Source organism: Callospermophilus lateralis, chromosome 11 (assembly GCF_048772815.1).
Source record: "Callospermophilus lateralis isolate mCalLat2 chromosome 11, mCalLat2.hap1, whole genome shotgun sequence".
Classification (NCBI taxonomy): Eukaryota; Metazoa; Chordata; class Mammalia; order Rodentia; family Sciuridae; genus Callospermophilus; species Callospermophilus lateralis.
In genome coordinates this window covers 88976683-89111940 of record NC_135315.1, presented here as the reverse complement: position 1 = coordinate 89111940, position 135258 = coordinate 88976683, and the positions used below count along the sequence as shown (strand labels likewise).

General features: G+C 39.0%; 3 pseudogenes; 1 reads left to right on the top strand and 2 right to left on the bottom strand.

Annotated features, from left to right (window-relative positions):
* Window positions 1–14408: 14408 nt before the first annotated feature.
* Window positions 14409–114533, bottom strand: LOC143410661 (histone-lysine N-methyltransferase SMYD3-like; annotated as a pseudogene).
* On the top strand, window positions 105257–108496 carry LOC143385891 (phosphatidylinositol 4,5-bisphosphate 3-kinase catalytic subunit beta isoform-like; annotated as a pseudogene).
* Window positions 114534–118210: 3677 nt separating the features above from the next.
* On the bottom strand, window positions 118211–118983 carry LOC143385876 (cadherin-23 pseudogene; annotated as a pseudogene).
* Window positions 118984–135258: the final 16275 nt, after the last annotated feature.

Genomic DNA, 135258 nt, shown 5'->3' with positions numbered 1-135258 from the left:
TTTGGTTGTCAAAATATTAGAATTTCAGGGCTGGGTTGTGGCTCAGTGGCAGAGCACTTGCCTCACATGTGTGAGGTACTGGGTTTGATCCTCAGCATCAAATAAAAAAAAATAAACAAAGTAATGATATTAAAAATATATATTAGAATTCAGCATCATTTTGATTGCTAAATGGACAAAAAAAATAATGTACAAAAACCAGGGAAGTAACCTGGAAAAATCTACACATCTTGTGTTGTACATTAAGACAGTTCAACTTCTAGATGCTCTGGGACTGAGAAGGCACACACACACACACACACACACACACACACACACACAGACTCTGGCTCCTGGCAAAGCACAGATAGGCAACTTTTCCCCCTTTAGCCTAATTTTCCTGGCTCCAGAGGGAACCAGCACTAGCACCTTTATCTATCATAGGATCTTCTGGAAACTTCAGCCAAATCAACTGCTTTGAAGCCTTATTCTACACAGTTATTTTGATGGTGCCTTCTTATCCTGGTAACACTTGATTCTGAATCTAGTCAAGCAGTGTGTTATGGCCTTCACAGAAATCCTTAATTTTCACACATTACACCTCACCCACCAGTTATAAGACACAGGCAGCCACATTCCTTCATATTTTCTAGAGCAAAGAAAAGAGAAAATGCCATTCGTGTAGTATTACACTTTATAAACTACATAACACAAAGTACTCATAAAATGATTCCATTTTTTAAAAATTCCCATGACACATCTGGTCACCTGGAAGGATCATGATACTCTTTATCAACTTGAGAATGCTCCTGGAGGGACCACTTTTAATAAGCAAAATACTCTTGGCAGAAGATGAGTCAATAATTTTATCACATTACTGAAGGTTTTTACACTTTGGCATTGACTAGCTACTATGCCTACTTAAAAAGAAGCTGTAAAATCTGAAAATCTACACTTTTGACACCCTCATGGAACTAGGGGCAAAGACTGAGGTCTAGGTTTCAACAATGAGGGCCTGATAATCCTTTCTAGCTTGCCACTGAGATTCCAAAGGGCCATATCCTAGAAGTCAGGGTGGACTGGGGTAGACTGAAACTCATTTACAACCCAACCCAGTTCTTGAAACTGAATTAAAGTGATCCAAGATTGCTAGTTTGCTTAGCCATATCCCAGAAACAAATGTGTATAAATCTTCTCCCAATGAAGATGTTATTTTTTCTGTCTTCATTATTTCTGTAACTTTATATTTATGTTGTTTGACACTCAATTAAGAAAGAATCAAGTGTAGAAAAGTCAAAACAACATGAAGAAAAGCCAAAAGAAAAATGTATACAAAAAATGAAAAGATACCCAGATATGGAATTATCAGGTACAAACTTTAAAACAGTTTGTCTTAATATGCTCAAAAAGAAGAAAGACAAAATTGATAATTTTCACAAAAATAAGATATTAAAAGAAAAATCTGTGGTTAGAAATAAGGTTAGATGAAATTAAAATTAAATGGTTAGGTATAACCATTCAATTGAAGAGAGAACTATAAATTGGAAGAAAACTCAGGAAAAATTATAGAATCAAATAGAATCAGTAGAACAGAAAATGGAAGAAAGGGTAAAAGACAAGAGGGAACAGAAGGAAGGAAGAGTACATGAAAATTGCAGTCTTATACAAAGCAAAAGAAGGCTCAGCCATTAAAAATAAAATGAAATTATGGCATTTGCCAGTAAATGGGTGGAATGGACACTACCATGCTAAGTAAAATAAGCCAATCCCCACAAAAAAAGAAAAATGTTTTCTCTGCTATGCAAATGCTAACACAAATGGAGAGCAAAGAATTTCATTGGATTAGGCCAAGGGGAATGAAGGGAAGTGAGAGAGGGTGGGAATAGAAAAGACAGTAGAGTGAATCAGACATAGTTTTCCTATATTCATATATGAATACAGGACCAGTGTAACACTACATCATGCACAACCACAAGAATGGGATTCTAATTAGAATAAGTTGTACTCCATGTATGTATGATATGTCAAAATACACTCTCCTGTCATATGTATATCTAAAAAGAACAGATAAGTTTTAAAAAACAAGAGAAGGGATAGAATCAATATATTAATAAATATTTGCTGAGAATATCCCATAACAGATTAAAGATATCAGATGTCCCCTGGCTCAAAGATACCTTCGGGCACTATTTAGGGTAAACGTAAAGACACTCTAAATTATACATTATATGAAAAGTGCCTAAAATGGGGGAAGGACAGGGAATATCCAATATCCTTGGCTTATCTCCAAACTGATGTCATAATTGAAACTTCTTTGGACCATACCACTATTCTGTCAGTACAGTTGCTTCTGGATGATGGGTTATATGAAAAGACCAGGGAATTCCAAGGACTTGAGCACACAGTCATATTTTATATTTTGCTGTAAAATTAGTTCCTCACCTAGAAGCAGTGTTATATAGGATATCAGGAAAATAAGTAGGGTATTCTGTAAATATATGAACATGGCTCTGGAAGAGATATTTTGGGGAAGGAAGACTCTTTATACATACACAGAGGAGAATATGTATACATGTGTGTCCTTCCCTGCCACACACAGTAAGGACAAATAATTCTCCATTCCATAATGAAAAGTATACAGTATAATTCATCTTAATCTGTTTCCAGATGGCAGACTGTTTTCACTAGGGAATAGTGGAATATGGGGTTTGGTCTCTGCTTTTGGCAAACCTGGTATTCTGCAGTGATGGTACCTAGGTTATCTGTGGTAAGAGAAACTCTACCTTATTATGTCCATAAATGATCTCCATCTTTGCCTCCTTGGTTACTTTAAATATAATTTTATTAGTCAAATGCCAGTGTGACTGAGAAAAATCTGATATTCCCAAAACAATCTTGTCTGATTACTAAGAGCTATTTTTGACTTACAGATTGTCTTTTAGAGAGCAAATAAGTGTGACATAAATATCCTCCCATTCTTCCAATTTAAGAGGGTAAATCCATTTATTTCTTCCCTGTAATTCTGTTAACAGTTTTTTAATATTTATCATTAACCATCTGACCATCTGGCCTAACCATTAGATATTCCCATGTGTTAGTGCAGATCTATACCTCAAGGTATTTTTTCATCCTGACAAGGGAGAAAAATCAGATGTACTTCTACAAGTTCTGCCTATTAGGATGCTTTACTCTGTATATCAGGGTATCCTTGATGCTGTAATATTTACATTAGTGCACTACAGGCTAAGTCCAGAACACCATGAAGAACAATCTGCAAACCAGGTCCACATTTTTTCTTCTTTGCCAACTGAATTTAAAAAATTTCCAGATGTTTTCAAGATGGTGGAATAGAGAACATTGCTTTCCTGGCTGCTCTGTGGCATGAAACCAAGAAAGCAGACAGGTAGCTTCTCATCAAGGTAGGTGAACAATAAAAAGGGAGGGGGTAATTGCTGAAATTTAATACTGGACATTCAAAGCAGATCAGGGACTCAATAGGTTGGATACAATTATACAAGGAAGAAATCTCTAGTGCCATAGCCACTGCCAAAGCCCAAGGCACCAGACAGAGTCATCCTTCCACAAGCAAAGTGAAATCATAAGGGAAATGAAGGAACCCACATTTTGTAGAGGCCTAAGGCATGTCTGGGTACAGAGAGTACAGAGATCAAAGACATTGCTCCTCCACCACATGAGTGGAAACCAGGGGAGATTCCTGGAGGACAGCTTTCCTGCATAGACTGGCATTTGCTGGGCCCTGGAGGTTCACTGATTAATTGGCATTAATATTGTCAAAATGGCCATACTACCAAAAGCACTATACAGAAATAATGGAATTCTTATTAAATTTCTGATGATATTCTTCATAGAAATAGAAAAAAGTTGTCATGAAATTCATTTGGAAAAATAAGAGGCTCAGAATAGCCAAAGCAATTCTGAGAAAAGTGAAGCAGGAGGCATCACAATACCAGACCTTAAATTATACTACAGAGCTGTAGTAACAAAAATGGCATGACATTGGCCCCAAAACAGATATGAAGACCAGTGGTACAGAACAGAAGGCACACAGACAAACATACATAATACAGTTAAATGCTAGACAAAGGCACCATACACATAGATTGGAGAAAAGATAGCCTCTTTAATACATGTTGCTGGGAAAATTGGAAATCCATATGTAGCAAAATGAAATGAATGCCCCCCTGCCATCCTGCACAAAACTCAACTTGAAGTGGATAAAGGACCCCCAGGGGCTTACCTCATCCTGCCACATCCTACCTTCCTACAGTTACAGTCCAGTTAAAAAAAATTTTCCTATGTGGCCAAAAGAGTGACCTGATAAAAGACAGCAGTACAGCAAGAACATGTGTAATGAGGACCTATGCCACTTCTCATGCAACTTATTCACATCTTCATGACTGACTTGTTCCTGGCCTCTGTTTATGCTATTTCCACTTGGTGATAGATTGATTCTTCATATATTAAATATTATGTGCTGATGAATTAGGTAACACTCACTCCATGTGGGGAAGCTCTGCTGCAAGCCAGGTGCTGTTTCTAAAAAGAATTACCAACAGATGAAAAAGTGGCTTTGCTCCAAAATCCTAGTGATATTCCTGTCACTGAATCACTCAGTAAGTGGATTGGAGTAGCACAGTCAAATAGTACATACCGCCTGAAAAATCTAAAAAGACTTACTAGTGTTGTGCCATTTCCTTGTGTAGATTCTATAAGGCTCAACAACTCAATATTTCACTTTGAAGGGAATCACCTAAAATTCTGCAGACTATTATAACAGAAACTGAACTATCACATGAAGGTTCTAAAATGTGCAGTGAAGGTACTAAATTAGTGAAGGTACTTGTTTCTTACTGTTCACAAGGCCAATTTAGCATGATGCCATCAGTGTAGTGGACCCAAGTGATATTCTGTTGGATGTCAAGATGATAAATATCTGTGAAAACTAGATTTTGGCAGAAGTATTTAAATAGCCCTAAGGCAACATTGTGAAGGTATACTGTTGGTCCTACCATGTAAAAGCAAACTGCTTCTAGGTGTCCTTACAAACAGATAGAGAAAAAATAATTGCCTGAAGTCAAAACATTCTGTCTAACCTACACATTATAATTACTACCCCCACGTGGTTCTGGAGGTTAAGTTCTGCTCCTCTGGGATCTCCTTGTTCCTAGTGAAACAGGAGAACCCATTTCAGTGCTGGAATTTCCCATCCTTATAACTGGGTTCTGAAGAGCACAGCCACCTAAGAGTTCTCTAAAGATGTTGAGGCTCCCCTCACTAAAGCAATTTCAGTGCATTAGCAACAAGAGTATCCTCTAAGAAATATCATGGAGATGGGATGGTTGTGAGGATAAGGTAATCATGATATTCCAACGTGTATATCTCCTTAAGTCTTTAGATGTTTTCTCTTTATCACATTAGGGAAGTTCTGAAACCTCAGTCTTACTAAGTGAGAAAATTGAGTCTAGGGTTCAGTCAAGCAAATAAGAAAATTATTAGAGTCACTACAAGCTCTCAGGCTAAAACATTAAATCCAAAATTTTTGCCTTGTGTACTCATATTGAAAAATTCAGCTTGATCCTTGCTCTAATATTTTTTGGTGGGATACCAGGGGTTGAAACATCTCCAGCCATATTTTGTATTTTATTTAGAGACAGGGTCTCACTGAGTTGCTTTATATACTTATGAAAATTGCCCTGTGCATTGTTATCCAGCCCTCTAATACACACATTTTTAGAATAGGTTGAATAAAGGGAGATATAAAGCTTGTGATATAAGGTACTTTCCCAGAAACCTATAATATAGGGTATTCCCAATGTTATCTACTGATCAGAAAATGGAGATGATTTCAACCTACAGATGCTGAGAATTGCCAGATCATCATTAACCATCTTGTAATCACCAGACTGACATCATCTCCACATACCTTCCCATGCACAACCCTAACCAAGTTTCCTTTAAGGACCAGAGACCTGAAATTCATGTCTCACTCTCAAGACATTGTCTCTTGAAAGTGTATTTCTTAAGTTAAATTTCTGTGTCTCACTCAGTAGGTGATGCATGCTAAAATTCTTTTCTGTCATATACATCAAGGACACTCTTGTCCTAATCTGAGTTTCCCCTGTCTAGCACTTTCTTGGATCACTTCTAGTGATAAAGCTTTAGATTCAAGAAGTAAAACAAACCCAGAGGAGGTTGTGGTATTCCTGATGACACAGCTTTGGAGCAAGGAACTAACTTGAGAAATGCTGCAATCAGCTCAAGTGCACAGATATTATGGGCCATGCTGGTGTCCCTTCACTCAAAAGCAGCTGGCCTGATGGGAGTGGTGTAAGGATAAAACTCAGTTATGTCGTTCTCTGGGAGACTACCCTACGAGGTACACTGCTGCCCTTCAGGACATGCTTTGAATCTCGTCTGATAGGCAAAGTCGTTTCTCTCATACAGAACACATGTTCTAGGAAGCAAACAGAAGGTGAGGAGACAGTTTGCTTCCCGTGATCACAATTAATAATGCACTTGCAGAACTGTTGCTTTGTATCTGTGTACCTTTCTATCTTTTGGCTTAAATATCTTGGTTTGAAGAAAGGAATGATCTCTCCAGGGAATACAACTGTGGCTTCCATTATCACGGAGTTGAAACTGCCATCTGGCCATTTTAAAGCCTCATGATCAACAGGCAAACAAGGAGATTACTGCTCTGGTTGGGTCGACTGAACTTGTTATCAAATTGCCACAGTACAGTGGAGTGAAGGAGGATCACACCTGAATGCAGAGTATGCTCAAGTCTATCATGGTAACCACAGTATCTAGTATAAAGGGAAATTGAGGCAACCCAAAAAAGTAAGACCACTGACATTCCAGACAATCAGAAGTAAACATCTGAACACTGACTCACTCTACTAGGTTAAAAAAAAATCTTAAGAATGATGCTGGCTAAAGATACGTAGGTCACTGAATGGGTGGAAAATGAAGAATTGTATCATCTCAACTGTACTTACGAAGAGTAAAGAATCAAGAACAGTGTGAGAGAGATTGGTAGGGCTTAACCCTATGAGTGGACCATTGGGGAGTAGAATGCTTAAGGAATGTTTTTTAAAACGCTCATGTTGCAAAGAACACAAAGCAAAATATTAAAGCAAAGTCAACAACAACAAGAAAATGACAAATGGAAGATTAAATATCACAGATAAAGGGGAAACTCCCTAAGATATAAAGAGCTAAAGACAAAGGGGGAAAAATTATCAGAGCATGTGAAAAAAAATGGGCAAAAGACATACACATGAGGTTTATTCACAGAAAGATAGATAAGAGTCTTTTAAATATTTGAGAAGATACCCAACTTTACTAGTAGGAAAAATACAAATTAAAACTATTATGCCGAGATACCATCTCTCACTTATCATCTTAACAACAAATTCACAAACCAGACCGCGACTTTGAGGAGCAGCCAGAGGGAAAATATGCCTTGTTTTACAAGGCATCTTGAGATGAATTTGACCATAACTGATAAAATGACAAGGGCATTTATCCTTTGTCTCAGTAACATCCCTTCCAAAAAATTATCCTAAAGATACATCTCTAGCAGTGTGAAAAAACATTTTCCCAAGGTTATCATTATAGTATTATTTGTAAAGCAAAATATAATAAATATTGTGTATTTGTATTGATATTTATAAACTGACATAATCAATGATGATGGAGAAACCCTACATTTGAATAAAAATAAAGTCAAACCTAATTGGCTATCAAATCAAATACATAGCCAGAAAAGAAGACTAATTAAAGTCACTTTTAAACATAGTAATCTGACCATACAACTTCTTATTTAATGAAAAAAGGGTACTGGGAATGAATATTAAATTTTACTTCTTAAGTTTGCTACTGGTAGTAGTTCTATTGTAGGAATTTTGAAAGTATTTTGCATGCAGGATGAAGACACAAATATGGAAGAGGAAGAGGATCCATGGATGCTAGATTTTAATTTTTGGTATCCTATCAGTGTCACCTCATGATTTTAAAAAGGTCTAGGAAGCCATGGTGCTTTAGTGGCAAAAAACAAATGTGTTGCCCAGGTTGGGGCTTCCAAATATTATTTCTTAATGTAGAAACCATGGCTCCCTGGAGAATGGCAGGCCCCTAGTCTAGAGTTGGAAAGTGCAAGGTGGGCCTGGAACACGTTGCAGTACCCAAGAGTCAAAAAGTGTTTCCAAAAGGCACAGGCACACATGGCACAAAGAACCTTTGTTAACATCTGTGGCAATTATGCTGATGTGTCGTCCATTTTGTGTTTGGTTATCTGGCCTTGATCATTTACCCTTACCATTTCTCCAAAACCCACCTTGGCCTTCTAGTCAGCAGAATTCCAAGATGACCCTTCCTCCCAGAAAAGGGTTTTACATCAATTTGCTTCACATTTCATGCCTGCTTGGTTTAAACTGCCCCTTCACTACCCTGTCCTCCTGCTGGCTATGTTCTCCACCTTGGATTCTAATAAAAGCAAGTTCACCAGGCCAGCTCCCCTCTCTCTCCATGTACTCCCTAACTTCCACATGTGTGGTCTACAGGCACCCGTTACCCCCACCAGGATCTGTAAGTATAAAACCTTTATTTCCATCTTGTGTCTCTCTCAATCATTGAAGGGAACTCTATTATCTTAAAGGTCCTAAATTAAGGGACCAACTTGAAGATCCCACCAGTGAAAGGTGATACAACATGAGCATCAAAAATAATAATTACAGCTACAGATTGCAACATATTTGAATCAATAAAAGAAGAAAGTGATAGAAGGTGGCATAGGTTAGACCTTTACAAATGGGTAACATTGAGGTACATGGAGAATAAATAAAATTTAGTCAGTATGAAACAAACCAACCAAAAAAAAAAAAAAAGTGACAGAGAAGGTCTGCGGAGGAGGCGAGTCCAGCTGGAGCAGCAGGTTCCAATGGGGATCAGTAAATTTTGGTAGTCTGAGGCTATGAAAGCCAGTCTGAAACTTAGAGTTTAGGTGGAAATGGGACTCACTCTAAGATCTGAACAGAGGAGTTTCAAGAGGCAATGATAAAAACATGTTTCTGGGAGTTTACTCTGGCAGCTATGAGGGAGAAGGAAAGGAGGAAGGATAGATGAGATCAATGGTGAATCTTTGCAGTGGCAGAGGAGTGAGGTGGTGGGAGGCTGAAAAGGTACTGGGAAGGGATAAGAACTAAAAATGAATGAAATTTTAAAAATAAAGCACTTAAGAGGATGAACAGGATTTATCCCCTTCATAAAGGAGAAGAGAGAGTCAATGACTAAGTTTCCATGCTGAAGAGTAGGAGTAAAATGATTGTGTGACCTCAATATGGAAGAAAGAATGTGTTAGTGTGTTTGTCCCAATTAATGGGACCAAATATCTGAGGAAAACAACTTAGCAGGGAGATTCATTTTGGTTCACTGTTTCAGTCTATGCAGGGCAGACTCTGAGGCAGGAACATCATGGTGGAAGGGCTAGGCAGAGGGAAGCTGCTCAGCTCAGGGAAACCACAAAGTGAAGAGAGAGAAATAGAGAGGACAGGCTGGACACCAGCTATACCTCTCCAGGGCACACTCCCAGTGACTGCTGCCTCCAACTCGGCCCCATCTCCTGTAGATACTACCACCTTCCAGTAATGCCATTGAATTATTAAGCTATCAATGGATTAGTCCACTGATGAGGTCAGAGCCCTCATGATCAAATTGCTTCCCAAGAGCCCCACATCTGAACACTGCTGCACTGGAACCTTCAACACATGAGACTTTGGGGGACATTCCAGATCCAAACTCAAAAACAAAGCATCATTTTTCAGTATAGTTTGTTAGGTTTTGAATATATTGACAGGGAGCCAACAGTATTTGATATTTAAAAAGCTCAAAACATTTAAGGAAAAGCCCAATTTGGGGGTGTTGCTCATTCTTTCCTTCAATCATTTTGTTCTTTTACAGACCTCAGGGAAATGGAGGGCTCCAGTATCTTCCCAAAGCTTCCTCCAATGATTGGTTGTCACGAGGATTTCATGGTGCTCCCCAGACAATGCCCAGAATCTTCTCCTTTCAGAATCCCAGTGGGTTACTCTGAGGGAGCAGAACATCCACTCCCAGTTGGACCAGAAAAGAATTTTCAAGACATAATTCAGAGACAGGCCCCCATGTACGGAATTTCTTTCATCCCTTGCAGTAAAGTCTGACTGAAGGGCCTCTGTGGTTTGTGGCTGTCTGGCTCCCCCAGGCTCTGCGGCCCTCCCGCCTTCCTGACTAGAGGAAGCAGGTCCTGAGCATCCAGCAGGCTTCCCGGGCAGCCTTCCTCCCCCACACTCTTGGCATTCATATGGCATGGCTGTAAATTATGCCCAGTGTGTTCATTTTCAGTTTAAATGTGTTCTCATCCCAGAGGAGCAACTAATGGGTCAAGTTACTGATGTGAAAAAAGCATGTCACTACAATGACTATGGATTAATGAAATAGCAGTCGCAGAGGCTGGGGTTGCAATAAATCATCAGCCACTGGTGACATGGATTTTAAATTATGTTCCCTGTCCCTTCTCCCTTCTCCCAAATTATTTTGCTGTAAAGTTGTTGGGTAAATGTTTACCTTTACTTAATGTTGCCTTTGTAATAAAAGTTGAGCCCTTTCCTCTTAGAAAACTGCAAACCAGCTGGGAGGGATTTAAAAGTCTATCATATTTTCTCTAGGAGGTATAAAGGCAAATCTCTTAATCCAAGATCATCAGTGACTGATAAATTTCATTCAGAGAACTAGCAAACACAGCATTCTATCGGTAAACTCTGCCCATTTGGCATGGAAGTTACTACACCTTTATCTTCTCTTAAGGCCTGATATTCCCCCAATGAATTAAAAAAATGAGTCTCCAGCACAATTCCCACCAGTGTTTTTTGAAATGTGGCAAGTCTATTTTTCATTTGATAAAGGACACCAGGGAGTCCACTGATGAGCCATATAGGGATTCTGAGAATCCCTGATCCTAAAAGCAAATTGTTCATATGTTTTTCTAGAATGATGATCTATAGATTTCATCAAATTCACTAAATGTATCATAACACCTAAAGAGTTTAAGGATCACCATGGTAAATTGCACAATTTCTTTCCCTGCATGTATCCATGTCCTTGCAGTGAGACTTTGTAGCTTCTCCTATCAAGAACAGGAGTGTTTATCCATCCTTTGATTTGGGACTGGCCTTCAGATTGGTTATGGCTCATGGGATTTTGGCAAATGTGACAGAAACAGGTTAGAAATGCATTTATAAATTAGGGTTCGCCTATTTATTGTTCCTGGAACTCTCTTGCCATGTGAACAAGGCTGGATTCACCTGATGAGCTACCTGACTAGTCACCCCAGAGCTCCCAGCTCACTCACGGGCAGTTGCAGACAATGTGAACTTATCCATGACCTGTCGCATCTGGACCAAACCAGAACTGTCAAGCTCAACTAGAATTATGAGATAAAGAAACATTGCTTATAGAATTGTGAGATAAATAAACATTGCTTTGAGCCAGTAAGTTCTGGGGTAGTTTGTTTTGCAGTAAATGATAATGGATAAGAATTCTATACCAGAGAGTGTGTTTTCAGCATGGGGGCATGTATGCTTTGGTCCATGAGTTCCCTTTTACTAAAAACACAATTCAGTAAATATTTGTTGAATTGGGTGGAACTGGTCTCCCCAGGATGGAGAGTAAGCCCCTTTCTCAAGGTCACTAGGTTAATCAGGAGAGACTTCAGAACACCTGACTTGAGCCTCAGTTTCCTCGCTTATAAAACAGGCTTCTTTTGTGCTGTTTTGGTTATTAATTATACTGTATGCCCTGGAGATGTGCTTCTGAAGCAAAAGCAAGCTTATGAAGAGGCCTTGGAGCTTATTAGAACACAGAATATCTTGGACATTTCACCCTCTCTGTAGCTGCCCAGTGTAGGGCAGGAAGACTTCAGTGTCCATTTCTCAGCTTTATCTGCTGCAAGGTAAGATCTGTTCCTTCAAGCCCCAGAAGACATCATTCTGAGTGTGTTTCTTTGCTGCTGCACAGCAGCCACAGGACCAGAGGACTTGACACTCCCTCCTGTGAGTTAGGGAGGGCACCCAAACTGGACCCAGGAGTGTGGATTGCTGCTCTGGATCCTGCCAATGCTGCTGTGTCTTGCTTCCTCACTCCTGTAATAAGGCATGGCTGACAGTATCACTCTCAGAATTCTTTCATCTATAGGTATCCAAGGGCTCCAGCACTACCAGTCTCATCTAGGCATGAGGTATGATTGCTCCCAGGATCAGTAAGCCATAAAATAACTGTTTTAACAAGCAAAAGAAATGGTTTGTTGTTGTTGTTGTTGAAAAAGCAGGCCAAAGAATTGGGAAATAAAAAAGAGGGAAAAAGAGAACAAGTCTCATTTGAGAGGGGATTCTAGAACCTTCCGACCTGCAGGATAGTGGAGCTTTGTCCTTACATCAAACCATGGATTTGGGGAATTAACAGAAAAGAAAATTTTAAGGAGAAAAAAAAAGATGACACACCCCAAAAATTATAAAAAGCTCATGAGAAAGATTCACACAAAGCACTGTGAGACATTCGGATAAACTTATTTTGTATTTTTGGCAGTAACACTTCCTATCCTTCCTAGTAACATCTAAAATAACTTCTTTATAGGATTGAAGATAAACATTCTTGTGTTCAATTTGTAGTTGGAAACAGTGTACACAAACATCACTTATTACAAAGAGTAAAGACAACAGTCTCTGAATTGTGCTTCTAGACAAAGTGATCTAGAACAAAAAGAGCAAATCCAAAGGCACCACAATACCTAATTTCAAGACATATTACAGAGGCATAGTAACCAAACATCATGGAGCTAGCATAAAAACAGATATACAAATGAGTGGAACAGAACAGAGATTCCAGACATAAACCCACACATCTCCAACCAACTGATTCTCAATGAAGGCGCCAAAAATACACATTGAAAAAGAACAGCCTTATCATCAAATGGTGATGGGAAAACTGGAGGTCTAGATGGAGATTGAAACTAGATCCTTCTCTCTCATCCTTCATGGAAATCAACTCCAACTTAATATACGACCTGAAAGTACATTGGGATTGGCAATGATTTTTATAGACACTGGTATAGGGAGTGAGTTTTTGAATATATCCCCAAAAATATAGGGAAAAAGCATAAATAGATAAATGGAATTACCTCAACCTAAAAATTTTACAGTAAAAGATACAATCAAATACATTAGAAAACCTACAGAATGGGAGAAAATATTTGCTCCTGTCCATCTGACAAAGGATTAATATCCAGAATAGAGAAGAAACTTTAAAAAAACTATTAAAAATGAGTAATACAATTTAAAAATGGGTAAATAATATGAATAGGAACATCTCTTATGGCCAAGAAAGGGGGGAACATATGTTCAATATCATTAGTCATCAGAGAAATGCAAATCAAAACTACAAGAAGATTCCATCTCACACTTGTTAAAATGGCTATTATAAAAACAAAAACAAAAAACAAAAGGGGCTGGAAAAGATGTGAAGATAAAGGAATATTTATACACTGTATGAGGAAATGTGAGTTAGTATAACCACTGTGGAAAACAGTGTGGTTTTTTATAAAACTAATAATATATTTATCATATGACCCAGTTATCCTACATCTGGGTATATATCCAAAGGAAAATGAAATCAGCAAACTAAAACATACCTGCATGCTCATGTTCACTGTGGTGCTATTCACAATAGCTAAGATATGGAATCAGCCTAGGGGTCTATCAAAAGAAAAACAAATAAAGAAAATGGAGTATACATACACAGTGGAGTATTATCCAGTCATCAAGAAGAATGAAATCTTGTCATTTGCAGGAAAATGAATGGAAATAGAGGACATTACGTTAAGTGGAATAAGTCATACACAGAAAGACTAATATCATACACAGAAAGACAAATATCACAGAAAGACTAATATCACAATATCACAATTTTGGCCTCTTGCCAAAATTGACATTAAGTTTGTGCTTGGAAGCAAATAAGAAAATGTGGTATTTATTGAATCAAGTTCACATACATTCAAAGAGAAAGTTGGAACTTCTTCTGTCATGCTTTTAATCAGATTTTCTATCTTGAACAATGAGATCTTAAACAATAAAATCACCAATGAGTAAACAAAGAAAAAAGTTACCAGATAGCATTTCAACTAAATTTTTGTATTTATTATAACCATTCTTCTCTACAACTAAGGATTCTATGGTTGACAAGCTATATGTCTGTCTTTATTTACCTACATAAACACAAAACAGCATTTTCAACAAGGAAGATCCCCACAGCAAACAAAATACAAATTATGTGACCTCAATAAGGCATCTGATAAGGATACAAGCCATCTCTCTCTCCAGCTGGGCTTCCTTAGGATGCTCTTATGTTGGCATCACATTCTTCTAAGAGTAGAATCAAATCTTCAATCAGGCTGTGTTCTCTGCCATGTGTCACTCGCATGATATCAAGAGCCTAAAGAGGAAGGAGAGAAGACAGATCAGACCTCCAAATAGGTGAGCCCCTGCCGCTCCCCCTCCCTTCCCCAAGATGCTAAGTGTCCAGTGACCCTGCAGTCTACACAGTGAGCAGTCTCTAACAGGCCTGCAGCAATGTAGTTCCCTGAGTCAGCATGTAAGTGACAAGGCTGGTGTCTGAATGCAGAGTTTGGAAAGTAGTCTCACTGCTCAAGTCATGCCAGGGCCCAGTGCTAACAACCATCTTCAGGGGCTGTTACAGTGCACTGGTTTAGATGGCTACTTATAGAGGTTTAACCATTGACTACTAAAAAAATGTCACACGAAAGAAGAAATACCTCCTTACAATATTTTTACTCTTTTGTATTCTGCATTCAATTCTTATCTATGTTGACTGTGATTATTATCTACATACATTCTTCTGTTCTTTTCATATCATATGACACTACAGCATTGGCATTTCAACAAGCCCGTTCTTCACTTTCCATGGTTAGTCCATTACTAAATCTTGTCAGTTCTACCTCCGAATTATTTCCACAGTTGTGGAGAGCTTGTGACTACTTCAGTAAGAGAATACAGTGGAAGAAAAGCTACTGGCTTAAAAGGCCATAAAGCCTCTGCCTTGTTCACTAGCGTATCTGTTCCTGGAACCAGGAGCCTCCATGCTGTGAGGAAGCCCAAATCATGTAGAGAAACCATGTGTAGGTGGCTCTTGGTGACAGTCCCAGTTGAGCCCATCCTTCAAGCCATCCTAACTAAGGCATGAGATGTGTAATAAAGAAACTTATGCATAACTCCAGTGCCCAGCCAGAAGTCAGGTTGATGAAACCCCATCAGTGAATCCCTCCAGATGAAGCACCAGACATTGTGGACAAGAAGAATGCCTTTCCTGTTGTGCTTTGTTCAGATTTCTAACCCACAGAATCTGTAAAAATAATTTTGTTGTTTTACTCTGCTCAGTTTATTATGGAGCAATATATAACCAGAATACCTTCAATATTCTTTTTTTGAAATAAATAAGAGATTTTTAAAAAAAAAAATATTTTTAATGGTAGATGCACACAATATCTATATTTTTATTTATTTATTTTTACGTGATGTTGAGGATCAAACTCAGTGCCTCACATATTCGAGGCAAGCGCTCTACCACTGAGCTATAACCGCAGCCTCAGTAAATGAGAGTTTAAGCAGTATCATCTTAGATTGCCCAAATCATAGGTGAGGTGGGCTGCGGGTGGGGGAGTGAGGGATTCCAAGAGTCACTGTATCCTATGGGAATGTGTTCTGGAGACCTGTACAGATGTGGCTCTGGCGACTGTTAAACATCCAGCAAAGTACCCTGGCACATCGTCTTAAGACTCTCACCCCTCAGGCTGCTTTGTTAAGGCAGGGTCATGGAGATCATCCCCTCCAGCCCCCTCAAGTTTCCAAAGGAATTGCACCTGAGGTTGCCTGGCCTGAGAGGTGTCAGGACTGGCCAGCATTCATTCCACACTGTGCAGCCTCCATTGTGAACATTCTGAAGTGATCAAGGGAAGGAACCCTGGGACTCCTGCACGTGGCTTCTGTGAAGAGCCTAGGGATGTTCTTAGTCAAAATGTTGCTGGTCATGCTCTGAGTTCTCTTATTTGATGGTAGCTGTAACACTGGAAATGGAGGTAGGGCAGGGGCAGTCCCTGCACACATTTGTATAAGCATGAGATGCAAGTGGTGAGATTAAGTTTGAGAATTTTGTCTACCAGACATCTAGAAACAGAGGAAATGGGTGTAGGAAAAGCAGAGAGCTGAAGAGGCTGAAAAAATATCTGTTATCATTTGCCTAAGAAACAAAACTAAATATAGATATGATTAATAAATATTGTGTTTTCTTCTCTGAGTGATGGGCAGAATAAGAAAGGAAATTCAGTAATGTGCAGCTAGGTCAGTGGCTCTCCTGTGTGCATGTATGAATGATTAGACAAGCTGGGCAGACAGGAAGCTGCAGGTCAGACCTGGTGACGGAGGAGGATATCTGGTCCTTATCCAGGACAGCACCTACCATTGAGTCTTGGAAAACAGCTCATGTGAGACAATAATAAAGCCCCATGTGGCCCTGGGCATAGCTCTTCAGCCCATTTAGAAAATGAGGAGTGCTTCCTCTCCCCCTGCCCCAAAACATTACATTTCAATGAATCTCTGAAAAACCAGCACAATTGCTTCCAGTAGCTCTATGTCTTCCTTCTCTCAGTGCCTCCCAAATGCCACACATGCACATGTCAGAGAGGCCAATTTTGGTTTAATTTCCTGCAGCAGCATATAAAATAGATTAAGGAAATATAAAATCACAATGTGCATGTGTTGGGGTTAACTTATTTCTTTCCATTAAATTTTATTTTTTAATGGTAGCCTTTAAGAGCCTCCACATAAACTTTCACAGAAGACTCATCTGAAGCCTCCAAAGAGGGGAGGTGCTGCACCCATGTATAGATCTAAATGTCACAGGAGAAATGGCAGCATAGATTGTCTGCCATATGACAGGCACATGGTTCACTAAGGAATAAAGAAAGGGCCCCTAGAACTGATTTCAATCTCATCTTTTTTTTTTTTGAAGTAATTTTAGAATTGTGGTCACATATTAAGTAAAAAGAATTAAATTGAATTGTGATTTAAAGTTGGAAACAATATAGCTTTCATATTAATTTTTAATAAAAATATATTAAGCTTATCAAGAATCTTATATACTTTCTACCATCAGCCTGAGGAATCTAGTAAATGACTTCTCCAAGCATGATTTAAATATGGATATAAAATCAGAAGGAAAAAATGTATGCATGATAAGAACCTCTGGAATCAGATCACAACAGGAAACATGGAAGCAAGTTTTTTTATCCTGTCCATCTCAGTATGAAAGAAGCATTTGGGATGGGGGAGGTGACAGGGGCATTCAAAGTAGGAAATGTACTCAACAACAAGAGCTATGTGGATTAAGCAGCCCCAGAGCCACAAAAAGCTCTTTAAAATGGCAGCAGAAAATCCTAAAACCTTTGCTCACCCATCTGAGCCAAGCAGCACCCTGCTGACCCCACTCCACTCCTACTATCAAGAGAAACAGTATGTGACTCCTAGTTGTCACAGGGAAACAGCCTGTGTTAAATGAAGATGCAAAGTACTGGAGCACCCAGAGGGACCATGGCCACCTAGGGAAAGGTCAAGAGGGGTGACAAATATGGCGAGCTCAAGTCTGTGCCTTCCGGTGGCTAGAACTATTCCACCAAAGGAGTTACTGTTGTGTCACTTTGTTTAATTAATGAATCAATTCAATGAATATTTATTAAGTATCTAAGAAGCCCTAAAGAAGTCCTACCTTCTTTCTCAGACTATTTCCTCAACTGTACGAGAAGATCAAACAAGATAAATTTAAAGGGCAATTGGAGTACCAGTGTGTTCTCCTTTGCACCACACAAGACACAGGGCTAGGAGATAGAGAATTAGTTTCATTTCCAAATACTGTTGATGATTTCTAAGTTAATCTCATCATGGTCTGATAATTTATTTTGTATAACTTGTATTATTTTACATTTATTGAGATTTGGTTAAAGGCCAAGAATATAATCTATCCTAATCTATGTTTTACAGATACTAGAAAAGAATGCATATTCTGCTGTTGGGTGGAGTATTGTAAAAATGTCAATTTAATCCTATTGGTTGATGGCATCATTGAATTTTCTGATAGTCTTGCTGATTTCCTGTCTAGTTGTTCTATCAACTATGAATAGAGGGGTTTTGATGTACCCAGCTATATTTCTGGCTTTCTCTATTTTCTTTTTTCAGCTCTATAAGTTTTTTTTGCAATATTTTACATCTTTGTGGCTTGGTGCATATATATTTAGTATTATTATTATGCCTTCTTGGAAGATTGACTTTTTTCATTATATAATGTTCCATGTCTCTAGTAAAATTTTCTCTGCCCTAAAATCTACTTTTCCTGATACTTATATTGCCATTCTAGCTTTATTTTGATTATGTTTTCCTGATGCACTTTTTCCATTCTTTTACTTTCAAATTCCCAAATCCTTATAAAGAGAGCTTCTTATAGATAGCATATAATTGGTTTATATTTTAAAAAATCTGTTCTGGGGCTATGGTTGTGGCTTAGCCATAGAGCACTTACCTGGGGTCCTGGGTTTGATTCTCAGCACCACATAATGATAAATAAATAAAATAAAGGTGAAAAAAATTAAGCTCGACCCTTTAATTTGGATATTTATACAATTTACATTTTTAACAGAGCTACTTATATAGTTTACAGGGTAATTATTAATACATTAGGGTTTAAGTCTGTCATTTTATTTTTTCTTCATTGCTTTCTGCTCTTTTTGTTTCTATTTTCCTATTTGTGTACTTCTGTAGGTTACTCAAACATTAAAATTTTTATTAGAGATTTATAGTTTCACATAGTAGTTGAATTCACCCTGACAAAATCATACACACATGGAATCAGTTCATGATTCCCCCTTCTTCCCTCCCTGTTTCTCTTTCCTCTACTCTGCTAAACTTTCTTTTGTTCATCTGTTTATGTACATTTCATCTGCTCTTTTTACTTATACAAGAAAGTTGAAATTCCCTGTGGTATATTTATATATGCACATAATGTGATTTTTAAATAATTAATTCCAAATTGTCTCCCTTTCTCATCCTTCTATTCTGCCTCTTGATCTCCTTATTCTATCTGAGCCAAGCAGCACCCTGCTGACCCCACTCCACTCCTACTCCTACTATCAAGATCTTCCCTATATCTTTATGATATCCTACCCTTCCCTCATCCTTTCTTTTATTTTACGTTAGCTTTCACATATGAGAGATAATATTTGACCTTTGAGTTTCTGAGTCTGGCTTATTTCACTTAGCATGATAGTCTCAATTTCTATCTATTTACCAGCAAATGCCATAATTTCATCCTTCTTCTTTATGGCTGAGTGTGTGTATGTATACCACCACTTCATTCTTTTTTTGAAAAAAAATTATTTTTTAGTTGTAGGTGGACACAATATCTTTATTTTATATTTCTGTAGTGCTGAGGATTGGACCCAGTGACTCGTACATGGTAGGCGGGTGTTCTTCCTCTGAGTCACAACCCCAGCCCCTAAAGACCATTTCTTAATCCATTAATCTATTAATGGGCATCTGCATTGGTTACATAATTTAGCTATTGTGAATTGCACTGATATAAACATTGAGGTGGCTGTATTGCAATGCTTATTTTAGTTCTTTTAGAAAAATACTGAGGAGTGGGATAGCTTGGTCATATGGAGGGTTCATTCCTAGTCTTCTGAGGAATCTCCATGTTGCTTTCCAGAGTAGTTGTTTTAGTCTGCTGTCCCATCAACAAAGTATGAGTGTATCTTTTTCTTCATACCTTCACCAAAACTTACTGTTATTTGTATTATTCTTCATTGTCATTTAGCTGGGAGTAAGATAAAATCTTACTGTACTTTTGATTTGCACTTCCCAGATTGCTAGAGATGCTGAACACTTTTTTCACATATTTGTTGACCTTTTGTGTTTCTTCTTTTGAGAAGTATTTGTCTAGTTCTTTTGCCCATTTATTGATTGGGTTATTTGGTTTGGGGTGTTAAGCTTTTTGAATTGTTTACATATTCTGGATGTTATTCCCCTATTGAAGGAGTAGTTGTCAAAGATTTTTCTTTTATCTTGCAAGCTTCCCCTTGTACTCTAACTTATTTTGCTGCAGAAGCTTTTTAATTTGATGTCATTCTACATATTCATTCTTGGTGTTATTTCTTGATTTTAGGAATATTGTTGAGTAAGTTGGTGCCTGAACCTATATGATGGAGTGTTGACTTATGTTTTCTTCTAACAGTTAGTTGTAAGTCTTCCTATTTAGTTCCTAATTATTTGTTCCATTTTGATTTGACTTTTGTGCTGGTTGAGAGATAGGGATCTAGTTTCATTTTTCTATATACAGCTATCCAGTTTTCCCAGCATCATTTGTTAAAAAGTGTGTCTTTTCTCCAAAATATATTTTTGGCACATTTGTCAAGTAACAGATGGCTATAAGTATGGAGATTTGTCTCTGTTTTCTACTCTGTTCCATTGGTCTTCATGTCTATTTTGATGTAAATATCATGCTGGTTTTGTTACTATAGCTCTGAAGTATAAATTCAGATCAGATATTGGGAGGCCTACTGCATCATTTTTCTTGCTTAGTATTGCCTGGGTTATTCTGGGTTTCTTATTCTTCCAAATGAATTTAAGAATTGTTTTTTCTAACTCTGTAAAGAATGTCATTGGTATTTTGATTAAAAAATGCACTGAATCTGTATATTGGTTTTGGTAATATAGTTATTTTGACAATATTAATTCTGCCTATTCTGATAGGAATACATGGGAGGTATTTCCATCTTCTAAGCTCATATTCCATTTCTTTCTTTAATGCTCTGTAATTTTTATTGTAGAGCTCTTTTACATTCTTCATTAGATTAATTCCCAAGTATTTTATTTTATTTTTTTTTAGGTTATTGTGAATGTGATGTTTTCCCTTATTTCTTCCTCAGCTGAATCACTGCTGGAATTTAGGAAAGCTATTGATTTATGAGTGTTGATCTTGTATCCTGCTGGCCTCATTTATATGCTCTAGAAGTCTCCTGGTGGAATATTTTCGATCTTCTAGATGTAAGAGCATGTTGTTGGCAACCAGGGATAAGGCTTTTTCATTTCCTATTCATACTCCTTTGATTTTCTTCTCTTGCCTGATTGCTCTAACATTTTTAGATCTCTATTGAATGAAAGTGGAGAAAGTGGACAGCCTTGTCTTGTTCCTTATTTTAGAGGAAATGCTTTTAGTTTTTCTCCATTCAGTATGATGTTGGCTTTGGGTTAGTCATAAGTACCCTTTATGAAGTTGAGGAAAGTTACATCCATCTCTAGCTTCTCCAGTATTTTTAAAATGATTAAGTGTTGGATTTTATCATCTGACTCTTCTGCATCTGTTGAGATAATCATGTGATTCTTGTCCTTAATTTTGTTAAGTGGTGAATTATATTAATTTGTATGTTTAACCAAACTTGCAGCCCTGGAATGAAACCCACTGGCTCATGGTGTGTTATATTCTTTATGTGATTTTGAATGCAATTTGATTTTAATTAGAATTTGTGCATCTATGCTAACCAGGAATATTGGCCTCTGGCAGTCTTTCCTTGATAAGTCTGTCTGGTTTGGGTATCAGAGTTTTTCTGGCTTCATATAATGTATTTAGGAGTGTTCACTCCCTTCCAATTTCATGGAATAATTTGAGAAAGATTGGTGTTTGTTCTTCTTTAAAGGTTGTTAGGACTCTACTGATAATCCATCTGGTCCTTGGTTTCTCTTTTTCTGGAAGACTTTTAATTGCTTTTTTTCACTACTTGAAATTTATCTGTATAGGTTTTCTAAATCTTCCTGGTTAATTTGGGCAGGTCACATACATTTAGAAATCTGTCAATGTCTTCTGGATTTTCTAGTTTATTGGATTGTAGATTGTCCAAAAAAGATTCTGATGATCCTCTGGATTTCAGAAGAGTATGTGGTAATATCACCATTTTCATCTCTAATTTGATTGATTTGGTTTTACTCTCTCCCTCTTTTGGTCAGTTTGGCTGAGGGGTTATCAATCTTACTCACCTTTTTGAAGAAATATCTTAGTTGCATTGATCCTGTGTAATTTTTTTTTTAATTTTATTTTTTTAGTTTTTAGTGGACACAACATCTTTATTTTATTTTTATGTGGTGCTGAGGATTGAACCCAGCACCCCACGCATGCATGGTCAGCGAACACGCTACTGCTTAAGCCACATCCCCAGCCCCCCCTATGTATTGTTTTAATTCTCAATTTCATTAATTTTGACTCTGATCTTAATTATTTTCTGTCCTCTACTGATTTTGAAATTAGGTTGTTATTCTTTTTCTAAGGCCTTGAGGTGGAACATAGCATATTTATTTGAGACCTATTATTTATTGGGAAGTGGGAGGGACCAGGGATTCAACTCAGGATTACTCAAACGCTGAGCCACATCCCCAGCCTTATTTTGTATTTTATTTAGAAACAGGGTCTCATTGAGTTGTTTAGCCCCTTGTTTTACTGAGGCTGGCATTGAACTTGTGATCCTCCTGCCTCAGCCTCCCAAGCCACTGGGATTACAGGCATGTGCTGCTGTACCTGGTGAGACTTTTTTTTGTTTTTTAATGTAGGCACTCAGCACTATAAATATTCTTTTTAGAACTTCTTTCATATTGTCCCCGAGATTTTGATAAATTGTATCTCTGTTCCCATTCATTTCTAAGAGTTTTTTGATTCCTACTCTCATTTCTCCTTTGATTCATTCTTCAATCTCCATGTGCTTCTATGGTTTCTATTATTTATCTTGCTGTTGATTTCTAGTTTCATTCCATTAAGACCTGATAGGATGCATAGGATTATATTGGTGGGGTTTTTTATTATTTGCTAAGATTTTCTATGTGACCTAGAATTTGGAATTTTAAAATTTAGAATTTTGGAAAAAAATTCATTAGCTGCTGAGAAGAAGGCACATTCAGCTGTTTTGGGATGAAATATTCTGCAAATATATGTTAGGTCCATTTGATTTATTTAGATTGGAAATACTTATTTAGGTTGGAAATATTGTTATTGATTTTATGTTTTGATGACATTTCTATTGGTGATAAGGGTGTGTTGAAATCATGCTATATTACTGTGTTGGGGTTGATCTGAGACTTATTTTCATAAGTATTTTTTAAATGTAATTGTATACACTGACATTTGGGGCATAAATATTCACTATCATTATATCTTCTTGTTGAATTGTTCCCTTGTTTGTCTATTTAGATCAGTTTTGCTTGAAATATTCTTTATCAGATATGAGAATAGCTATCTTGCTTGCTTTTAGAGTCTGTTTTCATGAAATATTTTTTCCTTCCTTTTACCTTCAGCCTCGGGGTGTCTTTGCCTATAAGATGAGTCTCTTGTAAAGCACATGTAGTTGGATCTTGTTTTGATCCATTCTGCTATTCTATGTCTTTTGATTGGGGAGTTGAAACCTTTAACATTCAGTGTTAGCATGAATATGTATTCATGGTTTCCAGCCATTTTGATGTTTTGTTATATAGATGTCTAGTTTAGCCAAAACCATTTACTGAAGAAAATGTACTTCCCATGAAATGGTTTTGATAACCTAGTTGAAAATAATTTTTAATGTATATGTTTATTTCTGGACTTTCTATTGTATTCTATAGGTTGATGTATCAGGGTATTGTTTTGATTACTGTAGCTTTGTACCAAATTTTGAAATCAAGAATCGTGAGTGGAGAAGAGGAAGGGGAACGGGGGAGTGAGGAGGGGATGGAAAGAGGAAGTAATGGGGATTGAAAAGGAGCAAATTATTTTCCATGCATGTGATGATGTCAAAATAAAATAAACCCCACTATTATGGATAATTATAATGCAGTAATAAAAAATTAAAGAGAAGAAAAATAAATGGAAAATAGAAATACATGCCTTAATGTTATAGTTAAAGGCTAGAAATAGTCATTGTTAGTGGCTAGAAATAAGGGTGCAGGCTGGAGTGAAAGACCAGTGCAATTGTGCTTTAAACTCTCCACAGTTATTGGGAATAGCTGATAACTGTGCATCAACAAAAGGAGCAACTAATGAAACTTGTAGTCTGCATTTCCTCTATGGACCCAGAAAAAACTAAACAGATCTTCAAAATGAGATATGAAGATCCAGGTATGGTAGCACACGCCTGTAATCCCATTGATGAGGAAGGCTATCATCTGAAGCTAGCTTCAGCAATTAGCAAGACCCTGTCTCAAAATAAAAATGGCTGGGGATGTAACTTGGTGGTTAAGCACACCTGGGTTCAATTCCCAGTAACTAAACAAGAAAAATGAAAGAAAATTTTAAAATGATAAGAGAAAAAATTGTAGTGTATGAAATTTGAATCTGTATTTTAAAAAACGGTTACTGAGACAAAAGAAGGCTAATCTTACAACCTGACTTCATGGAAAAGAAACAGTTTCATTGACAAGACAGCTCAGATGGGGAGTGTTGTCCTTGAGATTCAAGAAGTCAAGTCAGTGGCAAACAAAATCCTTCCAAGAAATAAATGGAAAGAAATGAAAACAGATTAGGGATAAGAGAAATCAGGAGGGGAGCACTGTGAAGGGACTCCAGGCCTGTCCTGTGGCAGCAATCACAAGAATTTCAGCAGAGCCCAGTGGAAATGAAAACCTAAACCAAATCAGAGCTGGCTAAGTGGATTCCTGTCCTGGAGGAGGCTGGGTTCTAATTGAATTTATAACAGATTTCTGTTTCTAAAGCTTCTCTGATTTCTTCTGTTCCACATTCAGGCTTTGAAAAACTCATTCAAGCTATTTTGTTCCATTATTTCCAGGATTCTAAGACAAGAAAGAATACCTCAGAGAACCCATCTAGAGAGAAAAGCAGTTTCAAAAGGCAAAGAATATAGTGAATATAGCTTCTCCTTCCTTTTTCCAGGTTGCCTGAGTCCCCAGAAAGATCAAGACTGAGGCATTTTGCAGGACAGAATTGTATGTGGATTCACAGGTCATATGAGCTCTCATAGAGAGGGACATGTTCAGGCCATTCCCCTGCTAGCAAATGCTCAGCAAAAGTTATGGCAGGGTCTGGTCAGTTTGCCACATATAGCTAAAAGAACAGGGCCAGGGCAAGGTAAAGTCCTCCATCCATTAAGAAATCCACACATTAAAGCATGGATTTAATAGAACTTGTGTTTGGGGCATGTGTGATTGTGTGTGTCTGTTTGTTGGCACTAGAAGGTACAAAAGGTATATCAGACAGGGGCCCTTGAGGAATTTCCTCTCATCTTACAAAAATAGCACAGCTTAGTGAGCTGGTGGGGAGCTACAATACAGCATAACTCTTTATGAGGAGAACCATAAGCCTGAACTAAAAACACAAGTTATACTAAAGGGACCAGCTAGGGGAGAGTGATCAGAATGAAATTTAGTGACAATAATAAGCCTTCATAGTCTCCAAATGCTTGAGATTGACAAGCACACTGTCACACATTGCCTCATTTACTTCTAAAAATAAATCTACAGGATAGTATTAATTTTTTAAAAATAAAAAAAATTTAGTCATAGATGGACATAATACCTTTATTTTATTTATTTATTTTTATGTGGTGCTGAGGATCAAAGCCAGTGCCTCACATGTGCTAGGCAAGTGCTCTATCACTGAGCCACAACCCCAAACTGGATAGTATTAATTTTAAAACCAAAATTCTATTCAGAGAGATTGAGTGTCTTGCTTCAAGTCACAAAACTGGTAAATGGTGAGACTGGAATCGGAACCTACTGACTTTAAATACGGGCACTCTTTCTTACACCACACTGGCAGGGGTGCACATTCACTTCTTGGTTGGTAATCAGAAATGGTCAAGAAGCTCAGGGATTTTGTCTGGAGTCAAATAGAAAGTTCCAGGTTAAGAGTACAATTTAAGCACAGGCCTCATGACAGAAAATCAAGAACGTCTCATTTGGCAGCTATTAGGGTCCATGCTTAGACTTATCTTTGAAACAGGAACAGGAGAATGGTATAATGACTACCAGGGGCAGCTTTTTGGTGAGGTGAGGCAACTCACAAGAAGAGCATGAGAACAAGAAGAACAGACCATGGATGTAAGGGGTAAAGAGCAATGAGAGGTCATTGAAGGGCTTGTGCTGGTCCACACCATTGGCCCAGGCCACATCACACAATAAACCTACACTGAGAAGCTCTCTGGGCCTTTCAATTTTGCCTTTACAGCTAAGGGCATGAGATCCCTCCCTCAAGAGTTCTGCATGGGATTGCAAGGACTCAAGCCTCACATAAAGAACTCCAGAGATACAAATATGCTCTGCTTCATCTCCCACATTTTCCTCTGTGTTGGCATCAGGAATCAACTAGACTTAAAGGGATTTCTGTGTATCAAGTGTAACTAGAAAGCCTCATCTATTTAAATGGGGAAGTCTAGAGGACAAAAGCAGAGCCTTGGATTCTGGACTGGATTTAATGACATGCCTGTCTCCTCCATTAAGTTGTAAGGACAATACTGGGTCTTATTCAGAAAAATAGAAGCATTTTATCAGCATATGTTAAATTACACTGAAGAAACTAGACCTAGCTCTGAATTCTGTGATTTTAGACAAGCTCTTGTGTGTCTCCAAGCCTTCATGCCTTCATTTTTCAAATGGTATTGGAAATTCTTGGCCTGATGACGTCACATGCTTGTCATCTGTTATGAGGCCCAAGTAAGATCATGTGTGAGTGGCACTAATCATTTCCAGTCCCAAATAAACATAAAGGATTAACATGATCACTTGTGAGACACCTATTTGCATGGTGACCCTGGGTTGAGTATATCATGTATTTGGGTGAAATTCTCTGAATTATTTTTCTGCTGAAACTTTCATACAGCAGATTCCCAATAAGAATTTTCTGCCTAGCTCATTGGACTGGTTAAGAATCACCAGACCACAAATGGAAAGTTCTCCTGAGACTGCAAGAGTCTGCTTGGTGTGCTTCACCAATCTTGGAAAAGATGTTAGATAAAGTAAAAAGAACAAGATGTGCTGAGCGCCTTCAGGAAATCCTCCTGTTCTTTCTGTTGACTGTGGTCTGATTTCAGTAGAAATCAGGAGCAGACAATGTGGCTAGTGTTCAAAAAAATTAGCAATAGGGAATCTTATTTTTAAGAATCCCTTAGGTATTTGACATTTTTCTCATCTAAAATTGGCCATGTTATGGGCTAAGCCAGCTCCTGGATACTCTCTGAGCATTCCTAATGCAGGCCTCTGATTCTTCCATCACAGCTTTCTGCAGTCAAGGGCTCTGTGATCCAGAGGACCCCATTAAGTGTCAATGTTCTCTGTGAAACCCTATATTCCAGGTTTCCCTAGTACCTACCAGCTGAGCACATGAGCTCTATGTTTGGAGGGCAATGGGTTGGGATAGAGGTGATTTTGCAGGACAGGAAAGGCCAGGACAGCAAGGAGCCTAGGGCACCTCTAGGCAAAGGAGATTCCCTAAGAGGGTTAAAATAAGTGTCTCTCTTCAACAAGGTGTTTGAACACAGACCCAGTTCTCCCATTTAGTTTCTCAGCAATTATTGCTAAGATCATACTGACCAACCTTCCTCTCTCCTTTCCTTCTTCCCTACAATGAGTACTTCTTAGGTTCTAGGTATCATACATGGAATTGAACTAGTTACAAAGACAAGCACAGGGACCTCACAGGCTCCAGGGGATGGGAGGGTGTATCTCCAGGTAGGCTTACAACAATATGAGAAGTGTTCTTGACAGGCTGAGCAAATATTTGTGGTTATAAAGAAGAAAATGACATTGGAGCTGAGCCTTAAAGGATCAATAGTGCTCTGCTAGGTCCAGGGAGGAGAGTGTAGGGAGGGAATTTAAGGCAGAGAATAGAGCTTTGTAAAGACCCAGGAGTGGGCAGGTCAGAGTAGGTGATGGTGAGAGCACAGTATGACTGAGTGTGTCTGGAATGACGGGGCAGGGAACGGCCTGCAAAGGCAGCCCATGAACAGATGGTCAAGGGTGTTCCCTGCCATGCAAGAAGATGCACTGTGTACAGCAGAGAGAGGGTGCTTGTTCATGGTGGGATGGAGTACATGTGCAGAGGGATGCTCTGGCTGGTTTGCCCCCATTTACAAGAGTGATAACTAGAACAGTCATGAGCTTTGAGAGCAGGCTGATTCATGTGGGTAATTTAAAATCAATCACATGGAGTACATTTATACCTCAGAAACTGGAGAACATCACAGATCAATTTTTTCCTTTCTTTTTAGAGCTGGTTGTTAAATATTTACCAGCATACCTTGGGTATGTGTGTGCATGCACATTACATAGTGCTAAAAATAGAATTGTTACCAAAAAAATTATCAAGAAAGGGCCCAGTGACAGCCAGAAAGAGGTATACCAGGCAGAACTCCCCAAGATCTTGGTGCACTCACCAGTCTCAGGTTCTTCATTGCTTGCAGAAACATGCCTTGATGCAACTGCAGTTTGCCGACTTTCATTACTTGCACACCTCTAATGGAGTGGCTTCCTGGGGAAAACAATCCTGGAAGAAACCAAAAGGCAAACAGCGTCAGTAGCTCTCACCTTCACAGCCAGCATTTCATCAGGAGACTGAAAGTTGGAGAAAACACTGGTTGTGAATGTTAATGATCTACTAAAAGGAAATTAGCTTGGTAATCCAGGAAAATGCAGCACCAGTGGCATCTCACACACTGCCCTCTTCAGCATTCCAGAATGCTGTCTGCATCAGAGAAACTCAGGGCAGGACTGGAATGCTTCCCTACAAGACACTGGAGAAGACAAACAACAATTTGGACCTCTATATTTATAGTTGGGCAAAATGCAGGAAACGAGGTACTAATTCTGTCCTCCATCCTTTTCCATTAAGCTCCAGAAATATCAAAGCCTGGAACAGAATATTGGTTTTATTGAATAAATGAATAGAACTTTTCATGAGTTCCCAAGTAAATGCTACCACACCTCCCCTTTAATCTGAAAAGACCTTTGAAAGAATCTCATTGTAGAGTCCATCATGGTCCCAACTATTTACAGGATTTGTATATTTAGCTTGCAATCACACTGTACTACAGTGCCTTTGATTGAGGCACCCTTCAAAGGTGCCTCATGATATGCATGTAGAAGGAACTCAACACATACTTGACCTCTTTCACATTCAACAGAACAAAATAGGGTGCTGTGGTAAAACAAAGAATGAGGACTTAGGTCTATGTTTCAGACCCCATGAAGACCCCATATTATTTCAATTCAATTCAATAAGAATGTACCATATTGAATTCAACAGTTCAGTCTTTTCTGGCTTGCACATCCTCCATGAGAATACTCAGCTCCTGCTGTATATTCAGGATCATGGGGCGGGGAACAACACACTGTGTACTGATGTGATTTTCCCTCAAATAATTTTATCAGACAAAAGACAAGACATTCAAACAAGTTTTAAAATGATACTATAGGCTAGAGCTTTATTCAGTCCCTAACTCAGGTGGTACATAGCATATGCTAAATATTCAGTTCACTTTGTTGAACTGATACTAGAGTTTATGAAGAAGAAAATGCCTGCTGATTGGGTGAACTGGGAAATTCTTCATGGAGGAGGGAACAGGACTTAAACTAGCTCTTAAGGATTCAGAAATGCTTGGCTGTGCAGGGAGGAAATACATCTTAACTGTTGAAAACACAAGGGCACATTCCAAATGTTGCTTCCCCAGAGACAGTAGGTACCTGACCCAGACATCCATAAGAAAATCCTAGGAGTCACCACTCAGACAGGGCCTGCCCTGCTCCAGGCACCATCCCCCCTGCTCTTCATTTATGAGCCCATGGACCCCACACTTCAGTTGTCTGTGTGAGATGTGTCGTGCAAATCACTCTCTCTCCCTGAACCTCAACTCTTCCCGTGAAATGTGATACAGAAACTTATTTCCTCCCTGCTCTTAGAAGAGTGGAAAGCACTACTATGGGGGGGGGAAGTATTTAAATCAATAGAAGGTTGGCCAGGCCTCTTTTTAGAGTTGAAAAGGCAGAGGGAAGGGGGAAAACAAAGGAGACACCTGGGTCCTGGATGTTTCTTCATCTCTTGAGAATACTAAGAGGTCAATCACTTCACCTCTCACTCTTTACAGAATGAACATCATTATCTACTTGTATGAAAAAGATTTTAAGAACCCCATACAAAAGGCTTAAGTGCAGGATGCCATTATCAGAAGGTAATTGCCCCAGACACTTTCCTTTAAAAGCACACCTGTATTTAGGATTTTATTTTATTGCTATGAATGTGGCCTAATTAAATTTAAGGGCCAAAGAGTAAGTTTATACTAATAATCTCTCCACTAAGTGGTGTCTGTCATATCAGTTAGGAGAAGGAAAGAAAATCTTCAGTCCTGTGATGACAGAGAAAGTGGTGCATAATTATGCCGTGACAGGTACCTGCCATGGTCACCGAAAGATATTAAAAAATGAAGTAGAGTTTCATCTGGAGAGGATGGGTAGCAGGGTCTTCTACATGAGTATTCCTAGATCTGTCTCACAGCCCCTGCAGGAGTATTATTTGGGGCCTGCTTTGTTTCTGGAGGCCATCCAGCTGACATATGGAGTAAGAATCATGATTATTTGCTGCAATAGCACCAAGGAACATTGGCAAAGCTCACTCCTGCTGGGGGAAATTCCCATCTAGGGTGCGGGTTTATTTTTTAAATCAACTTTGCTGTGTATGACAGTGATAAGGAGAGAGGAGGGCCCACAAGTAGTCTTCAACCCCAGGACTCTTAGGAACCAAGGCCAGGCTGAGAGCTGAACCAGAGAAGGAACTACATAGGAATTTCATTGAGAAGAGGAGGGGAAGGTGCACCTGTGAAATTCCAGGTTCTGGGCCCAATGCTGTAAGGACTCAGAAGTCCAAGGTGAATCCCTGCTCTTGGTTAACACATAGTTAAGTTGCAGAAATGAGGCAAATTAAAACATGATACAGAGAGGAGCATGAGAGCCACCAAACCATGGCATACACAAAGGGCATTTGGGGATCAGTGGGGACTACAGTTATTGGAGGAGCAGCAGGAATGAGCTGGTTTGGACCAGAGGAGGTGAGAGGATCCTGGCTCAACCATGTGGGGAATAAGGGACCGGCTGCTCTGATGACGGTTTGGGAGGGTAAATGCAATGGGGGAGTGAGCACACTGGTCTGACCAGAAGAGGAGCCTGAGGAGTGGGTACACTGGAGGCCAGGCTGTGTAGAGGCACCCATGCAGAGCTGGGAAATTTGGTCTCCCTTTGCAGATGAGGACTAAATAGGGATATTTCATTGGAAAAGAAAATTTGAAAAGAGAGCCTAGGAGCTAAGGGACTCAAAGAAGTTTAGTGGCAATGAGAAAAGTAAAGAACAAGTTATAGGGCTGATTCAATAGGACCTTGGGACCTGCTGGGGTACAGTGGAGCCAGAGTTGGCTCCAAGATTCAGAAACAGAAATGTTCATGCATGAGCAAATGCACACACACACGCACACACACACTCACACACACACACACACACACACACACACACACACCAAGCAAATTGATAATAACAAAATTATTTTGCATGGCATTCTACTTCTTCAGTTGTTAACAATGATAGCAATAGCATGAACAAATTTCCTTAGGTGCTTCTAGGTGAATAAGTGCATAAAGGGAAAGAGTTTAAACAAGCAGAGATTCCAAGGAAGCACATATACTAGCTTTAACATTGACTTATGGGAATAAAGACCTTGCTGTCTTATTTTACAAAGAGGTGGAGAATCAGAGAACTTAAATATCTCAAGTTAAAAAGATGTAGAGAAAGAATACCTGATAGCAAGGCCTCTGTTGATCCTGGTGAGATTTTCATATGATACAATGAATAGTCACATTGCTTCATTACAGGTAGCAGCTTTTGGTATTTAATATTCAGGACTATTTTCAAAATTTTGATATCAATGCATTACTAAACCTAAAAGGAAAGCTTAACTTGCCTGTTTAAGTTGTATTTCAGAGTAACCAAAGAGCTGTACTTACATGAGTTTTAGTGCATAAATATGTAAAGGCAATGGAATTAGAAAAATCATCATCATCATCTCCTGAAAAAATAACTGACCCATGGAAAATGCATCACTAGATGAAAACCACTGGATGAAAGCATGGATGAGAATTTCACAGTGGTGGGATTAGGTTGTTATCTATAAACCTGCCAACCAATTTAGCATCACTAAAATGGAACACCCAGACATGAAGTGCCAGCTGATGTGAGGAAACAGGAATTATTTTGCATACTATCTACAAAGCATCCATGTCAAACCAAACCAAACCAAACCAAATCTACAAACCCAAACTCATCTAATCAAGTCCATAAAATCAAATTTCACTTCATAGGATAAATAACAGAGGAACAAGTAAAAGCAGTCAGCTGCTTCCAACAATAGGAAATTCTACAGAACTTTAACCTTTTTTCAATTCAAACGTATTTTTTTTCCAGTACAAATACATTTTTTACTTTATTTTTTTCATTTGTGCTAATTAGCTATACATGACAGTAGAATGCATTTATGCAATTTGATATATAATACAAAGATGAGGTATAATATCATTTTTTCTGATTGTACATGTTGTAGAATCACATCAGTCATGCAGTCATATATGTACATAAGGTAATCATGTCTGTTTCATTCTACTATCCTTCCTATCCCATATCTCATTTTCTCCCTTCACTCTCCTCTATGTAATCTAAAGTAAAAATGAAATTATGGCATTTGCCAATAAATTGATGGAGTCAGAGAATATCATGCTAAGTGAAATAAGCCAAGCCCCCACAGAGCAACTGAGGCATCAGGGTCTTGAAGCATTTCTTTATGGAAAGACATCAGGGTCTTGAAGCATTTCTTCATGGAAAGACAGATGATCTGGAAAGGTAGCCTTACATTCTCCACTACTTTTCTTTTTCTTTTTTTTTTTTGAAACTATTCTAAAATTTAATCTTCTTTTCCACTACTTTTCCCTTTGATAATTTGAAAGTAGAGACAGACAGGTCAACCAGTTGAGCAAGGGTTTTGGTAGTTGCACAGGAAAGGAGACACAGAAATTGGAGCTGAGGGCTCAAGTAGGATGAGAAGGGATTTTGACAAACATTTCTGACTTTCATTTGTGAATCCCAAAGGACTACAATCTAGAAATAGTGTGGTAAGAAAGAAGTAGACCATCTATCATTAAGAGTGAATCACATTCATAGTATTGTTAAATCAAGAGGCGATGTTTCTACCCTGACTGGCAGAAGCAAAAGTAAACCTCTCTAAAGGGGATAACACTATCCCAAACCTCGAATTATCTTCAGGTTTTCTATGCAATGTTCTTCTGCATTCAGAAATATCATAACCAAGTGAACAAAAAGACAACAACTGCATGAAAAATCAAGACAAAAAAGTATAGACAATAAAACAGCCTTTTTAAAGTACCTATATTGAGACTCTTACACACTTTCACACAACAATAAGTGTTTGAAAACAAATAACAGGAAATAATACTAGCAGGCAAAACATAAATAATATAAAAATAACCAATGGAAATTCCAGAACTGAAAAATAGAAAACTAAAATTAAAAACTCAGTAGTTTCACATCAGATCAGTCACAGTTATAAATTGGTAAGCTGGAAGGAGGTATACATGAATACAGCATCATAAAGCATGGAAAGACAATGAAATGAAAAATAAACAGGGACACAGGTTTCATATATGTTATCTGGATACTCACATGAGAGAAGGGAGAAATTGGGGCAGAAGCGACATATTATAGAGCCATAATGGCTGAGAAGTTTCAAAACTGAATGAAAGTCACTAATATATTACTGATGCAAGTTACAGATTCAGAAACACTAAGAACTACATAAAAATAATTCAGCAAAGGTGAAAAACAGTGGGGAAAGCTAGAGATGAACTAAGTGCCACAAAATGTTGACAATTTCTAAAGCTAGATGATGGACTTATGAAGGTTCATTATATTACACTATTTCTATATATGCTTGAAATTTTGCATAAATAAAAAGAAACAGGGCATTGGAATTTACTTTTTCACCTTTAGAAATTACTCTTATCTTCAAGGTATATACTCTGTAACAAGATTCATTGATAGTGGGCTGAAGACAACCTTGGGTTGAATGTTTCATTTGGAAGTTATTTGGCCAGGGCCCTTTGAACAGTAGTGCTCCAGTGAAGTACTCATATTATTTATGTAAGAATTAACTTTAAAAAAATTAATGATACCCTGCTAGAAAACTTTAACTATTTTTGTAACTGTATGATTTAACTTTGCAATAAAAGTGGTTATTGACAATTGAAGTAACAGAAGGAGGGAAGAAGGAGGGACTTCTATATTAATTGACACAAGTTTCAAAAGATCTAGGAATTTTACTAAATTCTGACCCTTATATAGAAATGGAATGATATATACAATGAGCAGTAAACAGTCGCCTTCCACACCATTCAAGATATCCAACAGACACTGACTCTATAGCTTGAATAACAGCAGAACTAGCAGCAGCTTACACTCAACATTGAGTATGACATTGAGCTTTGCTTTGGGTCTTAAAGCAAAGGTAGGAACTCATGGGTAATTCAGACAAAGGACATTTGAAAAGGCAGAGACAATCATATGTTGCTCCCTGGGTTCTATTTAATTTGAAGCAGCTGAAATATGGAAGTTGTTTATGCTTTTGTGGTAGGGCAACATTATTTATAATATAATACATTTTTGTTGTTGCTACTTTTAAAAAAATCCTAACAGAAAAAAAAAAAAAAAAGAAAAGACAGACCATCTCAGAAAAACTAGTTTTTAACCATGACCTTAATTAACCCACTCTGTTAGTCTGGAAAAGTGCTGTTTCCCAGGTGGGAGATGAATCAGTACTTCTCCATCAACTCTACTACTTGCCTCTGATGTGACAAAGAAACCAGAGTCATGAATTCTCACTTGTTTGTGAGAGAGCCCAGACTGAATCCTCAGCTCCTGTTCTGTCCATGATATGTGCTAATCACCCCCATCACTGAGAAAGATGGATCTGCACCCTTCTCCCTCCTTGCACCAAAGTATGAGAAAAAAAACAACAACAAAATCACAGTGTCACACATTAAAAGTGAACTTGACAATGTTACAATGAGATTTCTTTTAACCCATTACATGAATAAGCAAGATCATTTTTTATATAAAAAGATTAATACTTCCCTTACAATTTCTTCCAAATTGATCCTTCATTCAAAAGGCAGGGCTTTCTTTTTCTCACAAATTTGACTGTTAAGAGTTATTTGTATGTGGCCCATTGTTAAAAAGAATCTTTAATCAGATATTAAGGGAAAAAACACTTTGTTTATTCTAGATATCCATGTACTTTAGGCTCAGGAGCTGCCAACATACTTGGAAGTGGTGTAAAAGAGTATGTACCTTAAAGGAGACAGGAGATTTGGGTTTGAGACCTAACCACTAACCAGATGGTAAGAAAAGTTATGGGAGAACACTTGGAAATGTATGCAACTATACTCCTCCCCACCTCTCCCCTCCCCTCCCCTCCCCTCCCCTCTCCTCTGTGCTACATCCCCAGTCACAAAATGTTTATTTTCTAACAGTTCAAAAACTCTACTTGGTTCACCTTTATATTTACTTGCTTCTTTTCAGATGCATGTTGAGGCTGGAGGACCCAAGATGATTCTGCAGAAGTGACCTCCTTAAGGGAACAGTCTTAAGTTGCAGATAGAGTTAACCAATTCTGAACCACTAAGTTTGAACTTTGATCTTTTTTTTTACAGAAAAACGAACAGAGAAACCATTGCTTACATTTCTAACTCTTGAATTAAATGTGTTTAACTGTTTTCATTTAATGCTCGACATGTAGGTAAACATCCTCATCCCTTTGCCAAATCTTTTTCGTGTGCTGCTAAGCCCACAAGCAGCTTGGCCATAAGCAGCAACAGTGGTAGGAACTGGTCAGAAGCCTCCAGGAAGGTTGAATGATATTGGATTTCATGTAAATATTTTTCTTTTCATACTCACAATGGTGACAGTGTTGTCCTTTGTCACTAGCTTTTGCCTGGTTCATATTTTATAACATCATTTTATAATGTGTAAAATATTTGATGACAATTTAAGGTCAGCCACTATAACTAAATTATGCAATAACCATAACTTAGCTTATTAAGCCCTTGAGAAAAAATGGTAATGAGATTTTCATTACAATACTTACATCTGTCTTCTACAGTCTTTTCATACTTGTAGGCAATAAAAGACACTTCTGAAAGCCCTTAAATATATGAACACACATGTGGTTGTACCATTCTAGAATCATGTCCCAAGAGGGACTTGTGAGTAGAATTTTATAATATATTTGTTATTAGTACAAATTTACAAAATTGGTTGGCATTCTGCTTCTAGTACTACAGCAGGTTACTGATTGTCTTGGAGAAAATAGTGAAAACTGCTAACATATTTGTAAAACCAATCAAATGCCAGCAAGATAGTAAGGAACAGAGAGACCCCCAAGAAGCCAGCAGAATGGCAGGTTGGAATTCCTGGCAGGTTGGAACCTCTGCCTTCACCAGCTTTGTGAGGCTTTGGAGGACAGAACAGCAAGCCCAGAGTTTACCCAACATAATGGACTCTAATGCAAAATCTTCCCTTCTTACTGACCTGTTTGGGATGAAAAATTTGTAAGAATCTGGGTAAAAAGTGATCATTGATGGAAGGTCTATGAAAAAGAAATGAAGACAAAGAGAATCCTCAAGATGGGTAAATCTATGAATATTGACAAGTTAAAAATGTTTTGTGGGGGCTGTGGTTGTAGCTCAGTGGTGGAGCGCTTGCCTAGAATGTGTGAGGCACTGGATTTAGTCCTCAGCACCATATAAAAATAAAATAAATAAAATAAAGACATTCTGTTCATCTACAACTACAAAAAAAAAAAGTGAGAGAGAATTTAAAGTAATTTTTTATGGGTTAAAATAAACTCAAATTAAAATACATTATAATCCTAGCATAAATGATATATGTCAGCAGGGGAGAGAATAGGACTTGAGTATGCTAAGGTACATAGAACATTTCTTTAGCCAGAAAGAACATGAATAGTTACACACATCTTTTCTTCATAATTACATATATAGCTCATCCATGACTCATATACTCTTCATCATATATATTTAATTTTAGAAAGTCTTCAAAGCTGATTTAATGTTCTGTTTTAATTTCTGGGTATAAAGCCAATGTATAAAGAATAGTCAGGTTAATCTAGGGATTTAATGATCTCAAAATTTGAATGTTAAATTAGTGAGAGGGAACACTACGGTTTTAAAAAATGTGTATACCTTTCCCTTATTTGGAAGAAAAAAAAATGAATGCTATAAAAATTAAAAAAATGTATAAAAAGTTCCACAAGTGAATTTTAAATAGATGTTGAAATAGAGTTTGAGCTTCCAAGTTGTGTATGACTGTATCTACAATGGTATCTAAAAATACCACATGTATGTGTGTTTTTTACATATATTTCAGTCACAAGGGCACTTTTACTGAAATCAGTTGCTACAGGTGCCAAGTACTCAAGAACCCATAAACCCTGAAGAAGTCTTGGCATGGGCTTTTAGAGCACAGGTGTTGGGAAGCACTGCATTGTGTTGCTGGGAAGCAGACATATTTTCTTCTTTGGTGATTTTCAAAGAAAAGTATAGCTGTTTGGGCAAAGGATCTGATACTGCTTGTATGTAGAATATGAGGAAGTGAATCTAGAGTAGGGGTTGGTAAACTATGGCTTGCTGGTAAATCCCAATCACAACATATTTTTATAAAATAAAGTTTAATTGGGATATAGCAGGCTCATCATTTGCATAGTCTTCCACTATTCTCATGCTACAGCAGCAATACTGAGTAGGTGGCTATGGCTTGAAAAGCCTAAAATATTTACTACCTGCTCTTTGCAGAAAAACTTGCTGACACCTGTTCTATAGTAAAGGAGTTTCCTGAAGTAAGATGCTAGAGAGGATCCTTTACCAAAAATAAATAAATAAATAAATAGATAGATAGATAAATAAATAAATAAATAAAATTCATGGGCAACTATGAATATGTCTTGGATGGTGCTCTCTGGATGTTTTATCACTAATAAGAACAATACAATGATGATAGCATTTAATTTGGTTAGATAGAGCACCTGCTATGTGTCAGGCACTCCTGTAAGGACTTTATTTGTTTAAGCCCAGTTTTTTTCTCAAAATCACATTACCCAAGTAGACTCTGGTAATTATGACCTGAAGTGGTGAAAGCTTCTTCCCTGCAAAAAGCAAGGATAAAACAAATTGCCCAAGTCAACCACTTTATGGCATCATAAATTGAATAAAGATATTACCAGTCAGTGGAAAACTGCAATGTACACAAGAGAGAACACAGAAACAAACAAACAAAAAGCCAAAAGGAGGTTTGAGAACTCTGAATCTGCCTTCTAATATACAAATAATCAGCACAGAATGGAATTCTTACAAGTCAAGGGGTTTGAGCCACACCTCTGTCCAAATCATTAGGTGACTACAAAGCTATGTGGACCCAGAGAGATCTCCAGAAAACCAGGCTAAAAATATGAGAAAGAGTAAAATACCAAGGAAAAACAACATTAACACACACAGAAGTTTAAGTCCAAGGAAGTTACAAAAACAGCACACTACAAAATGATCAAACACCTTTAGAACATCAAAACAGAATGCAAAGTTATAATGTATTACTTAAAATATTCAGTTTTCAGTCATTATGTTCTCTCTGTGATAGGGAGATCAGTCCATGCCCTGATCCCCAGAATCTGTGAACCTGTTACTTTACATGGCAAAAAAAACTATGAAATGATCCTGGATTATACACGTGGACACTATCTTATCACACAAGCTTTAAAACTGGAGACCCATTTGCAAATGTGGTCAGAGAAAAGAGATGGGATGAAAGAAACAGGGTCCAAGAGATGCCATATTACTAGTTTTGCAGATGCAGAAAAGAATTATGAGTCAAGGAATATGAGCCACTCTAGAAGTTGGAAAAGGTTAAGGAAACAGATTTGTGAGAGAACTTCCACAGAACTTTCAGAAGTAATATGGCCATGCTGACATCATGAATCTGGCCCAGAGATCCATGAAAATATCCAACCTACAGAACTCTAATAAGTTTGTATTGTTTTAATCCACTAATTTTGTAGTAATTTTTTAGAGCAGCAACAGGAAACGATATACATGCAAAACACCAGGAAAGTAGGAAATATATTTAGGAGAAAAAAACTTTCACAGAAACTGACTTATGAGGCTTAATATTTAAGTTACAAGACAAAATCCTTAGCAGCTATTATAAATATATTAAAATAATTAAAAATATTAAATTATGATAAAAAATTTAAAGGAAAATAGTTAAATAATAAATAATAGTGGTGGGAGAGAATCTAAATGGAGAAATAAAAAAATTTAACATAGCAGGAGAAAGAATCAACAAACTAGAAAGTAGATCAGTAGAAATTATCAAACCTCTAGAACAGAGAGTAATGTATAACGATTGTACCTGAAGAAGGAGAAAGTATGTTTGAAGTAATAATATCCACACAGAATATTCAAAATATCCTAAATTTTAAAACATTAACCCATAGATCCAAGAAGCTCAGTAGTCCCCAAACACAATAAACACAAAGAAAATCTCAGCTAGACACATCACAGTCAAACTGCTGAAAGCCAAAATGAAAATTTTGAAAGCAGCAAGAGAAAAACAATTCAAACAGGGAAACAGTTGACTTATTATCAGAAAACAAAACATGGAGATGAAAGACAGGGGAATTATACAGTCATCATCCTGCAGGAAACAAACTGTCAACCAAGATATCTATATCCACAGAAACTCTTTCAAAACGGAAGGCGAATACAGTCAAGATGTTGATAGTTTTAGTACACTTGTAATAAAACTCCAAGCATGATAGAGAAAAGCTGGTTCTAAAGTTTATGTGGAGATTTAAAGGAATTAGAATAGTCTAAACAATTTTGAAATAGAATAAAATTGGAGGGCTTATACAATCTAGTTTTAACATTCACTATAAAGCTATTGCAGTCAAGACAGGGTGTTATTGCAAAATTAACGGAACACAACAGGAATTCCCAGAAATAGATCCATGCAAAGATAGCCAATTATATTTTACAAAGGCAGAAGGAAAAGTCAGTGGAGTAGGATATTGTTTTTGACAATCTTCACCAACACCTGTTATTATTTCTCTGATGATAACCATCCTAATAGTGATGCCTCTTTATGATTTTGATTTTCATTTCCCTGATGGCTAATGATGTTGAGCATCCTTGTTAGCGATTTTGGTATCTTTTTTGGAAAAATGTCTAGTCTGGTCTAGGGAGAAAAATGAACCTTGACCTAAACTTGTATACAAAGTTTATAACAAAGTTTATTATGAGGTTCTGAACTCAAAATGTACTTAAACTTATAAAATTTTTAGAAGACAAAGGAGAAGATCATCATGATCTTGAATCAGGCAATATTTCCTACATATGACACAAAAATATGGTTCACAAAAGAAAAATATTGATAAAATAGATTTCTCAAAATTAAGAGCCCTTGTTCTATAAAATATTATTAAGAAAATGAAAAGATACCTTACAGACAGGAGGAAATTATTTGTAAAATATATATCTGATATTAGGTATATCCAAAATACATAACAATTCTAAAAACTCAATAAGAAGACAAAAAAGAAAAATTAACAAGGGACATTTGGACTAATGGACTTTTCTAAAAAGAAAATGCCAAATAAGTACAGGAAAATATAATCAGTATCATTAGATGTTGGGAAAATGTTTTACCATGAGCGCCACTTTACATTTATGATAGTGGATAAAATCAAAGGGATTGACACTATTTTCTTTCTGTGTTGATGAAGGTGTGGAAGAACTAGGTCCCTCCTGTTAGAAGGAATGTAAAATGATACAAGCACATTGGAAAACACTTTGGCAATATCTTAAAGTCAAATAAAGACAAATGACCCAATTGAAATTGTCGAAGGTTTCAGTTAGGCATTTTTCCAAATAAGGTATGCAAAGATAAGCAATGATATGCAAAGATATGCAAATGATATGCAAATAATAATAAGCACATAAAAAGATGCTTTAACATTAGGGAACTAAAAATCAAAACCACAGTGATGAACAGTTCACATGAATGAACTCTGAAAATATTATGCTATGTAAAAGAGGCCAGACAGAAAAGATTTATATATGAAATGTAAATATGACATGTCCAGAATAGGTAAATCCACAGAAACAGAAAGTAAATTAGGGTTCCCATGAGATGTGAGCACAGGTTTTATGGTGACTGCTGTGGAGGATGAAGTTTCTTTTAGGGTGATTAAATGTTCCAGAATTAGACAGTAGTGATGCGTGCACAATTTTGCAAATATCCTAAATAACACTAAATTGTCTACTTTGAAAGAGTGAACTTCAGGTATGTGAATTATATCACATTTTTTTTGGCGGGGGGGGGGTGGTCCTGGGGATTGAACATAGGACCTTGCACATGAGAAGTGGGCACTCTACCTCTGAGTTACATCCTAGACCTACATCTCAATTTTTAGAAAAAGTTAAACATATGCCCTAGAATTCTATTAGTATCATTGATGAGAAATTAACTATGTCCACATAGGACTTATATGTATTCTAGCCAAAAAAGTGGAAAAAACCTAAATAATCAAGTGGTCAATACATAAATGCATTGTAGTATACTCATGCAATGTACTACTACTACTAAACAATAAAAAGGAATAGAGTACAGATACATACTACAACATGAGTGAACCTCAGAAACATTATACTTAGTCAAAGAAACCAATCAAATAAGACTACATATTATATGGTTGTATTTATACAAAATTTCTAACAAAAGCAAATTATGGAGATAGTAAGTAGTATGTGGTTGCCAAGAGCTAGGTATGGGAGCAGGCAGTGACTGCAAACAAGCATAAGGAAACCATTAGGACTGCTACAGGTATTCTAAAAATGCATTTTGGTGCTCTCTGCATGAGTAAAAATTTCTAAAACTCAAAGAGTAAAAATTAAGTGTATAGTAAGAATTATACACTTAAAATGGCTGAATTTTATGGTATGTGTATTGTAGTTCAATAATGCTACGGGGAAAAAAGAACCTTATGAGATAGTTACTGCTATTATCACCATTTTGGCAATTAGGAAACTCAACAAAAATAACAGCTACAATTTAAAACAATTTAAATGACACATATTTGTACATATTAGGGGGTACAGTATAATAATTCAACATAATGATCAAATAAGGGTAATTAGCATTTCTATGACTTAAAACTTTCATTTCTATGTTGGGAAACACCGGGTTCCTCTAGTTATTTTGAAATATATCAAGAATTATTTTAGACTACAGTTATTCTATTACACTACAGAACACAAAAAATAATTACTCATACCTATCTCTTGATACCTGTTGTGTGACTTGTTTCTCTCCCTCTTCCCCTTGCCTTTCCTAGTCTCTATAGACCACTAATCTACCTCCTTCTCTAGAATTAATTTAACAGAGATATGATTTCATCCCAGTATAATTTGCTTACTGGAACAGTACTGGGCAGCTGGGAGGAATTTAAACCAGTGGTTATCTAACTCCAAAATATTTGTCTGGTATCACCATTTCTCATGAAAATGGATTCTTCTTTTAAATATGACATTTTCCCCATGTTATAAAGACTGGCCTTTTTATATTAAAAATACATGATTGTAAAACAGCTAAAAGGTATATGCTTTCTAATGATCTCTCCTCTTCCAAGTTCCACAGTTGCTATAAAAGAAAATATGTCCTTCTGATAGCTGTGTCTTCAGAGAGTTCTGTGCTAACAGACTGTGCTGACACTACTGAGGGTCAGGTAGGCACAGCTACCCTTCCATCCAAACACAAATATGTATCACTTCTTCAAGATTACAGAAATGTATATGCATTTTATATTCTTAATTATATAATCAAATCCCTGCTTAGAGGTCAACTTACTCTAGTCCCTTTAATCTTATTTCTAGAAGAGTCTCTGTAGCCATGACTAATCTTTGTTCATGCTTGTCAACTTGCAAGATTCTGACAGTTTTAAGCAATGCAGTCCATGCTGCTCAAGCAGTAATTTTTCAAATAGTGGAAGAAAGAAAAGGAGATGAAGGGAGAATAAATGTTTGTGAAAAGAATGGTTCATCTCTTTTGGGAATGCTGTTCGGTTTGTCATTGTCAAAGAGGAAGTGAGTCAAGAAATGTAAACACTTGACAGTAGTAAAATTATTTGGGTTTAAATTGATGTCCCTGAGAAACATTTGCTATTGTTTTTCCCTGAAATTATAGTTAATGGCCTGTTTGCCATTTTGGCAATTTAAAGCTAAGGAATATGGCCACCTATGACAAAATTGGTAATCACTAATGGTACTTGTTATGGTTTAGATATTAGGTGTCTGCCAAAAGCTCATGTGTGAAATAATGCAACAACATTCAGAGGTGAAATGATTGGGTTATGAGAGTCTTAACCCAATCAGTGAATTAATTCCCTGATAGGATTAACTGAGTGGTAACTAACCATGGGCAGGGTGTGGCTGGAGGAGATGGGTCATGGGTGTGTGTGTGTGTGCCTTTGGGTATGTATTTTTTAATTGGCAAGTGGAGTCTCTCTGCTTCTGATCATCATGTGAGCAATTTCCCTCTGCTACACTCCTCCACCATGATGTTCTGCCTCACTTTGAACCCCAAAGAATGGAGCTGGCTGTCTGTGGACTGAGACCTCTGAAACCATGAGCCCCCAAATAAACTTTTCCTCCTCTAAAATTGTTCTCATCAGGTCTTCTAATCACAACAGAATAAAAAAAAATGACTAAAACGGTACTCACACAGCTAAATTGGCATCTAGTGAAGTTACCTCCAGTACAACACTCCCATTTTATTATTAAAAGAAATATCAAAACATACAAACATTTAAAAAAAATTTAAAGACAATTTAAAAAACCACAATTTACAACTAGGATTAATGCCAGGGTCCAGAAGTTTTTCTGGGCTACAACTTTGCTGAGTGCAATGCACACTGACACACTCTGTTGGTACACCTGCCTGCTTGAAAGTGCGGGCAAGAACCCCTCCCACTGTCCAAATCATGGACCAGAAATGCAAGCCTGACCAAACAGAAATCTGTGCAACTGTCTGTGTGACATGTGGAGCTGGTTTCTGTAGCAGCTGAAGTCAGTCATCTGACCCATTCAGACACTGTAACTCCTGGGAAATAACTGGCTAGAGAGGAAGGTGATGTGGCAAGAGCAGAAGATTAGGTGTATCAAAGTGGATTATGACAACATCAGTGCTCTAAATAATGTTGTAAGAGAAGAATGAGAGGGCTGGGGATGTGGCTCAAGTGGTAGCGCGCTCGCCTGGCATGCGTGCGGCCTGGGTTCGATCCTCAGCACCACATACAAACAAAGATGTTGTGTCTGCCAAGTACTAAAAAATAAATATTAAAAAATTCTCTCTCTCTCTCCCTCTCTCTCTCACTCTTTCTTTAAAAAAAAAGAGAAGAATGAGACATGAAAAACCTTTGCAGAAGTGCATTTTGGGGTGTTTGGCAAAATAAGGGAAGCTATCATTTCAGTCAACTAGTTCCCAATAGATGAAAATACACTAGGTTATGAGAAATGATTCTGGATGGAGTACATGAATTTATAGTTCACTTATAATCTGATGAGGAATTCAAAGAACACTGGGCCAAAGGTAATTTATATACTGTTTCCACTGGCAAACACTAAGACTGAATATTTTCTCACAAAAACTAAGGTAAAGGCAAAATGTCTGTTATCACTACTCTTTTTCAACATAGTACTTGAAGTACTAGCCAATGCAAGAAGTCAAGAAAAAAAAGAATGGAATACCAATTAGAAAGGAAGAAAGAAATTATCTATTTAGGTGACAGGACTGCTAGTACAGAATCCCAAGGAATTTTTGAAAACATTCCTAGAATCAATAAGTGTAAAGTGTAAAGCTGGAGAATACAAATTCAACGTACAAAAACTAATTGTATAAACAGTGTGAATTACACAAAAACCAAAGATATAATGTCATTAAAAATTACTTAGGTATGAATCAAAAATGAAATATATTTACATCTAAAATACATAGTACTTGTATGCTGAAAATTACAAAACAAACAAGAATTCAGAGATCTAAATAAAATGGAGAGAAAGAAATCTATGATCTAAATAAAATGGACAGACATATTGAGTTCATGTTTTGGAAAACTCAATGAAGTTTGATTTATTGACTCTTCCCAAATTTATCTATAGGTTAAATAATTTCTAACAAGATGTAAACATGATTACTCTAAAATTTGTAAGGAAAGGTAAAGGACTAGAGCCGCTAACACAAGTTTGGAAAAGAAGAACAAAATTGAGTGAGTCACATTAATTTCAAGTATTTAGATATACAGTTTACTACCAAGTTCTCTGCACATGTTCATTTACCACATCTCCCTTATTCATAGGTTTCCACTGTATCTATCATCATCCAAAGTACATGTATGAAGACACGAATTGGTGTCAACATACTTTATATACAACCAGAGATACGAGAAATAGTGCTGTATACATGTAATAAGAATTGTAATGCATTCCGCTGTCATTTATTTTAAAAAATTCAATAAAAAAAGAAAAAAGTTAGTGTGGAATTAACGCAGAAAATGTATCTTAGCATCTATGAATAGGAAATGGTTATTTCAGTTATTTACTTCTGTGGAAGAACCTACCCCAATATTTAGAGTAACCACCAATTTTGGATGCTCGTATATTTTGTAGATAAGAGATTCAGAGAAAATGCAGCAGGGATATCTCTCCCCAGAACCTCAGCTAGGGTAACATGAATAGCTGGGGTGTCTCAAGACAGGATAAGGCTGTCTATTACTCACCTGGACAGTTCTATTTGTACATACAAGTAGAAAAATGTGCTTTTTTTATATGCCCTCCTAAGGAGACAAAATGCTAACATAGCAAGTATTTCACGTTTTCCCCTCTTCTCACCTTCTGGGTAGGTGATTCCTCACTGTGGAGAACCCTTTGCTCTGTCTCACCTCCATTATTTTCTCCAGAGCCTTTTAGAATATACATATCCCATTATTATATTTATTTCAATTTGTAGGAAGTTTTGTTTTTAGAAAAAAAGTAATAACTCTTGGAGATGCTAGATAGTACACTGATTATATAAATCTCACATTGACCACTGAGAACTAAGAATAAGCATCAAATTGAATTGGTGGTATAAGTATTAAAATGAGTTGGTGGTTGGGTTGGGACAATGATGACAACAAAAAATTAAGAGGCAAAGAAAGTGACAAAAAGTTGAATAGGATACCAAAGGCAACAAACACTATGCTAATAAGCATGATAAAGATAAGCTCTTTATATACCACAAAACAATTTCTTTATATACCACTAAACAATTATAACTATGTAGTTTATTATTGTTTATTAGAGATGTGGACTCTGAGGTTCCCAGAGAGTATTTGGTTTACTCTGAGCAGCATAACAAGTAAATGTCCCAGGGATCTGGGATCAGAACCCAGCAGCTGGTCCCTGAGTCTATGTTCTTTCTAGTCTGTCTGTCTCACTGCCTCACTAAAACCTCACCTATCCAACAGTTTTGCTTGTGCTACCTCTGCACTGTGCTACCTCCTCAGAGGGCAACTAAAATATTTCCAATCTATTTCAATAGCCCTAATATAATTTAAGTCTACAAACATCCCAGCAGGCTGGAATTACTCCCCTCCCCGAATCCTGCACCAGAAGCCCATAGGCAGAATCAAACCCATCATTTAAGTGGGGGAAAAAGTGTTGGAAAAATATGAAACCAATGCTGGCATGGCTGTTTCCCAGAGAAAACCTGGAACCCAGCATTCAAGTACATTGCAGAATACTGTTCCTACCAGCTGTGTTTCCATTTTAGACACCATTTGTGGGAAATATTTGTTACAGTCTTCCATTTCCTCTGTGCAAAATCAGAGAAAATTGAGAAATGCCAAATTTCATTGTCTTCAAAAATCCTGTCATGGAGTAGCTCAGCTTTCACACACTATTCTCTGAAGACATTATTGATGTTCTGCCAAGTTGATGGAGTAATATAATTTGCTAGCAGGAAAAAGTTCTGGCAAGCAGAATTGTGTTCATTAGAGGAGTATCTTTACATACCTTGTTCCATTTCCATTACTTTTTAAACTCACATATCATGCTATAGGCAGAAACATTGCCCTGCTATGCACTGGATATTCAGTATTTTTATAGTTAGAAGGACTTGCACAAATTACAGTTATTCTTTCTAAAACAAATCAAAACAAAACAAAGCAAACAAACAAACAAAAAACAGGCAGGGAAGGGTATCTCATTTTTGCTGCTAGAGAAACAAACCTGGTTTCCCCCTCTGAAGTTCTATGTGGCTGTTAATCACATGTAGTTTCCATAACTTTGGACTCTTAAGTTCCTACATGGGCAATCTCTTCCATGGTTAACTCATCAAGCAGAGTCCCAGTGATGAGCAGCTCAAATATCTGAAATAAGCATCATTTGTCTTCATTCTCCTCTCACCCCTCTTATTTCTGGACAACTTTCTTTTTCACTTGGGTAGAAGGACTCACCAATGGCCTTATCACTGATGTCTCACAAATGCTGCCTTCACCAGAGCACCTTTCCCCATAATTCCAACTTCACTCTGTCAAAACTTCCAGGCCTCCTTTAGAAAAGTATAATCAGTCTTATTAGATTCATTTCAGCTGTTAATTATTGATAATTTCAGAGATGAAATTCACTTACTTTTTTTGGTACCAGGATTTGAATCCAGAGGCACTAGACCACTGAGCCACATCCCCAGCCCTATTTTGTATTGTATTTAGAGACAGGGTCTCACGGAGTTGCTTAGGGCCTCACCATTGTTGATATTGGCTTTGAACTCGTGATTCTCCCATCTCACCCTCCCAAGCTGCTGGGAATACATTGTCTTCAAAAATCCTGCACCACCATGCCCAACTTGTAATTGCATTTTGAAAAAGAAAATTTTATTAAAAGAATTTTTAATGGGTAAAATTTGAAACATGTAATACATTTCCATAAATGGGAGGAAAATATATTTTGGGACACAAGTACTTCACAGGATTTTGAAAACCTGACCATAGAAAGCTGAGTTTCACATGTAAGGTAGTTGACAATCAATTGCTGTCAACTTTTGGGGTGAAAAATAGTACAGATCACACACTCAAGCTTGCTACTGAAATGTCCACGAAATTGCTTAGTTCTTTGAAGCAAATGTCAGAAGGGCTTGAAAACACTGGACAGACTCCACCACAGTGAACAGGAAAAGGTGAAAGGGGTGTAAGCATCCTCCAGGCATTTCTTATATTTTTTAATATCTTTGTATCTGGAAGGATTTGTGCTATGAGATCTGATGTCTGCATTCTTCTACCTCTATTAACCTTTCATATGACTAGGGAGGTCAGGTGATATTCTTGGCATATGACTACACAGTAAAGGGGTAGGTGTTCTCTGCTTTTAATGATTAAACAAATCATACACTCTTTACAGCTAGGAAAAAAAACAGAGATCACCTGTGTCAACCCTGTCATTTTATGGATGATGAAGCAGTCTACCAAAGTTGCCCTAGGTCCATCTAGCCTATGAAGCAAACTCCATGTCCTGCAGATCTAGCATAATGCTTGAAACACAAAAGGTGCTTAGTGTGTTTGCTAAACTAGTGGCTGTATTCCTGACATCTGCTTCTGGTTGTGTGTTCTTTTTATCATTCCTCTTGTTTAGTTCTTGTCTCCAGGGGAGGGGGGAATTATAGGTTAAATATTAAAGTCCAGAATAAGGAAACAGTCCAACTCACTCAGGTTGTTATCCTAATTTTTTGTCAAATAGTGTATCTTTTATTACTACCCATGGCTTTTAGAAACTGGGCCTACTCTTGTTTTTTCTTTTTTTTTCCTTTTTTTTTTTTTTTAGTTGTAGATGGACATAATACCTTTATTTATTTATCTTTATCTGGTGCTGAGGCTCAAACTTAGTGCCTCAAACATACTAGGCAAGTGGTCTACCATTAAGCCACAACCCCAGCCCCTGGGGCTACTCTTTCATCCTTTCAGGAGGAAGTTTAGACAAGGATTGAGAGGATGGTGCTCAGAGACGCATTACCTAAGTTCCTCTATCATGGAAATACCCTCAAAGGTGAGGTCAAGAGTGCATTGAGGGCTGGGATTGTGGCTCAGCTGTAGAGCACTCGCCTAACATGGGCAGGACCTGGGTTCGATCCTCAGCACTACATAAAAATAAAGGCATTGTGTTGTGTCTATCTACACCTAAAAAAATAATATTAAAAAAAGAGTTCCACTTGAAATATGGCACAAGGAGCTACTGGAGTCCAGAAGGTCTGTAGATGACCTCCTAATTAAAAGTAAGTTTGACAAGGTACCCTGTGGCATTAGGTCCAGTTCATTATAATGTGCCATCTTCTTGGACCTGAATACCTTTTGATCTAAGTCCTTTTAAAGGTATTTTCAGAGGCAGCTCCCTAATGAAGCAAATGCTCCTATCACCCCTCATCCATAAATTGGGATCACCCCTCATCTACAAACAAGAGATGACCTCAAATCCTTGGTGTTGACCTTTGAAGATTATGTTTATTTATATTCACATATGGTCTACATACTGGACATTTCATTAACATTGAATATTGGCACCAGGCAATTTCATAAGCTCTATATTTTCCCATTTTTATCATTTTCCAATTCCACTCAACACTGATAGTTGTCTTCTCTTAGCTGTTCTCAAATCCCTCCTGGCACCAAGATGCTCTGTGGTTAATGAATTTCCCTGCTCACAGTTTAGGACTTCCTAGATGAAAAGCATTGCTCCATGTCTATTAACCAAAGAAAAACCCAACTTTAATGTGGCATGCTACTCTATGAGAGACACACTAAGAAAATGAGTTTATTTGTTTCTTTATTCAACTGATTACAAAGATTTAGGGGCTGAGGTTGTAGTTCAGTGGTACAGCACTAGACTTGCACATGTGAGGCACTGGGTTTGATCCTTAGCACCACATAAAAATAAACAAACAAAGATATTCTGTCCATCTACAATGAAATTTTTTTTAAATAAGAAAGTTTATAAAATTCTGGGTATAAAATAAGGATTATATACTGTAGTGACAAGTGAACAGCAGGACACCCTATATGCTGGATTAGTTGGGACACATCAGACAGGACCCACTCTTACCACTTACTCATGCATGAGGTCCAGGAGAGGGAGAGCCTCAGGGTCAGGGTAAGTTTTAGTAAAGTTCAAGTGCAGGATCTTGGTCTTGAAAATGATTGTACTTTCTATACCAGCACCTAGTAATGTGAATACTTTCAGGAAATGAGAGAAAGCCACAAGCACATAAAGAAAAAGTCTCTTTCAGCTAGAGGGGTAGTCTTATTTTTGAAGCCACAGGCTAGCTTCCACAGAAGGTGAGTGACTCTGTGATTCTTTGGTCTGTTACTTGAATCTTTTGCGAGGACACTGCTAGTTTGGGGAAAGATGGTCTCACATTTTTCTGGGTCAGCCAAAAGCTGAAACTCAGCTGCAGGACCAAATCTTAATCCAAAGCTCTGGATGGCACTCTGTTTTAGCTCATCATTATGTCCATTATTTCCTGTTATGAAATAAGTGATTTTTCCACTATGCTCTACATTCCCAAGAAAACTATATTTTTTCAGTTGAAAAGTATTACACTTACCTCGAAAACCCAGGGAAAATAAAATCAGATGATGTAAATAACTCCTTTCTGTAATTATGACTGCGGATTTGGTCCTTCTCATAGAAATGAAGCATGGGAGATAGGGAGCAGAGAGAAGGCTTCAGGTGAGCTCACCCAGGCTGTATGTCTACAGTAAGTGGTATCATGAGAAAGTTTCACCCCTACTAGACAAGTCATTCTTCCCTGGTATCTGAGATCTCAGTCATTTCCTCAATCTGGCTACCTTCTTCCTCATCCACAAGGGATGACTTTACTAAACAACTTTGGGCATTTTATGGAGAGTGAAATCAGCTGGGGAGAAGACAGCATGTTATTTCACCTAGGAAAAGAGGTCTGGCAAGCACAGTGAGAGTCTTTTCAAATCCCTCTCAGGCACCAAAGTACTACTTACAATGCTTATTAATGCAATGGATTGGTTTATCCTGCTAAGCTCCACAGCACTGCAAAATAGCATATGGAAATGGGAGGAGTCCCAAACTCAGGGCACGGTGACACTGTGTCTCTGTCAGTAACCAAGGTTTATGTACTTACTGTCTGTGTTTTTCTTGAGTGGGGCTGTGGAGCAGGGCTCTGCCAAATGGATTACTGTTTTCTCTAGGTAATGAGTTTATCCATTTTTTAAGAAAGAAATGGAGAGAGGGAGGAAGGGATGGGGGACTTGTGTGCACTCATATGAGCATCAGTAGGCATTTGATCCACAGAAATTCAATTTATTAAACAAAAATCCTGGTCATTTTTAGCTTCCAGCCAGTTTCTGATGCCCAGAGATTAAATGTGTTTGGAAGACACTGAAGAAGCCCAAGCTGAGGGGCTTTTGCAGGACAGCCAGCCCCTTCCACCTGACCACCTGACTTCCTCCCCTTCCCTCTCACTTCTCTCTAGAATCCCTTTCCTTTCTTTCTCCTTTATGGGCTCTCCTCTCATACTTTCTAGTTTTCACTGTCACAGAATCACTGGATATTTTGTGTGTGTGAGTGGTATATGTAAATTCCTACACAAAAGGGTGCACATGGACTTCTGCTTATGTCATTTTTCTGAACATGCTCTCTTTCTGAACACAGATAAGAAGACTGACCATGTCCTAGGAGCTTCATGGTAGTTTATATGTTCATCTTTTTCTTCAGGGGATATTTATTCAAGTTCTCACAATTTGCCAATTTCTCTTCTCAATAATCACTGACTTTTGATGTTCCATTTGTTTTACATCTAGGGAGGTGTCAGGATAATGATGAATCTACCAACATATCTGACAGCCATGACTTCATTAATATCTGTTTTGTTGAACAGACAAAATTGTCTATAGTTAATATATGTCCTCTTTGTAAACAATGGCCCTAACAGCAGCTGTTGGGCAGGAGCAACCTGCAGGATTTGAGAGCATGGGAGGCAGGTTCTTCGAAAAGAAACCAAAGTTCAAAGACTGTGAAACCCTCTCAGGATCCCACACTGGCTTCACGTGTTCATCCTGATAGCTTCTGCCACCCAGGACCAAAATGATGACACGATTCACTCCCATAGTTGTAAGACTTGTTAAAAGTAATATTCCTGGATTAAGACTTGACTTCCAGAAGCATAGCCTCATGCCCACCCCCCCACTGTATACATGGCCAGCCCCTTCCACCCAATGTAAATTCCTACCCAAAAGGGCGCAACTAAATATATATATATATATATATATATATATATATATATATATATATATATGTATATATATATATATATATATATATATGATGGACACAATACTTTTGTTTTATTTATTTATTTTATGTGGTGATGAGGATCCAACCCAGTGCCTCCCATGTGCTAGGTAAGTTCTCTATCACAGAGCCACAACCCCAACCCCCCTGCCCCACTGCACTTCTAGTCAGAAAATATCTTCTTCCTTCTGAAGTCTTACTTGTGCACTTGCCTAGGGCACAGACTCTGTGGCATTAATCTGTCCAGCTTTCCAGTTGAGACTCAGGATAGGTTTAAAATGGTCACAACACTTTCTCTCTACCAGCTTTACAGCTTGCTTTCTGAATGCCACCCAGAGGTGTACATCTCATGTCACCCCTCAGCAACATGCACCAGAGCTTCCCATGGCCTCCAAATAACCCCTATTAGCATTCATGAGAAGAACATCCAATCCCTGCTCTGCCCCACCCATTCCTGTCCAGTGCCCCCTGCACCCCTCCCCTGCCCTACCTCCATAGAGCTGTGCTCTGCAGTGACTACCCATATAGCTTAGAATGATATGCAGACCTCGAACCATGGCCAACAAGCCCCATGTGACCTGGTTCTGCCTGCCTCTGTCTCTTATGAGTGCACAGAATTTTATTCCTACTAATACTTTTGTCCTAAAATCTGCATAATTTGATAAAGATGATGTTAGCCCAGTTTTCTTCTGGTTAATGTTCTCTTAATATATCTATTTCCATCTCATTATTTTTAATCCCTTGGTGTGGTTTTCTTCTAAAGCAGTGTGTGACTCTCCTTCATTCCTTTCTTACCTGTTAATCTGTCTTAATATTTAAATCTATTATTTAATCATAATCTACATACATTTATGACAGTATATGTGGATTCATATTGTCTTTATCATTTTTTGTCTAGAATTTCAGTTTTGGTATAAGTTCAATTTTTGGTCTAAACATGGGAAGAACAGTTATTACATTTAGGTTCAATTGTAAGTTCTGTTTCCTGACATTTCAACAATTTCTATATTCACCGTCATTCTATGAATCCTACAACTTCTCTGAATTTTACTGTTCTTCTTGCAATAATCATTCTTTAATAATTCTCTTAGCAAGATTCTGTGTATGTCTTAAAATTTCTTCATATCACCCTCACTCTTGAAAGAGAGTCTAGCTACAGCCAGAATTCTTGCTTAACAATTATTTTCTTCAAGTCACTGAGGACATTCTCCTATGGGCTTTGCCATCCAGTCACTGGGTGGCAGCTGAGAAAACTGAAGTTGGGCTGTCTGTCTGTTTGTCCTCAGTGTTCTAAAGCTTCAGTGCTCCTATGCATGCCTAGGGCTTTTTTAGGGTCCCTACCCTAAAAAGTTACTTGGCAATATGCTTGAACTGGAGAGCTCATGTCTTTTATGAACTATGGAAAATTAAAAATGTGCTCATCATTTGTTCTATTCTTTTGTCAGGAATCTCTTGTTAAAAGTTTTTTGGAAAGTCTCAAATGTCCGTCATGCCTTTTAATTGCTCTTTCATAATTTTTAAAAATTTATTTTTCTTCCTGAGATGCATTATGGGTAAATTCTTCTAGTACTATCTTTTAATTCAATATATTTTATTGGCTTTTTATTTCAGTAGCAATAGCTTTATTTCTAAGATTTCCAATTGGCTCTGTTCCTATTCTCCATTTCCCATTTCATGTGTGTTTCTTCTGCCCCAGAGGACACTGTTTCTCCTTTATTTTTTTTAAGGTTTTAAAATATATTTAAAACTTTTATTCTATCATTTTATTACTGTATGGTGTAAATTATCCTTTGTTTGTGGATTTCATTGGTTCTCTGTTTTGATACTCTGTTTACTCATCTTGAACAGAATCTTAAATGATGGGTCAGTGATTCTACTCTTGATGACAATAATTTTGAAAAATCCAGTCACTGAGCCAGGAGGTGGTTTGGCTCTGGCCCTGGTCAGGATCTTGTGTCTGGGATCCTAACCCTCAACACACACGAGTTTTATTTAAGCCACTGCTCTAGGCACTCAGCAGCATCCTGCTAAGAGGAAGAATGGCCCTCTCATTTATGAACAGTCCTGGTTTTAAGAACCTTACTCTACTTCCCACTTCATAGAGTGGCCCTTGTCACAATGCAGAAGCCAAATTGCCAGCCATTCTGCCAGCCTTATCTCAGAGCCAGGGCACAGGGGCATTTCTTTTCTTTTTCTGAGCCACAGAGATATTTTTCTTGTTTGGGGCCTTGCTATGCCTTTTCAGTTTCCAGTCAATATACTTTGTCTTTTGTGGCTTAAAACATGACTTAACAATGTCATCTCACTGAGATGTCCACTGACTAACTCCGCAGCCTCACCTCATGACACTGGTTCAAGTGTTCCAGTCACCTCCTTGGTAGCTCTTCAGGTCTATGGTCAATACAGATTTCTCCTACCTCATGCTCAGATGGATGCCTAGGGAGGAAGAACTTTCTGGATTTCCTCTTCTCCCCAAATACTCTTTTTTAGCTGTTATATTTCAGCTTGAATATCACCTTCTGAGACTGTTCTTTTCTGATCACTCTCCCTTCGCAGCCCCACTTCCCAAGTACTTTTTGTATCCAGTTAATTTTCTTTGGAGTGAAGCTACAAAGTCACAACCTCCCTCCCAAAGAGTAGCTGAGTAGCTACTGACCACTCTTCTGTATTTTTTTACAAAACCTACCTGCCTTGCTGACACTGACAGCAGAGTTATCTACAAACATAAAGGTCAAGTGTATACATGGGCATGCCCCAGTGAGAAGAGAAGCATCCTTCTTGGGTTTGGAATTCTGATTTTCTTTTCAGGAGTTAGATGATGAAATTATCTGGAACTTAAATGACTATGTCCAATAATTGAAGATTCTGTTGTTTCAGTATTTTATCAGAAAGAAAATACAATAACACTGCACTAACTAGTTAGGACTAATTGGGATGAAGAAACAACCACATGGGCAGAAATTTGAAATTCTGTTTCTTTTAGTAAAATCGAGATTGATTTCTTATAAACCTGTACAATAACACAGAGTAATAGCTTACAGAACACTGCCAAAAAGAAGCTCTGCAGGACAAACTTTAATGAACAGTAAGGAATTATCCATGATTAACTATGTTTATTTGGACAGCATGCTGTAAAAGCCGAATGGATGGGCTAGAACTTCTGCTATAATTTCCTACATATTCATCACTTTCTTCTGCAACATTTTTCCCATTCTATAGACACTGGAAATTTGAACATCAGTCTAGGCCCTCTCTAAATTACCATAAATTGAAAATCAGTGAGGCCAGATCAATGAAATTTGATATGCACAAAATTCTTGCATATTCTGCTGGAAAATTGGAAGAGTGTATTGCAGTCACTCTCAACCACACAGCCGCAGCTTCTGCATCTGCAGTTAGCTCTTTTACCTCAACTAGATCATCATGCATCAGGATCAAACAAGCAGCAAGGATCTGTCAAGGACAAATATGTCTCTGTGTCTCCTCTTTGTCTCGTACTCTACAGAAGGCATCACTACTCCATTAGTCAGTCAAAAATGAACAGTCAGAATTTAAGGTGCAAAGCCCTAAGAAATAATAAATTTAGAAGGACAGGAGGAGACATATCTGTACCAGCTTGTGTACTTCAGAATCAGGAAATGGAGGAAACTGCTTCTTTAGTAGTCATAAGTGAAAGGTTTTCAAAACAGTTACTACAAGGAATTTCTACACAACTACCAAATTTAGGATATAGATTATGAGGGATTTGGTGTATAATATTCTTTTGATCAGGGCTTTACTTTGTCATTTTAGGAAATGGCCAACTCTAAAGAGATTCTAGTTCTACTGCAAATGCCCCCACTGGCCAAATTTCAGAACCATGCCAAAGGAGTCCTCTAGATTGCTTTTGGGTTCTAAAAAAAAGCTCATTATTCATGATCTGGTTCCTATGTTCTGGGGAATTCCATTTTCAAAAGCTATAAGGCTTTTCATGATATGGGTTGAAAGAGGCTAAATATTATCTGAGACTTGTAGCTTGGGGCACAGAAACAAGATAAATCTTTGTTCATTACATTGTCCAGTGTTTACCCATGTAAATGAATCATGTTCTAGAAAGTAGAAACATTCCTACTTTTCTGAATAAAAGAAAAAAGTACAACCTTTGGCTATTACTGGATAATAGCCAAATTCCAGGAAACCACAGAGGATACTTGGATCAAACTATTGGAGGCAAGCATGGAACCCCCTGCTGCCTCACTCCAACCCACTACTCATTTTGGCAGTGACATCATTGAGCAGAGCCTGTGTCATGCCACTCAGCCCCTGCTGGACCCTCTAGAGGAAGAAGCTTCCAGTGGAAGTCAGAGGGGCTGCAGTCTATGGGGAAGTTCAGTCTTTATGACTAAGGAGCTCTAACCTTTGGACATAGGTTCCAACACACACACACTCTCTCTCTCTCTCTCTCTCTCTCTCTCTCTCTCTCTCTCTCTCTCTCTTAGCCTACTCCATGCTTGAGGGCAGCCAGCTTTCAATCTGCCCATTCCAGAAGTCTCAAGGATCTTGGTCTCCATTTCTTTCTGATGAACAGATATGTTTTCTGCAGGCAGGGCCTTTTCTGGGTGAGGCTGAACAATAGCAGGGCAGCGTCTTTTCCCAGTCATTGCTATCTTTCCCCAGAGTCCTTGCTTTTCTCACACTAAATGGCCACTTGAAGCTTCATTCCCATTGCATTGTGTGCATCTCTTCAGATCACCATTCTTGCCTTTACTGCCTATTTTCTTCTCTCATGTCTCTTTCCTTTGTTGCCCACAATAACCCATTCAGCCCTCCAGTCCAATTCTGTGCATTCCCCTGGGGCCATACCTTAGTGTCTCCATCATGCCCTGCTCTCTCTAAATCCCACTTCATTCCCTGCAGTCTGATAATGTCCTTGTTACTTTTCTTTTTTTAAATTTTTAACTTGTTTATAGATGTTCATTTATTTATATGTGGTGTTGAGAATCGAACCCAGTGCCTAACACATGTCAGGCAAGTGCACTACCACTGAGTCCCAGCCCCAACCCTCCTTGTTACTTTTCTAAAACGCAAGTCCATCCAACCTGCACTCTTTCCCTTTCTCTCATCGGTGCTCCCTTTATACCCTTATTAGAGCCATCCCCATCCTCTTCCATAGTCAAAGAATTTGCCTACATCTCTTAAGAATGATGCACATTCCCAGGAAGAATGTGGGCAATCTCCTTGTGCAGACTACACTCAGCACAGAGAACTCTGGAGGGAGCTGAGCATCCAGCAGTACTTGCTCCTCCCATATGGGTATGCAAGGGGCACAGCAACCTAGAGGTCACCCACACAAGAGGACAGGCAGCAGGGGAACACTGCAGTGCCCAAGCAGGGGATCTGCCATGTCCTACTGAAAAACCCATCTCTCTGGATTTGGATTCCTATCCTCAGACTTCCCCTCAACTCTTTAGGACCTATAAATCTGGGTTCTCTGAAGGTCTGGAAACAGCACATTCACAGACTCAACAGAGAGTCATAATAAGCAGGAGGGGCTGACCATCTTCCACTCCACAAGTCCCTCTCTTTTCAACAGAAGAAAAACTTCATGAGTTTGGGAGCATTGAGTCTGAGATGTTTATGGCAGGAAGGAAGTTTGGTAACCCTGAGGTGAACTAAATGATGAGTGAGCTTGCAAATGAACATTTTCATGCTTTCCTGTAAAGCATAAATAACATTAATCATGTGAGTAAACAGGGCACAGCACATTGTTCTTGCATTTTGACTGCTGGTACTGATGAAGGTGGCACCCATCCTGCCCTGGATTAATTTCTCTGTGATGTCTGCTAATGAACCAGTGAGCCAGAGGATAGTTCTTGCAGCCTCTCCTGACCCAGCAGCACAGGCCACCTGCTGGTTCGTGCTGTGACTCTGGAGTTCTCACCAACTGGGCAAACAGCTGGTAGCACATCACAGCCACGCAAGGAGGTGATGAATTTTAATAACAAGACCTCAAGAAGACCTCCGTGCAGCACATGGCCTAAGTGTGTGCCCACCTCACCAGTCTTATTCTGGGCCACTTGTGCTGCCTGGCTTCCTTCATCTTTCCTGCCCCCACTACATTGGTCTTTATGTAGGTTCTTGAGTGTGGTATCCTCCCTCCTACCATAGGGCAAACCTGAGCTTGTCCCTAGGCTGACCAGCCCTTGGCCAATTCCCTCTCAGAAGAGTGCTCTCTACATGATGGAAATAGGCACACGCCACATGAATAAAAATCACTGGGAAGTAGTAACCCCCCTCACCTCTAGGACTGCCCTAGGGAGAGCAGCTTCTGAAGGAGAAGGGTAAAGTGCCTAACTTGGGTGATGGCACCTGTGAGCAGATATGGTGGGGCTGGCTCTAATTACACTGACAAAGAGCAAGAGGGTTGGAGAGCTCTGGAGGGAGCTGAGCATCCAGCAGTCCTTGCTCCTTCCATACAGGTATGCAAGGGGCACAGCAACCTGGAGATCACCCACACAAAGCAAAAAAGCACTTGATTTCATCCTTCTTTTGGTTTGTCTTTTTCTACTTCTCTGAGTCCCTCTGCTTGCAGAGGCAGCAGAAGCCTGTCATCTCAAAACTTCCCCTTAATGGAGCTGCCCACCTTTTTTTTCATAGAAAATAACTCTTTTTCATATTCTTCTGGGTGTTAAGTGTGCACTGATCACCACAGGCCATGTCCATGACATCAGCTCCATAAGTCCTTCCATTTGAAGTTCCCGTAAGGGGGTACCCTTCCTTCCTACCCCTTCTCAAAGTTCATAACTATGTGTCATTATATGTTGATAATCATGACATTAATGTCTGTTGTTCACACTAGGGAATATACTGCCTAAGGACAAGGCTCATGTGTCTTTTTTTTTTAAAAGAATACTATATATGACAGTGCTTGGCACACAGGAACTATTCAATAAATACTTAGCTGTTTGTGAAATGAGTGAATGAATGTAGTAAGAATGGAGACTCAGGAGCTCAGGTAAAAACATGGGCCTCCTGTGCAGATGTATCTTGGTACACAAGCAATTAACTTCTGTAGATCAAATTGGTTGAGAAAGAGGATACCTAGGGTTGTTGTAACTGTGGAAGGCTTTGCTCCTAAAGAGTGTTTTGCACAAGTGCATAAGAAAAGACAAAGGCTTTGTTTTTCAATTAGTGACAAGGGCCCTAGAGTAAGGAGTGGGCATCCCAGCACCAGCTGGGGAGAATGAGAGGTACAGGGCAGGGCCCTCAGTCTGGAAAGGACTCAGGCTGCATAAAGATAGAAAAGTTTTTTTGGTCACTGTGGCTAAAGATTAACACCACCTTCCCAATGGGAAAGAAAACAGAACACCATAAGGTCTGCTGGTGTGTAGGTGGAGAGTGTGGGGTATATTGAGTCTCAATTCTTAGTTTATCACATAAAATTCCAAGTCAAAGAAGCCCTCTAGGTATTATTACATCAGGGGAACAGAAAAGATCAGGTCTTATTTGGCTTTTAAAGTCAGGTTTCTGGTGGACGAAACCAATAAACAGTCACACTTATAGAACATGATCTTAAAGAAGTTTACTTTTGCTTGGGTGTCCTACGTATTATACCAGAACCAATTACAAATGTTTAAAATAGCTAAACTTTAAAATAATGTGTTTGATATATATATATATATATATATATATATATATATATATATATATATATATATAAAAGACTTTTCAAAACAATAATAATGTCAATAAACAGAGTATCAGATTTGACAAGGTAGATTAGTAGGTGGTTGAAAATCGATTCCCAGAAGATAGTAATTAAGTATCCCTCGGCCTAAAGGGCACTGGAAGCAGGCTAGCATTGGCCTGGATTTATTCAACATTTTTTGCCATGATTTGGATGAAAATATTTGACATGTTTATCAAACATGCATCAGCTATGAATCTTCACAGAAGGAATAATACCTCTATGTTTGTGGTGTGTTACTTAATCTACTGGACTCTCTACTTCCTCATCTATAAAATGGGGATGATGACTCCTATCTCAGTTACTGTGAAGAATAACGAGTGAATAAAGCCAACCAACAAAGTTGAAGTCATCTGTTATTCTTCATGCACAGATTAATAGAAGCAAGACTATTTTTAAGGTCTCAAATTGGGAAAATGGGCTAAGACTAACAATTATTAGGCCAGGTTAATGGGAAATCCTGCATTTAGTTCCAAGAAAATACCTCGAGATAACAATCCACACAATAACACAGAAAGAAAATGGACAAGTGACTAAAAACAAACTGAAACCCAAACTCTCAACCAAAAACAAACCAAATTGTCTTCTTCCAAAACATAGCAATGCCATTTGCAGGACCTTGACCAATGCCAGTCATTCAATCCATTTGGTTCAAGGCAGGCTGCACATTTTGCAACTTCAATAAGATGGTTTTCTGCGAACTGCCTTCAGGGGTGTGCATCACAGCAGCAAATACATCCCACTGTGTTCTGTTTTATAATCACTTGAGTTACTTTCAGAGTCAACATACATATAAGGAAAAAAAATTACCAAAGACCCACAGAATGGGAGAGAGATGATGACATACTAGTGATATTCAGCATGAAAACTGCTACGAGGCCATGGAGGCCCTCAGCCAGCAAACTACCATTAACAATATGAGGAAAAAATCCACCCTGTTTACGCAAGGTTTCTGAGACAAAGCTGTTATTAGAATTGCCTAGAAACACTGCCACTGCCAATGACATTGCTATATTTTAGAAAAACATGATTTGGTGACATAATTCAAAGTTTGTTTTGTGTGTGGGTGTTTTTTGTTTGGTTTTATTTTTCCTCACTCATTTGTCCTAAAGTCAGAGTACCAAACACTGACTTCCCCTCTTGCCCAAATCACAAGGTGAATCTCTTAATTTTTTTTACTACAAATTATAAAAATAGCTGCTTGCTCTTAAGATCACAACTATGTTATTCATTTACTTTTTTGAAAAGTGAATTGCTTTTATAAAAAGATTATTATTTTTTTTATGTTGTATGCCTCCTAAAACAGAAGTACTGCTGCACTAGAGAAGAAACAAGTCATGTTCAGATATCCCAGGTCAGTGGCTTTAGGCTACAGCCTGAGGTCTAGCTCTGGCTTCCAAGACATCTGGCTAGTAAGATTTCCAATGTTCTCTCATGGGCCATTCTGTGAACTAAAATTCTTTGATTTGCTGTGAAACAATAAAGCAAACTATAAAGAGGGAGGAGAATGAATCTGACTGCCCCCTCTGAAAGGCAAGCATTGAAATGAGAGGAAGAAGACAGGCCCAGGAAGCAGGAATCTGGAGCCTCCTCCTAGCTCTGACCTTAGGCAAATTTATCTTAACTTTCTGAAACTGGACATTCTCCTCTGAAAAGTGAGGGCTGCAGTTAGATCATCTGTAAAGTATTCTGTAAAGTCTTCTGAAATTCTATGATCTGTTAACTGCCTTGGCACCTAGGCAGACATGTCTTTTGGGAATTTGTGGACATTTCCTATCCCTTGAAAGTGCCAGAATTTAATGACAAAGCATGAATGTACAGACTGGCAGGGCTGACAGAGAAGCCCTATGGCTTCTGCAAATGTTTCCTATATTTCCTCCTTATCTGAGTCCCAGAGCCTAATTTAATGTAAAATTCCAAAATGGCATGCCGGAACCTCCAATGGTGCCATGAAAGATGGTCATCTTGGGACTGGGATGCAGTTATGAATGACTTGCTGTATGCTTAAACACTGTGTCATTTGCCTGCAACTGTTTATACATTGCATCAAGGTAAAGGAAAGGCTTCAGGAAGAAACTCTCACTAATAAAATGAGGGGAAATGACCAGTCTATGCAGGGTTTCCTAGACACAACTGTTGCTGGTACTGAGAAACACAGCCACTCAAGCCTGAGTGAACTGAGCCCTGTGAACTTGCTGAGCCTTGGGAACTTGCCAATTCAGCAGTCAGCAATGGCTGACCATCATGTGGCTGGGGTCATGGCTCAGTGGTACAGCACTTGCCTGTATATGTAAGGCACAGGGTTCAATTCTCAACACCGCATATAAATAAATAAATATCCATTGACAACTAAAAAAAATACTAAACAAAGAAAGTAATGATTGACCATCACAGTTCCATAAGGTGAAATCTACAAAGACCCCAATGGCTAGAAAAAGTGGTGTCCTACATGATTTCCTCTGAGTGCTGTGACAGCAGAAAACATGGATGACAATCCAAATGCAAAGCCTGGCCACATGGAGGCTAAGATAACAAAGGGACAACTGTAGAAGGGCCTTCTGGGAGTTCTAGAATCAGGTGAGGGTTCTTATGAAAAAGAATAAATTTATTATTTCTTGAGTTAACAAAGGTCGGCAGGAAAATGACAAGTTTGCAAAACCCATCATCATTTTAATAAATTTCAAAATCAGATGTGCCTGATTATGAAGCCACACAGAAGCAAAAGAGATGGAATAAGATGATGCCCTATTGCATCTTCTGAGTCCTGGATCCAGTTATTCCTGAAGCCAAACACTTCTGGCCTTTTTATACATGAGCCAACACATTCTTTTTATTGAAACACATATTTATGCATACATTCATGGTTATTAAACATGACATAAGCAAAAGCTTATTATACTGGACTAAACTATTTTAAAATGTTCAGCTGAATAATAACAGAAAGAAATTATTTCATATTGAAAATTCAAAAAAGGTTAGACTTCTAGTCTGATTCACCAATTCATGGGGTCAGAGCCCCAGTAGTTGAAAACATGCAGAGATGAATTGCTTATCTAAGGTTCAAGGTAAAAGAAAAAAAGAAAAGGCTTCCTGTAAAAACAGGAGAAATAAAGAGAAATTTCTCACCTCTGCACATTTAAACTGGTATGTTGTTATCTAATTCAGAGAAGGAAAGACTCAGGCTACTTCATAATCCAACCTTAAGAATATAAGATACAGGGATAAGGTTGGTGGCTCAGGGGCAGAGCACTTGCCTTACTTGTGAGGCTATGGGTTAAATCCTCAGCACCATATATAAATAAATAAATAAAGGTTTTGTGTCCATTTATAACTAATTTTTTTAAAAAAGAATTTAAGACAGAAACAAGCTAATCATGCCTTTATAGAGAAAAGTCTGAAGACTGAGCAAATTATGTAAAATTGCACAAGCTAGGAGCTGAAATTGGATTTACATGATCAAATTATTATAAGATTAAAATTATTAGAATATTCTCATATTGTAATAATAAAGTCAGAATAGCAATCAATGTTTCAGATCATTTTTGTCTCTTTTCTATGCTGGATAAAAATTTGCTGATGTGCAATGTACACAGCCATCTGCTCATCTGTGTCCTACATTTTCCTGCAGAAATTCTGCTCTTTTAATTAATTTAATATGAGATGCAGTATCCACTGTCTTACCCAACAAATATGCTTTCACAATCTAGGCGGGGGCCCATTGCTTGAAAAATCTGCAGCTTTAACATAATTTGTATTTACTAGTTCCTTACTACCACTTCAGTATATGTAATGCATGACTTGAGATAGAAGAATAAAGAAACTAGAATGGATATCTTGTTTTCCACTTTTTCATCTAATCAATCCTAGGCATTCCTTTCATCTCTATAGCCATCTATTATCCAGGGAGTGTCTACTGTGTGCCAGAAGTGTTAGCTACTGGGTAGATAGTAAGGAATGACTCTTTCAAGTTCTTCAACTTCTGTGCTACTCACAGAAAAGTTCAAAGGAAGAGAAAGAAGAAGTAGTATTCTTTTCTGGAGAGGTACTAGAAACTATTCCCTAATTACTCGAAAGTGAAGATGGAGGATTAAGATATACCAAGGGGAAGAAAAGAAGGAATGCTTATATCATCCCATGCACCAATAACAAAAACAGTAACAGCTAATATTTGTTGAGTGCTTATTTTCTTTCACTTGTTTTGTCAAGATTTATCTCATTTAATTATCACTACAACCCTATGAGTTGTTTTAACAAACCACTTTAGAATTGCAAAACCTAGCTATGTGGACATTGTGATGTGCATCTGTAATCCCAGTGACTCAGGAGGCAGAAGGATCTTGAGTTCAAGGCCAGTCTCAGCAACTTAGGGAAATGCTAAGCAACTTAGCAAGACCCTGTTTCAAAATAAAAAAATAAAAAGGGCTGGAGATGTGGCTCAGTGGTAAAGTGCACCTGTGTTCAATCCCCAGTTTAAAAAAAAAAAGAAAAGAAAAAGTAAAAACTAAGGCTCAAGGAAGCTCAATTTTATTCACATGTCTGGAGGCAAAAAAAAAAAAAATTCAAAGCAATTGAGTTGCAGTAAGACCTACTGGAATCTGACAACTACATCCTTAACTGTTAGGCTACAGTGCACTAATTTATAAATTTACAGGTACATCCTGCCAGCATGAGATGGGGTATTTTTTTTTCTTTCTTTTCTTCCTCTGTCTTCCTTTCTTCCTTTCCAGTGCTGGGGATGGAACCCAGGGCCTTGCACATGTTAGGCAAGCACTCTAACACTGAGATATTTCCCATTCTGTTGTGCTATGCTTCATCTTAAGATCAACTTTTAGAATGGGTTAAAAAAATGATAAGCCATGCCTTCCCAAGAGTTAGAAATGAGTCACACGACTGAGGAGAAGGTCTGAAGCTGACCTCTGCCACCAATCTTGAGTGCGGTATCTTCAAGCTGCTGCCACCCACACTGGTTCCCTCCTACCTAGTACCTGAGTGCCTCCTGGCACAGGCAGTAGGGATGCTGGGAAGTGAGTGTCAGGTCTTGCTCCCAGTGTTCTGAAGTGGGGAGCCCTCACTTCCATTTTCAGTCAAACAGACAAGGGTCACTCTATTGAGCAGCACAGACACAGGAGAAGACTAGGTCTCTGTAGAGTCACTGGCCTCAGATCAGTAAAACATCTTATGGAAGAAAGGACTTACTATTCTATCCTAACACATTTTTTAAATATATTTATTTATTTATTTTTATGTGGAACTGAGGATCAAACCCAGTGCCTCACATGTGCGAGGCACTCCACCACTGAGTTATAGCCCCAGCCCCTGCAAACACATTTTCTTAAAAATATAGTTTAGTTGTAGAGGGACACAATACCTTTGCTTTATTTATTTATTTTTATGTGGTGCTGAGGATCGAACCCAGTGCCTTGTACTTGCGAGTCAAATGCTCTGCCACTGAGCCAAAATCCCAGCCCTGCCAACACATTTTTACCAACAAAGAAGAAGTAAAAAAAGTAGGAGAATAAGAAAGAAAGGGGAAGAGGGGGAAAAATTTGTTTTAGGCCAAGGCCAGAAAGGGTCCATCAAATTCAGCCTCCCTGGCCAAATGGTGATGTTTCCTTCACTGGTGACAGCTCAGGGATGTACCCTGAATGGCACAAAGCTACTTGAGGGAAGTAAGCCTGGCAGCAGAGAGGTAATTACTGGCACATTAGTGACAACAATCACAGCCAACTCAAAATTGCACTTGAAAACTGCCTTTCACTCATGGACTGGTACTTGTTTTCTGATTTCCAAAAAGCCAAATAACATTAAAATTTATGATTAATAACAAAACAATACTTTACAATCCCCCTTTCAGAGACACATCAGTGAATTTATCTGATCAAAGTTGAATTATTAAATGTCTACAGATTAATCCCATAATTCTCAAGGGCCCAGAGTTTGTAATTTCCCTTAAAGAAGAAAAAAACAACAAAAAACAGATACAATCTACACCGTGAAAAATTTAATTGCACTTTAGTTACCAGTTAAGCTGAATAGCATGAAATATGAGTGCCTTCAATTTTTAATAGTCATTATGATTCCAAGAGAATTTTGAAGGGAAATAATTGAATCTCTAGGGAGTATTCTCTTCTTCTGCCAATGCCAAAATCAAAATGAGAGCAGAAGAAAAAAAAGAGTAAAAGGTGATTCAAATTCTTCCAGATCATAACCCAGGACAGCCCCCAGCAATAATAAATTGGCCGTTCCCAGGCAGCTGCACTGCACATTTCCCTGATATGCTAATACAGAAACGGGTTTCCTGCAGTTGAGTTCTGCTACATTAAACAGATAAAGGCTGTTGGCTGGGGTGTTTCTCTCTCTCTTTTACATTTTAAATCATATCCAAAGATGCCATACTTGTTTCTTTGATTTCTCAAAGCTGGACACCACTATGGCCACATGTCCCCTTCCCTCAGGGCATGCACAGCACACATGTACACAGAAATACATACTTCTACGTGCTCCCGTGATACTCCAAAACATCATTTCAAAAGGAAAAGGGAGAGGAGGTAACACAAGTCTCCCACAGAAATGGAAGTCAGTGGGTCCTCATGAGAATTTAAAAAGATACAAGTTTAACTTTCAAAAGCTTTCACTTTATCAGAGAGCCAACTGCCTCAGGAAGGAGCAGCAAGCTGCTGCCAACAAGGCATGTGGAGGGGGCAAAGGTGATCACTTCTCACATTCCTCAAATGCATGCTGGTCTTCTAAACTCGCTAAGGGTCTTGAGGTTTGATGCATATGTGTGTGTCTGTGTCCACTGGGACTGCAATATGTTTTAGCCTCTGCTTTGGGATGCTATCCCACCCCAGTGTAGGATTTTTCATATGGAAAGAAATTAGGTTGTGATTTTGAAATTTCGGGCCAGGATTAAAATAAAACTTTTCATGACATCTCCAACTAACTCAGAGCTCTGCACTGCCCCTGACTCCTGCTGCTCACTACATCAATGCATCACAGGTGTGGATCTCTTTATCAGTGATCATTTGGTAAATGGATTACAATTTCATCTGCCAGACAAATAAGAAAAAAAATCTGTGCAGAACCATCTGCCACACTTCTCTTCTCCAAATGTGCACCCATTTCATTTCTCCAACCCTCTGCAGCGTACCTGAACCAACACACAGTGCCACATAAAGTTTTTGGGGGATTTCATGTGTCTTCCTCAGGGACCAGTTGCTTCTACCCCAGTTAGAGAGTCCCACCCTACAGAGAGAAAGCCCCAGAGACCCTTCTTCCTAGTGAGTGCAAAAGGAAGAAGGAGCAGAGCTCTTCCAGCTTAAAAAGATCTGCCTCCTTAGGATGCCTGCTGTTTACATCCCTTGAGAGTAGCAGCTAGTCCCACACACAAAAGGCTCAGGCTAAATGGAGGGAAGGGAGAAACACCAGGAAGCTACACTTCAGATACCAAGTAAAGACCAAGCTTATAGTGGGTAGGAAGTGATGCAGAAGATATCCTCCTGTGACTAGAACCAGCAGGGGACACTGAAAAGAGACTCCAAGTGGGATCAACATTGGGGCTCTTCCCAGAGCCACACTGCTCTGCAATGACACCCTAGTGAGAAGAAAACAGAGGCTGGTAGCAGAAGCTCCTTTTTGCCCTTAGCAACATCCTATTTGTGAGCATATGGAGTCAACTAAGCAGTCTTCATTATCTGAGAAAGGTTCTCTCCCATTCTCATCATCGCACAGCCCGAAGATCAAGAGACCCTCTAGGTTGCTGAAATGGGCATGTGCAACTTGCCACCCAAGCCAAGACTTGGTGTCAGGGGGCAAAAGTCAAGGTAAGCAACCCTCTTTGGAAGACATACATCTCACCACTGGAAGCTAATTTCCTCATGTGTCACCATCTCCCTGCTCCCTGGGCCAAAAAGGCACTGCCTCTCCTGACAATGCTTTGTGAGTTTATCCTGGGATAGTATACTGTCTGAGTTGGAGCAGCCTATTAGAGCAAACACTGCTAGGTAAGCACACTGAGGCCTTATACCCAATACTGAGACCTTATACCCAATACTGAGGCCAGACCTAAGGTCCCGAGGTGTGAGGTATGCTGGCAGCAGAGCAACTCTAAGGAGCCCTCCCTGGAGAATGACCGCCTATGATTATGGTGTCCTGGAGTGGAGCATCCATTTCAGAGTATCCTCTAATCCCTTCTAGAAACGTAAGGATCCTTGGGCAGATGGGGCTATTACTGATAAGACTAAACTGTGAGCAGTCATACAATTAGTCTATGGCATAATCTGCCAAGTAATTCACAAAGACTTCTGTCTCCATTTCAGCCTCTCCTTAAAGGCTAGTGGGGGGTAATTCAAGAACTGAGCATTGCTCTGAACCATGTTACTGATGGCCTGCCATTTTTAGGAGCATTTAGGTGGTGCATAATGATGAACCTGAGCTTACGAACTTGGAAAAGGGAAAGTCCATTAGAGTCCACATGGCCAGCCTGTGTAAGCCCCCAGCCAGTGTCAAAATGAATGAGAGTTGAAATGGGAACTGTGGAGAAAGGACCAGTTTCCAAAGCATTTCCCCATGGAAAACTGAGACACAATGGTAGTGCAATGAGGTTGCTAAAGCCACATGGCTTGGAGACTGAGGAAACACAGTTGCCAACTTAAAAAATAAAAGAAAGAAGAGAAAAGAAAAAAAGAAAAAACTAAGGAAAGTCTTTAACTATTGAGGTTATCGAGTATTCCGTCTAAAGTCCCTAGTGCTCTTTATCCTTCTGATATGATTTTTTCATACCACCCCCCCCTTGGCTCACTGGTATATCTTCCAATTCAAGAAGGGCCTCTTACCCCCGAAAGGAGGATGAGGCCCTTTCAGAATTTAGAAGGCTGCATTTCAGCTGTCACATTCTGCTGTATCACTGATGATAGTCCTATGACTGTTCCAATTTCCTGGTGTGATGCAGATGAGCACTATGCAGCAGGTAAACAGAGTGCTAAAGTCCAAAGTACAACTCTTAATTATAGATCAAACACCTGCCATCAATTTAAACAGTAGTTATCTAACTTGAAAGTTTAGCAAGATACTGAATGCTCCCTTGAAGTAAGTAATTTTGAAGTAGCAGTTCATGTATACAGATGTGTTTGAAGCCTACATCAGAATGCTGTAATTATCATCAAAAAGATAGATTCCATTAAATATCTGTTATGCTTTTAGTATCTGCACTCCCAGACCAATTTGAAATGTTGAAAGTTTTGGGTTTTCTTAACACTATACTTTTAACATTATTTCATAAAAGGACTGGAACTTAAGATTTTCAGAATTTGGAAAGACATCTGATGTGAAGTTTCTGGAACAGTTAATGGTAAAATATGGCTGTTCCTGTCCCTTCACCTTTCCAACCACAGTTCTGTTTCCTGCCTCTTTATCAGAGCCATAACAAACTTTGTATTTGGAGAAATCGCTTTATAACATAAATTGGGGAGCATTAACATATCCCTAATGACAAGTGACTAACATCCACTATTTCTTTAATATTCAAAATTAGGTGACATGCTGTAGAGGTGCAATATGAATATTATTCATTAATATTTCTGATGAAATATTAATGAAATAAAAGCCAGTGTTACTGCCTTTATTTTACATATAATGAGAACTGACATTCTGAGGGGTTGTTACCCTGCTTCAGACCACCATCTGGTAAACAGAAGAATCTGAATTTGAGCATGAGTTTGTGTTGACTCTGGAGCCCCTTTTCTTCCTGCTACATCCCCATCAGTTCAGAAGATGCTTCTGTTCTTTATTGAAGTTGTTTCAATATGGATTTTCCATCTACAGGGATATGAATTATCATTTTGGAGGCAGGTGATAATTATTTTCAGTGGCTTGAGATTGACTTGACCTCTGGTACTCGAGTCAGCCCACTCACAGGATTTGGCAGTAGGCCATGCTGGTCCATGGTATGGGTAGGCAAGTGTCTTTAGCTCAGCGGACCTTTCTGTTCATCAGGAAAATCCTAAGAATAGATTAGAAGACTTTTACAGCTAGCAATTCTAAAATTCTGTGTCTCTGAGACTTTGACTTGCTTTACTCTTCAATGACAAGAAGAGGCAGCTTGTACTTAGGAGACCAAGAGTCAGCCCCCCTCATCCTGGAGCAGTTTCCAGCCTTGAAGTCCCCTCCCCCTACCACCAGCTACCTCCATTGCTGAGCGATGAGTGAACATACATTACTGTGCTCTGTGACAGGTGTGATGACCATCGCTGTCCTCTGTTTTTTTGTGACCAATATAATTACTGACAATTCAACTCTGAGAGGCAGGTAGGTGTTGAGGACTTTCACCATTTTGGAGTAACCTGATTGAGAACATCTCATCATCTGTTAGGAATGAGTAACTCACCCAGGAGTAGGAATCAAAAAGGGGCCCTCTAAAAACACACTGGAGAAAAGACAGCCTTTTTGACAAATGATGCTGGGAAAACTGGTTATCCATATGTAAAAGAATGAGAATAGATCTTTATCTGAAAATTGATCAAAGATCTAGGAATCACACCAGAAACTATGCAACTGCTAGAAGAAAACATTGGGTCAATTCTCCAACATATAGGCATAGGCAACAACTTTCTCAAAAGGACACTGGATGCTCAGAAAATAATACCAAAAATCAATCAATCAAATGGCATCAAATTAAAAAGCTTATGCACAGCAAGGGAAACAATTTAGAACATGAAGAGAGAACCTACAGAACAGGAGAAAACCTTTGCAAGGCACTCTTCTGACAGAGGATTAATATCCAAAATATGTAAAAAAAATCCTCAACACCAAAAAAAATCCCAATTAATAAATATGAAAATGAACTAAATATACACTTCTCAAAAGACATACAAATGTCTAAATAAAATATGAAAAATGTTCAACATCTTTAGCAGGTAGGGAAATGCAAATCAAAACTATCCTGATAGATGGATGGAGCTGGAGAATATCATGCTAAGTGAAATAAGCCAATCCCAAAGAACCAAAGGTCAAATGTTTTTTTCTGAAATGCAGATGCTAATTCACAGTGAAAGTTGAGGGAGGGCTAGAGAAGAATAGAGGTAGTTTTAATTAGACAGAAGGGAGTGAAGGAAGGGAGGATAGTAGAATGAATCTGACATTATGACCCTATGTGCATATGTGATTACATGACCAGTATAATCCTACATCATGCACAACTAGAAGACTTAGAAGTTATGCTCCATTTATGTATGATGTGTCAATATGCATTCTATGTCATGTATAACTAATTAGAACAAATAGAAAAATAAAAAAAATAGGGGCTGGGGTTGTGGCTCAGTGGTAGAGCTCTTGCCTAGCACGTGTGAGGCACTGGGTTAAATTCTCAGCACCACATATAAATAAAATAAAGATCGATTGACAACTAAAAAATATTTTAAAAAATTAAATAAAGGGCTGGGGTTCTGGCTCAGTGGTAGAGCTCTTGCCTAGCATGCATGCAGCACTGGGTTCGATCCCCAGCACCACATAAAAGTAAACAAATAAAATAAAGATAAAAATAAATAAAAATAAAAATGAATTTAAAAAGAAACTTTTTAAAAACCTATCCTGTGATTTTATCTCACTCCACTTACAATGGCAGCCATCACACATACAATCAATGTTCAAGAGGGAGTAGAGAAAAAAAATACTAACACACAGTTGATGAGACTGCAAATTAGTACAACCACTATGAAAATCACTATGGAGAATCCTTCATAGTGTTCCCTCATCCCTGATCAGAACCACCATAGGACTAGTCATACCACTTGGTATCTATCCTGAAGAATTTAAGTCATCATATGGTGGTGATATATGGATACCCATGTTTACAACAGCATGATTCACAATAGTCAAACTATGGAACCAGCCTAGGTGTCTATCAATGTATGAATGGATAAAGAAAATGTGTTGTATATATACAAATGGTGTTTTATTCAGCAATAATAAAAAAATGATATCATTTCCAGGAAAATGGATGGAACTTGAAAAATATCATGTTAAGTAAAATAAGTCAAACTCAGAAAGCCAAGGGTTATTTTTTCCTTTCATATGTGGAAGGTTTAGAAAAGAAAAAGGAAAAGAAAGGCATGTGGTGGGGGAATCTCATGGAAACTGAAGGGAGATCAGTAGAGTAGAGGAAAGGAATTAGGGAGAATGAGGAGAGGAAGAAAAGTGAAAATATCGGGAAAGATACTGGCCAAGTTATACTGTTATTATCATGTACATGAACAAATATGTAACAACAAATCCCACCATTTTGTATAATTATAATGCATTAATATAAAAACATGGAGAAAAATGGAGGCACTCGCTCAGAAGCGTGGGGTGAGAAGCACTTTAACAGTCATCAGGATATAAAACTTAGCACTTTTCTAAAATTCTTTGATAAAGCAAAAACTACTGTGAGTGAGTGGATCTCATCCAGCAGGCAAGCATAAAAGTTTGGTTTGAGCAAGGAATGAAGATACTGTTGGGGAGGGAGAGGAATCATAATGACACAGCTTTTTTTATTTAAAAATGTTTCCTAAGTTAATTTTACAAGGTCAATGCACAACACAGGGCAAACCTCCTTTTTCCAGGTGTAAGCTCAGCAGCTGGCCTCAAGAAGAAAAGTTAAATGAATGCTGTCTTTAAATAGGCAGGTAGCTTATGCCCCCAAATCTAGCCAAGCAAGAAAGGAAGCTATTTCCCAGTCACAGGGCATTTGGGAGCAGTGCATGCATAGTAATTATCTAAAAAGAGATAACCAACAAGGAGTTAGGAGGGTAAGCACTGTTTAACTAATCTAATTGACCTTTGCAGCAAAGCTAAAGATTAGGTGGGCAATAGCCCTGCATGTCAAGGAGTTTCTTGTGACTTCAAGGAGCCCAAGGAAGGTATCCCAGTAAGGCCAGGAAGATGGGAAAGGCCCTGAAGACCATAAAGACCTGGGAATGGTGGAGGAAGTATCACAGGAAAGGTAAAATTTAAAGTTTAGGTTGCATTGAAGTACTAAGCATCTAAATTGCTCTTTCACTGGGGTTAATTCAAGGAGCCTCACCTATGCAAAAATGAATTGCTGGCATAAAATAAGCTAAGGTATTCACTGTCATTGGTTTTAAGTGATGAGATAGTTCATGAAATTCTAAATTGTTTCACCTTTCTTGTATTTTTTTTATATAAAAACAATATGACAACATAACCTGTAATCAGGAAAAAAAGGAGAAAAACAGAAGGCCTCTTGTTATTCTAATGTATTGGGAAGCTACAAAAAGGAATGCAAACTTAGAGCACTTACTATCTTGCCAGGCAGTAAACATGCCTCTAAGTAAAGCTATTAAAAATGAGGGTGTGTTTGTGTGTGTGTGTGATACACACCTGTAATCCCAGTGGCTTTGAAGGCTGAGGCAGGAGGACCTCAGGTTTGAAGGCAGCCTCAGCAACTTAGTGAGGCTGTAAGAAAGATAGTGAGACCCTGTCTCAAAATAAAAAAAAAATAGGGTTGGAGATGTGGCTCAGTAGTTAAGTGCCCCCAGTTCAGTTCCCATTACAAAATAAACAAACAACAAGGGAAAAACCTATTAAATATGGTTTATACTACCGTTCTGAGGAAAATGACTTGGATTTTTGGTAGTCTCCTGCTTTGAACATTAATAGTGTCAGTTTTCAGGAGTAAACATTCATCTAAACCATTGCCTTCATAGAAATAGCAGAAAATATTTTGGGTATAGACAGAGGAGAGGGATAGCTGGGTCAAATGGTGGTTCCATTCCCAGATTTTCAAGGAATCTCCATATTGCTTTCAATATTGGTTGCACCAATTTGCAGTCTCACCAGCAATGTGTGAGTGTACCTTTTCCCCCACATCCTCGCCAACACTTATTGTTGTTTGACTTCATAATAGCTGCCATTCTGACTGGAGTGAGATGATAACTTAGAGTAGTTTTGTTTTGCATTTCTCTAATTGCTAGAGATGATGCACAATTCACAATAGCGAAACTGTACACAATCTATTAAGAATAAATCCTGAGATCTAGTGAAAGATGGCCTCAGTGGCTATGTAAGTAAGCAGGTAATTGGGCACAACTTGTTTATCTCTGTAAACGTATAAGAGAATGTATCTCTGGGGAACTTTCAGGAGCAAAAAATCTGACTGGAAGTACTCAACAAACACTGGCCAGACTATAGTAGACAGAAGAAAACTTAGAACAGATTTTTCTAGACAACCACCCAGACACTGATAAGACTTAGAATTCACCAGAATGTCACATGCTGTACATGGATTCACTAAAATCTCATTTGAGTTGGCAGCACTTCCTCTAAACTAGAAGATAAAGTGTTTTAGTCTGCTTCATATCGCTGTCACAAAACACCTGAGATAACCAACTTTATTGGAGGAAAGTTTTATTGGACTTTTCATTACATAGTTCATTGGTCCCCCACTGCTTTGGGGCCTGTGGTACAGCACATGGGGATCATGTGGTAGAAAAATCCCTCATGGGCTGGGGTTGTGGCTCAGTGGTAGAGTGCTTGTCTAGCATGTGTAAGGTACTGGGTTTGATTCTCTGAACTGCAAATAAATAAATAAAAATTAAAGGTCAAGGTTGACTAAAAGAAATTAATTAAAAAAAAAGAAAAGAGGAAGAAACCCTCACTATGTTAGCTAAAATGCCAAGAATGAAGCAGGAAGGGTCAGAGTCCCAGTATCCCTTCATGGACAAACCTTCCACCACCTAACTTCCTCCCATCAGGCCCCACCACCTAATTGTATTAAAGGTTCCATGACCTCCCAAAGCTACTGTGTCAAATATTTAACAAAGGCTTTTGGAGAACATTTAAGATCAAACCTATAGCAGACACGTTTGTTTCTTTTTCTTCTCCCAATATTACCCAACTCTCAACAATCACTATATTGAGTTTTAGAACCAGGATTTGGAGCAAGATGTAGAGTCTTGGTGGGTGGCCTCTCAGAACAAGCCCCTGGCCCACTCCCTTCTTTATATCACAAGTGTTGGACTGGTTTCTCTCACTACAAATGAGAGTATCAACAACCTCATCCAAATTACATGTGCTTCTTAACCAAACTTGAGCTAATCCCAAGTAAACAGCACTTGAACTTCAGAATCTGGTTCCATATGTTTGTGTGAATGACACTCTACTGTACTTTAGCAGGGGGTCAACCCTCAGTCATTGTTTTCCTGTAACATCAGTTCTCTAGTCTTATTGAGACTAATGAAAGATTGTCCTTCACAACAGAAGTACACTCAGGACCTTAAATGATGAATTGGCGAAAATGTAGCTGTTCCATCTACCATAACGGAATGCTAGCCTGACATATACATAGCAAAAAAATTAAGTGTCTTTTCTCATTTGCACCAGGAGGAAGGAGCTAACATTTGGCCAAAACATCTGATAAGTGCTTGGGTTTCCCTTGGACCCTCCATTCATGGCAATTTTTGGGCAAAGCATGGGCCCAAGTAATTTTCTCTCATTTGTTATTCTGCCAGAGCAGGAGCCAACTCTGCTCCCACAGCCATATCCCAGAAGAGCCATTAACAACTTGAAGTTTGCATCAGCTAGAAACGTACCTGCCATGTACACATTTTTTCTACATTACTCACACAAAGGTTGCCGATGTTTGGACTGAGTCCATCGAAGTATTTTTCATTTAGTTGAAGTTGTTTTCAATGTTTTCTTGTTTTCTAGTGATTGAAGGTCAAGTCTGGAGCAGAGGATTCTATTAATAAAGCCCCCGTGAGGGGAACTGCTGGAATGACATTTTAACCCATCACCCAACAGAGAACAGAGAACACCGCCAATTTAGGCTTTATTAGCCAACCACTGTCAAGCTGGCCCTGAGAAAAGTGGTGCTGATTCTGGAGAAGGTCAAGGATTCCAAGTGTGTGGGTGTGTGTGCATCTGTAGGAGACTCTTGTCCCACAACTAGGGAGTTTTGAATTGGAAACCTTGCCAGGCATCGTCTAAATCAGTGTAAAAAAGTAGTTTGTTTCCTCTCTCAGCGACAGATGTCCACTTTCTAGAAGGTTTATGGCCTTTCCTGGAGAAGGGGGGAAGGATTTTGCTCACTATATCCAGCTCCTCACTTTTCAGACTTCTTTTAAAATGAACAGGCAGGTCTGGGAATTCTTAGCACATTTAGTCTTAAGGGGGTCTATTTCATCTAACCTAAAATAATGACAGGCTCAATAATCAATGAATAGGTTAGGTCTCACTCTTCAGGGTTCATTTATATGGGGAGCCCCTCTGAGTTCAGAAACTCTTCATAAAACATACCCATATAGCACATGCCCTCTCAAACCCAAGAACTGCAATCTTGACAGTCTTCAGGCTAAGAATTTATTCTTTATTGAATGGAAAGGCAGCAAATAAATTGCAGCACACTTTCCCAAAGTGTGTTCTATAGAATCCCAGGTATCCATGGGCACTTAAATTTAGGAAAATAAATTCCCCTCCTGCCTCAGTTCTGGGATTCTAAATCATCTCAACTATAAGTTCCTCACTGATTTAATAGCAGGAATTTTTTTGGGAGGGGAGGATACCTGATTTCAAGTATGTAACTAAGTGGTATGAGCCTACATTTATCCATATGAACACTAAACACTTTCTTCTCAACCTTTCAGTTATATATTATGTATTATAGTTCAGTTTATATATTATAGTTCTTTGCCTTCAAAGTCTAAGTTTACTGTAAGTTACTTTTGACCATTAGAAGTTAGATTAAATATCCCAGTGATAATTTTAAAAACATTTTGTGATCTTGATCTCAAAATAGAATAAATAACATGATTTTGAATTTTATAAAGAAATATTCAAGTTTCACATATCTTTCTTTTTGATAACCTTATAGTTTCATATATTTTATTTTTAAGTGAACAACAAGTAATTGTGAAATACAGACTGAGTAGCCCTTTTTGGATATGCTTGGGACCAGAAGTATTTCAAATTTGGGGTTTTCTCAGATTTTAGAACACTTGCAAATATACAATAACAGTCTAAACATAAAATTTATTTGTTTCATATAGGCCTTATTCACATGAAAATAATTTTATACAATATTTTAAACAATTTTTTATATGAAACAAAGTCTCATGATGTGAAATTTTCTACTGGGAATGTCATATCTGCATTCAAAAAAATTCAGATTTTGGAGCATTTCAGATTTTAGATTTTCAGATTTGGATGTTTATCTGTACCAACACTATTTAAGTATCAGCCAGAAGATCCTGACAGAGAATCTTGGAGATGAGGTGCTGTAATTTGAATCTTGAACATCCTCTCAAAGGCCCATGTGTTAGCAGCTTAGTTCTCATCTTATAGCTTTCTTGGGGTGGGGGTATGGGTGGTATGGCAGGGAAGGTAGAAATTCCAGGAGGTAGGGTCTAGTGCGGGAAAGTTAAGTCATTGTGTGTACACATTGAAGGGGATATTGAACTGAATAGAACACTGAAGAAAGAAATTGAAGAAGACATTAGAAGTTGGAAAGACCTCCCATGTTATTGAATAGGCAGAATTAATATAATCAAAATGTCCATACTACCAAAAACATCATACAGATTAAATGCAATGCTCATCAAAATATCAATGACATTCTTCAGACATAGAAAAAGCAGTTCTAAAATTCATTTGGAAAAATAAGAGACCCAGAAGAGCCAAAGCAATTCTGAGCAAAAAGAGTGATGCTGGAGACATCAAAATCCTGGACCTGAAATTATACTGTAGAGCTATAGTAATAAAAATAGCATTTTATTGTTCTTCAATAAAATAGAACACCCAAAGGCAAACCCACATAAATACAGTTATCTGATACTAGACAAAGGTGCAGAAAACATAATTGGAGAAAAGACAGTCTTTCTAACAAATGGTGCTGGGAAAACTGGATATCCATATATAGAAGAATGAAACTGAATCCCTATTTCTTACCCTGCACAAAAGTCAACTCAAAGTGAATCAAACCTAGGAATTAGACCAGAAACTCTGCAACTGCAAGAAGAAAATGTAGGCCTAACACTCCAGCATATCGACACAAGAACCAACTTCCTTAACAATACCCCTAATGCACAAGAAACAAAACTAAATATCAATAGGTGGGATGCTATAAAATTAAAAAGCCTTCTGCACAGCAAAGGAAGCAAGTGTGAAGAGAGAGCCTACAGAAATGGAGAAGTTCTTTGCCACCTGTTCCTCATAGAGAGCATTAATACCCAGAATATATAAAGAAATCAAAAAACTTAAATTCAAAAAACAACAAAAACACCCAATTGATAAACAGGCAAAAGAACTAAATAGACATTTCTCAAAAAGAAGAAATACAAGTAGCCAACAAACACATGAAAAAAATGTTCAACATCTCTAGCAATTAGGAAAATGAAAATCAAAATGACATTGAGATTTCATCTCACTAAAATCTTATTGGCAATTATCAAGAACACAAATAATAATAAGTATTATCAAGGAAGTGGAAAAAAGGTACACTTATTCATTGTTGGTGGGAACGTAAATTAGTACAATAGCTCTGGAAAACAGTATGGAGAATCCTCAAAAAACTAAGAGTGGAACCACCATAATGACCCAGTTATCCCACTCCTTGGCATATATTCAAAGGAGTTAAAATCAGCATACTACAGTGAGGCAGCCATATCAGTGTTTCTAGCAGCACATCTCACAATAGCAAAGCTATGGAACCCACCTAGGCGCTACCCTTCAACAGATGAATGGACAAAGAAAATATGGAGTGTATATACATACTTAAAAGGGGATATTGGAGCCCCTGCCCCTTCCTGTCTCTTTGTTTCCCAGGAGAGAATCATGAGGTGAACAGGCTTCCTCCACTACAAGCTCCCACCATGATGTACTGTGCTGTCACAGGCCCAAAGCCACAGGGCCAACAGACTGGGGACCGAAACCTCTGAAACTGTGAGCCAAAATAATCATTTTCTTCTTTTAAGTTGATTATTTCAAGTATTTTATCATAGTGATGGAAAGATGATGAACAGAATCCTAGTTCTTCATAATGAAGCAATCAACTTTCTAAGAACCATCAACCACTTTCTCCCCATACTGAAGCTTCTATAATTCCTAGAGGTTTGGTAATCAGCATAGAACTGGCACCAAAACAGACATTACTTCCTGGGGTGAGACAGAAAACTTTTCTTTATATTGCTGATATATAAAATATATTTTAAAAATACATATTATGAGTTTCTCCCTTGTTGTTCTCCAGGGAAGATGTTTTGTTTTATGATTTGTTTTGTTTTAGCAAACTTCTTGTGGAAAGTGATGTTGGCAAAGTATTCAGCATGTCTTTTGACTTTGTGATTCTCTTTTGTTTATGCAGAATCTCTAATTTTCTCCTTGTCCAGACTGAGCAGCCTTCAAATGATGTCTCCTCTATTCAGTTCATCCTTCTTCTTTCATGGAGATGGGACATTAGAATTGTCATTATCCTTCCCTTGAAAGTCCCAGACCTCTGGTTGCTTTGTCAGTAATCATCCTCCAACTCCAAATCATAGATCTGTTCTGATGTTCCCCCATTAGAGTGCTCTTCTCTCTCTGGGGGTGATCTTTCCTGACTTCTGCAGCCCTTCTTCTGAGTAATGGTCTCTTTTTTCACAATAGTAAGAGATGAATGCCAGTCTAAATTGATTATTTCCCCTTTTCCACTGAACTCAACTTTGTAGCACTCTCTTTCTATATTTATATTTTGGGTATAAATTATGTGCAATCCTATTTTCTATTTTTGTTAATATGTCTGATTTTTGGAAAGTTTTACTGCTAATCCAAGGATACTAAAGAAACATCATGTTCTATTTTTCAGTTTACATATAAAGAAATGCAGTTCACTCCTCCTTGAAAAGAAGCACATTTTATTGCTGGTCCAAAAAAATAAATAAATAAAAGGAATCTCAAGGTAAACAAAAGAGCAAGCAACACCCTTACAAACTTACTTTAAAGAAAAGAAAATCAATTCATTTTTGCTGTTGGGTTTTGAAGGCAGAACATTCTCATAGATCCACTTACTCAAACAATTTCTAGTCCCACAAGATTTTCCAGGGGAACACTACAAAATATAACCATTATTACAATATTATTTTACATCTTTGCAGAGAACAAAAAAATAGAAAACACCCAGATTCTTTAGATTAAGAAAAGTTAACATTAGTGTCTAAACATTTACATATACCATTTCTACACACACACATTATCAATCTCACTTAAACATATTATGTAAAATTCCTAAATAAAATTTTATCAAAAATTGTTTAAGTGTGATAAAATAATACAGGAATATCAAATAGAATTTATTCTAAGAATGTTAATGTTCAGTCCTTTGGTATAATTTCTATTCATAGACCTGAACAGAAATATCATGACTATTTCTGTAGAAACTAACAAGGATTTTTATAAAATTCAACACTTATCAATAATAAAAAACACTTCATAAAGTAGAAATTGTCTTGCTTTGCATATAAAAACATTTACACCTTAGAACGAAACCCAACTTTTCATTCAATGCAAAAATACTAGACACATTCCTACTAAAACTATATAAAAGGCTAGGTTGCCCAATATCTCCACTAACATTTACAATTACCTTGGAGAGATATCCAACATATTCAGAGGACAACAAAATGAAACATCACATACACACACACACACACACACACACATAAAATTTAAAAACCCCAAACTCTTAGAGTTATAGTAATTGAACACAAAATAAAAACATATTTTTTCCTGATGGTACATCAGAAGTGAGCAAAGTCTAGCTCCTCAGCTGACCATCTCCTTTGATAAATAAAGTTTTATGGAATGATAAAAAATACATATTATGTCTTAGAATAATTTTAGATTAACATAAAAATTGTAAAGATAATACAGAGATTTCCCAGTTTCCTCTGTGGTCATCTTACATTAACAAGAAACATTTGTCAACACTAAGACACTAATGTTGGTATAGTAACTAGTATTAACTGCAGACTTTAATTTCACCAATATATTCTTTGGTAGAATCTCTACCAATATATTCTTTCTATTCACATTCAGACAATGTGTCTCCCTAGTCTCCTCTGGTCTGTGGTAGTTTCTCAATCTTTGTCTGACAGTCTTAAAGACTGGTCGCAAAGTATCCTGCAAAATCTACCCTGATCTGGTTTTATCTCTTTTTCCCCCCTCCAGACTAAATGGGAGTGATTGGTTTATGTAAAAAGTGCCATGGAGTTAGGTGCCCTTCTCAGTGTACCATGCCAGAGAGGATATCACATCTTATAACTGAAGATGCTAACCTGACCACATGGGGGTTCACCAAATTTTTCCACTGGGTTCTATATATTAAAACTCACTCAAGGTGTCATCAGATGAATTGATCTCTACAAAGATGGGGTAAGTTCCTGCCTCTTGTGCAGGTGGGGACAACTCTAGCCCTCTGGTAGGTAAGGCAACTGGGGCACCAGACACAATCAGTCTTAGGGTCCTCCCCGCCTGAAACCTGCACCCCATGCACCTCATTTGCCTCATTCAATCCCATTCTGGTTTCTGACATCAATCCAAAGACTCTGGTTTTAGACACACCAAAGTATAAAAAGATGTGCTCTTTATTTTAGAATAAAGTATATTACAAAGTCTATGGGTAACCAATTAATTTTATCACAGAGCTCTTTTTTCACTTGAGAGTCTTCTCTTTACCCAAACTTATTAACCCTCTTTTTGGAAATGAGAAATGAGGGGAAGGACACTGAATCAGATATAGTCTGAATGTGCCTGTTCCTGACCCTGGCTAAGTTCCTTTCACAGAAATGCTCATTACAACATCTGACATCCTTGGCCACAATTCTGATGCATTTAAATGGATTTCTTTGACTTCTCATACACCCGGGGAAGGTTGTGCTTGCTCTTCTGTGGGCTGTGGACAGACATGCTGACAGTCCGATTGGAGTGGCTGACCCTTGTCACTGTGTTAAGAGTAAAACTGGTCTAAATTGGCAGCCAAGCACTCAAACAATGACCTCCTCCCCCTCCACAGAGTCACATCATAACCATCTGCTGCACCACTGTGAATGAGGACATGCTCCCCCCAGCTCCCACTAACCTTTCTGCCCTTTAATTACCAGGACTCATCTACAGCTCTGATAGAATGGACTTCAGTTCTCAGGCACAGGATCTTTAACCACTCTGAAGAATGCTGTACTGCCAGGCTGATAAGCTGGAAATTTAGGAACCAAATCATGATAGACACCCTAGGCAACCTCATTTCACAGTTCTGAGTGGACCAAGTGGAGCAATCTTTCTGTTCAGGAGATCACAGCGACACCGTGAGAATAGCCAACCCAGCCCATGAGCAGGAGACCAAAATAGGCAATGCTAGTGTCATTTTAACCCAGGCTCTGCCTTGGCTATTGACAAGATCTTTCAGGACCCAGGGCTACATTTTTTTTTCTAACTAAATGACAGCATTTGGTATGTATGCATACATGCATACACAAGTGTATAGGGCCATCCATCAAATAAACAATTCACACAGGAGTTTCTGGGGAAAAATACCACACTAGAAGAATGTGAGCCTTTTTAATTTTAAGACAAGGTGAGCTTAGAGACAAAAGAGGACAGCCATTTGTTTTATTTTTAAAAATCTGTCATCTTTTATCTTTTGATGATAAGGCATTTTTCCTTTTTGGTGTCAAGGATCAAAACCCATGACTTCATGCATGCTAGGCAAGTCCTCTACCACTGAGCCACATCCCTAGTTCTGCATGGTAGAAAACTTAGGAGATTAAGGTTCAAATCCTGGTTACTGTAAATTTCTTAACTTCTCTGAGCTTTAATGTTATTGGCAATAAAACTGGGACACTAGCTACTTGGCAACAATATTGTAAGTATCAAATGAGATAATTTGTTTAAAGCATTTGAGCCAGTGCCTGGCATAAAGAGATAGTGAATAAGTGTGGAATTCCCTTTCACTGCAAGTTTCCTTTCAAAGTTGATCTTTTCATGGTCCACTCTATCTGGTTTGGTCTAAATTCTGTACAAGCTTGGTATTCTTAAAACTCCATCCTTGGGAAAACCTCAAATACAATCTCAAGAGGCAGGAGCCCCTTGATCAACAATCTATGGATGAGAGATTTACAATCTCTGGATCAAAGAGCTTCATCAGAAAAAAAGACAGATGCTCATGTTCCAAATGGATTCTGAACAATCCTGAATTTCTCCATGAGGTCATGGTTTCTCTTCCTCTCAACAGCATTAAGGTGGAAATTCTCCCTTCTGTTCTCTTTCTGTCCACATGGCTAGTTAGCTTCTACACTGCCCATGGGTAGGAATCAAGAGGACAGTCAAAACTTGTTTTGTTAGTCATGTCCAGTCTGCACTTGAGAGAAGGTTAAGAGGCAAAATTATCAAAACCCTTGTGAATTTTATAACATCCAATTTATAATTGGATAGATTAATAAGCATTGATTTCAAGTTCCAAGATGACTATCAGTTCATTGTTTAGGTTGGTGCTTAGTGAATACACTTTGATTATCATGATTCCACAGTTCAGCTTAAGGCTTTGACCACTGTTAAAATAGAGACATCACTAGAAAAGCCAGCTTAAGGAGTGCCAGTCAAGAAACACAGTGGGACAGACAGATCTGAAGATGGGATATTAGAAGGAGCCACAGAAGAGAAGAGCAAGGCCTTAAGCCTGACAGGGGTTAGAGGAGCCACCTCTGAGTGAGGTAAAAGAAAAGGGAGGTATAAAAAGAATGACCCAGAATAAGAAGGTGGGGATACCCCTAACAAAGTCTGAGCAGACTTGTCTGTGTCAGGACAAATGCAATTAAGTCTTAAATCAACTTCTGCATGACAGACTTCAGCTGTTCATACTGTTCTATCTAGTCCCTAAATCCTGCCAAACCAAACTTCAGCTACTCTTCAGGGTAACCTCCACAGGAGTCTCCCAAGCTACTGGGAAAAATAGCCTTTGGCAAAGACAAATCCTGACCAACTTTGTTAGATTTAAATTCTTCTGTGGCCAGGGGAGAAGAAGAATACTGTTTGGGTTAGAAACAAACAGTCAGGAGATTAATGAAGATGAGATAGGATGAAGCCAAAGCTTTGATTCAGTGAAGCATAGTGTGGCTCACAGAGAGCTGGGAAGAAACTAAAATTAACCTCCTGCAAGGCTGAAATCTGGACTCCTGATGCCACCCCCATCACAGTCACTGGGATTTCCATCCTCTGCATGGTCCTGTGTTGGCCATGTATGCACAACTGAGTTTGGGACTGGCTGTGCAGAACATTCTTCATGTAAGATATCTTCCTGAGAGAGAAGTGTGTTTATGAGAGTTAATTATAGGCTCAACCAAAAGCCACCTAGGGCATAAATGCTCTGAGTCAGGGGGTTTTACACGTTCCATCTGCTGCTGAGCACCTCACTGTGGTGCATTTTTCCAGTCGATGCATTGTCCTACACATTTCATGCTGCTGACAGATGAAAGCTGGCCTTGCCTGTGGCATACACTCTTCAGTGCTTACATATGCTCTTATAAGGGAGTGGAACTCGGAGATCACTCTCTCACTCCCAGCCGGGGACTGGTACTCTGTTCACAGTGAGTTCAATGATTTGGACTACGGAATGGCTCCAGCATCTCATCTCATGTATTTTTGTCACCAATGTTGATGAAACTTTTGACAAACTGCCGCAGTCTCTCGGCTGGGCACAAATCACGAGTCTCCACACAGCTTGTAGATTCAAACAGCAATTCTTTATTCCGAACTCACACCGGCCGTCTACAAACACGTTCTGGGGGAATCCAGGTTCTCTTTCCAAATCCACACTCTGCCTTAATCCACTCTCTCCCAAATCCACACTCATGGGCTTCTGTCTCTCAAAAAATACTGTCTGACCCTAAGCACTCAAGAGGAACTCAGCAGCAGGATACGCCCTATTCCAAAAGAGGAACACCCTAATCTCCTATTACTAAACCACCCTATTCTAAAGGGGAAACACCCTACTCTCCTATTATGCTAAACTGCCCTATTCTAAAGGGGGAACACCCTAAACACGGATCCTGCCCTGGTCCTTGAGCAAGGTCACCTTTCAGAAGTCCTTCCACTAGACAGCATGGGAGTAAGCTGGCAAGGAATTTGTCATACCTACTTGGCTGATGGCTCCCAGCAACAAACCAAAGGAATTCAACCTTCAAATAGACAACTTTCTTCAGATCTGCCAAGGAACTGGGGTACCAAACAGCAATCTACTGTCCATTTCAACAGGCCCACGTGATCCTGACTTTTTCAGGAATGGAGGTGATTTTTCAAATTACCTACAATTTCATTATTTAATGTTTTAACACTTCAAAATTTATAATATGGCTTAAGGACTTACTCAGTGGTAAGAGATTTGCCTAGTATATACACAGCCCCATTTGTGTATCCAGCAGTATAATATGGCAAAATCACTGACCAATCAAAAAAGATGCTGTTATAACAATGCAGCAGGGTTCCAGAATGCAGATTTCCCTTGTGCTGCAAGACAGCCACCATTTTTAGTTCTGGAATTGTGTGAAAATGCCTGAAGGAAAGCCTCTGTGGCTGGGCAGAGGGGCTGGGTCAATGGCTGTTTTCCACATGAGAAGCAAATATCTAATGCTTTAGTGAGCAGTTTTGCCCACCAGGGTTTCTGAGTGGCCTTGGGTTCTCTCAGGGAAGATGAACACCAGAGCATGTAGGAAAGAAACATGGATGAAAGAAATCCTCAGTATCCTATGGCATTTTTTACCACAACCCAAGAGCCCACCTAAAGTGATACTGGATCTATAACATCAAGATAAAGGAGTGCTAGTGAGTATAAAACACATACTGGAGCCAATTTCCCCATCAGCTTAGGACTCACAGGCCTCTGGAAACAGCCCTGAGACACCCAGAGATTCTGGTCTATCACTGGAGTCCTCAGTTCAATCATCTAACAGCTTGGGACCATCTTCTCCAGGCACTGCCAGCTCAGATTTCTACATACCACCTCTCTCTCTCTCTCTCTCTCTCTCTCTCTCTCTCTCTCTCTCTCTCTCTCCACACACACACACACACACACACACACACACACACACACACACACATCTGAGGAAAGGCAAGCATGAAATATACTGCATTGAAAAGTTGAAAAGCATGGAGGGTAAGTTAATTTTCAAAGAAGAGTTAGCAGCTTGACACACTGGATGCATGACTCACCTCTGCAGGGCAGACATTGATTTTTCCCACATGGGAACATCACCAAATTAGCCTGTGCAGTTGAAAGCATGATCTCTGATATTTTTTCACTCCCTCCTAGATTTTACATTTTATTTTAAGACCATAAAACAACATGAGATGAAAAGTCTCATTCAGACACAGAATGGGAAGGAGAATTCTATTTTTCTTATTCAGAAAAAGTTCTTCCCAAGGTATTTCATAACTAAAACTGAAATGTGTAGGTAGGAGAGGGAAGTTAGTGAGCTTTTCTTGCTTGGTTTCTGTTGGAAAAAGAGGCAGCCTGTGAGTTCTGGGGGAACAGTAGCCTCCTACCTACTGTTATCACCAGGGGCACCCTGTACAGAGTCCAAGTCCTACACTGCTCCCAGTGATGCTGTCTTAGGCACAGAGTATCAATCAGAAGCTGTCCCTTCATCTTAGGGGCACAGGGAGGACAGGTTTGGTTCATTCAGGAGTAAAATGTTCTGTCACTTAATGCATTCTTGAGTACATTTTTTCACTACTGCAACCAAAAAAACCTGACAAGAACAATTGGAGGAGGAAAAGGTTTTTTTGTTTTGTTTTGTTTTGTTTTGTTTTGTTTGTGGTTCACAGTTTCAGAGGTCTCAGTCCACAGAGGCCAGTTCCATTCTTTAGGGCTTGAGGTGAGGCAGAATAGCGTGGCAGAAGACTGTAGTGGAGGAAAGCAGCTCAGGACATCACACCGGGAAGGGGGGGGAGAGAGAGAGAGAGAGAGAGAGAGAGAGAGAGGGAGAGAGAGAGAGAGAGAGAGAGAGAAAATCTCCACTCATCAAAAACAAAATATATACCCCAAAGGTACATCTCCCCACAGTATCTGACCTCCTCCCGCTACACCCCACCTTCCTTCAGTTACTATTCAGTTAATCCCAATAAGGGATTGGGTTATTGACTGGGTTAAGGCTCTCATAACCTATCATTTTTAAATATATTTTTGTTAGTTGTAGATGGACACAATACCTTTATTTTATTTTTCTTTTATATGATGCTGAGGATTGAACCCAGTGCCTCATAGGTGTGAAGCAAGCGCTCTGGCTCTGAGCCACAATCTCAGCCTTCATAACCTATATTTTAATCTCTAAGCCTTCTTGCATTGTCTCACACATGAGCTTTTGGGGGTACTGCAAGTATGGCCTTGGGGAAGGTACTCAGCTCAGAATCCCAGCTTTGATAGTTTAAAACTGAGACTAATTAGTCCTGCTGTAAGTAGGGTAGATCTAGGTTCAGGTTTTCTAATACCCAACATTGCAAAATAGAAAATTATAAGCCTTATTTCAGAAAAAGAATGCAAGATCAACAAATACAGAACTGGGAACAAGGTTTTGAAAAGGGCTCATGAAAGCAGAGGGCCCTGTGGTGTAAACCTCATTAGTGCCATAGTAAATGTACTTTGTACACCTGGCTATATCAAATAAGAAGTAAGTGAATAAATGTGCACTCTGTGAAACATATACAAATGCATGATGTTGAGTTATTTCACAACTATGCAATGCCTATTGTGTGCTTGTTTGCTAGGTGCAGGAGATAAAATTTGAACAAGACTTGATCCTACAATTATGAAACCTAAGCTTAGTGGCATTACACCATCCTCTATGGTAGGATGTCCTCTGAATCCTGAATACAGAAGTGAAACAAATCAATGAAGAATGGCCTGCCTGCTTACCTCTCAGGCTAAGATTCTGATCCCACACCTGGCTTTCTGGGACATGCACACTACTCAGTCTCAACTTCTGCTTTCTCCTCCTTCCCAGCCATTATCTCCTTATTGACTTGAGACTCTGAAACCCCCAGAGTCATAAGACAGTTTTTCTAATCTCTTACTTTAAGAAATGAATGGATAGTGGTCCCATAGCATGGGAGGGCAGCATGTGGGAGAGGATTAGGGAGAGATAGCTAAGGAATATGAAGTTTTCTGGGGGGAAGATTATAAGATGTCCTAAAATTGAGTGGGTAATGGGTGCTCACCTTTGTGAATATGCCAAAAGCTAGTGAACGGTAACTTAAGAGAGTAATTTATATTGTAAGATAATTATTTCTTGATAAAGTTGTTTAAAAATATGAAGGGACAACCAAGAAATATCTAAAATTCAAGAAAAGCTTATAATATAAAAAGACCACAATTAATAAAAAATTGGGGTGAGGGATATACTTGAAGAAAACCAGTATCATTCAGAAAATGGAAAAGAACTTCCTATGTTTCAAGAAGATCTTGAGTCAAAAAAAAATAGCTATGAAAAATGAACTATCCATGAGTAAGATTGAATTCTTTTTTAAGTTAAAAAAATAAATTTGCTGAAGTATAAAAATTCAATTAAAGGTATGGAATATAAAGTTGAGGAGAACTTCTAGGACATAAAGCAAAAGTCCCAAGACATGAAAACACAGAAGTTTAACATCTGACAAACCAGAACATTCAGAATGAAAGAACAGAGAAAATATATAAAGTGAAATTAAAAGGGAAAATACAGAAAAAATTTTCCCGGAGCTATCAGAAGACAAGTCTTTAAAATGAAATGGTCTAGCATGAATAATAATAATAATAATATGACCAAACCTAGACATATCAGTGTGAACTTTGAGAACATCAAGAAATAGATCTTACAAGCTTACAGAAAGATAAAAATGGGTGATCAAAGGAAATAAAATGCAACTAGCATTAGAAAAAATGGATGTTAGAAGACTGGGTAACAGGTGTTTTCACTGTTATTAAAAATGATTTTTCATTGAGAGCTTCATTTTCAAATTCACTATCAAGAGCAAAGTACTAACTCTCTATTACTACAGCAATGAACCAAAAAGACATTGCCTAAAGTTGAGGGAACAAGAAAGAATTTTCAATATATTGTTTGAGGTTCCACAGGTAGCCAATAAAAGAATTAAATAATGATCTCTTCTTAGTAGAAAGGGATATAAGAGATAGGAGAAAAGAAGATAGTATACACTAGATTTCTATTTTCAGAGCTAGAAATAATTTGTGTAAATAAAAACCTAATTATTTAGAGGTTTAAATGTAACTATCAGAAGTACCAAAAATAGAAATGGTTAAAAAAAGAAAAAAAATGAGTGCTAGGAAGCAAACCAGAAGGTGGAGAGGCAAGGCACAACTCTGTTAATTTTTATTTCAAAACTGAGATGCAATGTATAAATATCTGTATATTTTAAATACTTGAGATGTGCTTTTTAAATACAGATCCAACACCAAAGACAGCCCTGTCCTCAAGGCCTGAGTAGCTACTCCCAAGTATACACTGGCAGTCAATATTCATTCGCAGGGTCTACATCTGTGAATTCAACCATCTCAGAGTGATATTCAGAAAAAAACACTGCATTGAACATGTACTCCCCCCATCATTATTCCCTGAAAAATGCAGTATAACAACTGTTTGCATATCATTTACATTGTATTAGGAATTACAAGTAATATTGAGATGATTTAAAATCCATGGGAGAGTATGTGTAAGTTGTATGCAAATACTGTGTCTTTTTACACAAGGGAATTTGGCATCTGTGAATTTCTTGAATTTTGGAGGGAAGTCCTTGAACCAATCCTTCATGAATATTGAGAAATAATCTTATTGCAAAAAAGTAATTCCTTCATAGATCATGGTTTTCACATTTATTTAAGTTTGGGAATTGCTGACTTATTCTAAATATTCCTTCTAGAGATTCATAATATACATTAAGTTATTAAAAATTCCAAAAAGTTCCAAAGAAAGGCAATCAGTTTAACTTCATTCGAATGAACATCAACTCACCCCAAGATCAACCTGATGAATCATTAATTTACTCACTTTAGCAAATTTTCTGACTGTCATTTATTTTTCTTCAAGATTTAATACTTGTAACAAGAATGCTTTTCTTTTTCTTTGGTACTGGGATTGAGCCCAGGAGTGCTTAATCACTGAACCACATCACTAGCCTTTTTTTTTTTTTTTTTTTTTTTTTTTTTGGATACGGGGTCTTGCTGAGTTGCTGAAGTTGGCTTTGGACTTGAGAACCTCCAGTCTTAGCCTCCAGAGTTACAGGGATTATAGACATGTACCACTGTGACTGGCTTGGGAATGTTTCAAAACTTTGATAGGAAAGTGCAAATGGCAAAAGAATAATGGAACATCCAGCAAGTTAGTAGAATATTAAACTAATACAAATGAATCATTGAACACAAATGAGATTATTTATGTTGCCTCTGGTTACTTTTTAATGTTTCTGAATGTCACTTTTAACTTCGTTTAAACCTTCAAGCATTTTAAGTCTACTCCCCACAATCCTCCAATGGAATATCAGCCTTAATTTTGTATTTCTAGCAATGAAACAATTAAGCTCCTCATTAAACACACTTTGGAAAACACAACTGAACAGGAATGGAGGCAGGTGCTGGTGCTGTAGGCCCTAGGGAACACAGGATGAGGATATGAGTCAGAAACTGATAATGAGGGAACTAATGAGAAAAGACCACTTCATCCAGATGTTGCATTTTTATAAATCTGGGTAAGACTCTACAGTCTATGCATCCACTCCCAATAGTGATTAGCTTCAATTTTTTTTATTAGGTTTTACCATAGAAACATGTTTTCATGGCAAACTCATAGGTAAGAAGGAAGCTTGTGTTGCCTCCCTCTGCTCCTAGGTCTGAGAGGCCAATTGCAGATTGCCTCCACATCTCACTCCTCTCCCACTTGCGAGGGCCACCATGAGGATGGCCAGCATGGAGCATTGAGGGGGAAGAAAATGACATCACCACAGGGATCACACCCTTTCAAATCCACTAGGTTGAGGGACTCTTGATGAATAAAGCTTGTCTGGTGGGGGAGTGCTGGGGACTGGCAAATCAGCAGAGCATAGTCGAGGTTTTAAAAACAAAGAAAGAAAAAAAAATTGCAGCAAGAAAAAGAAAGTGGCATAAGATGATGGGATAAAATAAATTGTCAGAAACTAGGGATAAGGCCAGCTGCACATCTATCTATTTGTGGTGATGGTTCTTTTGAATTTATAAATGAATGAATGAATGAAATAAAGAATGAATGAATGAACGAACAAATAAACAAATAATAGAAGGGAACTGCTACCCAGAATGGCTATTGTTGTTTTGGGGATAAGCAGCCCCAGACCACACCTTCCAATATCTCAAGTAAAGTTAGAGATTTAGATGATTTTATAATTTAAAAGGTCCTAATTTCTAGAAGTTAGAGATTATTTCAATTTAAAAACATATCAAGAAGCTGACTAAAAATATATACCTTTTAAACATGTTTATAAACCTACCCACATACACATGTAAAACAAAGAGATATCATTTATTATCTTACTCTGTCACTTATAAGTTCTAAATGAAGACTTCTTCATGTGTCCCTGCTTATCTTATTGGTATTGACCAAATGTTCCTAATTAAGAAGGTAATTTTAAACTTGATTCAATCCCCTAAACTATTATTCCCTATCAGCTTTGAAGCCCTTGCAAATATGACATGCGCAACTTTTATGTATTTCTCTCATATAGATTTTAATAAAAATATTGAAATATGACCAAAAAAGAGGAGCTTTGAGACCTACCATCATATGTCTACATATGGGGTATATAAATTCATTAATGACTAGGGTTCAGAAGCTGCTACTTAAAAGGAATGAATTAACCTCACTAGCTCATATTTTCCTTGAAATTGCACTTTTTTGCAGTTTTCATAATGGATGCAGTCTTCTATATCCAGGAACACACACATGGAGCTGAGAGTGTTCACAGGATTTGTCAGACTGCCATCAGCTATGCTGGGTCCCTGTACAACTTCTCTTCTTTACATGGCCTTGCCTGCCTCCTGGATCCATCTTTTCCTCCTGAGCAGTTGTTTGTGTTCTATTCCAAGTGGGTCCTGCTGCCGCACAGGAATCTGTTCTTGCAGAACTTCATCCAAATGCATAACTCTGATAGTTCTGAACTTTCTCCTCCATATCCAGACTTCTGTTGGTTAGCCTTTGGATTCTCTTTCCCGCTGTGGATCTTTTTTTGAGTGGAAAATTTCACAAGACTATTTCTGAGGGCAACAGTACAGTATATATCTGTTCCTTGGGTTTGTCCAGCATCCACTTAACCTCAAGCTTCTAAATAACTGCCCCCATTCCAAACCTATGCTACTGGCTGGAGGGAACAGAACATTTTATTTTGCTATAAATTTAAAAAAATGCAAACTGAGGGCTGCTAGAAGCCATCTTCCCTACAACATTTTGGGGAAGATTATGGGAGAGGGGAGGAAAACAATGAGGAATAAACAGAGTAGAGAGAGGGATCCAGGGGGAGGGAGACAAGAAGGGGGGCAGGGGAGAAACAGACTGCTTCCCTGGATTCTGTCCCTCCAGATCTATGCCTGGCTGTGCAGCTGTGTGGACAGCAAACTCCCTTCTGTGTGCAGACATTTTGAGCTGGAATTCTGTCACTAGTAATGAAAAGAATCTTGATATATAGTAAGAGAGAGACCACTACAGCTTTCTGTAGTAAAGTTAACAGTCTTGACTCATTTTTTTAAAGAATTATAACCAAAATAAAATAAATGGACCTGAAGCCTGGTTTTAAACAGTGACTCTAGTATGAAGTGAGCTAGTCCTCAGCTTCCTCCTCTAGAGGACAGTACAGGCTAACTTCATCATCGCTACAGCTGTGAGAATTAGAAGATGAACAAGTTACCTGGATCACAGCAGGCTCTTAATAAATAATAGCAATTACTTTTCAGTTTAAGAAAGTTGAAAGGCAGAGGAGAGTTCTTAAAGTCCTTTCACCTATTTCTCTAGAAAGGTGATGCTAACAAATAGCTGGCAGATGCTTTTATGATTGTTGAACCCAATTTATCTTATTTGGGGAGGACATTACAGTGATATTTCCCATTATACGTGAGAACAGATTTGTTCCTCTTTAATTCTGAAGGGCAGTGTTAGTAAGATTGGTGTCCTTTGTGCAGCAAGAGCAATTTCATCATCCATTTCACTCTTTGAAGAGTGGATGCTGTCTCCACTTTCCTCACTGCTCCCTGAGCCCCCACCCTCTCTGTATTTGAGGGCTGCAGCCTCCTGCTCTATTTTCTAATACCTGTTGGGTCACCTCCCTGGAATATATTGAACAAAGAGAATATTACCTGTTTTTTTCAATCAGTACGCTTTCACAAGCTCAATAGCTTTCTACTAAGTAGGTCAGAGGACATTTTTCTTGCTCAAAATAACATGGCTGTCTTGAAAACTAGGAACAATCACTAATATGCCATTATGTAAAAAGGTGAGTGTGTAACCAATGTGATTCTGCAATATGTATTTGGGGTAAAAATGGGAGTTCATAATCCAATTGAGTCAAATGTATGAAAGATGATTTATCATGAGCTTTGTGATGTTTTGAACAACCAATAAAAAAAGAAAACTAGGAAACCTAATTTGGGGAGAAATTTACTCACCATTTTTCATTTCTTTCAAGAACCTCTTGCTGTTCTTTGCAAATACTATCACCGTTCTCTATAAAGTATCAGATTTATGAGGTTGGATAAATCAATTTTACTTATGCAATTTAATTGATGGCTCATTCAACTATCTTTAGAGAATTTCTGAAAACCCACCAAGGACTTCACTAGAAATATACAAATAGCATGTAAATGTGATTAAATTCTCAAAGTATGTATTTTATATGTAATTAAAGCATTTTGTTTGCCTGAGATTGGACCCAAGTCCTTACACATACAAAGGATGTACTCCACCACTGAGCTACATCCCTAGCTCTCCAAAGTCTTTTTTTTTCTTTCTTGGTACTAGGAACTTAAGCCAGGGGTGCTTAACCATTGAGCCACATCCCCAGCCATTTTTTGTATTTTATTTAGAGACAAGGTCTCACTGAGTTACGTAGGAACTCACTAAATTTCTGAGGCTGGCTTTGAACTCAGTTTCAGTCCCCCAAGCCACTGGGATTACAGATGTGCACCACCATGCCTGACTTCCAATGTCTTTTAATCAATTATTTTTAAGTCTTTCAAAAGCACATCCATTATTTCCCATATCTCAGTCCTGTATGATTTTCTGTTGGTTCTCTACAGGGGAAAATTGAATTATTCCTTCTTATTTTCCCTTCCAAAAGGTGAGAAAAGGAAAATTTTATAGTTGTCAAGGCAGGAGATATTAAATGTATCCCAAAAGATTCTCTATGACCTGATATCCTGCTGCTTAATTTGTTGTAATAAGAAACTGAAGACTTTCTGTAAGGAAAGCCAAAGTGTTCAGTGATAGCTTGTGAAAGTGTAAAGGAAAATGTGAGCTGGACTGGAAAAGGTTTTAAAATTTTTAAAATTTGGTTTTATTTCTATAAATAGGAAGACTAGACATCATTTCTCAGAGAAAATTCACTGCTCATTTACATCAAAAAAGTCAATGTTTTCCTATGCAGATGACCTAGCACCAAGGAGAGAGAGTGGCTTCTACCTTGCTCAACAGTAAGGTTGTTTACTGGGAGTTGGTATTTCCTGTATCCTGACCTGGCTTGGTGCTCAGGAGCCATGGTAGGTTGGAAATGGATGGATTGCTCCATGGCTATGGGATTTGGAGTTAAAAGGATTGGACATCCTTGTCCCAGGGAGGGAGGATCTACAATGTATGTAGTGAGCACAGGAAAAGAACAAGAACCTGAATAAAAGATATCCAAAGAATATAGGCCAGACAGGAAAACAACTGGATTCTGTAGAGAGTTCCTGTAGCCAGCATCTGAAGCACCAGAGTTTAAGGAAAAGTTACCTAATTAGCATGAAAATCCATTGACTGGGTGAAAGCTATAGGTGGAATCTTCTGCCTTCCTTGGATATGTTACTAAGGGAGACACAGGACTGAGTCCCTCCAGGTTTGAGAAAAACTTGAACAAGGTAGTTATCCAAAAGGAAACAGTTTCTAGCAGCTTTGCTCCTGCTCCAGCAGACTAAGTGCTAGAATGAGTCATGCTGTCATGGGGAGTTCAACATTTCCCCATGATGATGTTTATTAAGGAAGAGCATTAGGATTGAATGAGGGGCTTAGAGGGTCAGAAGGAGCAGGAATTGGTGAAGGAGATTTACATATTACTTAAGAAAGAGAAAGAGAGAGAGAGATTTGAAGATTTCCAACTATTTTGAAGGGTCTCCAGGGTATCCTCTGACTTTCAGCAGAGATTAGTGAAGCATATGGTCCAGAATATGAGCCCAAAGGCACTGATGTCCATAGACCTTAATGCTGGTTGGTACACTTTTTACCAGATCTTATAAGCAGCTTGCACAGGTACTTTCTAGTAGATAAGGGAGTATGATTTTGTAAGGGCCTTTAAACTGTGTTTCAAAACGAAACAGAACCAAAAAAAAAAAAAAAAAAAAGAAAAAAAACGACCATAAGCAACTATTGGTGAACAGGTAGTCCATGAAGACTCAATATTTCTTTATTTAATGAGTGGGCAGAAGTGGTGTGGACAGGGGCTCTGTTCAGAGATGAGGTGGGATCACCATTAAAACAGTGTCATTTGGGTACAGGGTAACTATGTCCCATGGATATGCTCCTGGAAGAAGGGGTGTCACCTGGTGTAGTTTGTGGTCTTAGTTCAAGTTTAACAGAAAGAGGCAATGATGTGAGCCTGTTAATCCTGATTTGGTATAAGAAGCTCTGTTTTTCACTATTTGATGATGACCCAGAGGTAGATAGGTGCTTCCTGGGTCCTAGGAATGCTTTTTTTCCCCCAAATAAATAGGAAGACTAGAGGTCAGTTATCAGTGCACATACATTGCTCATATATGCTGGTGAACACACAAAAAAGGTCAAATCAGTCATGATATTGTACATCCAGAAGGCCATGCAGTAAGCATGTAAGATTAGTAGGCATTGACACACCAATGTCTCCTACTAGCCAAGGCCTATATAAAAAGCCTCTTCTACTTTTTGAATACAGATAATATTAGGATTCCTACAGATATATGATTTCTTAAAGACCCCTTGCCACCCACCCCCCCACAAACACACACACACACACACACACACACACACACACACACACAGAGACTTGGGGCAAAAAGACAAGTTTAAAGTGTAACCAATAATATGACCAGGGAAGGAAGGAACAGACATCTTCTTAACTTTCCTATCTGAAAAAAAGTGGTTATGATCTATATATTGTCCAGAACTCCTGGCACAGGGGATTTGATGGAATAAAGAATAAAGTTCCAAGAGGATTTTACAACATGAGCCAGAGTGAGGCAGAAGGTGGGTTCCTCTGAAAGATGCCAGAAACGACAAACACCATGGAGTTGTGAGCTCCAGGAGGTGAAGGGGCACAGGCTCTATCCACATTCCTCAGCACTGTGGTGGTGATATGTGTCACCTTCCCTTTCCATACATACATCAGCAGTGCCCAGTCATTTTGTTTCATCATTCATAATTCCAATAGGAAATAGCCACTGTACTAAGTGTAAGTCTATGAAGCTTCCAGATGACCTACACCAGTCTGCTGTCACCCAGAGCTCCACCAGAATGTGAAGCATTTGATCAAAAGCATTTTCTAGCAGCAAAGTAGAGAAATCTATTTGAGATAAAATTTTACTCATTCAGCAGCCCATGGGAGAAGGCTGCCACATTCAGAATAAGTAGGGTGGTGGAAACCTACCCCTTTTTCTCAGACGAGTTGGAGGGCAAAGCCTTGGGCCAATTCCACGCACAGACTATTCTTGATTTCTCTTCCAACAAACACCATAAAGCTAGGTTATTTTCATGCTGCTTGTTCAGGTTTGAAACACCCAGCATAGGCAGACAGCAGTCATTGCCCAAATGTCTACATAGCATCTCAAGCAAGGCAATTAGGGCTAAAGGAAGCAGGGTACTTTTCAAGGAATGGATTGCTGTAGAATGAGGGTCTTTCTTTTTCTGTTTTTCTAGGACAAGTGCAGCCAGAGGAATTGCTCATAATTCTCTCCCTCACCATTTCTCAAAAGCCTTCTATGAGCTCTAGATCATCCCTACTAGTAAAAACACAAGTAATCAGGTCTGAGTTCAGGGTAGTTGTTTAATATCACTTATGCAACTGAATTGTAGTCATTGTCACTGTCATCCCTTTCTCCCTCTTTCTCCTCCTCCTGGCTCCTCTCTTCTTCTTTTATGCTTGCATTTTTGTATTTCTAGATTTTGAATCAAGAATCTTTCTTACCCTTTGGAATTAAATTAAATGGCCATGTATTAAAGACTGAAAATTCTTGAGCCTTGCTGAACTCCTTGTCCCATTGCTGTGTAAGACACAGACACTACCCCAGTGTCAAGACAAGTGACTGTGACTAAGAAACCAAGCTTACAAAATTTACAGCAAATAGAAAGAGGTCCTGATTAGATATACCAGGTAACCCAGTATTACACACACACACACACACACACACCTCAAACTCTGGTATGGATGTTTTGCCACCAAAGATACTTCAATTAAAAACTATAATGTGGAAAAATGATAGCGTAACTAAAGTATTATTGTCCACATCAATAAACATAGGTTAAAATAATTCTGTAAATTTCACCAAGAAAGATAAATGATAACGTAAGTGATGAATGCTGGATAAAGTTCAAGTGCTATTTCCTCTCCTGGGTAGAGAATGTCTGTGGTTCATTCTCAAGGTCCTGCTCCGTGAGCCTGGACTGGGAAAGTTTTAAACTTGGAACAACTGTTAAGGACCCCACCGTCCCCTAGAAATGAGCTACAGAGATAGATATCCAGACATGAGTATCCTCAGAAAGCAATCTAACCACAGTGGTTCAGCAGGGAGAGCTGAGCAGCTGTGAGCACTGCGTGTGTCACTGCATTCATCCCTCATCCAGGTCTCCCCATTCCAAGGTGCACCTGGTAAGCTCTGCTGGCTCCTGTACTAGGAAGTCAAATTGATTGATGGCAGAAACCCACAAAAGAGCAATTGTAGGCCTTTGGAAGAAAAGCCAGCTTGAAAACAGTAGTAGAATGTTCTGCTGTGATGAAACCTTACATTTTATCAACTTATCTGCCAAAGCTTCCAGGAAAAAAATTTAAAAATTACTGGCAAAATGAAAACTGATGCAGCTGCCATATAATTACTGGCAATCTCTGAGTTATAAACACCTGAATTGTAAACATATAATGTCCACAAACTGCCAGCTACATTTTTTTTCAAACAGCAAAGTAGAGAAACCTATTTGAGATGAAATCTTACTTGTTCCGCTTCCTCTGTGTCCCTCCCTCTCTGATCACAATGCCACTAGCAGATGCTGCCACAACTTGAAAAAGTCCCTTCATTATTCTTGTCCTGCTTATTTATAGATAATTCACAAAAAATGTCATTACTTTTGCCACAAAAATATTACTGAGTGGATGGGTGGAGTACTGGAGTACTGGGGAGGACTGAACCAAGGGGTGCTCAACAACTTAGCCACATGCCTACCCCTTTTATTTTGAGACAAAGTCTTGGTAAGTTGCCCATGCTGGCCTACTGTCTTAGTCTCCTAAGAAGCTGGGATTACAGGTGTGCACCACCACACCTGGTTACAAAAACACTACTTAAAGACAATATTGATATCAGCCTTCTCTGCAAGCTTTGATCAAAAAGCAGGAGAAGGCTTTTATATATTTTGAAATAAGTTAAGGTCAGCTAAAATAAATGACATCTATATATGTCCTCCTTTCTCACATTCTCTTGAAGAGTGACATTTTGGTGGTGGGGGGAGCAATATGGTGACCGTTATACAAATTTAAAGATGAGTATAATTTATGATACAGCAAGTTAACATTTAGGAATGTACCATATGGATTTACCCTATGGATGCAGTCACATTGGTACACTAAGATACAAGTACATGGATTTGTTTTTCTGTTTGGTGCATGTGGTGCTGGGGAGTGAAGACAGGGCCTTGCAGGTGTTAGGTAAGAGCTCTATCACTGAGGTACACTTCCACACCCCACTATAGGGATGCTTGTAGTTTAATTTAATAGCATTGTTTGACAAAATAAACAAGAGTAGAAACAAAAGGGATTGATATAAAATTATAATATATAAATGAGATGAAATATTACATATCTATTAGAAAGAATGAGGTGCATAAGTAGTTATACCCTACTAAAAAGTGAAAAAAGCAAGTTATAGACTTGAGCTAGAGAATGATCCCATTTTCCCCCTTCTTTATGCTCACAAGGGACACAGGCATAAGAAAAAAGTTCACATTTACAGAGATAATGTGACCTGCCAAACACCAGAAAAAAAAATATACTCAAACATTTTTCGAACATATGGGTACGTATATTCTGGATGACTGTGCCTCATCTATAAGAAAGACCTCTTTGACTCAAAAGTTGGTCTGTAAGACTGCCTGTTAAATAAAGGGTAAGTTGGTGCTTTGCAGAAGGCTTGCTAGGATACAAAAATAGGTGCAGAATGGGCATCCTCGAAGGTGTGTGGCCTTCTTTATCTAAGTGTTCACTGATTTAAAATTGCTATGCTTCAGTGTGGTCTAAGCAAAACAGCCTGGACTCAAAAGGAAGGAAAGATGGGGCAGGAAGGGTCGACAGCACTTGCCAGGAATGTGGGGTCAGCAGCTGCTGAGGCGGCCTGGAAGGAGGCCTTTCTCTCTGCAGCTCCTGGTTGGAGTCTATCCCTGATCTGCCTCACATTGCAACACCAAGACTCTGAGAATGAAGCTTTATCTCTCTATTCAATTCATATTTTACCAGAATGCTTTCACCTGAATTTTTTCCTCATAGCCACCTTATAATCCAGGCCTAAGAGCAGGGACACCACCCTGCTCAGGCTGTCATTGAGTCTAACAAAACAACTGTCAGTTTAGCTCCTCCAAACTGAGGGGTGGGTATTTTGCCCCCATAAGTTCTTGTAACTCAGAGGAGCTTTGGGAGAGAGAGAAGAGTTGGAGTCAAGGGCTGATGGGTTGGCTCTATTGAGAGGGGTTCCTGTTTGCCAGGGTTAAGAATACAAATCTTAACGTGGAGCCCAAGATCAATCCAAGGAAGAGGGCACAGAAACATATGAACTATAATCTGAGGTTGAAGTAACCCAGTCTCCAGCACAGAACAAGGTCTAAGCTTGGTTTATTACCCACAGCCCCTTGTCTTGACACTGGGGTAGTGACTGTGTCTTACACAGCAGTGGGACAAGGAGTTCAGCAAGGCTCAAGAATTTTCAGTCTTTAATATGTGGCCATTTAATTTAATTCCGAAGGGTAAGAAAGATTCTTGATTCAGAATCTAGAAATACAGGGATGGTTGGTGTTAACTCTCTGAACTCTTAGCCTAGGAAGCCAAATTGCTGCTGGGAAACATAAGGACTGAAAAATGGAAAGTACTATCATTATTGCCAGACCCAGGGTTCCACAGCAGCCATCCTCACTGGGACCAGTGTTTGGTAAGGCTAGTGACACAATATCCCAAGCCATGTGCTCCTCTCTGGTACCTTGTGCTTGCCTCTGTCACTGAAAGCACACACTGTACCATAATCATCTGCTCCACATTGAAGATGTATAACTTAGTCTCTGTCAAACCACCATGCCTGACACACAGCAGGAGCTTTTAAAAATGCACAGTCAAATGCACAAAGGAATGAACAAAATGGGGTTTGGTATCACACACTAAGAAGCAGCTAGGGACACCTGATATGAGATGGCAATCAGATAAAATCCACACTCTTTTTTTGGTTTGTTTTTTGGTACCAGTTTTAAACTCAGGGGCACTCGACTACTGAGCCACACCCACAGCCTATTCTGTATTTTATTTAGAGACAGGTCTCACTGACTTGCTAAGCCCCTTGCCTCTGCTGAGGTTGGCTTTGAACTCGTGATCATCCTGACTCAGCCTCCTGAGCCACTGGGATCACAGGCATGCACCACCACACCCAGCAGACCCCATGTTCTTGATCCTTTGCCCAATAAAAATATGTTCTAGGCTGTGCTCTGGCTCTCACTGGGACTCACCAGTAGGGCTCCATGGTCCGAATTCCATAGAAGAGCACCTCTTCCAACAGCCTGAGGTTGATGCAGGCGTCCATGGCACAGTCAAGAACCTTCAGTTGGTAGATGTTGATATCAGGAAGCCGTTCAGAATTGCTGCTTATGATCGCCTGGCACATGGCCAGAACCTGTTCCCATTCTGTTATTAACCTTAATTAAGGATTCATTGTCTTCATAGAGAAAAAAAAAAGCAAAATGAGACTCTCAAAAAGGATGAAGAGTGCCCAAGGTGCAGGAGGGAAGGGAGTGCCCATTATTTTGCACAGATGAGCTGCCTGAAAACATTCTTGAGAAACAAAAATATGTAAGTGGCATCTCAGCAAAGTAAATTCTGTTCACATCATCAAACCATCTTCTATCCAAGCCTATGCTTTGGGAGATTAAAATTGCCAAAGAATAGTTCTTTCTTCACACTCCAACATGGACTCTCTTTAACTAGTCCTGAAGTGAATGAGATTGTTAATTAAACTGGATTAAGATTTAGTTCCATATATAACTATTTATTACTTCGTTAGCTTCTGTTTAAAAGTTGATTTGAAATTAAAGAAGATTTAAAGATATTTCTTTTGCAAAAGGAGGAGCATATGTGTGCTTCTGTGCTGTGTAAATCTTTGTCATACATGGAACAAAACACACAACTCATAGGCACATGGTAGGGGCAATAATGTAAAGAAATTAATTTCCAATGTATCTTATATTTATATTTATTTTTTTATTATAAAGCAAAAGTGACCCAAACCTAAATTTAACCAAATAAAGTTATTCTTATTTGATGAAATAAAAGCATTAACAACATGGTTTATGCATATAAATAAAGTGAGGAGAAATGCATCTTTAATGAGGACAAGAGACCCAGTACCTGCTTCTGAGCAATACCATATTTCCAATTAACCATGAGTCAACAACTGAACCTCATGGAGCCTCAGTGTGAACTCACTTTCTCTGTTTCATTCATTCATTTATTCAAGAGTAGAGGGTCCTGTTATGTTGCCCAGGCTGGTCTTGAACTCTTGGGCTCAAGTGATTCTTAGGCCTCAGCCTCCTGAATAGCTGGGACTTCAGGTATGTGCCGCTGTGACCAGCTTTTAACTTCATCTTTCAGTCAGAAAATATCAGAGGCAGTGAGAGGATGGAAGATGTGGTGTACTGAGCATACCTTGAATCTCTCCAAGGTGAATTAGCTCAGGAGCAGAGTGGAAGGCGGGATTGTAGGGCCCTGGGACCTCTCAGAGTTTCTCTGCTATGCTACTGCATTTGGCCTGGCAGAGCCAAGGAGGATATTATGTTGGCATTGGCCCTTCTCCCAAACCTATTCTACCTTCTGCCAGTATAACTCTGCATTCATCTGCTTTCATGTTGGGATTCCATTTGGGGGGAAATGTTTAAAGATTTCAGAAATAGCAGAAATGGCATAGCATTTGATCAGCAATAAAGCTGGATTCAAATCTAAGCTAGTTCTGTCATTTGTCATATTTGAGGTTCTGAGAAGTTCAAGTGCTTTGAGATAGGCCAGAAACAGAAATCCCTAATATCATTATTATTATTTAATAAAATACTGCATATAAATTTAATAGACTCTTCATGTGTGCTACCATGAGCCAGACAGAGCTCCATGCATCATAGACATGGAAGGAAAACACCTACTGGCATGTACAATGCTACACAGATATTACTGCATTCCTCTGTCTTTTCTGTCAGATTTCTGAGCAAGACTAGATTTAAGGAAAAGGGACAAAGGACTTGGTTTGATGGAACTTCCCCCACTCATACCTCTTCATTCCCACAGGATCCAGTCTCTTGGCAACCCAGCCATTTGTGCTCCAACTTCGCCCCCCAACTCCAGCCCTCTTCTCTGACATCCTGACACAGCAAGACCCACCCTAAACAGAGAGCCCACTGGGCACACACTCTTTTATTCCTCTCTAGCAAAATCTACCTTTCCAGTGTTCATATGGTTCAGACACTGCTTCCCAAGACTTCAGAAACTTCTTTTACCAAACCAATCAAGTCACTTGTATGAGTGGGCACAAATAGCTTTATGAACCCTCACAGAAAACATATTTCCTTTCAGCTGAGGCAGAACACCCTACCCTGAGGCATGACTTCCTTAGTGGGAATTTGAAGCATGGTAGAGCTTGGCTGAGGGCCCTTTGTGTCATACCCTTATTATTTTAGGACAAATCCTGCTCTAAGGAGTTGACTCTGGTCCCATAAGAGGTACATTTTTTGAAGAAAAAATGATTTAGTGATTTTCTTTTGTATTAATCTGACATGGATGTTTAAAGTTTGCTAAATGTGTCCCCCAGGGACTAGGGGGAAGCATATCTTAGGCAATGTGCTGATTTTGTAACAGATTGTCTGGCTAACCTCTTACAAATGTAACCTGTTACATTTCATTCTAGGATTAGATATTTGATGAACTGTCAGGAGGGATGATTGTCTCTTATACAACACTAGACATTTCTGTGGTGAGACTTGTACCTTATTTTAACATTGTATTGCATGACCTCCACTGTTACTTGCCTATTCATGTCTATGTGTTCCAACTCATTCTAAAGAGGTTTGAGGTGACAAGCCTTAGGAGCTGGAATCAAATGTGATGTCCTGCAGCCACTCACAAGAATACATCCACTGCATTTTCCTGCAAGCTGGGAAGAACTGTATGTCATTTCCCCTCCACAACACTGGCGATCATCTCCTGGCAAAGAGAGGTAAAATCTTTCTTAGAAAACACCCCAGTGAGAGTTAAAAAGAGAGAAAAAAAGAATAACTTAAACTTTAAGAGGCTTTTTCTCCAAGTTAATGTGATGTGTATTTGCTCAAGGATTTAGTCTCTGGTATCTGTGTGTTTACTATAAGTCACTCTATACCAGTGAGCCCTGGACTAAAGCAGGGCGAGGTGGCCCATTCAAAGAAAATGGATCACCAATAAGCAGGATAGACATCTTTTACTTTTAAAAGATCATAAATAAATTAGGGGAAAACAGTGAAGGGAGCCAAGTCAATTCACTTGGGAATTAATCAACCTCTTGAAACACTTAGACTGTCAGACCACAGAGCTCTTACCTAATTATATTACTGTCCTGCATAAAACCAACCAGGGTCCCCTCACCTTGAAATTCTTTTCTCCTGAGCCAGTCAGCCCTGCGGACAGACGCGGAGGCGGCCGGCGGTGCGCCTCCCTCCCACGGCGCCCGGGATTGGCCTTAGCGCTGCGCGCCGGGCGGGGGCTGCCAGGAGGTCCGCCTGGGAGGCGAGCGCGCGCGCACGCGCAAGCGCGGGCACGGCGGCGGCGCCCGCGTGCTCTGTGGGGCGGTGCGGCTGCTGCTGCGGAGCGGGCCATGGCAGTGGGAGGCAGGCGGGAGCTGACTGAAAGCAGCCGAGATGGGAGCGCCGGAGCGAGGAGGTAGCGGCGACTTGGGCTGCTGACCGCGAACCGGGAGCGGGAGCCGGCGGTGGCGGAGCACCGGGCAGTGTATCTTCTAATCAGAAAAAGTCTTCCATGAAAACTTCATGTTTAAAAAATAAGTAATGCTGTCTATTTTCCTAAAAGAGTAAAATGGGGACTATTATTTTGAGGGCCCCATGGTTATGAATGTGCTTCAGTTTCATAATGCCTCCTGCTATGGCAGACGTTCTTGACATCTGGGCAGTGGACTCACAGATAGCATCTGATGGCTCCATACCTGTGGATTTTCTTTTGCCCACTGGCATTTATATCCAGTTGGAGGTACCTCGGGAAGCTACTATTTCTTATATTAAGCAGATGTTATGGAAGCAAGTTCACAATTACCCAATGTTTAACCTCCTTATGGAAATTGACTCCTATATGTTTGCATGTGTGAATCAAACTGCTGTATATGAGGAGCTTGAAGATGAAACACGAAGACTCTGTGATGTCAGACCTTTTCTTCCTGTTCTCAAATTAGTGACAAGAAGTTGTGATCAGGCGGAAAAATTGGATTCAAAAATTGGAGTCCTTATGGGAAAAGGTCTGCATGAATTTGATGCCCTGAAGGATCCTGAAGTGAATGAATTTAGAAGAAAAGTGCGCATATTCAGTGAGGAAAAGATTCAGTCACTTGTAGGATTATCGTGGATCGAGTGGCTAAAGCAAACGTATCCACCGGAGCATGAGCCATCCACCCTTGAAAACTTGGAAGATAAGCTTTATGGAGGAAAGCTCATTGTAGCTGTTCATTTTGAAAACTGTCAGGATGTGTTTAGCTTTCAAGTATCTCCTGAAATGAATCCCATCAAAATAAATGAATTGGCAATCCAAAAACGTTTGACTATTCATGGGAAGGAAGATGAAGCTAGCCCCTATGACTATGTGTTGCAAGTCAGTGGGAGAGTAGAATATGTATGTATTTGGTGATCACCCACTAATTCAGTTACAGTATATCCGGAACTGTGTAATGAACAGGACTCTACCCCATTTTATACTCGTGGAATGCAGTAAGATAAAGAAAATATATGAACAGGAAATGATTGCCATAGAGGCTGCCATAAATCGGAATTCATCTAACCTTCCTCTTCCCTTACCACCAAAGAAAACACGAGTTGTTTCTCATGTGTGGGATAATAACAACCCTTTTCAAATTGTCTTGGTTAAGGGAAATAAACTTAACACAGAAGAAACTGTAAAAGTTCATGTCATGGCTGGTCTTTTTCATGGTACTGAGCTCCTGTGTAAAACCATTGTAAGCTCAGAGATATCAGGGAAAAATGATCACATTTGTAATGAATTACTGGAATTTGATATTAATATTTGTGACTTGCCAAGAATGGCTCGATTATGTCTTGCAGTTTATGCAGTTTTGGATAAAGTAAAAACGAAGAAATCAACAAAAACTATAAATCCCTCTAAATATCAGACCATTAGGAAAGCTGGGAAAGTGCATTATCCTGTAGCCTGGGTAAATACCATGGTTTTTGACTTTAAAGGACAGCTGAGGTCTGGAGACATAATATTGCACAGCTGGTCTTCATTTCCTGATGAACTTGAAGAAATGTTGAATCCTATGGGAACTGTTCAGACAAATCCATATACTGAAAATGCAACAGCTTTACATATTAAATTTCCAGAGAATAAAAAACAACCTTATTATTACCCTCCTTTCAATAAGATTATTGAAAAGGCAGCTGAGATTGCAAGCAGTGATAGTGTTAATGTAGCAAGTGCTAATGTAGCAAGTCGAGGTGGAAAAAAGTTTCTTGCTGTACTGAAAGAAATCTTGGACAGGGATCCCTTGTCGCAGCTGTGTGAGAATGAAATGGATCTTATTTGGACTTTGTGTCAAGACTGTAGAGAGAATTTCCCACAGTCACTGCCAAAATTACTCCTATCGATCAAGTGGAATAAACTTGAAGATGTCGCTCAGCTTCAGGCACTGCTTCAGATATGGCCTAAACTTTCTCCTCGAGATGCTCTGGAGCTTTTGGATTTCAACTATCCGGATCAGTACGTTCGGGAATATGCTGTGGGCTGCCTGCGACAGATGAGTGATGAGGAACTTTCTCAATATCTTTTACAACTGGTGCAAGTTTTAAAATATGAGCCTTTTCTTGATTGTGCCCTCTCTAGATTCCTATTAGAAAGGGCACTTGCTAATTGGAGGATAGGGCAGTTTCTGTTTTGGCATCCTAGGTCAGAGGTGCACATTCCTGCCGTCTCGGTACAGTTTGGTGTGATCCTTGAAGTGTACTGTCGAGGAAGCGTAGGCCACATGAAAGTGCTTTCCAAGCAGGTCGAAGCACTCAACAAGTTAAAAACTTTAAATACTTTAATCAAACTGAATGCAATGAAGCTAAACAGAGCTAAAGGGAAGGAAGCTATGCACACTTGTTTAAAACAGAATGCTTACCGGGAAGCCCTCTCTGACCTGCAGTCACCTCTGAATCCATGTGTCATCCTCTCAGAACTCTATGTTGAAAAGTGCAAATAGATGGATTCCAAAATGAAGCCTTTGTGGCTAGTGTACAACAACAGGGTATTTGGTGAGGATTCAGTTGGAGTGATTTTTAAAAATGGTGATGATTTACGACAGGATATGTTAACACTCCAAATGCTGCGTTTGATGGATTTACTCTGGAAAGAAGCTGGTCTGGATCTTCGCATGCTCCCTTATGGCTGTTTAGCAACAGGAGATCGCTCTGGCCTCATTGAAGTTGTGAGCACCTCTGAAACAATTACTGACATTCAGCTGAATAGTAGCAATGTGGCTGCTGCAGCAGCTTTCAACAAAGATGCCCTTCTGAACTGGCTGAAGGAATATAATTCTGGGGATGACCTGGACCGAGCAATTGAGGAGTTTACCCTGTCTTGTGCTGACTACTGTGTAGCTTCTTATGTCCTTGGGATTGGTGACAGACACAGTGACAACATCATGGTCAAAAAAACTGGCCAGCTCTTCCACATCGACTTTGGACACATTCTGGGAAATTTTAAATCTAAATTTGGCATTAAAAGAGAGAGAGTGCCTTTTATTCTTACTTATGATTCCATTCATGTCATTCAACAAGGAAAAACAGGAAACACAGAAAAGTTTGGCCGGTTCCGCCAGTGTTGTGAAGATGCATATCTGATTTTACACCGACACGGGAATCTCTTCATCACTCTCTTTGCACTGATGTTGACTGCAGGGCTTCCTGAGCTTACCTCTGTCAAGGATATACAGTATCTCAAGGACTCTCTTGCCTTAGGGAAGAGTGAAGAAGAAGCACTCAAATAATTTAAGCAAAAATTTGATGAGGCGCTCAGGGAAAGCTGGACTACTAAAGTGAACTGGATGGCCCACACAGTTCGGAAGGACTACAGATCTTAACGATCAGCCTTTGCTCCTAATGTATTTGTTAGTTTTCTTTTTCGTTTTGCACTTGCACTAAATTGAATATTACCCTACCAGAGATGTTATAAAGGGAATGAAATTTTGGAACTCAGTTAAATTAACAACACAGCATCCCACAAATCCTAATCTGGGAAATTCCCCGATGACCACCCTCTGCTTTCTGAATGCTTCCAAGATTCATCATGAATATGAGTCAACATTATGGATAATCATTTCCTGCTGACTTTGCATGCCAAGGAATGCTACTAGGGATTGTTTGATGTCTCTCTCTCTCTCTCTCTCTCTCTCTCTCTCTCTCTCTCTCTTTTTAAGTGATTGGTACTTTACCAGAAAGATGTAAATACTTCTTTTCCAGTGTTGTGATCAAGTGTTATCAGTCAGGTAACAACTCTCCACACCTGGGGACTGGGAGCTATTCTTATTTTCCAAATAAGGCTTCAGAAAGTGGTGTCTTCCTTCCATTTTTAAACTGTATAAACTACAAATTATAACTTGAATTTATGATTATTTTTCAAAAGAAATCTTTTAAACCTGTGGAAACTCATAAATTCTTTTGTTAATATTTATTTACTATGATAACATCATTCCAACCAGACTTGCTGAAAATCTACTGGTGAGGCAAATATATATGTATGTATGTATATATATATAAATATGCTGCATATATATATTTATAAAATTTCTAGTGGGAGTTCTATATAAAATGATATTTCTTTGGTATTCTTCAGTCTGTGTTTTGAAGTTTAAAAAAAAGCAGAGCTTTTTCCTAAGTTACTTTTCAGTTAACTGTGTGATCCAGTTCTTCCAGCTGCTTCTGTAATGAGGAGCATATTAATACAGTTTTTATATGGTATCTATGAAAGAATTCACTTCATAGAGCTTTGTACTTGAGTAAATGTATCCAAGAAAGCAAGCAAAGGAAAAAGAACCTATTTATGGAATAAACTTCAGACCTAAAATTCAGTATTTTAGTAAAAAAAAAAAAAAAAAGAAATTCTTTTCTCCTGTGCATGGCATTGTAGGTCTTGCCACTCACGCTGAACAATTGGCCGTCTCTCCACAGCATGCCTCTTTGTTCTGTCCATCTACATAACTTTCCTCTCTGTTGGAACCCCCCTTCCATAACTTGCCTGGTGAATGCCACCTCTTCCTCCTCAATATAGCTCTGTGAAACCTTCTTTAACCTCATAAAATTGACTTCTGTGCAGCTATTGCTCCTATAAATATATATGTGTGCATGTGTATGTGTGTGTGTGTGATATGTATTGTATTAGTCATTTTGACATCTCTATAATGAAATATCTGACATAGACTACTTATTAAGTGAAGACAGGTTTACTTTACTCATGGTTCTGGAAGTCCACATCTAAGACTGGGCAGTTCCATTGGTTGGTTGCTGGTGAGAGATGGCAATGGCAGAAACCCACAGGTGAGCATCCATGTCTGAGCCAGGAAGCAAATGGAGATTAAGAGACCAAGGTGCAACAATCTCCTTTAAAGGCAAGCCCACAGTAACCTGAGGACTTTTCACAGGTCCACCTCTGAAAGGTCCATAATACCTACCACTGCTGCCACACTGGGGACTGAACTTTTTCAGATGGAACTTTGAGGGATACATATCCAAACTCTAGCATGAATTAATTTATGTGTTTATTATCCCACTTTGTGTGACAGTTGTGAATGCAGGGCTGTGTCTTTTAACTTCAGCATGGATCATAAGGTGGATAATGACTTGCAAGGTCACTGGCATAGAGTCAGTATTCAGTAAAACCTGTCCAGCTGAGACTGGTATATCGTTGGGTCATTCAGAGGTCCTGATCCCACTGCATTGGACCTCAGAGAACAGGTCTTCACCTCTGCAACGGAATAGCTCCTGGAGCCCATGAATGTGGACCTCTTGCTCCCAGAGCTGGCTGTTCTCCCAATCAGTATCTTTCATTCCATCTCTAGATGGGGTTTCAAATTCCACCTTGGCTCTGTTTCTGCTCCTCAGAGCTTATTTCCATTTTTCTGCATCTCTCATAACATGTCCTATCCCAAACTGAACATAAAATTCCAGATATGATGAGACCAATGCTATCCCCTTTCTCATTTTATACTCTACATTTCTATGAATACATAAAATCAAAGTTGTCTTTTGGTGGGTTGTGTCATACTCCTACATTTTATTAGTATTCACTGTTTATCACAGCCTAAAATCCTCTCATATTTTCTGCTGCTAAGCTTTCTGCATACATATACACTCCAACTTTTTGATCCAAAGAGAAGAGTTTACATATACTTCTGTCAAATTTCATCTTTTGAAGCTCAGACGCCATTCAGATTTTCAGGGATCAATTAGGCTATTGGTGCTATCATTGTACCTCTGCTGTCTTTCCAAGAGATAAGATTTTCTCAGGACCTGAATTATAATTAACCCAACTCAGATATTGATCTTTTTGCAAACTTCAATCTTGTTCTTATCTGTGGTTTCCCTTTGTCACAATTATTTCTCATGGGAAATCTTCCACTGGGAATAGGTAGCCTCCCTCTCTGCTGCTCTCTATCCAGATCCTGTTCTTATTTGTGACATGTTTTACACAGGAGAGCATCAATGGAGCTTCCCAGGGGACCTCTGTCACATGCTATCTCCCTTTGCTCTGAACTTTGACCCACTCATGGAGCTTACTATTTATGGTAAGAATTTATTATACAGCAACTCCCTATTGCTTCTGTCATTGTGGCTGATTTATTATGTAGCTTCTAAGTCTGAGGGTCAATGGCATTAAGTTATAAGGATTCTATTCTTTCCTAGAGATGAAGGTGGCCATGGGAGGAAAGCAATTAGAAATTGGTTACCTCATATATATAAAAAATTACTATTTTCCCTCCTACTCTAACTGGTGATATTACCAGATCGTTCCCAGCCATTAACCTAAATTTCTGGCTGGGGTTAGAGATGCAGCTTATGGTCATGGAACAGAAAGAAATTTATGGAGAATTCAAATCCTGCTCTTGACCTTTGCTGCAGTCTGGCTGGGCACAAAATCACCAAGCCACCACAAAGCCTTGTAGATTCAAACAGCAACTATTTTTTTTCTTGGTCTTGAAATGGAAACAGCAAATAAGAATGAGACTTTTTTTTTGTACTGGGGATTGAACTCAGGGGCACTTGACCACTGAGCCACATCCCCAAGCCCTATTTGGATTGCAGTTCAAAAACAGCCCCAGCAATGGTGAGGTGCTAAGTAATTCAGTGAGACCCTGTCTCTAAATAAACAAACAGCACCCCCCCCCAACTCTTACCGACACTCTACACACACTTCCTGGAAACCCACTGCCTCCACTAGGCTCCGAACACCAATTCTCTCAGAACCCCGAGAGAACTCAATGGGAACTCCAAAGGAGCGGGTGCCTGAGGCAGCAGGATATGCCCTATTCCCAGCAGGATTCACCCTAAACCCAGAGCCACCCTAATCCCTGAGCAGTGTCACCTTTCAACAAAAAAGGCCATGCATCATTCCTACTTGGCTATGGCTCTCAGCAGACCTTATTAATACCACACTTACAACAATAAAGAAGCAATGCCAACAGTTAATCCAAACCATAGGTGAAAGGATACTTCAATGTGCCTTCAGTTCTTCAATTTTTTTCAGGGATTCTTGAACTTCCTTCAAGACTTTCTCATCACCAGTTAGCATATCAGCATCCTGCTCAAGCCAATTAAAAGAGAGCAAAGAAAAACAATCCAATTAAAAAATGGGGAAAATATCTGCACAGACATTTCTCCAAAGAAGATATACAAATGGCCTACAAGCACAAGAAAAGATGCTTCACATCATTAGACATCAGGGAAATACAAATCAAAACCACAATGAGATATTATTTTATACCTACTAACAGTTACAATCAAAAAGATAACTGGGAATAACTATCAGTAAGGATGTAGAGAAACTGAAAGGCTCATACACTGCTTGTGGCAATATAAAATGGTACAACTTTGAAAAACAGTCTTTTTGTCCTCAAAAGATTAAACACAGAGTTACCAGATTACCAGTTAGTTACTACATTAACAATTCCACTCCTAGATTTATAACAAAGAGAAATGAAAACATGCATTCACAAACATTTACAGTGACATTGTTCATAAAAGCTGAAGTAGAAACAATTCCAATTTCCATCAATTGATGGATGGTTAAATAAATAAAGTATTCATACAATGGAATATTATCCAACAATAAAATAAATAAGGGACTAGTACATGCTACAAAATGGATGCACCTTGAAAACAATATGATAATAAAATAAGGCATTCAAAAAAGACCATATGTTGGCGGATATATACTGAATAACAACAGTAATTTGTCTACTATGAAAGCATCCAATGGGAGATATGAGCATTTTGTGACATTTGTACCATTGTTTTATGATACTGCCTCTTATGTAATCCTTATTTTTATACACTCTGACAAAATTTCCAGTGCATTTAATAATTAGTAGTGGAGGCTGAGGTGGTGGCTCAGTGGTAGAGCACTTGCCTAGCATGTGTGAGGCACTGGTTCCAATTTTCAGCACCACATATAAATAAATAAAAATAAAGTTCTATCAACAACTAAAAAAATAAAGTTTTTAAAAAATTAGTAGCAAAAGAGGATAGTATCTATTAATCATTCTCTTAGTCAGAAATTGTGTTCAGCAATATCTCACTTAAAGTTTGAATATGAGACTGAGGCAGAACTCATCTTCATCTAACTAGAAAGTAATGAAGCCATAAAACCCAGTCTTTTCACTTCTATAGAAAAACTTTTAACAATTATTTGACAATTTTCAGTGTCATCTCTTCCAGTGGGTGACCTTCCTACCCCCCAAAAAAATGACAAAATATATAATCTGATTTTCACTTTAATAAAGTTTTTATTCTCCAATGTAGAGTACCATGACTTGTTACATTAAGGAGAAAAAAATCTTTGTCTCACTCGTGAACTTAGTTCAGGAATAAATGTGCAGCTCTAATGCCCTCTTCTAGAAAAGCAAAATATTTACTTATCAGGAATAAATTCTTGTCTTTTAGTTTGTGTGTGGTGGTTGCATGTATGAAACTAGGACATGCATGAAAAATATATCTTCAGAATTTCACTTTCTCTCTGTCTACATCCCCAAGCAAAACAGATGAACTGACCAATATAACAATGAAAATTTCCTTTTGTTTTTGGATCCGTATAATGTAACTACATTATGTGATGTGTTTCCCCCTTTGAAGTAGTCTTAATCTGCATTCTACTCATGTGTTGCTTTTCTCTGTTCTGTTCACTTCTCTATTCTTTTTGGATTGCTAACTTACTGCATATTGTTATCATTCAGGGTTTTCCAGCAGAACTTTCTGCCATGATGGATCTACTATGCCACCAGCCACATGTAGTCATTGAGACTAAAGTACTGAATTTCTAAATTTAATTGATGTTGATTTAATTTCAATTGAAATAGCTGTGTGTGATTGGTGGCTACCATATTGGACTGCACCCATATAGTTAGGTTTTGGTAGCTGAGGTATTTCTTGAGCACAAAAATGTGATAAGTGGGATCTTGAAATTTCTGTGGAGATTTTAAGCTACTTTCAAGTGTTAGGGAGAAAATGTTCTTTAACAGTTGACTCTTAACCATTTTTTGAGGCTAACTCCTTCTTATCTCCTTTGTAACTGCAAATGACCAGAAATGGCACTAACCTGCCTGAAACTTTCTTGGGGTCAGAGCTTTGTACCAGCCTAGACAGATTCATTGGCTTCTGCATCAGCCAAACACAAGCGCTTTCAATTTTCCATATTGAGAGAGAAGTGGAAAAGCAGCCAGGCAGGAAGCAGCCTGACTTGGTTCCAAATTCATAGAACATATGAAGGTGCAGGTTGCTGCTGATGTAAAGCATGTGCGGAAAGCCCAGGGAGAATTGCTTTCTATCATGATTGAATACTAGTACTTGTGGAAAAACAGTCTCCTGCTTGTACAGGCCAACAGCTGGTGTTATCTGAAAAACAATCATTATGATAGAAAGTGCAGGTTTTTCATGTTTTTTGTCAGACCATTCAGAATACATTGTATTAAAATGTGCATATTTCATCAGAACAAATATAATTAGTGATTTATCATATTTTGAAAAATTCTTAGCCAGAACTGCAAGAATCTTTAAAACTTCTACACCAGTGCTATCAAATAAAACAAACTTAATACAAGTCACAAATGTAATTTCAAAGGTTTCCATAAACACATTAAAAAATACTAAAAAAAAAACAGGTAAAATTACTTTTAGTTTATTCAATATATTTGATATATTTTAAAAGGTGGACAATTAAAAATAAGATGTTTTGTACTTTGTGAGAAGTCTTTGGACTCCAGGGTATATTTTACATTTTCAGTACACAAATTAGACCAGTTGTATATCGAGTGCTTAATGACATGTTGCTAATGGCCTTATTGGACAGAACAAATTGTAGATGCTTATTAAGGCATAGGGAATCATGTTGGAACCTGTGAGGGTTGTTTGCCAAAAGTCAAATGAGGAATTATCCAATGTTCAGCTGAGATCGTCAGTTTATTGACTCTTTAGTCTGTCATCAACTAAATTTGGTCTGAAACTCATCAAGAAGGAAGAAGAGATACAATTAATATAAGCCTGTTCCTAAGAATATATTTATGGCTCAAAATTTCTCTGGACACTTTTGGTACAATTCAAGTTTTTCTTAAGTTGTGACAAATTCTGAAACATTTCAAACCTAAGTTTATGGATTTGGCCTTTTGTGTCTATTTGAACACTTAAGCCATAAAATTGACTATTTTCTTGGGAACTACTTTTTTCCCCATTACAAGCCACATATTACCTATGTGAACAACCTTGTTTTATTCTTGAAAAATAATCTCTCCTGAATAACTTAAGCTAGTATTTTAGATGGTCTTTTAAGTGTGGTTTTATTCCACTGTCTCATAATTCTGTCAGTTAAATACAAGTTTTTTAAAAAGGCAGGTTTTGTGCAGGCACATTGTATGGGACTATTTTTACAGCGGTTAGAAAGGAATTTTTGAAATTTTGTTCTTTACATATTGCAATCACAGAGTTTCTTGAATATAGGCCAAAAAATGCACCCAGGCATTTTTATGTTCATCATAGTCAACTGGCTTAATTTATTCATAGTTATTATAAGAAAGTCAATTTTAATATGCACTGAAATTCAGATAAAGCTTACTAACTGTTTTGGGAGTTGTATAAACTTCCATTGTAAAGTAGACTCTCCAGAGATTTTAATTTATCACCAGATATTTGCGTCCTGAATTTTTTTCCTTTCAAAATCTCTTTGAGCCTCCTTTTTCCTTGAATATAAATAATAGAACCTTGAAGAGTTGGGACTCAGTAACTGTTGGTCAGATGGATGGATTATAAGTGTAGCTCCAAGACAAACTCATTGTAAATACTTAAGATTGGCTCAGGGTGTGTATATAATTGCTAAAAATTATATAGAGAATCAATCTGATAGAAGATGTTGTATATAGAAGTGCATGTATTCTGGAACTATATAATTCTCTAGGAAATTAAGAAATATGTTGTGTACTATTATATTTTTATTTTAAAATTTCCTATAATTCTTTTTTTGTAGAACTCTTTTTTTTCCCAAATAAGAAGGATTTTATTAGGTAATATATACACTTTAGATGAGGCATGCCTGCCCGATACACTGATAGAGGGAGGTGTACATGCTGGGAGCCGCAGATAAAGAGGAGAACCAGGGGGAGTGGGGAAGGGTCTGGGCGGAGGCCCGGGAGCCGTGGGGCAAGGCCCGGAAGGAGGATGCCTGGGTCCTGCGGCCCAGGAGGCTCCCGGGGCCAGCAGGGAACAACTGCATCAAATCAGAGTGCCACACTGTAAAGGGACATGGAGAACCCAGACCAAGGCACGGAAACTGATTAGAGGCCTGGAAAAATCAGGCCTGGAGTGTGCAGGAGGAGGCCTGCGGGAGAGGGCCATGTGCAGACCGGAAACGGGGCTCCTTCCAAGTGTGGAGTCAGGAGGAAAGGACAGGCCGTGGATGTGAAGTGTGATTCCGTGGAAGGGGGACCCCAGCAGCGCCCCCAGAAGAGGCCCAACCCCCACTCACTGCCTGGTTTGCCTCCCTTCACCCCCAGCCTGGTCAGTACCCACATGGAGGAGCTCATACCCTCCGAACAGGGGTTCAGCAGCTCCCCAGACATTGGCCTTGCAAAGGGACGACCCTGGCCTGGCACAGGTAGCAAGGTCTCTGAGCCCGAAGAGATGCAGGAGACAAGCAAGTCACATCAGATACAAGAAACCCAGCCAAGGTGCGAGCAGGGGCTCAGGTGGGCAAGCATCTGGTTTTGCTCCGACCGAGGGATCACTAGTAGGAGCCCGTGGAAGCCTCTGGAGAGAAGAGGGTGTGGCTTGGCACAGGCCCCTGCACATAGGGCTGGTGACGGATGAAGGCACGGAAGAAAGAAGCATGGAGTGAGTGAATGCAGGTCTGAAAATAAAACCTGTAACAGCGGAAGGTGGTCTTGAACAAAAGACAAGCCGAAGGGTCTCATAGGAAGCTCACACCATCACCAGGGGTGAGGCTGCAGGACAGGATGTGATGGGATGGTCACTTCTTCATCCAGCCCTTCCATAGATACTTCCCACTATGTCCATGCACACAGCTGACTCCATCTCTGCTGACCTACGGTCCCAGCCAGCCAGGAAGCAGAGTCTGGGCCAGTTGCTCCAGAGCCCTGAGCACTCAGAAGGACAACCCCGGGGGCTGGGGGCAGATAGGAGCAAACAGCAGTCAGGTCCGACCTGAGACTGAGATGAGGGCCTGGCAAGGAGGAGAAAGTAAGGGGTCCTGGGAAGTGGGGAGCTGAGCAGGGGCACCCTTCAGTCTCCAAGGCCGGGGCTCCCACTGTGCACAGAAGCCAGGAAAGAGAAGGGTGGCGACCCGAGGTGCCCTTCCCTGCCCTCCAAGCAGCTGCAAATACCCGTTGCAGCAGGCTAGAGAGCATCCTGCTTGTTAGAGCTTCTGCTTCACACCTGGCCAAGAAGACAGGGGCCCAGTGCCAGCTCCGTGTCCCTGGCCAGTGGTCAGGACAGCTATGGTGTCCAAGCTGGGCGTCAGGCTGCCCTGGCATGCGATGACCTAGGAGCGTGGTCTGCACCCAGTCCGGGCATCCAGCCTGTGCAGATGGGCAGGGCCCAAACACCCACTGGCCTCTGGCGGGAGGCTGCCCTGCCCTCACAACTGTGAGACCGTCCTCCCAACACACAGGTTTCTCTCAAAAGAAGGGTCAGGGCTGGGGCTGCAGCTCTGTGACAGAGCACTTGCCTAGCATGGGTTGAGGCCCTGGGTTCTGTCCCCAGCTCTGCAGGAACCAATGCTGTTCCCCAAGCTGCATGTCCAGGCCTCACTGCCCGAGGAGGCACCTCACTGTCCTCTATCAGCCCACGGTGGAGGCTTCCTTCTAGCTAGCATAGAGGCATGGAGGCGACCACTCTAGGGATGCCTGTCATTGTCACTTGGCCACAGCTACCCCAGCCATGACCCCTGCAGAGTGGACAGTGGCCTGTTTCATTCTCTGAGACTCCCACTTATGGCTGTTTGGGCCAGAGGTGGATACATGGTCCCAGGGCAGTCAATCCACAGGTTGGCTGGTGCCAGTGACTTGTGACATGGCACAAAGTCAGGAGTCTCTGTTGCAAACCGGAGGAGAATGCTCATAGATGTTGGTGCTATAAGGCAGGTTGATGAAGATGGGGTCCATGTCCTGGACGTCCGTGATGATGATGGCCAGGTTGGCCAGGGTGGACAGAGGCCTGGTCTTGTCTTGATCCGTGGCGTTGACGGTGAGCTGGTAGGCCTGCGTGACCTCCTAGTCCAGCTCCCGGGTGACGGTGACGATGCCACGGGCGCTGTCGATGGCGAAGAACTGGGAGGGAGGCTGGAAGGAGTAGAGGACGCTGCCGCCGGCGCCCAGGTCGGGGTCCGTGGCGTTCACGATGAAGATGGGCGTCCCCACCGGTGTGTTCTCAGGGATGCGCACGCTGTAGGGCTGGTTGTGAAAGGTGGGTGCGTTGTCATTCACGTCCCCCACCTGGATGTTACTTTCCGTGTGATCACCCCCTGGTGGTCGCTGACGGAGAACTCCACCGTGAACTCAGACTTGGTCTCTCTGTCCAGAGGCTGTAGGAGCCACACCACGCCAGTGTCAGGCTCCACGGCAAAGAAGCGGGAGGCCTCCTCCCCGGACACACTGAACACCAGAGGGTCGTTGTCCATGTCCCTGGCCAGCAACTGGGTCACGGAGGAACCCACAGGCGTGTCCTCGCTGATCAGCAGGTACGTGTCAAAGAAGTGGTTGGTGAAGAAGGGCAGCCGGTTCACCTGACCCCAGCATCCAGAGACCAGCAGGACAAGCCAGAGCACAGGGCAGCCGGTACCAACCTGGCACCGCATGGCTTCTGAATACTCGCGGTCCCGGAACAAGGGTGGGGAGTGGGTGCGTGTCCTCCCAAGGCCAAGGCGGAGGGAATTAGAGTTCCCGGGAATTAAAGTTGACGCGTGTCAGTCCGTGGGCTCGGAGCGAGGCGCAGGGCCTGGGCCAGGGGCATCGGGCAGGAGGCCCCGGGCGCCCGCCGCGGGTGATGGCCGCGACGGGAACAAGTGGCTTGGCCGCTGAGGTCTCAACCCCGCAATCCAACTTTCCTGCCGCTCGGCTGGCGAACAGCGCGAGGAAGGGAGGGAAGCAGGGAGGGAAGGGGCGGTGAGCGACTCTGGGTACCGTGTGCGTGAATGGAGCTGCGCCCCGCCGCGCCTCGGGCTCTCCTCTCCGCCGGATCGGCCCCCGCGGGCCGCCTGCTCGGGCCCTGGCCACCGCCGCGTCTCGCCGCCGGCACGAAGGCTCATCCACGGTGCGCCGGCCGCTCTCCGGTCACTCGGGCCGCCCGCTCGCCGCTCGCCGGTTGCAACTTCAGGCGCGCCGCGGACTCGGACTAGGCGCACACTGAATGTCCCGAGGCTCTGCACCCCCGCACTCCATTCCCGGGGCCGGCCGCCCAGCCCCGCCGGCTCAGCGCCCGGCAGCCGTCGGACGCGTTCTCTGGCCACGCATCGCGCCAGCCGCCCGCGCCCCTCTCTCCAGAGCCACCATTTGTAGAACTCTTATAAGAAGCTTGGTTGGGGGTGGGGAACATACCAAAGTTCAAATATGTCTTTTAGGTTTTAACATCCTAGCTATTTCTGTAAGATTCCTTTTAAAATTTTGTAGTATAAACCAATTGTATCTTCTACTTGGACTCCATTAGAGGCAAAGGATCTATGATTTCTTTGGGAAATAACTGAATGGTTTATTTTTCAAATAATACTTTTGTTTCCCCGGTTGACACATGGGAGAGCAAGAGTACAATTAAATTGATTTTAAATCAAATTAATTTTAAATCAAAAAAGTCATGAGAGTGAGATACGTGGGCTAGTAAATGACTCCTAAACCTTGTTATTGAAATGCAGTCTTCAATTCAGTTTATTAGCTTGTTCTTTATTCTCATTTAAATTTTATTACCTTAGAATATAGTCATAGGATTCTTGAAATGGAATTTTCTTTAAATAAATTGTTCTTGAAGTTTTTAAAGTCTTTTGTTAAGTGATTCCTTAGAGCAGACATAATGGCGGCCAAGCCAGGTTTTGAGATAAGGGAGGGTAAAAATATTCTTCTGAGTTGGCTGTGATAACATCTCTATGTTTCTAACTTTATTTCTGTCTTTTTTTAGAGCAAATTCCTCATTGCATTAGGAGTGGAGGGAGTTGAGGGGTGGCTCAGAAGGTACAGTAGGACATATGCAAAGCCTCATTCTGTTAAAAATGCTGCTTCTTCTGAAACAAGCGGCCTTTTCAAACCTGGGAATGACCCAGAATGATAACATTGAGAGGAGAAACTATCCATCAGTGATTTGACTGTCACTCCAGCCTCACAGAGGTTTCCATAGTCTCTGCCTGTTTAAGTGAGATTCAGAAGTAATGTGATTGTCAACACCAGTCCCCAGCTTGGGCAGCCCTTTGGGGAGGAGAAAGATCCAACTGTTTAGTTGGTTTGTCCCCATCAGCTGTATCAGATTCTGTTTCAGTGATTCCATTTGACACTTAGCTCAATCACAATCAGTTTTGTTTCTGATTGAGATTTTAAGCATATGATTCCATATGCTCAAATTTTAGGTGGAGGGGTGGCTTAGTGGTGGACTACTGATCTAGCATGCATGATGCCCTGGGTTCAGTCCCCAGTGTTGTAGTAAAAACTACAATAATGATAAAAAACCCAATCACACAGATTTTTCTCCATTGCAGATACTATATCTAACCCATCTCCTTTACCTAGGCCCAGATACCTCTGGTTATCTCTGTAAGGTTGAAAAGCATGGCTTGGTATTTAAAGACCATGTTGTCTAGGTTCAAATTCTGGTTGTACCATTTAGTACCTCTGAGATGGTAGGTGATCTTAACCTCTATCAGGCTGTCTTGTCATCTCCAAAATGGGTTTAATAGCAGGACAGGCCTCCTAAGGTAGCATTTAGTCAACAAATTAGGGGGAAAAAAGATCTGTTAGTATTTTTTCCTACTCTGAATCTCTCTTGTTGGATAAGCCCTCAGTTTTGTGTGCAAAAGATACAGAACCAGTGAGGAGGTGCATTTGGGAAAATTGGCCTTAATAATGTGAGTTGATCATGAGCTATAGATCTCAGAGAACACTTTCTAAAGGAGTCGGTGGTGTATATTTCTATAATAAGAAATTATAAAAGCAGGGACTTACAGAAGCTGCTTTTGCAGAAAGCAGTGACTCTTTACTTAGGCCTGAAGATGACCAGTGGGTAAATGAAAGCAGAATAAATCTCTGCCTGCATTTTGTATATCTCCTTTATTACTTTAACTCTGGGTCACATGCCTGCCCAACTTTTACATAGACAGGTTAATCTTTTTTAAAGGAATGTTCAACTAAAAACTGATAATTCAATATTTTATTAGCCCTAAATTACCTAATTATATCTTGTCTTCCTCCAAGACCAAAGATAAGATTTTCTGCATCCTGTTGCCAACCCCTGGAATGGTACCTAGGAATTCTCCAATTTTTGCCCAACACAGCAGAACCTTATAGGAAAATCACTCCATGGTGAGACTGCCTCCCCACACCCCCATACACAGAAGTGATCATCTCATGGGAATTGAATTGCCCTCTTCCTGTTTCACAGAGCTGATAGATAAACATCCCAGGCATAATTAGAAATCAAGCCCTCAAGCAATAAGGACTTCTTTGGAGGCAGCTTATAGAACCAGAATTGATGAAATAATCAACCAGACCACAGTTTGACTAAAATTGCTTAATTATGCCTATCTCTTGACCCCTGCTCCAATTCTTTTTCTGTTCAATTGTACAGTTTATGTCAGCACCCTGGAAAACAGGCTGAGAAACTGGATCTCACTTGCCTTCCCAGTGTGGCCATATAAATTAGAAGTCTTTGTATGGCTCCTCACCATTACCTTTTCTGTTTGGGGTAAGGGGTGAGTGGCCAGGCCTGGTTGATTAGGACCCAAGAGTGAGGCCTATGGCCAAAGACTCTGGCAACAGAATTAAGAGTTTAAAAAAGAAAGAAAGAAAAAAAAGAAACTCTCAAGTCCCACCAACCCAGAACAGGCATGGGGTAGAGTTCGTGAATTGCCTACAATACAATTCTATATTATGTAAAAGATGAATGAGGCACAGTCCCTGACCTCCAGGCACTTAACAGTTTGGTGGGGAAGATAGATAAGAAAATAGGAGTTAGAGAATCATGTGTGAACTACCAAGAAACATGGAATTTGGCATTTAGGAACAAGTGGCAGGAAGGGTCCCTTTAGCTACTCATGGGAAGAATGGGAGATCAATCAGGCAAGACCTCAGAGAGAGGCAAGGCAAGTAGCAGGGAGCTAAGCTGATGGGATAGTGAGGGAGAGCATTCCAGGAGGAATGAATGAACACTGTGTGCAGAGGCCTGGAGGTGAGAGCACTTAATGGACTTCAGTGTGGCCAGAGCCCTGTATGAGTGAGAGGGAGCAGTCGTAGGTGAGATGAATCTAAGATCATCTAGGGCCTGCAGGTCCACACTGAAATATTCAGAGGATCCTGTTGGAAGTAGAAAGCCTACAAAAAAATTTGAACAAGAAGAGCTTGTAGCCAATCTGCACTAGAGAAACTGAGGTTGGACTGCCTTTCAAACAACGGAGGGAAGTGAACAGACTATGCATGGGACTTCTGATTTAAAATATATATAATATTGCCTTTCTGTTTTTCAAGGCATTCTGGACTATGATGTTCCTTTAGCTTAAAGCCATATATAGTCTGCCTCTGGCATTAGGTGGCAAGATGTAATTGTAACAGGTGTAAATAAGACTTTGCTATCCTGCTCTGAGGCCACCCAAACTGAGATTGATGCATTTCCAATCTTCTGCTCCTGTAAGAACACAACAGCAAACAACCTTGTTCATACATCTCTTAGGCACTTGTCCAATTATTTCCTTAGGATAAATCCCTAGCAGTGGGCTTGGTGTTTTAGGGCCTTTGATATAGATGATCCCAAAGCAATTTGGATGGTGCAATCATGGTCGATAAACAGGTACTGAGGTTTGTGGGTGTCCTGAAATGGTACATATAGAAATGAGGTATGTACTTGGCAGGTATACCTGCAAGTCTAATTTTTCTCTTTGGACTTTTTTATACCACTGGTTCTCTCCACTGGTTGTGGTAGATGCAACTGGGTGTCTGTCTGTAATGTCAAATTCTTGATTGTAGTGGCAAATGATGAGCAGCCCTAGGGAGACATCACCACCCACTTGAGAGAGATACATGAAGGGTTTATGACCCATTTGAATCCTGATTGAGCATTGCTGTCTTGAACCTCAGGGAACCAATTGTCTGGAATTCTTGCAGTGTCAGGATGTGCTTAGAATCTCTGGGAAACCTGGGAGCCCAACTGTTTGTAAAGCACAGAGTGAGTGATCAAGAAGACCAAGAGGTTGGGGACTATTTCATTGCTGTAGTCTACAGCCAGATTTGCTAAATGTATTGATCAGGTCATCAGAATGAATATCTGTTAGCTTGCCACATTCAGCTTTGTTATTACTTAAAAATAGGGAATGATAGATTTTAAATTTGGATCTTTTCCATTTGTACATGTTTATGGTAGGTGCATTTATTTAACATATATGATGCAAATATTTTGTAGTGTTGTAGAAATATAAGCATGCATGTATATTGTTGGCTAGTATTACAAAGTGTGAATCTATCTAGTCCTTTGAGTTACTTAAACTGTGTATGTGTGTAGAGGCAAGGGACTTCCGAGAAGGTGCCACATAGCTAAGACAGGGTAGAGCAACTGGAAATGGCTCCTTTTGTTCTTATCACCCCTCTTTGCTTGGAGACCTCTTAAGGAGGAAAGACACAGATGTAGGTAGAATAGCAGTGGTGTTAAGGTACTGTGCTTTCTATTGTGAGTTACCTACCTAACCAGCTCCCTGAGTCCAGTTAAAAATAAAGGGAGGTCTGTGGCCCCGAGCAGCTGGGCTGGGACCATGACTGTAGGTCAAGGTAAAAGATTATTAACGATTAGTAGCCACGTTGCTCCATGATCAATACTTGCTTATATATATATTTTTTTTATTAAAGGTAGTCTTGTTAGAACTCTAGTGGTGAGGAGATCATCAAAGCCAAGTATCAGGAACAAGATATTTTCTGCACAAGAAGAGGCTGCTCTTGGACTATTTTGAAGAGCAAATGCTTGGAATCCCCAGCTAGAAAATATTAGCCGCACACACACACACACAAAATCTTCATTAAATGTTAAAATGGTTAGCTAAACTTTAAAAAAAAGTAGGAAAACTCCTGTATAAGTAGGTATGGGAACCATCAATACTGCTCACTGAACAGTGTATTCTAATTTTAAAACAACTATTTGTCATAGTTCTCGTCCTTGAGCTAGCAGTTACCTAATTAAATGCATATGAAATTCAAAAGGCTTTACTAAGGGGCAGTAATTTTACTGGGTTGTTTTTAAAGTTTCTGGGATGAAAGAATTATGTTGATCAGATAATGGATTGATTCTTCTATTGCACATTGAGGTCCTGAATTTACTAATCATGCACTGATTATTCATCAGTGTGTGTTACTTTATAATTTGAAATTAAAGGCACTGTTTCCATTTATTGCTGACTCTAGGGGTAATGCTAGTTCTGTTTTTTGAGGATGGTGACCTGAGTTGAAAAGCTGCCCCTGGAAAAGACCATGACATCAATCAAAACAGCGTTTTGCCTTGGAATAGGACCTTTGGTAGGGTTGTGCCCTCACAACCTGATAGTTGTGGTCTTTTATGTAATGTACTAAGTAAGTTCTACTTGAAGTTCTACATTTGTGCTTGTTTTAAACTGAATTTTCATATCTGTGACTAAAAGACCTGACAAGAACAATATAGAGGAGGAAAAGTTTATTTAGGATCATGGTTTCAGAAACCTCAGTTCATAAGCCAACTCCATAGCTCTGGGCCCAAGGTAAAGTAGAACATCATGGCAGATGGGCATGGTAGAGGAAAGCTGCTCAGTATATGGCAATAAGAAGCAGGGATAGGAAGAGAACTCCACTATCAAACCCAAAACACCCACTCCAAGTGACCCATCTCCTCCTGCCACATCCTACTTGTCTACATTTACTAGCCTGTTAATCTATATCAGAGGATTAATCCACTAATTAGGTCATGACTTTCATAATCTGATCTATCACTTCACCTATGAAAATCTTTGCATTGTCTTCCACATGCACTTTTGGGGACACCTCACATCTAAACCATAACAGTCCTCAATAGCTGGGATGATTGTTTCTGTGTCTTCATTAATGGATGTTTTGATTACTCCTTCTATACTCTCATTGCCCCTTCCTACCTTGGTCATACAGTTTCTGCCCCTTTCTGACCTACAGACTGCACTGCCCATGCTCCCTTATTCCTAGATTGGATATGGGCTTGACTCATGTGGTGGTCAGGTAGAAAATCAGAGAATTGGAGTAGAAGAAAGTTGGAGCTCTCTTTTTCTTCTCCCTGATCAAGCATTGCAGTTGCAGAGGCTGCCTTCAGCCCTCACTGAGCTCTCATATTACCACAGCATCCCTTCAACCTTTGAGACCTAGGGATGCCAAGGCTTCCTGCTGTTGCTGTCTAAGTGCATCCACCTCCCTTCTTTCAGCTACCTGCCCCTTTGTTAATTATCCTTTTGCTATAATTTCTTCATTTGAACCTTCTGAACTAGATTTAGTTTCTTCTCAGTCTTTCTTAGGGGAGAGATGGGTCATTCACTCAGGACATAGGAGTTGGTCTCAAAATTGGATGTGTTTAAAAAAATATAGCCATATTCTTGGGCTCTAACCCTCAAAAGCCCAAAAGTGAGGCCCAATAATCTGTATTTTTCAGATGTTTTCAGGTGGTTCTTACATTTTGAGGCTCTTCCGAAGGTGGGATGCTGAGTATTTTGACTTCTCGTCCCTTTACGTCTGTACAAATATATTCCCAATCATAGCAGAATCAAATTAATTGTTCTGGTTTCTTCATATTCATATGATAGATGCAAATAGATATGCTTATCTGAAAAGAACCAGGCCAACTCATGACAGGCGGTTGGCTCATGTGCAAGGAGATTAGCCCTAACCAGCCTGGACAATTACATGTTTTACTCACCCACTCTGCTTTTAAAATCATTTAATACCTGTTTCCTTCAAACAACTGGTAATCATTGTCTTTTGCAAGTGTCTGCTTTGTCCCAGAGTGATAAATGAAAGAGCTGATCAGTTTGGTGTTATTACATTCATTCATGATAGGCAAGGCATGATCTGGATCAGGCTTGGCAACAATGATCTTCGGCCACATCTAACATTCTGGCTAATTATACAAAAAGTTTTGTTGGAACACAGCAATGCCCATTCATTTCATGGCTGTTCTTGTCCCCCTTTGTCAGAGTTAAGTAGCTGCAATAGAGATTGTAGGGTTTGCAAAGCCTAAAATATCTAATGTGTTACACCTTACCACAAAAGTTGGCAGACTTTTGGACTATATCTTGGAACTATATTGGTAAATAAAGGTAGGCATCATCCATTATCCACTGGCAGTGAACAAAACAACCCCAAACCCTTTCTTGTGGAACACATCTCATTGCAGGGAATAAACAAGGCAATAAAAAAGATAAGATATAAAATGTATAGTGTGTTATAGAGCAGTAAGGTCTAGGGAGACAAATGTGGAAAGAACACAGGAAATGTTATAGGTGGAGGGTGATTTGATACAGTGGGGCATCTGGGGGAGACACCATGAGGAGGAAACATTTAGCATCATTTTCCCAGGACACTCTTGATTTCTTACATTTTCTACCTCATTTCTCCTCTTGTTTATGTAATTAACATCACCAGATTTTACCAAATTTAAATCTGGAAAGTAGAGATAATTTTTTTGTCTTCTGGGGGGTCTATGAGTAATAAAAAGCTGATGGAAAAAAAATGGCTTTGCAAAGTTCTTCCTTTAGGAAGCATTTTTCACATTTCTCCCATAAAAGAGAGATGTGTGTCACAGCAAAGGAATATGTTCCACTCTGGCTTTGTTCCTTGGCTGGTCATTACTACTGATTGCTCTGGGCAGGGGCAGCAAATTCTGTTGAGAGAGATTTTCCATCTTTCAAGTACGTAGTAATTACCAATTACTGTGAGATAAGGTTGGGGATGTTGTGAGTATAGTTTAGGCTTTGATGAATTTATTGCTAGCTCATGGTCAGTTTCTTATCTGTTTTAAGTTATAGGAGGTGCCTGAGTAGATCACATTTGCATGGCATTCACCATTGATTGTAAAATTCAAGTTAGAACCCTGCCATCACATGGCTGATGATTACATACATTTGGAAACATTTCAAGAACAATTATATAATACAAACTGTAAGTTCATTCAATGAAAGCATAACATAACAGCATTATCCTGTAAAGAGAATCTTCTTACTGGTCCCTTCCTCTGTAGTAAATGCCCTTTCTGCTTGCAGAGCAAAGGACAATGATTCAATTTTCTTCTCAAGTGTCCATTGTAGTTTGAGTCTATATTATTAATCTCCTTTTTGCTTTGGTTTCTTACATTTAAAATTTCTTCTACTATTAGAAATTTAGGTTCATATCTACATTGTTATTTTGTTCACCAAAACCTCTATTAGATTCAAAATAAAATATATTTTAGCAATAAAATAAATTTAGAGTGGTAAGAGTTTTTTTAATATATAAAAACACCTCTAAAGGCATTTCTATATTATCTATTATTGCTCTGTAGCTATCATTAATTAGATTTCTTAAAAAATAAATTTAAAATAAAACATTTAAGTGAAGGGAAAATGCATTTAAGTCATTTCAAGTCTTAGATTGTGCTTACAGATGTGTAAGGAAACCATTTTAAATATATCAAATGATGTCTAATGCTTATCTACTGCGTATTATTTAATTTATCAAAAATTTTAGGAAAAATCTAAACTCAATATGAGGCTTATGGGGTTTAATAATAATAATTTAATTTGGGATCTTCTTTGCCTTCTAAAAACCCTCTGACCACTTAACAAAATGCAATAAAGTGTAACTGTAAAATATGTAGCATGCCTTCACATTTCTATATTTACAGGGTATTCTTTTCTATCTAATAATTTACAAAATAATTTATGATTAACATGAAAAAACTCCAATTTTTTATGTTATGCTTTCCTTTTTTTCCACTATGAACTATTGGTATGTCCTATAGACTAGTAGTAAGAATGAAAATTAACAAGGCATATTAACACAGTGGAAATAATCTGGTCATCATTGCATGAATTTTAGAGACATTCCATAAATATGTAGTATGCTCTGGTTGTCAGCTGACCTCATTGGTTATTTCTATTCAAGAAATGTGAAAAATGTTCTTAACTTCAAAGAGATTATGGCACTGTGACCATGTTTATTATACAATATCATCAGCCAAGTAAAACAAGAAGACAGTTAAATGCGATTATCTTAAAGGAAGTGATAAGCCAAGAAGTAAAATAATGAATAATCTCCAGGTAATTAAATCAAGCCCTATGGTGGCTGCATTTGCTCTTTTTCTGCCATTCATTTCCAACTGTGCTTTGCAGAGCCCTTTCAGGAGAGGGTCAGAGGCAGACTTCAGCTCCTTGATGCCATTTCCACTGTGGCAATTCTTTGGACATTTCTTCTGACTGTCACAGAGTCACTGAGATATCCAGAGGCAGGTCATTAATAACAGAGACTCTGGGGTCACAAACCAGGGATCAAAACCTGGCTGTTTATTACTAGCAGGGAGACTGGGGCAGATTGCTCAACCTCTTTGTGCCTCACAAGTTCATTATGAGGAGTATATAACTTAATAGGTTTTAATTTCTGACTTTAGTTATATTTGAATGTCTGGCATATCCTAATACCACTGATGGTTTATCATCAGCATCATCAGTAAGTTGTTATTATTGGAAAGATTTCAGTTGAACAAAAGATTCTATAGCTCAGAACAAGACTGAAAACAGTGCCCTAAACCTGTATTTCTGGCAATCTTGGACATTTATTTCCTTCAGCACTTTTCATTAGCTGGTGTGGGTCTGGGAGAGTTTTAGCACCTTTCTTGCTAATATTTCTTATAACAGAGAGAACAAGTCTCAAATTCAGGGCCTCCGGTAGGGATACTGTCCAGCAAGAATCTAACTTCCCTTTTGTTTCAAGATTAACAGGATTAACTCTCTGTCTGTGACAAAGGACACGGGTTTTCTAGTATGGTAGAGATAGAATGTTTCCATTTAAATCAAAGTAATTTAAGGACAAACTGATCAGGCTTAAAGAAAATATACAGCAGATGATGATACAGGAGGTAACGAAAACCTGAAGATGACTGTAGTTGGGGAAGTGCTTCTTGTGACCTCAGTCTCTCCCCCAAGGAATCCAGAGACTTCAGTATGTCCTGACCTTTCTTCTAGACTGCAGTGCAGCTTGGGACTGGTCATATGATCTCTTTGAGTTTGTTTTCCATGTTTTGTTGGGACACTGGCTCATTGAGGTCTGTCTCTCTAAGGTGACATGTGAAATTGTCCCTCCTCCAATGAGTACTCAGTTGTCCTGTGGGAAACTTTTGGCTTCAAAATTATCATTAACTCCTTATCCATGTGATTGGCAAAGTGAAAATAATGGGGAATCCTAGTCGAGCAGCTAGACGCTGGACATTACCTCGGTGGAGTCATTGAATGTTTATTTCAGAGACACCAAAACAATGATTGCCAGCAATGTCATGAGGTGTCTGGAGGCTGAAGTAGGAGGAGACTGGGAGGCTTCACTGTAGGACTCTAGGACATTTCATTGTTGTAGAATTTTCTTGGGGTTTGAAGGTCTGAGCAGTGATGGGAGAATATTCTTCTTCGATTCCCCTAATTTTAAAATTCAGACTTAAATATTGAATCTTAAAATTTTATACATAGCTTTTGTTGCTGGTCTTCTAAACAACCTTTCTGCTCCCTCCTTTAATCCAATATTTGACATGTGTAAGGAACATCTCAGTTAAGCCTTTTCTTCCTTTCATAACTTGGAAAGTCCGAATTTAGGATATCTTTTTCTGATCATATACTGTAGCTCTTGCAGTTCCTGTCTTTGTCATGTGATAATCAAGGGGACAAAAATAGCACTTCCTCCCCTGCCTTCCTCCTTTATGGCTATAATGATAATTTCTGGGAAGATGGCATTGTGACTGACCTTGTGATCATATAATTTTTATTTATTAACAGTGCACGTGTCGCCTTCCAAGTAAGAAGGCTGGAGATAGGCTGTGTGGGGATCCAGATGTAATGCGTTAAATTACAGTGGCAGCAGCTAAATTCTTGTGTGGTGCCCTTGTTTACTAGTTGTGGGATCTTGGAAAAGTCAGTAGCTCTCTCCCTTGAGATTTCTTGTGAATAAAACAAAACAAGTAGATAATGTAATGCTTGAGTAGCCTTGAAGGTTCAAAGATTTGAGGATTACTTTGCATCTTTTGGTTCTTCACTGGATTTGGCAACTAGTCTTTTCCTGTAACCCTTGCTAAGATAATGGGCTGTGACATGTAGTGACAGGTGAAAGACATGTCGTGTAATAACAGTGTGATGTCCTGTTCCTGAAAAGCACAAGTTTCAGTCCTGATGTACTCTGGGAACTCTTGAAATGTAGACCAAGAGTTCCACAGATTCTAATTACCCAAAGAAATATAACTAAAACTAATTGCCTCTGGATGAAGATGAACAAGATGGCACCATCTTGAAGCAGAGAGCCAGCCCTTACCAGATGCTGAATCTGCTGGTGTCTTGCTGGTGGATTTTCTGGCTTCCAGAACTCTGAGAAATAACTTTTTGTTATTTTTTTTATAAATTACCCAGTCTAAGATATTTTGTTAAAGCATCCTCAGGCAGAAATATTTTTTTAGTTTTAAAAGGAAGTCCTTGGATTCCTGCAGTTCCCCGACAGGCTTTCAAGTTCCTCTGTCACTTCTTAGTTCTATGATCTTAAGTTGGTTTTTTTTTTCATTTCTCAGCACTCGATTCCTCATCTCTACAGAAGATTAATCCTTCAGGTTGCTGTAAGAATTAAATGGAATATTGACTCTCCATTCTCGTCTCAGTGGGTACCACGTAGTACATGTTATTGTCACAATAACTTTAGGTTGAGGTACCCTTAGTATATAGAAAAGAAACAACCAAACATATTTTGGGTAGCCCTGATCACAGATAAAAAGATGAAAAACCTTTTTTTAAATTTTTTTCTCATTCTTGCTAAAATTTCTAGCACAACCTTTATTCTGGCCATAGCATTAGATTTGGTGTATAATTGAACATGTTTTATTTAATAGATTTGTTAAATGGTGATCATTATGATTTGGGTTTCAATTGAGTCCTTGAGGCAATATTTACTGATATAAAAATATTAGGTTTCTTTATTTCAAATTTATATCATTCTAATTATAATTATCCATCTTTCCTTTTAAATTACTTGTAATTTTAAATAAATTAGAGCACAAGCTTCATAGAAATCTTTTTTTTTTTTCACAACTCGATTGGATGTTTTTAGGTCAGTAACTTTATCATTCTTTTACGATTTATGTGAATGTCTGAAATTGATACTAGGAAGATAATTGGCAGCCAATTCAAATGTAACAGTCAGAGTTTATAGTCTTTCTTCCATTAATGTGATTGGACAAGGATTAATATTTGAATTTAAATCAGAATATAAAAGACATTATATTTAGTGTACACCTGTTAAAATACTTCTCAATTAGCCATAATTAATGATGTAATTAAAATCCAGATTTTTAAAATAAATCTCCAGTTAGCCATTTTGTCACTTGTTTTAACCTCTTTGAGGTGGAATTGTGATACTTAAGTCCGAGTTCGAGTTTTTTTTTTTCCTGAAAATATATTTTAACTACCTTCTTGTCACATTAATAATGCTATTAATCTGCCCCATCATCCATACTTTTTTTTTCATTGAGCATGTTTTCTTGTAGAATCTTATACAAAAATAAAATTAAAGGGGAAACTTGAAGTTGTTATTTTTTTCTGTATTTATTATGACACAACAATGAGAAAAATACTTGGGTAAATTTCTCTGAATGTAAAATGTTTATTTAAAAAAATTAAAATATGAACTGGATGGTACTTAACAAATTTATCGACCTTGTGTGGGAGAAATGCAGCCATGAATTGTCATCCTTTGTAGCGCTTTTAACTGAGATACCAAAGGAACCCTTAAGGGTTTGTGTATTTGTGAGAGAGATGTTATCAAGTACCTTCTTAATATGTCACACAAAGTCACTTTTATATATATGTTTTCCCCAAGGTAGAATCCTGTTTTGTGTGGGCATCTACCTCTTTCTCATGTGATTAAAAGAAGGTGATTCCTCCCCTAGGACTGGGGAAGGTAGGGCGTTCACTTTTACATAAAAATACCAAAAGTCAGTAATGCCCAAAAGTGATGTTCCCACAGTATCTCTGGAAGCTTCCACAATGATCCCGTTATTGTGTGGCCTCACTGTTGGCCATGCAACTGTTTGAGTTGGGCCTTCTATTGTCCTTGTTATGGACTTGTATGCGCTCACAAGACAGATTCCTATATCTTCCTGTAAACATACTCTGTACATTCCAGAAACTCTGATGCATTTCTTTGGTAACACCTTGATGTCTCTGCCTTATTACTGGCAGCCAGTTATCCCAATCTATACAGCACTCCATCATCTGCTCAGTGTTTTTTTCTCTTTCCCCTAAGAATGTATACTCAGTTTCAGCAAGAATCAATTTTGCATATTGATCAGAACTTGTCAGCACATCCTTTGAAGGTTTACCATGTACCAGTTTGTTCTGTTGTACTAGCTTGGAACCACAATCACATGGTCAGGATGCCGACAATTGTGGTCTTGACCCTTCCAATGATATATATTTATTGTGACAAGGCCCAAAGGACCAGGGACTTGGAAAGAATTTGTTTGACCTATTTCTCTGTTTTCTTAATTTTTAATTCTGCCCCCAACAATTGGATTATTTCTATGAAGGAACTTTTTTTTCCACTTCTAGATACCTTTTTCTGCAAAGTTGTTATCTTGGAACTGCTGACCAATCCAGGTGGAGGGTGAGAGGGTGGGTCAATAAGTCAATGAATGAACTGATTTTTGAAAAGAAAACTCAGAGATTGTAACAAGCTCAACAGTGGCTGCCAAATAAGTCTATATCCTAATTCCTGGAACTGTGAATGTCACCTTATGTGGCAAAAGGGATTTTGTAAATTTGGGAGATTATCATGGATTGCTTGAGTAGGCTCACTGTAATGAGAGAAGTCTTTATAAAAGGGAGGCAGAAGTCACAGAGAGAGTGTACGATGTAACAACGAAGCAGAGGTTGGAGTGAGGAATATAGGAGTTGGGGGATGGGGCCATAAACCAAGGACTATGAGCAACCAGTTGAAGGTACCATCTGAACCAACATCTTGACTAAAGCCCAGTGAAACTAAGTTAGCACTTTTGACTTCTAGAACTGTAAGATAATGAATTTGTGTTATCTTTAAGTCACTAAATTAATGATAACTCATTATAGCAGCAATGAGAAACTAACAAGAGACTCAGAATCTTCTAGAATGTGAGCACTGAACCACAGTTGTGCTGGCTTGAGTCCAAAACTCTCTCTTTTCCATCACATGGTCAGGATCCCAACAATTGTGGTCTTGACCCTTCCAATGATATTTATTTGTTGTGACAAGGCCCAAAGGACCAGGGACTTGGAAAGAATTTGTTTGACCTATTTCTCTGTTTTCTTAATTTTTAATTCCCCCCCAACAATTGGATTATTTCTATGAAGGAACTTTTTTTCCACTTTCAGATACCTATTTCTGCAAAGTTGTTATCATTTCTTTTCTCTGATTTCTGTTTTCAGTTGAGTCAATGCCTTTACTTTCCGAGAAGTTAAATAAAACTGTCTGAGGTTGACTTTGACTTGTTTTTTGCAGATTTTTTTAACTTGCAAGGAAAAAGGCAGGCACTCTTTGCTTTTTATTGTGATTTTTTTAATCCTCAAACCTACTCATGTTCCAGAAAAGTCCTATGTTGCTTCTTGCTATGTTGGATGTGATATTTGGTGAGTTTGGTTTAGGTGTCCAGATTGAAGCTTAGACTTGTTACTGCCAGCACTAGTATTCTGCAGTGTCTGTGTCAACAATCCTACTTCTCAATTGTCACATTAGCACACTGAACGATTGAGAAAAATAAAATTTTGATGTTTTTATTAACAGCATTTTTGTGAGATTCCACCCAACATAAGTTATAGATTTGCAAGTTTTCAATAGGTAACTGTTGTAATATTCCATAAAATCTGAGGGTACAAAGTAAGCAATAGAAAAATCTGACAAGCAACAAAAGAATTGTCAGACCAATTGGTAAAGGGGTTGCTTCATTTTGATATTTGCTTCTTTGCTCATTTATCAATACAAAGATTACAAATGTCAGTCCCAGGATAAATGGAATCCTTGGGAGAGCTTAGTTATGGCTGCATTTGTTATAGGGATTGATTTTCAAAAGTCCTTAATTAGATTCTGTTTTGTAGGTATTCATACATATCTACAAGGAACAGAGGGATATAAATTGGCACCAGTATTTGATTTTTTAAAAAATATAATATTGAATGAGAAATGGAATCTGAAAATGTAAGACAATATATTATCCACTTAAAATTGACATATTTCTGGGACAACAATATAGTTTGACCTGAAATTTATTATCATTATATTTCTGTAGAGCTATAGTTTATAAATTTTATCATGAATAAAAGTCTTTTGGAGTTGCTTAATAAAATATTTGTTTGTGGATCTCTTACCCTAGAGATTTTGTTTCAACTCCTTAAGAAAGGGTCTCAGGCTACGCACGGTGATACATGTCTGTAATTCCAGATACTTGGGAGACTTAAGCAAGGCATTCCTAAGTTTCATGCCAGCTTCTGCAATTTAGTAAGGCCCTGTCTCAAAAAATAAAAGGGGTTGGGGATATAGTTATTGGTAGAGCACTTCTGGTTTTAATCCCCCCCCCCTTTTTAAGGATAAAAGGGGCTCTGAATCTCTCTATTGAACAACTTTATTGGAAACTCAAACTAAAAAATCCTTAGCTGCAATTGAAT